The sequence below is a fragment of the Spinacia oleracea genome, chromosome 3 (genome assembly GCF_020520425.1).
Source record: "Spinacia oleracea cultivar Varoflay chromosome 3, BTI_SOV_V1, whole genome shotgun sequence".
In the NCBI taxonomy this organism is placed as follows: domain Eukaryota; kingdom Viridiplantae; phylum Streptophyta; class Magnoliopsida; order Caryophyllales; family Amaranthaceae; genus Spinacia; species Spinacia oleracea.
In genome coordinates this window covers 154,167,361-154,285,250 of record NC_079489.1, presented here as the reverse complement: position 1 = coordinate 154,285,250, position 117,890 = coordinate 154,167,361, and the positions used below count along the sequence as shown (strand labels likewise).

At 35.9% G+C, this 117,890-nt stretch overlaps 12 protein-coding genes and 1 long non-coding RNA gene across 24 annotated transcripts; 8 read left to right on the top strand and 5 right to left on the bottom strand.

Annotated features, from left to right (window-relative positions):
- Positions 1 to 14,147: 14,147 nt before the first annotated feature.
- LOC110800420 (cytochrome P450 71AP13) lies at positions 14,148 to 17,379 on the bottom strand. Its single transcript, XM_022005726.2, has 2 exons — positions 16,707 to 17,379; positions 14,148 to 14,625 (listed from the first exon to the last, which is right to left on the bottom strand). The coding sequence occupies exons 1-2, from the start codon at positions 17,264 to 17,266 to the stop codon at positions 14,148 to 14,150; spliced, it is 1,038 nt and encodes a 345-aa protein (XP_021861418.2). The 5' UTR covers positions 17,267 to 17,379.
- A 9,919-nt stretch (positions 17,380 to 27,298) lies between these two features.
- Positions 27,299 to 37,701, top strand: LOC110800419 (valerianol synthase TPS8-like). The gene is made up of 7 exons (XM_056839644.1): positions 27,299 to 27,494; positions 29,944 to 30,217; positions 31,590 to 31,950; positions 33,432 to 33,650; positions 34,531 to 34,672; positions 35,182 to 35,430; positions 37,104 to 37,701. The coding sequence occupies exons 1-7, from the start codon at positions 27,372 to 27,374 to the stop codon at positions 37,419 to 37,421; spliced, it is 1,686 nt and encodes a 561-aa protein (XP_056695622.1). The 5' UTR covers positions 27,299 to 27,371; the 3' UTR covers positions 37,422 to 37,701.
- A 1,881-nt stretch (positions 37,702 to 39,582) lies between these two features.
- Positions 39,583 to 43,739, top strand: LOC110800418 (protein RER1D). The gene is made up of 4 exons (XM_022005724.2): positions 39,583 to 39,741; positions 41,280 to 41,667; positions 43,098 to 43,278; positions 43,454 to 43,739. The coding sequence occupies exons 2-4, from the start codon at positions 41,303 to 41,305 to the stop codon at positions 43,508 to 43,510; spliced, it is 603 nt and encodes a 200-aa protein (XP_021861416.1). The 5' UTR covers positions 39,583 to 39,741; positions 41,280 to 41,302; the 3' UTR covers positions 43,511 to 43,739.
- Positions 43,740 to 43,875: 136 nt separating this feature from the next.
- LOC110800417 (ankyrin repeat-containing protein BDA1) lies at positions 43,876 to 48,371 on the top strand. Of its 5 annotated transcripts, none has more exons than XM_022005723.2 (6): positions 43,876 to 44,063; positions 44,183 to 44,276; positions 44,341 to 44,424; positions 45,274 to 45,848; positions 46,729 to 47,070; positions 47,838 to 48,371. In XM_022005723.2, exons 4-6 carry the CDS (start codon positions 45,276 to 45,278, stop codon positions 48,222 to 48,224), a joined length of 1,302 nt encoding a protein of 433 aa, XP_021861415.1. In that variant the 5' UTR covers positions 43,876 to 44,063; positions 44,183 to 44,276; positions 44,341 to 44,424; positions 45,274 to 45,275; the 3' UTR covers positions 48,225 to 48,371. The 5 variants fall into 5 exon arrangements, with proteins under 5 accessions (XP_021861415.1, XP_056696951.1, XP_021861413.1 ...); XM_056840973.1 differs by having other exon boundaries at positions 44,341 to 44,661; XM_022005721.2 differs by lacking the exon at positions 44,341 to 44,424.
- A 723-nt stretch (positions 48,372 to 49,094) lies between these two features.
- LOC110800424 (pheophytinase, chloroplastic) lies at positions 49,095 to 53,957 on the bottom strand. The gene is made up of 7 exons (XM_022005729.2): positions 53,732 to 53,957; positions 53,536 to 53,640; positions 52,178 to 52,316; positions 51,546 to 51,716; positions 50,856 to 51,099; positions 50,394 to 50,485; positions 49,095 to 49,503 (listed from the first exon to the last, which is right to left on the bottom strand). Exons 1-7 carry the CDS (start codon positions 53,844 to 53,846, stop codon positions 49,215 to 49,217), a joined length of 1,155 nt encoding a protein of 384 aa, XP_021861421.1. The 5' UTR covers positions 53,847 to 53,957; the 3' UTR covers positions 49,095 to 49,214.
- Positions 53,958 to 56,467: 2,510 nt separating this feature from the next.
- LOC110800427 (DNA replication ATP-dependent helicase/nuclease JHS1-like) lies at positions 56,468 to 76,711 on the top strand. 2 transcript variants are annotated; one of them, XM_056840972.1, is made up of 7 exons: positions 74,471 to 74,679; positions 74,822 to 74,872; positions 75,215 to 75,357; positions 75,513 to 75,612; positions 75,722 to 75,818; positions 75,997 to 76,079; positions 76,443 to 76,711. In XM_056840972.1, the coding sequence occupies exons 3-7, from the start codon at positions 75,305 to 75,307 to the stop codon at positions 76,554 to 76,556; spliced, it is 447 nt and encodes a 148-aa protein (XP_056696950.1). In that variant the 5' UTR covers positions 74,471 to 74,679; positions 74,822 to 74,872; positions 75,215 to 75,304; the 3' UTR covers positions 76,557 to 76,711. The 2 variants fall into 2 exon arrangements, with proteins under 2 accessions (XP_021861428.2, XP_056696950.1); XM_022005736.2 differs by lacking the exons at positions 74,471 to 74,679; positions 74,822 to 74,872 and adding an exon at positions 56,468 to 56,622.
- On the top strand, positions 61,590 to 64,697 carry LOC130470191 (protein FAR-RED IMPAIRED RESPONSE 1-like). Its single transcript, XM_056839831.1, has 6 exons — positions 61,590 to 61,683; positions 62,888 to 63,051; positions 63,307 to 63,368; positions 63,459 to 63,865; positions 64,194 to 64,249; positions 64,335 to 64,697. The coding sequence occupies exons 1-6, from the start codon at positions 61,590 to 61,592 to the stop codon at positions 64,695 to 64,697; spliced, it is 1,146 nt and encodes a 381-aa protein (XP_056695809.1).
- Positions 76,712 to 78,340: 1,629 nt separating the features above from the next.
- On the bottom strand, positions 78,341 to 79,548 carry LOC130470190 (protein FAR1-RELATED SEQUENCE 1-like). Its single transcript, XM_056839830.1, has 2 exons — positions 79,147 to 79,548; positions 78,341 to 78,790 (listed from the first exon to the last, which is right to left on the bottom strand). Exons 1-2 carry the CDS (start codon positions 79,546 to 79,548, stop codon positions 78,341 to 78,343), a joined length of 852 nt encoding a protein of 283 aa, XP_056695808.1.
- Positions 79,549 to 80,613: 1,065 nt separating this feature from the next.
- Positions 80,614 to 85,768, top strand: LOC110800426 (uncharacterized). 4 transcript variants are annotated; one of them, XR_002536624.2, is made up of 5 exons: positions 80,614 to 80,982; positions 82,552 to 82,754; positions 82,850 to 82,921; positions 83,065 to 84,181; positions 85,543 to 85,768. It is a non-coding gene; the product is annotated as an uncharacterized lncRNA (long non-coding RNA). The 4 variants fall into 4 exon arrangements; XR_008931280.1 differs by having other exon boundaries at positions 80,615 to 80,982; positions 82,850 to 83,191; positions 84,083 to 84,181; XR_008931278.1 differs by having other exon boundaries at positions 82,850 to 84,181.
- Positions 85,769 to 89,028: 3,260 nt separating this feature from the next.
- On the top strand, positions 89,029 to 96,248 carry LOC110800425 (probable E3 ubiquitin-protein ligase BAH1-like 1). 4 transcript variants are annotated; one of them, XM_022005732.2, is made up of 7 exons: positions 89,031 to 89,189; positions 90,458 to 90,618; positions 91,370 to 91,620; positions 92,595 to 92,852; positions 94,848 to 94,985; positions 95,570 to 95,628; positions 95,947 to 96,248. In XM_022005732.2, the coding sequence occupies exons 2-7, from the start codon at positions 90,459 to 90,461 to the stop codon at positions 96,050 to 96,052; spliced, it is 972 nt and encodes a 323-aa protein (XP_021861424.1). In that variant the 5' UTR covers positions 89,031 to 89,189; position 90,458; the 3' UTR covers positions 96,053 to 96,248. The 4 variants fall into 4 exon arrangements, with proteins under 4 accessions (XP_021861426.1, XP_021861424.1, XP_021861425.1 ...); XM_022005733.2 differs by having other exon boundaries at positions 89,032 to 89,189; positions 90,454 to 90,618; positions 91,370 to 91,488; XM_022005730.2 differs by having other exon boundaries at positions 89,032 to 89,189; positions 90,454 to 90,618.
- A 389-nt stretch (positions 96,249 to 96,637) lies between these two features.
- On the bottom strand, positions 96,638 to 98,462 carry LOC130470070 (uncharacterized). The gene is made up of 2 exons (XM_056839638.1): positions 98,322 to 98,462; positions 96,638 to 97,281 (listed from the first exon to the last, which is right to left on the bottom strand). Exons 1-2 carry the CDS (start codon positions 98,377 to 98,379, stop codon positions 96,938 to 96,940), a joined length of 402 nt encoding a protein of 133 aa, XP_056695616.1. The 5' UTR covers positions 98,380 to 98,462; the 3' UTR covers positions 96,638 to 96,937.
- Positions 98,463 to 102,581: 4,119 nt separating this feature from the next.
- Positions 102,582 to 103,751, top strand: LOC130470069 (uncharacterized). The gene is made up of 2 exons (XM_056839636.1): positions 102,582 to 102,903; positions 103,192 to 103,751. The coding sequence occupies exon 2, from the start codon at positions 103,193 to 103,195 to the stop codon at positions 103,640 to 103,642; it is 450 nt and encodes a 149-aa protein (XP_056695614.1). The 5' UTR covers positions 102,582 to 102,903; position 103,192; the 3' UTR covers positions 103,643 to 103,751.
- A 466-nt stretch (positions 103,752 to 104,217) lies between these two features.
- Positions 104,218 to 106,765, bottom strand: LOC130470189 (uncharacterized). The gene is made up of 4 exons (XM_056839829.1): positions 106,101 to 106,765; positions 105,870 to 106,013; positions 104,594 to 105,460; positions 104,218 to 104,490 (listed from the first exon to the last, which is right to left on the bottom strand). The coding sequence occupies exons 1-4, from the start codon at positions 106,728 to 106,730 to the stop codon at positions 104,218 to 104,220; spliced, it is 1,914 nt and encodes a 637-aa protein (XP_056695807.1). The 5' UTR covers positions 106,731 to 106,765.
- Positions 106,766 to 117,890: the final 11,125 nt, after the last annotated feature.

Genomic DNA, 117,890 nt, shown 5'->3' with positions numbered 1-117,890 from the left:
AACTTTAGAGAAAGGTTGCTTTGTCATTTTGCCAAGTAAACATGATTCGCATTTACCATAATCCTCTAAGTCAAATGGTTCTAGAATTCCTTCCCTTTGAAGTCTTTCCAAGCGTTTCAAGTTTATATGGCCTAATCGACAATGCCACAGATAGGTGAGATCTGAATCATCCTTTTTGGCCTTTTTGGTATTTATGTTATATACTTGTTTGTCGTGATCTAATAAATAAAGTCCATTGACTAATCTAGCAGATCCATAAAACATCTCTTTAAAATAAAACGAACAACTATTGTCTTTTATTATAAAGGAAAATCCCTTAGCATCTAAGCAAGAAACTGAAATGATGTTTTTAGTAAGACTTGGAACATGGAAACATTCTTCCAGTTCCAAAACTAGCCCGGAGGGCAACGACAAATAGTAAGTTCCTACAGCTAATGCAGCAATCCGTGCTCCATTTCCCACTCGTAGGTCGACTTCACCCTTGCTTAACTTTCTACTTCTTCTTAGTCCCTGTGGATTGGAACATAAGTGTGAGCCACAACCTGTATCTAATACCCAAGAAGTTGAATTAGCAAGTATACAGTCTATAACGAAAATACCTGAAGATGGAACGACTATTCCGTTCTTCTGATCTTCCTTTAGCTTCAAGCAATCTCTCTTCCAATGCCCCTTCTTCTTGCAGTAGAAGCATTCGGATTCAGAAGTGGGTTGACTGACCTTCCTCTTTGCAGATTTGGCGCCAGTTTGCTTAGTTGGGCTGGCCTTGTTGCCACCTTTCTTAGCATTCCTCTTCTTTCCAGATTTCTTGAACTTGCCCCCACGCACCATAAGCACATCCTGCTTATCACTTTTGAGCGTCTTTTCAGCGGTGTTTAGCATACCGTGAAGCTCAGTGAGCGTTTTGTCCAGACTATTCATACTGTAGTTCAGTTTGAACTGATCATACCCGCTATGAAGAGAATGGAGGATGGTGTCTATAGCCATTTCCTGAGAAAATTGCTGATCCAGCCGACTCATATTCTCAATGAGTCCAATCATTTTGAGAACATGTGGACTTACGGGCTCGCCTTTCTTAAGCTTGGTCTCAAGAATTTGCCTATGAGTCTCGAATCTTTCGACTCGAGCCAGATCTTGGAACATGTTCTTCAACTCACTGATGATTGTGAAAGCATCTGAGTTGATGAACGTTTTCTGCAGATCCGCACTCATGGTGGCGAGCATTAGACATTTCACATCCTTGTTGGCATCAATCCAACGATTGAGGGCAGCCTGAGTGACCCCGTCGCCAGGAGCTTCGGGCATCGCCTCATCTAGGACATACTCCTTTTCTTCCTGCATAAGAACTATTTGCAAGTTCCTTTGCCAGTCAAGGAAGTTTTTCCCGTTCAACTTCTCCTTTTCGAGAATTGATCGAATGTTGAATGAATTGTTGTTTGCCATATTAAAACTACAATTGAAAAGAATAAACAAATAAATAACCATTCACAGTTTCTCTTAATAAACTTAAATTCTAGCATACATGCATAATTCAATGTTTATTAAGCATTTTATTCAAGTTATGTGTTCCGGCAGGTGTGAATAAAATGATTCCAAGATCCTAAAATCATTGAAGAACTAAGCACAGTTTGTCGACTTAATCCTAGAACATCTCAGGTAAGCAAAAGCCTTTTGCTAATAGTCTAGAAACTATTCTTGGTTGATAGGTACGTCTAAGAACTTATTAGGTAAACCTATCGAATTTGCCACGACATAAAAGGACTCCTTACTTATATCGTTGAGTTTCACCAAAACTAACATGTACTCACAATTATTTGTGTACCTTGCCCCTTTAGGACCAATAAGTAACACCTCGCTGAGCGAAAACTATTACTAGATTGATGTAAAGGATATCCAAGCAAGTGTATATTTTGGCATGGCACCTTTTAACTCAATTTTTAAGTTTGGAACTTAAGGCTCTTACTATGTTGGTTAGATTTTAAGTGAACTAAAATCCTTAATCATGCAACATAATTAAGCTTTTGATCTCATGCATTTTAAGACATATTTAAAGCAATAAATAACTTAAAACATGCATAAGATATTTGTGATCTAGTATGGCCCGACTTCATCTTGAAGCTTTGACTTCAAAGTCCGTCTTGAAAATCTCCGTGGGAGGCACCATTTTCTTCAAATAGGATAAGCTATAACTAATTACAACTATTTGATGGTACGCAGACCATATTTGAATTGAAAAATAACTTTGGTACTTTAGACCAATTACATTCAAATTAATGGTACGCAGACCATATTTTCTATCCTATTTGGGCCATACTAGTCACTTCATAACCTGCAAAACAGTACATATACAATATATACCATTCACCCATTCATTATCATGAATGGCCCACATAGCTGGTTAGTAAAACACATTATGCATCACGTAAACATTTGCAGCAATTAATCAAGGGCACCAATAATCTACCAATTATTCAGTCCTTATTAATTCTAATCGAGTTGTTTTAACCTTAAGGATTTGTAGACCTAATCAAGAGTTTATGACTAAAAAGCGCTCCCACTCAAACCAATAAATTTATATGCTTTACTAATTTTAAACATAAAATTGTATTTCTAGTCTAACCGGAAACATACAAATTTAATTAAAATTTAAAGCTCATATAAATTTATAATTGAATCCAAAAATTTAATTTAATTTCAGTCGCATTTAAATTAATTCATGATTTTAATTTTAGTAAAATAATTAGAATAAATTCCATTTATTATAATTATAATATTCAAAATTAAAATCCAAGAAATTAATTCAAATTATTAATTTTAAAATTAATTAAAATTACGTGAACTGAAATTTTCAAATTAAACATTCAAAACGATCTAATCGTAACGCAAACACCCTACGCGTTGCACGCCCATGGGCCGTACGCACACAGCCATTGCTGGCCATGTGCGCGCAGCCCATGCGCCCGTTGCATAGCTGCTGCTGTCCTATCGCAAGCCTCCGCACAGCGCCCCATCGCACGCGAGCTATCGCTCGCAGTGCGCGCGCGCGAGATCGCTCGCTGGGCGCGCTGGCTCGCTCGCTGGGGCGCGACATCGCTCGCTGGGCGAGCGACATCGCGCGCTGCGCGCGCGAGCCATCGCTCGCTGGGGCGCGACATCGCTCGCTGGGCGAGCGACATCGCGCGCTGCGCGCGCGAGCAGTGCTGGGCGCAGCGCTCGTGGCACGCGAGCTTGCGCTCGCTGCGCGCGAGGCTGCGCGCACTTGTGCGAGGCAGCGCGCGTTGTGGCGCAGCTCGCTTGCTGCCCACACGCGACTGCCTTGGCTCGCCCTTCGCCCATGCCCATTCGTTCATTGCTCGTGGCACACGACACAAGGCAGGGCTGCTGCCTTGCGCTCGTGCACTACGCCCTTGCTCATTGCATTCGTGCCGCACGGGCGACGAGCTCCCTTGCTCGTCGTCGCATGCCCGCATTATACAACACCCCTTAAGGGTAACACGAAGCGTCCATTGCTTCGTGCGTGCAAGTTATTTGAACGAATCGCATAAAAATTTAAAATTTATATTTAAAATTAATGACAAATTAATAAATATTATTAATTTCATAATTTTAGGGCGAAAAAATCGAAAATTTATTATCCAATTGATTTCCGATTGATATGGATTCAAGTCTAGGTCATAAAAATTTAAAATTTATCGTAAATTTACAATTTTTATGGTGGTTTTTAATCATAGGTTTCTAATTAAATTACAATTAATTATGAAAATCAAATTAATTCTAAATTATTCTAATTTTCAACAAATTAATCATAATTACAAATTAGATTGCATAATTAACAAGACTAGGCATTCAAACTTGTTAAACATATGCAGTAGGTCAATCAAAAATTCAAGATTTATCAACAGGAATCGCAAATATTTAATTTAACATCTTAAATTTACGAAATTTTGCATTCGAAAAACTAAAACCTTCGAAAAGTCATAGTTAGGCTTCGAATTTGAGAATTCTGGGTTCGGCAGAAAAACACTATTTTTGTCAAAATTTTAGAATGCCTTTTACATGCGGAATTGACACAAAAATCACTCAATTCGGATGAGTAATGAAGAAACTGCCGAAAAACTGCGTACATATAATTAAATAAACGCAATTTGCAATTAATTAACAATTACGAAAATTAATCACCCCTTTTAATTCTTGCAAATTTGTAATATTTAACCATGTTCATGCAATTTAGATTATGAAAATAATAAGGGGCTCGTGATACCACTGTTAGGTTATGATACATATGACACTACATAGATCATGCGGAAACAACCATTAACCCAGGACAACATATTATTTACACATAATCATATAGCATAATTTAGATGCATACTCTTTGTTGCGTGCCCTCCCTAGCTGCGCCCGAACCGAACAAGAACAAGTCTTTTAGGACTCCAAGTGTCGTCCCTCCGTAGATAGTCCACAGCACGTCCGGATCCGCCTTAAGATTGACCAACTAGAATCGCCCTTAAGGTACTAGAAAATTTCGGCACTTTTGAGCAAGGTGTGTGTTTTAATTTTCTCTCAAAAAACTCACTTTTGAATACTTTGAAACTTATGTATAAATTATGACCCCTAGGCCTTTATTTATAGAGTTATGGAAAAGGAATCGTAATCCTAGTAGGATGCGAATTAATTGGAATTAGAATCCTACATGAATTCTATTTAATTAATTTATCCAATTAGGAATAGAAATTTAATCATACACTGACTCTTGTAGATTCAGGAATCACGCATGAGCACAAACTCACACACACACGGCAGCCACAAGGGCTGCCCATGCGCGTGCGAGCAGCAGCCCGCGCAGCACGGCCCACGCAGCCGTGGCCCTTGGCGCGCGCTGGGCCTGCCTTGCGGTAGGCCTGGCCGCTGCCTTGGCTGGGCTTGTGGCGCGCATGCTTGCTGGGCGATGGCCCCGGCTTCGTGCTGGGCCTTCGTCCGGCAAGCCTCGTCCGATGCTAATTCGTACGATACGCTTCCGATTAAATTTCCATTTCCGGAATCTATTTCCGATACGAACAATATTTAATATTTCCGATTCCGGAATTAATTTCCGTTTCGAACAAATATTTAATATTTCCGTTTCCGGAATTATTTTCCGATTCCGGCAATATTTCCGATTCTGACAATATTTCCGTTTCCGGTAATATTTCCGATTCTGGTAATATTTCCATTTCCAATAATATTTTCCGATACGTACCATGTTTCCGTTTCCGGCAACATCTACGACTTGGATAATATTCATATTTCCGATTCGATCCATATTTCCGTTTCCGGCAATATCATCGTTTCCGGAGTATTCATTTCTTGCCTGTGACGATCTTAGCTCCCACTGAAACCAAGATCCGTCGGTTCCGAATATTCATAGATGGAGTATTTAATGTCATTAAATACTTGATCCGTTTACGTACTATTTGTGTGACCCTACGGGTTCAGTCAAGAGTAAGCTGTGGATTAATATCATTAATTCCACTTGAACTGAAGCGGCCTCTAGCTAGGCATTCAGCTCACTTGATCTCACTGAATTATTAACTTGTTAATTAATACTGAACCGCATTTATTAGACTTAACATAGAATGCATACTTGGACCAAGGGCATTATTTCCTTCAGATCACAGTACTAACTGACCAACCGCTCGAGAAAGTACTCGACAAAATAGAGAGGTCAGGAAGATTGGCTGCCTGGGCCTTCGAACTATCAGAGTTCGGCATCAAATATCAGCCGAGGACCGCAATCAAAGCACAGGCGTTGGCAGACTTCTTGGCCGAGTGCTCATACCAGGAAATGCTGGATGATACGAAAAGCACTTGGGAGGTCTTCACTGACGGATCTTCCACAATAAACGGCTCAGGAGCAGGAGTTTTACTAATCCCCCCGACGGGGAAAAGCATAGAATATGCATTGAAGTTCGGCTTCAATGCAACTAACAACGAGGCCGAATATGAGGCCGCAATCGCAGGGATAGAGCTTTGCTTATCCCTGGAGGCCGAGCATGTTTGCCTCAAAACTGATTCCCAGCTTGTAGCCAACCAGATCCGAGGGGAATATGAGGCCAAGTGGCCCAGCATGACAGCTTACTTAGCAAAAATTAAATCCTTAACGTCAAAGTTAAGATCCTTTGAAGTCATTCTCATCCCCCGAGGACAAAACGCACAAGCAGACGCACTGTCAAAACTCGCAAGCTCAACACTCATCGACCTAAACAGGTCGGTCCACGTGGAAGTTCACCAAGAGAGAAGCATTGACTTGCTACCCACCACAGTATGCAGTTTACGTACCGAGCCCAGCTGGATGGACGCAGTAATTGCATACAAAGAAAGGGGAGAACTCCCCGAAGATAAGCTGCAGGCGAGAAAACTGAAAAGATTCAACAAGTGGTTCATCATCAGCGCCGAAGGAGAGCTCATGAGGAAATCATTCTCCGCTCCGCTGCTAAAATGCGTGGGTCCAACAGACGTTGATTACATCCTAAGAGAAATCCACCTCGGGATATGCGGAAACCACATCGGAGGCAGGACATTGGCACACAAAGCCCTTCGAGCCGGATACTGGTGGCCCACTATGGTCTCCGAAGCAAAACAGATGGCAAGGAAATGCGAGAAATGCCAAAAGTTCGCACCAGCTATCCATCAACCAGCTCAAGCCCTACAATCAACACTGTATCCCTTACCATTCGCACAGTGGGGGTTAGACATCATTGGTCCCTTCCCCTCAGCTACGAACCAGAAGAAGTGGTTGATTGTAGGAGTCGACTATTTTAGCAAATGGATCGAAGCTGAAGCTGTCTCCTCCATCACCGAACCTCAGGTCCGCAAGTTCATATGGCAGAACATCATCACAAGGTTCGGCATACCAAGACTGATGGTCTTCGACCACGGGAAACAGTTCGACAACACCCCGCTACAAAAATGGTGCAAACAGTTCGGCATACACCTAGCTTACTCGGCGGTTTGCCACCCATAAAGCAACGGACAAGCCGAAGCTGCTAACAAACTCATCCTCAACGCACTCAAGAAAAGAGTCGAGGATGACAAAAACAAATGGCTAGAAGAGCTACCCGGAACGCTATGGTCCCTTCGGACCACTGAGAAAGAGGCTACCGGGCAAACACCGTTCCACCTTGTGTATGGATCCGAAGCTGTCATCCCTGTGGAAATCGGGACAGAAAGCTTGAGGATCCAGGCATACAACAGGTATGATGGGCTCCAAGGAGAAAGCAACAACCAACTTCTGTCCGAAGCTCTCGACCTACTAGACGAAGCTCGGAACGATGCGAGGACACTCAACGCAGCATATTTGCAGAGGGTCAACAAGCATTACAACCGAAGAGTCAACGCTAGACCCCTAAAAGTTGGTGATCTAGTACTCAGGAACGCCGCCTCGGTTCAGAAAGGACGGATCCATGGCAAACTCTCAGCCACTTGGGAAGGACCATACATCATCCATTCCGAAAAAAGGCCAGGCACGTTTATGCTGAAACAGTTAGATGGAACAATCTTGAAGAACCATTGGAATACCGATGTTCTCAAGAAATATTTTGTATGATCTCTGTCTGTAAACCAAGTAAGTTGTTTAATGAGAAGAGGAAAGCCATTGGCACCATGTGTTTCATTAAACTTATCTCTATATTTATTGTCCCTTTATATATACATGCAGCCTCGGATCTGATCAATCCGAGACGAAAAACAGGGTGACTTTGCCCATTCCTTGATAAAATGCAAGAAATGACCAAATCATACACCTCAGGGAATCGTCCAGAATCCTCGGATTCGCGATACCCAGATAAACCTTGTTCGCAACAAACAGTCGCTCGAATCAAGTTATAAAACTTCGGCTCAGATCCACGGATCGCCGAAGTCATAACTAAGAGGCAGACTAGCGATCTCTTGCCCAGGTTTCCGAACCACAAGAGATCGGAAGAGCAATCCAGACCTCTGAGCAGATCGACGGATTTGAAGAGTCTGGAAATTAAAGAGTCACTTAGCAGATCTGCGGATTTGAAGAGCTCGCAAAATTAAGGAGTCTCTTAGCAGATCTACGGATTTGAAGAACTCGCAAAATTAAAGAGTCTCTTAGCAGATCTACGGATTTGAAGAACTCGTAAAATTAAGGAGTCTCTTAGCAGATCTACGGATTTGAAGAACTCGCAAAATTAAAAGAGTCTCTTAACAGATCTACGGATTTGAAGAACTCGCAAAATCAAAGGGTTTTTCAACAAGTCTATAAGAGGAAGAGCTCGAAAATCTACGGATTCAAAGACTTAAAACCGCGAAAGTACAAAATTGAAAGGAGGCAGCCAAGTAACAAACATTCATTTTTCATTCAATATTTGGGGAAAGTACAAATACATCAAACAACTCGGTACATACCCGAGGACCCTCAAAAATTGAAAACAAAATGAAACAGTTAAAATCGGCAGCCATCAACAGACAATACCGGCCTACCGAAGTACTAAGAAAGCAAAAAGAAATGAGTACAACGCAGCGCCGAGGCAAAAGGGGGAAAGGCAAGCACACATTCGGAAGTCCTCAACTGGAACCGACCGACTCTGAAGAAGACGACTGCCCGAATCCCTAGCTCTTGGGAGTCTCAGGAGCAGCCCCTAGGGGAGCATCCTTCGAAGAACCCCCAGCAGTAGTATCACCCTCGGAAGTCGCCTTCTGGGCCCGAGCCTCTGCAAGAGCAGCTTGGCGTTCAGCTTCAGCTTCGTCTCGATCAGCTTGGCATTCCACCAAGTGGTCCTGAGCCTGCATCCAGAGGGGAACTTTCTCGTTCCAAGGGAAATGAGGCATGTGCTTCGCAAACATGCGCCGAGCACCCAGGATACCATTCCAGTATTGCTCTCTAGACTGATCAGCAGTATAGAGATCAACTCGCTCTTGCTCCAACCTCCGAATGTAGTCGTCTTTTTCCTGGAACTTCAGCCGAAGAACAGGCACCTTATCAGCTTGCTGCTGGATCAGCTCCCGATGCTTGACAAAATGGCAGAGCCTCAACTCTGCCTCTTTGCTCTCCTTATCGGCCGCTTCAAATTTAGACTTCATCTCCTGGAAGAGTCTATCTTTTTCTTCAAGTTCGCTAGCGAACTTAGCGGCCATATCCTTCTTTTCCTCATCGAAGGAAGCTATCTTCTCAGCATCCTCTTCAACTCGGAAGATAAGCTTGCCAACCTCGGCCCCGATCTTCTCAGCAGACTCTCTAGCCTCGCGACTATACTGAAGTTATAGCTGCTTGACTTCCACAAGCTCGGAGAGGATTTGCCCAGCCTTCTGGTCCAAGATAGGAATATCACGAGCATAAGCCTCCCGATATTTCCTCAGTTGTTTCTCCTCAACCGAGCTGCACTCGGAAGCGAACGAGGACCAGAAAACAGCCTGGGAGCGAAGGAAAGATGAGCAAAAATAGGAAAAGCATAAAACAAAAACACAACTCAAAAGGAAAAATCCAGCAATTACCTCGTTCAGATAGTACTGGGCCATCATAGCCGGATTCCTCTCTTCAGCCCCAGGAACCCTCCACTGCGGGTTAGCACGAAGAAGATTCTCCCGAGCGGCTTCGGGGCCCACCAAGGATCCCACGTGAGCCAGGGGGTCCTCTCCCAAAACCGGAGCCCTGGCATACCGAGCCATCGCCTCCCTTACTTCTTCGGGGATCCGTTTCAGCGGAACATCCGAACAAGGGTCAGCATGGATCAGCCTATCCAAGGCCGAGGTAGAAGTAGAACCCAAAGTTGAGTGGCGCCTCTTCCTCGTCAGACCTTGCTCGGGCTGCTCCTCCTCTCCAGCAGAGGGAACCTCTTTCTGGACCTCGGGAACCGCAGCATCGGGGCCCGAGAGATCTACCATCTCCTTGTCTGGACTCTTCTCTCTTTCGAAAGGAAGATCAGCAGACTCCTTCTTCTCCTCAGCTACCTCAGGGACATCCGAGCCAGGAGCAAAATCAGCTTCAATCGCCTCCATCACCTTGGTGATATCCTGGATTTCGATCCCCAAAACAGCAGATGGCTTCAGCGGAGAGGGGATGGTATCTTCCTCGATCAGCGGCTGATCCACGGGCGGCGGTTCATCAACCACCACACTCTTTAACTTCTGCCCTGGCAAGGGCATGAAGTGAAGAAGATTCTTAGGAGGAGGCATGACTTCCGAAACCGCTTCCTACATGGCAAGCGTTCAAAGATCAGTTTCGGAAAAGGGGAGGACGGATTACAAGAAAACTCCCAAGTCAGAGACCCCTTACCTTCTCCGAAGGCTGGGAAACCTTTGCCTTCTTCGGATGCGCAGATGAACTCAGAAGAGTGCTACCCTTCCTTTTTCTTTGATCCTAAAAGAAAAGGGAAACCGAGGGTCAATAAGCTTAAGAAGAGGACAAGGGGGAAATAAATAAAAAAGCAAGGTGAAATACCCGGTTCCTAGATAAAGAAAAATCTATCCGGGCCGGAGACGAAACCGAAGGAACGGCACGCGGCACAGCGTCAGTCCTACGACCCTAGAAAAATGGTCCAGGACCAAGACGTTAGCCGACGGCCAACCAAAAAGAAAAAGACAAACAGAAACCGAGCCTATAAATAAACACTCACCGGATCCGAAGTTGTCTTCAACACAGGAAGCACAACCTTCACGGGAACAGCTTCAAAAGAGGAGGCAGAATCCCACGGATCAGCTCGAACTTCGGATATCCGAGCAACACCCGAGGGAGACAACACGTAATCCTTCAGGCGAGGATTACGAGGATTATCTTTTCCAAACTTGTACTCAGGAGCCGGGTCGTGGATAGTCTTCAAATCCAAAGAAATGCCCAACTTCTTAGGATCAATGCAGCTAAAGCCGTACTCTGCAAAAACAAAGCACAAAATATGTCAGTAAAACGAAACAGGAAAGAGAAGGACAAACTCACTGAAAAACGGTCCCAGCCGAAAGACACCTACCCCTGTCAAAAATCCTGCTGAGACCGGCAACAACAAGAATGTCCTCCCGCAAAATGTAATTAAGGTTCGGGAGCCAGCTAGACGGCAGTCTATAATTATCCCCCTGAGCCAAGAACCACTGAAGGAGATCCACATAGTGGCGATGATTCCGATCCGGAGCTGCCACGCCCCTCATATCAGGATCAGGAGCCACGAACCACTTTGGAGGACGATAAAAATTGGGATGCTTCGGATCCGTCGGCACACGAACGAGCAACCACTCCGTCTTCCAATTGTGGTCAGAGCTAAGGTAAGGGTACGCCGTAATGTAGTTCGGCTCCCCCCCTTTTCGGGACTTTTTGTTGACGATGGTCCACCAACCATACCCATCACCCTTGGAAGCATGATTGAGAACCAGATCATGAAGATCCCGAAAAACAGCGACAGAGCAAGGGAAATTGACAAAGTCACACACCCATCTAAATCCGATTATGTGCCTCATAGATTTGGGTGTAAGCTGGGCCAAACTAATGTTGTACGACACCAAGAGCTCGGATACGAACGAATCCAAGGGAAAACGGAGACCATTCTCCAAATGATGAGTGTACACGGAAATGAACCCTCTCGGTGGATGGGTCACCCGAGGACGCTCCTGTTCAGGAAGCTCGCACCAGTACCCCAAGGCATGCTGAATTCCGTATAGCTCCTCGGCCTTCCGATGATAATTCCCCAACTTCGCTTCCACCAACCAGTCACCACTGACCGATTTCTCCAATGGACCATCGATCTTGGTGGTCTCGTGCAAAATTGAGGCATACTTGCCCTTCGGATCAACTTCCGTCCAATGAACTGGAAACTCAGGATAATGACGACGAACACCCGAAGAGCCGGCCTTCTTACCAGAAGTAACCCGTTCGGATACACCAGAATCGCCAGCGGCACCATCTCTAGAAGCATCCCAACCACTTGAAGACTTATGTACCTTCCCCGAAGGCACATCCTCCTTCTCACCAGAGGACTCAACGACGAACTTACTCTTTCCCCTATTCTTTGCCATGGCCGCGAACTTTCGATCTAGGGTTTAGATTGAGGAGTAGAGGAAAGATCGGAAAAAATAAGTAAAAACTCAGAAACAAGTTACCTTTTCCCGAAGTGGAATTCGCCGACAAAACGAGTGACACAAGTTCCCGAAGTCCAAAGCTGACTGAATTCCGTAGATCTGAAGAAACTTGAAAACTGCGATCGCCGGAATTTAGAGAGAGAATGGGTTTGAAAGAAAGAGTAAAAAGTTCGAAAGGAGCAAAGCACCCAGTATTTATAGAAAAGAAAGGGGGCGCATCAACTTCCTCAACCCACGATCTCCACGACACAATACAAATCCCAACACTTGTCATCAATGCAAATCATCCCTTTTCAAAAAAAAAGAGGGAACTTTTGGACTTCTGACAATTGGAAACCCACCCATTTAATTCTAAATGGACTGGGTCTGGGGGGCATGTTGTTTGGGCTCCCAATTGATTCTCAATTGGGCCACTAAGTCCAAAGCCCAATGGCTCTAAACAAACAGCATCAAACCTACCAAATGGCTAGTCAGCCATCCATCAAGGCCCAAGGCCCAATAGCAATAAATGACCTATGGGCATTTATTATGCAAACACTATAAATAGGCCGCCAAGGCTCACACCTCAAGGTACGTCCAATTTATCGCCTTAAGACTACTCTTTTAGAGAACTTCTCTCTAGAATCCGAGCATCGTTCTTACTTAGGCATCGGAGGGGCTTTCCTCGGAAACACCCCCGAGGCTAGTGACTTTGCTCTTGCGCAGGTGAATTCGGACTCAACTCATTCAAGCAAGCAAGATCTTCAACACATACGAAAGGGCCTTCATTCGAAGCTCATTGCTTCCATCTTTACAACACCGGAACAGTATTTATTTAAGAGATAAACTTGTCTTTTCCGGCAGTATTTATTTAAGAGATACACTTGCCATTTTTAGTAACTTATCAACTCCACCATCTAATTAAATAATATATCTACACCCCACCCCCACCACCCACTCCCTAAAATGACATGGTCTCAACTTGTTTTTCTTATTAAAATATCTACTCAACTCCACTTGTTTGATTACTTTATTTCATTCAATTCTTTTTCTTAATACCCGTGCCCAACCAAGTGTATCCCTTAAATAAATACGGAGGCAATATATTGAGTGAGAATAATCTAATAGTAGACCTGATCAAGACAAGCCCGGCCCGTCGGCCCAAAATTTTCGCGGGTTTTGGGCAGAATTTTCTGGCTCGATTTCCGGGCCCGACCCGACCCGACCCGAAAATTTATTTTTTTTGGGCGGGTTTGGGAAACACAAAAATACACTTTTTAGTTATAAATTTGGCCCGGCCCGAAAATGGCCCGAAAAGCCCGGTATATTAGGCCCGAAAATAGCGGGTTTGGGCACAAATTTTTGGCCCGAATCTTGGCCCGGCCCGGCCCGACATAACGGGCTGATTTTTTATGCACGAGCCCGGCCCGCCGTTTGATCAGGTCTATCTAATAGCTAAGAAGTAACTTATTACTTCCTAGTCATAAAAACGTTTTACGCTCTACCAAACGGAGCCCAAGTCTTAACTATTATAATTTTAATTTTAATTTTTGAGGTAAGGAGGATATGCCTTAACTATTTTAAAGCCGCAATAGATAAAACAAAAAGAACAAGTAGTTGATCACCGTTCTCTTTTAACCGCAACGTTTCTATTTTGACCGTTTCTTTATAGTTGCAACTTTACTCACTTAACTTTACCAAACTATCGAATCCATATCCAATAACCCACATTTCCCCTAATAATATCTAAAATGGGGGCATGAATTAATTTAATATCCATCATATCCATAATGATGGTTGTGGGTCGGGTGGGCACGGGCAAGAATTTGTGGGCCGGGGGGTCAGGCATGAGTCGTATTTTTTTAAAAAAATACGACAAACCACAACACGTACGATCCGAACCGGCACGGCAAATCATGCTAAACTTAGTAAAATTAGGGTTAGGCACGGCGACCAGATGACCCAACTTGGACAGGCACGAGGGCACGTTGGCCTGAGCAACAGTTTTGAAATTCCCGACCCGAACGTTTACAAGCGGGCTTGTTGTGGGCCGGACCCGTTCAGGCCCACTTCCCCTGGTCTCGGCCTGACACGGCCCACAACCATCTTTATCTATCGACTCGCATTTTAAAATTAGGGCGAACAGTAAAGGTTGTAACTAAGACAAAACAAATTGAAGCATGAATTATAATGTGATGATGCAAACTATATATGGTAAAAAAAAATGAACTTACAAAAACAATAGCCTTGATATTATCAGTGGTGAGAGAGAATTCAGTGCTAGTATGATCATGTAGATTACCCTTATGAAATTTTAAAAGAACATCCACCAAGTCTTCTTCCTCATCTTGAACTTTATTATTGCCTAATCTCTTTTTAGACATATGCTCTTTAATTATGGGATCCATTAAAGTATCAAATCTCTTCACTATTCGTTCGAGTTTCCCTTTCATACCTGTAATTGAACTTATGAACTTCACTGATGGGTACAAGTCACCCATTGAAAAGCCAGAGATTAGCTCAGCCACATCTGCTATTAATTGTCTAAATTCTTTTCCATCTTTGCCTTTCTTGTTCATAGTTAACCTGAATTTATCACAAAGATGATTTATTAGGGTATTTTCTGTTCGACTTATTTTGAGTTAACTAAGACAAAGTAAGTTAATATGAGTTCAGGTAAGTTAACAAGAAGGCACTACAAGAAATTGTACCATTAACGACGAAAAATCCCGTCGCTAAAGGCCAATAATCGTTGATTAACGACGGGATTTTCTGTCGCGAACCCGTCATAAAAGGGGGACGTCGTTAATGGAAAATTCCGTCGTTAACCCGTCGTAAAAGACATTTGCAACGGTTGTTCCCATCTTTCTTTGGTTGTTATCCCTGTCGCAAAAGGCTTTTGCGACGAGATTATTGATCCGTCGTTATTAGGTTGTCGTTAAAGATACAAATGCTTGTAGTGAGGATCTATTAGGGTGTCGTTAACTTTGATGTTAAAAGGTGATAAAATGTTTTTTTTTTTTGTTTGCAGGTGGTAAAAAAAAGTTTGAGATTTTCAGATGGTAAAAACGCAACTTCAATTCGGAGCTTTAGGCGACAAACATAAAATTTTATTAAATCTTTTTTTTGGTAAGCAAGAGTAAATAATCTTGTCGTCCCACATTACTTGTTACATTTTTCTTTTTCGTCCGTCCCAGATTAATGTTACACCTTTAAATTTGAAATGACCGCACAATTATTATATTGTCTCTCTCTTCCCAATATATAAAAAAAAAGCTTGGTCCCCACTCTATCTCTCTCATCCAATTAAAAAAAATATTTTACTAACTCCTATCACATCTACTTTTTAAATAAAATAAAAATTGATAATCAAACAACCATTTATCATCTAAAATTTTGTGCAACGATAAGTGGAACGAGTAATGTGAGATGGAAAGAGTAATATATTTCCCAAAGTCCATTTAATTTTCTTAAAAATATTAGTGGTCAAATTAGTGTAGGGAAGACCAATGTAATCAAGATGGAAATGAAAAGATCTTTAAGAAGGAGAGGGTGTATATCACCCTTCAATCCTTCATCAATTGAATCTCGAAAAATTTCACCCCAAAATCAGTGCAACGATACAAATGATGTCTTAGAGCACTCTCATCAGTAGGGGAAAAAATTTCTCACAAGTGAAAAACGGTGAGGTTAAAATAGTTCGCATACCACACCAATGGGGAAATTAAAATTAGCTCGCGAGAAAATCGGTAAATACATGCGGGGTGTTCTATTTCTTGTAAATGCTCACCAAAAAAATTGGGACCCACTTGGTGAGAGTTGCAGATGATAGTGACATGAATGGGACAAAAACAAAGATAAAATACGGTAATTTAGGTAAAAGTAGCCGCATAAATCCAAAAAAAAAAAGAGGGAATTTTCTTTTTGCTGACTTGGGCAGCGTTAGGCCCAATGGGCGCTTGCCATTTGTCAATCATTTTTATCAATCAATCACAAAAATCGGTGCTTTTTCTAATGGTTATTTTGGGTAACGGCTAATTTAGTCGAAAATAATTAATAATAATAAAAAAAAATATGCCAATGGTCATAAAATTTCATGATCTATGTATAGAGACTAAATTTTCTATATTTTGACACACTTTTAAAAATTATTTTTTTTCTCTCTAAAATCATCAAAATCATTTTTCATACTAAGTATTACTATAAAGATATTTCGAAAAATTACTGAAAATTAAATTTATAGTATTAAAAATATATAAATATCAAAAAATATATAAAAATAACGTAAATTAAATAATTTATCTTAATTAATTGTTAGAATTCATTTAAGTTATTAAATATAATTGAATAAAATACAAAATGGAGAGAGTATGTGGAAGATATAAAATGTGGTGAGGTTTAGTAAATAGTAAAAGTGGTCATTCCATTGATAAATAGTGGTGATTTTTTTAGTTCATTGATGGGATGAATTTGTTTTAGGAAAATTTATTTGTGAGGAAAGTGATGTAGAGGAGTAAGAAAGTGGTAGAAAAATAGTGGTGATTTTTTTTTTTTTTCCCATTGATAAGAGTGGTTAATCTAGTCATTAAAACAGATGGTCTATGTGACTCTTTCCCAACAAAAAAAAAAACAAAAACAAAAAAAGCCAAGATGATTATGAAAGTTACCTTAAAATAATGTTAAAGTTGAGGGCAAAAATGATGTTGCTAAGGTTAACCACCAACCCTGCCTTAGCATCCGTAACAAGAGACTTAATAACACCCATTACCTCCTCCTCCCTCACCGGCCGGAACACCTGAACACGGTGGCTCGTAAACAACTCAAGCGTCGCAATCTTCCGAACTTGCCGCCAATACTCGCCGTAAGGGGTCAACGCAATATCGCTACAGTTATAAAACACCACTTGAGGCATCAACATTTTAGGCCGACTACAAAGACCCACGTCGTGAGTTTTCATCACCGCTTTTGCCATCTCCGGCGAGGATATCACCACCGTGGGAACCTCCCCTAGCTGGAGGTGCATAATAGGGCCGTAGACCGTCGCCAGCTCCGCCAGACGGCGGTGGGGGAGGGTGGTTTTGGAAGCTAGTTGGTGGAGGTTACCTATTAATGGTAACTTTGGAGGGCCTGGTGGTAAATTTGTTGGTGTTTGTTTTTTTAAAAGTTTTAAGGTTATTGTTAGGGAAATTATTAATGTTATGAATGAGAGTAGCCAAGAAAACTCCATTTTTTTTTAGCTTATTCGACTTAACTTGTTAAAGTTGTTTCCTCAAAGTTCCTTGTTAGTGATATATTGATATGGCTTCTATTTTATTTTTTGTTTTCTTGTTACGGTATTTAATAAGGAAAATTTGACTTTAAACGCCTTAAAAAAAAATAGGGTCACACGCTCACACATAATGTTTTCGTCTATCTTATTGATAAGAGATAATAAAAAAAATCAAATTTTAATTTTTTTAGGTGGTAAAATCTCTACGTAAATCTCTACGTGGAGGAGTATCTATTACTTTATACTAAAATACCCGCCAAAAATTTTCTTTTTGTTTATTCATTTATTTATTTCAGTTAATTTGTGTGGAACAAATTATGTATTTTGACTAAGATTCGGTATCTTGGTGTCTGTTTTTTAGAAAGTTTCAAGATTATTGTTAGGGGAATCATAGTTTTGATGAAATTATTCTTTTTTTAATTCAAATCTAATATATATATATATATATATATAGAGAGAGAGAGAGAGAGAGAGAGAAAGGCTCCCGTAAGAACACTTCTTACGGTGAGAACACTCCTTACGGTAAGAACACTCCTTACACCGTAGGATGAAATCTAATCCGACCGCCCAAAATCAACCTAATATTAATGGCATTTTCGTAGTTTAAGATAATCATTTACCCACTTACCCCCTTCCTCTCCTCTCTTTCACGACATTTTTTTCTCTCTCTAAGAACTCATCACAACTACCTCTCTCTCTCTTCTCTCTTCTCTCTTCAATTCGACATGATTTTTACCCCAATTATCGCAAATTTTGTGTGAATTAATCAACAACTCTTAATTTCGTTTCGATTCGAGCAATTTGATAACAACGTTAGCGAGTTTCTTTACTAAATTTTCCAAATCGAAATCGATTTCTTAATCGATTGTTCAATCGATTTCTCAGTTAAAATCGATTTTTCAATCGATTGTGTAATCGATTCTTCGAAATCGATTTCAAACGGTTTCTCAATCGGTGTTCTTCCTAGATTTTTCGATCCAGCAGCGGTGGCGGCAGCGGCGGTGGCCGCAGCGGCGGAGTCGGAAGCGAGGAGGCAGCGAAACCGAACCAGAAATCCGGCGAAACAGAACTAGAAATCCGGTGAAATCAAACTAGAAGTCGCCGGTGTGGTTGATACGAAAATAAATTCAGTGATTCTGAGTAAGATCTATTTCCAGTGATACAAAAATAAATTCAGTGACACGAAAATAAATTCAGTGACACGAAAATAAATTCGCCGGTGTGGTCGTCCTTTCTGTCGATCTCAAGGTTGGCGGCTTCGTCTTCTCGGTCGCTGACCTTACTGGTGACTCTGAGTAAGATCTATTTTCTCTCTGCTCTGTTCCCTCTCTTCATTTCGTTTTCTAACCTTTTGCGATTTTCTGGTGATTCGTGGCGTTATTTGCTTGATGCATGTTCTTTGGTTTTTGATGGAGTAATTTCTTATTTGAACTATTATTTTCTCTGATTAGGCTGAGTTATTATGCAGATAATTTATTTTCTGCATTTTATCTTTGTTTTAAGGTTGATTGATAATTTAGTTTCTTCATTTATTTTTTCTAATTTTGAAGGTTGATACGGAAAAAAATTCGACTTCTCGATATACGAGCATCGAGTTTTGAATTGAAATCGATTTCTCAATGCACAAAATTAAAATCGATTTCTCATTTCAAAACTCCAACAAAATCGAACCGAAGTTTGGAAGAAATCGCCGATTGTGGTGGTGGTGGCTGAACTGGTCTGCGGTGGTGGTGGTGACATTCTCAATTGATTGTTCAAAATGTACTCGAATCTTGAAAAATGTAAAAATTAGAATATACTTTAATAAAATTAGAACATGCTTGAATATATTTTAGAACATGCTTGTATAACATTTGAATACTGTTGAATAAAGTTAGTACATGCTTGAATAAATTTAGAACATGCTTGAATAAATTTAGGACATGCTTGACTAAAGTTAGAACATGCTTGAATAAAGTTAGAATATGTTTGAATAAAGTTAGAACATACTTGAATAAAGTTAGAACATGTTTGAATAAAGTTAGAACATACTTGAATAAAGTTAGAACATACTTGAATAAAGTTAGAACATACTTCAATAAATTTTGAAACACAGTTGAATAAAGTTAGAACATGCTTGGATAAATTTAGAACATGTTAGAATAAATTTAGAACATGCCTGAATAGAATTAGAACATGTTTAATAATTTTAGAACATGCTTGAATTAATTTTGAAACACGGTTGAATAAAGTTAGAACATGCTGAAAGCTTGAATAAATTTAGAATATGCTTGAATAAATTTAAAACATACTTGAATAAATTTAGAACATGGTTGAATAATTTTATAACATGTTTAATAATTTTAGAACATGCTTGAATTAATTTAGAACACGAGCTTGAAATTTTAGAACATGTATATATGTATATGTGTTGACTAGGTTCTCATGTTCTAAATTTAGACCATTGTACAATAAATTTAGAGCATGCTTGAATAAGTTTAGAACATGCTTGAACAAATTTAGAACATTGTTGAATAAATTTAGAAAATGGTTGAATAAATTTAGAACATGAGCTTGAAAATTGATTTGACATGGTTGAATAATTTTAGAACATGCTTGAATTAATTTAGAACACGAGTTTGAAATTTTAGAACATGGTTAAATAAAATTAGAACATGCTTAAATAAATTTAGAATATAGTTGAATAAATTTAGAACATGGTTGAAAAAATTTAGAACATCGTTGAATAAATTTAGAACACGTTTGAATAAATTTAGATCACGGGCTTGAAAATTTAGAACATTTATATATGTATATGTGTTGACTTGTTCTAAATTTAGAACATGGTTGAATAAATTTAGAACATGCCTGCATTTAGAACATGGCTGAATAAATTTAGAACATCGTTGAATACATTTAGAACATGCTTGAATAAATTTAGAACATGAGTTTGAAATTTTAGAACATGGTTGAACAAATTTAGAACATGCTTGAATAATTTTAGAACATGGTTGAACAAATTTAGAAATTTTTGAATAATTTTAGAGCATAGTTAACAAAATTTAGAACATGCTTGAATAAAAATCTAGAACATTAAGAGTGTGAAAGTGTTCTTACCGTAAGGAGTGTTCTTACCTAAGGAGGTGTTCTTACCGGATCCCTCCTTTATATATATATATATATATATATATATATATATATATATATATATATATATATATATATATATATATATATATATATATATATATATATATATATATATATATATATTTATATATATTTATATATATTATATATATATATATATATATATATATATATATATATATATATATATATATATATATATATATATATATATATATATATATAAAGGAGGCATATTTGCTGAAATATTAGAGCGTCACGTAGGATTACTAATGGTTTCGGCCAATGAAAAATAAGATTTCTAATTTATTTTTGAATTAAAAAAATCAAGTGCCACGTAGATAAGTAGGTGCCACGTAGATGTTTTAATTAATTAATTGTTAATATACACAACTCTATCTAAAATCAAACACTCTAAAAATTAAAAAATAAATCTAAAATAAAATTCATCCAAAATCAAACACTAATCTAAAATAAAATAAATAAAATTCAATTTAAAATCAAACATTAATCCAATATTAGAGCGCCACGTAAGAAATATAATGGTTTCCGCCAATGAAATATAAGAATTCAAAATTAATTTTGAATTAAAAAAGTCGAGTGCCACATAGATAAATAATTAATTGTCACGTAGAAATTTTTATCAATTAATTATTCATATACACAATTTCATCCAAAAATAAACACTCTCATAATTAAAAAAATAAATCGAAAATGAAATTCAATGAAAAATAAAAAAAATAATCTAATATAATATATAAATTGGTATATATATAAATATGAGTTTTATTTAAACATAACAATTTAATAGAATATGTGCATCGCACGGGCTAAAATCTAGTTTGTTATATAAATGTTAACTTTGATTTCTATTATAGATGTCGTTTGAGTTTTTATTAAAGAATCAGTTTTACTATTAAACAACCAATTAACCATAATTAGATAGATAATTTTCCACACCAATTTCAAGTAGAAGTAGTCATGGGGATTTGTCATGTGCTCCATTAAACGAACTCTTTGTTAATATTTATGGATTAATACTATGTCATGTGTTCCACTAAACAAAATCTTGGTTAAGATTTAAGGAGTTGATTGAATAGAAGAATAAGCCCCAAATGGATCATGAGTACGATGTACAGTATGTGATTGTGACCCATATGAAATGGTATTTGTTACTTACTACGTGGAAGTGTGCGTTATCTTTATCGGATAATATCTAAACTTCTCTTGATTGAACTTATCTGAATCTATTGAAAATGGTTGGATCACTTTTATTGGAATTGATTAGAATTTACTGGACTTAGTTAGACCTAGCTGATTTTAAAGAGTAACTTGCGGAACCTTACATACTGAAACTTATTGTCTAGATAAAACCTTATTATAACTTATTTGAACTATATTGTTTGCTTATCAAAAAAAACTTATTTGAACTTGTTGTACTTGAAACTTAGAAATTAAGATAATGCAATCTTAAAATATAAGATAAGATTTATGTTCACTACAAGAAATGGTACTATTAACGACGGGAAATCCCGTCGCGAAAGGCCAATAATCGTTGATTAACGACGGGATTTCCTGTCACGAACCCGTCATAAAAGGGGGCCGTCGTTAATAGAAATCCCGTCGTAAATTTGTCGTAAACCCGTCGTAAAAGACATTTGCGACGGTTATTCCCGTCATGTTTGGTTGTTAGCCCCGTCGCAAAAGGCTTTTGCGACGGGATTTTTGACCCGTCGTAATTAGGTTGTCGTTAAAGATACAAATTTTTGTAGTGGTTTAGATATCTGCCACCTCTATTTTTGCTGGATTGAAGTTTTCATTTTCATGGATAAAAAATTGTAACCCTAATTTCTTCGCCTCATTTTAAAAAAAGAAGAATTGAGTTTGATATGTTGTTGCTCACCACCTTTGTATTAAATAATAAAATAAATAAATAAACAAAAGGAAAACATTAATGTGAATCATGTGATTGTGACCATCAAAAAAAGTAAAAAACCATGGCAAATTTGCCAAAAAGGATCTTTTATAACTCAAATTTTGCGAGAGAGGACCTTATATAATTTTTTTTGTGAAAACACACCTTAAAGTAATTTTTTTTGCGAGAAAAGACCTAAGGGAAGTTTCCGGCATTGACTGAGCTTTTCCGGCCATTGACTTGCTCGTGAGCAGCACGTGTGGCTTACGTTGGCTAAAGACATTGATTCTCCCGAGTCTTGAATTTTCAAACTTGATTTTATTTCGATTTTTTTTTTCAACTTTAGGTTTTAAAGTTTAGAATTTTGGAGGAAAATCGGGTGTGATTAGCAAAATTAAGTCACAGGTGCTTCTACTGTGCAAGTCAATGGCCGAAAAAGCTCAGTCAATGCCGGAAATTTATTTTTGGTTGTCTTTCGCAAAAAAAAATTACATTAAGGTGTGATTTCACAAAAAAATTATATAAGGTCATTTTCTCGCAAAAAAATTTACATTAAGGTGTTATTTCACAAAAAAAATTATATAAGGTCCTTTCTCGCAAAATTTGGGTTATAAAAGGTCCTTTTTAACAAATTTGCCAAAAACCATTAACCAATTTCAAGTACGGAGTACGTAGAAGTAGTCATGTGGATTTGTGATGTGCTCCATTAAACGAAATCTTGGTTAAGATTTATGGAGTAATACTATGTCATGGGTTCCACTAAACGAAATCTTGGTTAAGATTTAATCAAGGAGCAATCGAATAGTAGAATAAGCCCCCAAATGGACTACAAATCTACAATATAATGCATGTGATTGTGACCCGTATGAAATGGTATTTGTTACTTACTACTCCGTACGACGTAGAAGGGCGTTCTGTTCTCAATCAGATAATATCTAAACTTCTCCGAATTGAACTTATCTAAATTTATTGAAACTAGCTGGTTAGATCGATTTGGTTAAAATTGAATAGCATTTATTGTACAGAGTACTTAATTGAAACTTATTGTCCTGATAGATTATAATTGTGATTTATATAAATTGAATAGCATTTGTACCCTTCATTGCAATGGCCAAGTCGTTATTCCCATTTTGATCTTATTTGATTTCTTCATCTCATTTTTTAAAAAGAAGAATTAAGTTACGTTAATACTTAATAGGTTGTTGTTCATCACCTTAGTATTAAATAATAAAAAATAAATAAATAAACAAAAGGAAAACATTAATACTTTTAATAGTGTTACAAACTGGCAATAGTTAGAGAAATCGATCATGTAACATAAAAACCCAAAAGTATGGTCATGTACTCCACTAAACGAAATCGATCTTAATCAACAACGAGTAATTATATTGCATGTGAATCATGTGATTGTGATCTGCAAACTGTGCAAATCGTGACCTTGCCTTTGAATATTTTTTATAATTAAATTACTATTTTTTTACAAGAAAGGTAAATAAAAGTTAAGTTTATGTTCTCTTAAAATCTTGACCTAATTTATACTTCGTATAATAGTGTAGAAAATAGAAAATTTTAGTTTTAATATAGGAAAAATTACATTAAATAATCCAACCTTTTGTCGATTTTCCATTAATTATCCAACTTTTCGATTATTATCTAATAATCCAACCTTTGTACCCCATTAACTTTTATTATACCCAATCGGTAAAAGAACCGGTACAGCAGGTAACCTGTCCCACGTGGCATGCAACTGTTCGTTGCTAGTTTTTTTTAATTAAAATCGTCAATTTATCCCAATTTTCCTTCTTACTTATTTCTCTCTTCTTCTCCATTTCATGTGTTCAACCATTAATTACTTCTATTCTCTCTCCTCCACAACACTACAACCCCCGAGAAACTAGCCCGCCTCTACTGCCCCTGGCTCGAAAGCTTAGGAAGCCGCCAACCTTCTTCAACTCTACACATCGGCCAACACCGCCATTAACATCGCTCCCTATTCTCTTCGTCCCCTGCTTCGTGAAAACAACCAGAACCCAAGTTCTAGTTTTGGAACTCCTTGTTCAAAAATTCCGGTTATCATCATCCTTTGGGTAATAACATCTTTGATTTCATGTTCTACAAAGGTATTGGACGGATTGGCAATTATTAAGGAATCAAATTATTTGCAAGTGATTATTAAGGAATCCAATTATTAAGGAATCAAATTATTTGCAATTGATAGTACCAAATTGATGAGAATTATGAGATTGAGCTTAATTTGATTAATCAGTGAGACCAATTCTTTTTCTTTTTTTTCGATTTTTATTTTGGTGATGTTAATATGTGATTATGGCGTTGATGGTGTTGAACGGTTGATGCATTAGAATTTATGTTACAACAATCAAATACAATTTATGAATCGTTTTTTTATCTTTTCTTTGTTCCTTATTCAGAATATGTCAGATTTTGAGAAGGAGAAAAATGAGATGGTAATGGTGGTGGTTGTGATGAATGATGATGGAAATGGTTGCCTCCGTTCTTCAGGCGACTTTGTTTATGGAGGATAGATGAGGGTTAATTAGTTTGGGAAGAAATGATTTTTTTCTTCTTTTTAAAATAAAGTAAAAGTGTTAGACTCAATTTCCCGGTTACAGGTCGTTTAGGTGCAACAAAAGTAAATGGGGTATAAAGGTTAGATTATTAGATAATAATCGAAAGGTTGGATTATTAATGGAAAATCGGCAAAAGGTTGGATTATTTAAAGTAATTTTTCCTTTAATATAAGGGTGGATAGCCTGATGAGTGGTGACTAGAGGTACGTGTGACGTCCCAAATTAAGAGGCTGCATAATATGCGGCACGATTAAACATGACGAGATTGAACAGAAATAAAATATCAACAAATTGCTTAGAACATGGGAAAACCTTGTAGTTCTCCACGTAATTTATCAACCAAAATTTTAGGTTTATGGTAATTGACTCCAAAGTTAAATTAAAATTTTGACATTCAAATAACTAAATTCAATATTTTTCATGGCCCTTTAGATAATTCTTATTATATCAACAAATATGAGTTGGTTTTTACGAGTAGAACATGAAGAAAACAATCACCTAATGCTCGAAATTTCCTTTCCCTAACTGTATTTTGATATAGAGTATCAAGTAATCAAAAGCGCCAAATATAAATAACACACGTAAATTAACGTATACTTCATTAGGGTGAGTTTATCCCTAGTCTTGATGGGAGTCTCGAGTTGAGTCTCAAGTCTAAGTTTTGAGATAATGTGGTAAAAGACTACACCAAGTGTTGAAGTGAGTTTGAAAATCCAAGATCACTACAAGAAATTGTACTATTAACGACGGGAAATTTCGTCGCTAAAGGTCAATAATTGTTGATTAACGACGGGATTTTCCGGCGCGAACCCGTCATAAAAGGGGGTCGTCGTTAATGGAAAATCTCGTCGTCAACCCGTCGTAAAATATATTTGCGACGGTTATTCCCGTCTTTGTTGGGTTGTTATCCCCGTCGCAAAAGCCCTTTTGCGAAGGGATTTTACCCGTCGTTATTAGGTTGTCATAAAATATACAAATTTTTATAGTGGACTCACTCAAAACTCCATTTTTTTCTCCCCCAATCAAATCATAACCCAAAATAAATTAATTATATTTTTATTCACTTTTGTTACAACTTCCAAATGCTATATTTTCCAACCCATTACATTTTCAGATGCGTGCACTTCAATGGGTTAACGACTATAATTTTTGAGCTATAATGTCAGAAGTTCAATATTTCCATAGTTTTACTTGGAAAATATACTTCGTATACTTCATGGATCCAAATCAAAATTTTGATCTAAATTCTCTTTTGAAATTATTAAAAAACAATCCTCGAATACAATCTATGCCGAGTTTAACTCAACAAGATCAATCCCAGAATCCGAGAAGCGAGCAAGTAGAAATTTAACCCAATTTTTCCAAACACCAAATTTTCAATCTACTCATACTAGTCAAAATATAGATCAAACTTTCATTACACCCGTTAGTGTTGAATCCACTTCCGACATCCCATATACTTTGTTGTATTTAAGAAAACATAATTTCTCCAAACACCAAGACAACCCATAATTCTCCTACGGGGTATTATTTTATCTTATTTTATATATTACTTCCTCCGTATTTTTACTTGTTCCATTTATCATGATTGTGAATGATAGCTTAAATTTAACAACTATTATATTTAATAATCAATAACTTAAAATTATAAAAATATATGCTTTAATATTACATCTGTTCCTGAAACTTATTTATGGTGCGTTCTATTCACCTGATTTTCATTTATTTTTCCTGAACTTATCTTATCTGAACTTATCTGAAGTTAACTGAACTCATCTGAACTTATTAAAACTTATCAAAACTTATTTTAGTTATAAGTTGTACTTGGTCAACCCTTATTTTTCTGGAATTATCTTATCTGAAATTATTTTTCCTGAAATATATAAATGGAAATAAGGTGAACAGAACAGGGCCTTACTCTATCTTTTTTTTATCCGCTTTTGAAAATTCTTTACATTTTTCGTTTTAATTTATTCTTGAACGTTTTTTTTTACACTACTTCATTTCATTTTTGGCATATAAATTTTACTCTCAAGTCTCAACTTAGCCCACCAGGCCACCATGACTTACAGGCTCACAATACCTTAATACGAAGTATTAATTTTCAGACAATTACATTGTTAAACAATTTATGACCTTATTTTAATTTCCTTACTTTAGCTTGTTACCCCACCATTACATGCTCATCAAAGTTCCTTACTTACAGTATAAATAGTAAGCGTAAAGATCATTCGAGCGAAAATATTATAATGAGAATAATTCGACAATTTGTAAACGAATAAGTCTATAAATACAGTAGCCCCATGCATCATTGAAGAATCAAGATATCCATCTATATTCTATCTCCTAAAAATATTGTACTTTTTTTTTTATGCTAAAAATATTTTATTGAATAACAAACAATTTCACATTTCCAAGCTAGAAGCTAAACATGGCAACCGTGATACCGAAACCTCTTCAAGTTGGTGTAGCGCCGGTCAGGCGACCTCTCGCTCATTTCCCACCGGATATTTGGGGTGACCGCTTCGATAACTTTACGGTTGATGATAAGTTGGTCAGTATTTTTAATTGTCGTTTTTTCATTTGCACAGTAATTTAGGGGAGAAAAAACAATATTTACTAATTAATATCTCTTCCAATACGTTGTGATTGTCGAAATTCTCTTGGACATAATATTCCTTACATTGGACGATGATAAAGGTCGCAAGTTGCGACAACATTTAGTTGTCGCAATTTTACGTGTCGCAGTTTAATTGGTACATATAAGCGCCACGTAAGCTACGCATCATCATAATATTTTTACTATTAATTTAATATTTCTACTACGAAAATATGTAAATAAGGTAGCCGATATAAAAAAGGAAAAAAATTAGAATATTAAGATTTTCCTACCTTTTTTTATAACATGTATAATAAAAAATATAAGTTAAATATTTTAATTTCCAATTTAAATCATGACACATAAGCATGCCAAATCATCATTGTGACACGGCTTAAAGGTCGCATGTTGCGACCTTTATCATTTTCGCCTTACATTTATCATGAAATTAGTACTCTAACTTAATTTCTTTTATTTCTAAGCATATTTTATATTTCTCACTCTATTTTACAATAATTAATGATTAATATTTTAGCATAATAACTATAACTTAAGTGGAACTTGTATCGATAATTTAAAGTGACAACAAAAAGAACAGGGGAAGTTAGTTAAAGCTAGCGACAATTAAAAAGGAACGAAGAGAGTAAGAAATAATGTAGTTATATGCATATAATCCATTCGTTAAATACGTATAGTTCTCCCCCAATTACAAAATAAGGAGTATTATTCATGTTGTAATATTTAGAAAACTTTAACCATAGTCTTTATTTATTTTACATGAAAGAAAATATATCACAGAGTATTATTTTTGGTCTTGTTAGATTCAATTTCAATTTCAATTTGAATGAGACATGATGTCATGAGTCTCATAAGACCAATTGTCTGTTAGTTTAGTGGTGATTGCGGCTGAACTTGGTAGGGAGAACCTGTGTTCGATCCCCCGCAACAACAATTGGAAGGGGAGTGGAACCTATACACCCAGAACTGCCCTGAATCCGAATTAGCCCTAAGAGCTGAGTGAACCACGTGCTAACACCAAAAACAAAAAAAAATGAGTCTCATAAGAATCAACATAGAGCTGAATTAGGCGATATGAAAATTCATTTTTTTTGTTCCGAGTTAGTTTACTTGCTTAGTGGTTGCATTAAGGTTAAAATAGATTGATTATGTTTTAGATATAGAGATAGCAATATAGCACCGGTCCATAAATGCAAAAGCTTCTCTTCCTCTCGGTGCTGCCTTCATGTTCATGCAACTACTTATGGGCTTGTGGCTATCTACATATATCTAATTTGATGTATATTAATTGAAGCGCTTAGTTCCAGTAGAAAAAATTAACATATTGTAAGATGATTTAATGAAAAATGATATGATACATGATAAATGACGCAGTGTGTCTGTATAGTTTATCAATTTAATGGACATTTTATCTTTGTGGACTATATATGTATTGTGATCAAATATTGTGCTCAAGAAAATTCTAGAATTTTAACTATTTAAAGTAGCAACCGAAACATCGTCCGGACCACAAACTGGTTAACGGTTTATAACGTGTTTGGATACCCTGAAAAATCAAATTAAACAATTTTGAAGGAATGATCGAGTAACAAAATTATATAGATTATGTCTCCTGATACCACCATGGCGCCATATATACGCGTAAGACTGGTGATGTCAACATTAAAAAAAAGATAATCATTTAACTAGAAACTATAACTACTCTTATTTGATTAAAAAGTATAACAATTTGATTCAAAAGTATAATTAATAATACTAGAATATACCACGTAATTATTTAAAATTATTTGATGACATTAACTAATTATATAAGACCGTATTATATAAGTCTTTATAAATTATAAAGGATGATGATAAAGGTCGCAAGTTGCGACAACATTTTGTTGTCGCAATCTTACGTGTCGCAGTTTAATTGGTACATATAGGCGACACGTAGGCTAAGAGTCATCATAATATTTTTACTATCAATGCAATATTTTTACTATGAAAATATGTAAATAATGTAGTCGGTATAAATAAGGAAATAAATTAGAATATTAAGATTTTCCTAGCTTTTTTTGAAACATTTAAAATAGAATATATAAATTAAATATTTTAGTTTCCAGTTTAAATCATGACACATAAACATGCCATGTCATCATTGTGACACGGCTTAAAGGTCGCATGTTGCGACCTTTATCATTTTCGAATTATATATATATGTCGATCAGTGTTATCATTTTTCTACTGTAAATACAAATAGTTATTTTAATTTCAATTTGATTAATAATTTGGTTTTGGTTGTACTTATACGTACAATGGCTTCCGAATTGTATATTTTATTATAATTATATTATTATATAATTTTTTTTTTTGACATGGGATTATATTGTATCATGCAATGTAGAAGATGGAAAGATATGAAAAAGAAAGTGAACCATTGAAGAAGGAAGTGTTGTTGATGTTAATGGATAATTCTACCGATTCAGCAAAGAAGATGAGATTAATTGATGCAATGGAACGTCTAGGGTTCCCCTATTTTTATGAAAAAGAAATCAACAATTTATTGGACAAGATTTTCAAAGAATTTGCCAAAGAAAATTTCAAACTGAAATTTGATTTATGTGATACTTCATCACAGTTTCGCATATTCAGACAACATGGCTACAACATGCCTTGTGGTAAGAACTTTTATTTATTTAGATTCTTTGTTTGTTTAATGTATGACAATGGACAACAACCCACTTGTATGAGTTTTGAATGAGTATTTTAATCTGCGATTTCTATGAATTACTTACAGAAAAAGAGAAAAAAATGAGTTTAGAATAAATAAATTTAATGTCAAAAGGTCTTGCATGTATTCGATGTACAATAAATTTATTGTCTATCAGGTACACTATAAAATAATCATTTTATAGATACGAGGAATTTCGTCTATATAGGGTCCAAATCCGTCTCAAAATGATGCTTAGAGACGGATTTGAGACGGAAATATGGCGTTTCTATAGAGAGCGCCTCAAAAAAAAATGAGACTGAATTTTTGCAAATCCATTACAAACTTGAGACGGAATTTTTGAAACTCCATATACAATTCCATCTCAATTTTAATTTAGAGACCAAATTTTAGTAACTCGTCTCAAGTTTGATACGTTTATTTTATCCGTCTCAAATCCATCTCTAATTGATGCATAATTTTGTAGTGGTAACATGGTAACTTTAACCCAAAATTTGGTAATTTTTTACATGCTTTAATTAATTATTTATAATGTGAAGCAGTTTTTAATGGATAACTTTTTAAAGAAAATCTCAATCGTAACATTATACTTTTGCAAATTTTGAATGGTAATAACAAAATTTTAGCCACTTTCTCTAAAATAACACTAATATTGTTTTTTACTACCTAAAAAAATGAAAATTTATTTTTAACCACCTAAAACAATTGATAATTTATTTTTACCACCTGAAAACCGAAAAAATAGATAAATTGTTATGTGGGACCCACTGATTTAATTTTCCTACAAATTTTTTACAACCCTCCATGATTTTCTGTAACTCCTTCGATCACCCTCATTTCTTTTCTATCATTGAACTTTGTCAATTTTGAATTAATATGAGGAAAAATTAAGTGAATTTATGAAAGAGAAAGAAGCAGGGGAAGGAAAGGGATGTCAAATATATGAAATCGTGGAATAAGAGAAAATATCAGAGATATTACCGTTATTGTGACTCCTCACATTAAAGATTTCATCTAATTTTCATTTTCAGGTGGTAAAAAACAAGTTTTACATTTTTATTAGGTGTATGAAAAACAATTTTTAGACTTTTAGGTGATAAAATATAATTTTTCGATTTTTTTCAGGTGGTAAAAAACAATTTGTCTTAATAATAAACATTCTCTCTAATCTAACATTATTTCAGAAATTTCAACCTAATTAACCAATATAATACTAACTATAGTTAAATAACAATAAAATTACTAAATAACCCTCAAGTTTTTACCATCCTCAAACATCACCTATATTATATTATAAGATGAGATTTTGAAAAATGCAGATGTATTCACCAAGTTCACCGATGGAAAAGGAAAGTTCAAAGAAACACTACGTAGTGATACAAAGGGCATGTTGAGCTTGTATGAAGCTTCCCATTTAAGGGTAAATGACGAAAATATCCTCGACGAAGCCCTTATTTTCACCACTGATTTCCTTAACACCATTGCTGCATCATCGGAGCAAGCACGGTGCGCGCTGAAACAGTCGTTGCATCGCGGTATTCAAAGGGTACTCGTTCGTAATTTCATCTCATTTTATGAGAAAGATACTGAATCTCGAAATGAGAAGCTCCTACAACTTGCAAAGATTGAATTCAACAGGTTGCAGTTGTTGCATTGCCAAGAAATGAGCCAAATTCAAAAGTTAGTTGTTTTTTTTACTATTGTTTTACTTTAATTTTTTTGCATTTTATCCATACTATACCCACCTTTTTTTTTTTTTTTTTTTTTTTTTTTACGGGTGTCAGTGAGGCGGGTTTTATGGGAGACCTGCCCCAATATTCCTCCCAAGTAGGCGGGGTTCGGTTTGGCCGGTAATGGGGCAGGAATGGTATAAAAATCATATCCGCCATGAATGATGGGGTGAGTGTGGATTTTGTGTTGTGCCCTATCCTCACCCCATCCCCATCAGCCCTGCCCTGCTTCATATTGTCGACCCAACTCGAGTATCTTTTATTTTCTACGTGAATTTAAGATTTTAAAAAAGATCTAAAGTTGAACAATTTTTTTATGTGATTGGATTTGCTTGAGACTTTTAAGTTTGTTTGTTTAGATTTTTCGTTTTTGTAGGTATTTTTTTTCCCATCATACGAAGTACTGAATATATGTTATTTTTATTTGTCATGTGTTTTTTTATACAAATGTCATTAGTTATGTAAAATGTTTTTAAATTTGTCGCAACTTATATTTTTATAATATCAATTTTTGTTCAATTTTAATTAAAATAATTAAATACATTATTGGTCAAATAAGTGGATCGAAAAACATAAAATTTGAAGTGAAATCTTTTTTTTTTTTTTTTGATAAACATTTGAAGTGAAATCTAGTAGGGAGTATATTGACATATTTGATTACTCCCTCCGTCCCAGAATACTCGCAACGTTTTGACTGCACACGTTTGTCAATGCACAACTTTGACCACTAATATCTTTAACCTACATATTATAAAAACTTATAAAATATTAATATTTTGTAAATATATATTAAGATAAAGTCAACAATATATTGTATACTAACATTTGTTTTCATATATTTGAAATAAAATAGGGTCAAAGTGAATTGTGTGAATAGTGCAAAAAGTCAAACCGTTTCGAGTATTCCGGGACGGAGGGAGTATGATTTAAAATATATTGATATTTAATTACTATCTTAAAAATACACCACTTTCTTATTAATACGGAGTATTAACTAGCTTATGAAATTTTTATTGTAATGTATTGTCTTAAATACTCCGTGTTTTTGTTTTGGAATCACTACCCTTTATAGCTTTCTCATTTTAAAATTAAGATATTTCACTACAAGAATTTGTATCTTTAATGACAACCTAATAACGAAAGATTAAAAATTCCGTCGCAAAAGCCTTTTGCAACGGGGATAGTAACCAAACAAAGACGACCGTCGCAAATGTCATTTACAACAGGTTAACGACGGGATTTTCCATTAATGACAGACCCCTTTTATGACGGGTTCGCGACAGGAAATCCCGTCGTTAATCAACGATTATTGGCCTTTAGTGCCGAGATTTCCCATCGTTAATTGTACAATTTCTTGTAGTGTTTTTTTCAAATCTTAATCATTTCTTTTTCTTTTTTTCTTTTTTCTGTAACATTTAGCTTATTTCTCAGGTGGTGGAAAAGCTTTAATTTCGTGAAAAGGCTTCCTCATGTTAGGCAAAGAAGCGTGGAATCGCATTTCTGGACCGTAGCAACCTACTATGAACCTCGTTACTCTTTTGCTAGACTAATGTATTCCAAGTTTTTCCTGGTTTTACTTGTTTTAGATGATACATATGATGCTTATGGAACGTTTGAGGAACTCCAACAACTCACCGACGCATTTCAAGGGTATATATATTATACTTCTTCTGATTTTTAATACCCGTAATCTTTGTGATTTCTACACTATTTCCATACTTTCTCCGTTTTGGAAATATCGCGCCATGGTTAACTTATACTCCTCTAACCATTACTTTGACTCATAATATCTCAAATCGTGTTCAAATAAAAATTATAAAAATTATAAAAATTAAGAAAATATATATGGATACGAATCTAACATGACCCCACATGACTAAAATTTCATTACGCACGAATCACAAAAAATGGTCAAAATCATAGTGTGAATAGTGTAAAAAACAAATGGTGCGATATTTTCGGAGCGGATGAAGTATTATTCTTTGACCATTGTTGGTGATTTATACGTAAGATAAAACATAGTCATCTGGAATCTTAGTAGATTCGTCTTAATGTGTATTTTCAAAATATTAACTTTTTATAATTTTTGCTTAAAAATAATTTAAGGATATTAATGATCAAAGTTTTGCATTGGCATGCATGAAAGTAACAAACATTGCGAGTAAAAATAAAAGGAGGAAGTATACATTATCGTACTCTCTCTGTTTCATTTTATTTGCACCATTTTGACAAAAAAGCTCTAGTATAATCATACTCCCTCCGAATCTAAATGTTTTTCTCATTTCCTTTTGGCACACATGCCAATGCTCATTTTACATCGTTAATATATTTAGTTACGTGTTATTAAAAGTTATAAAATTTGCATATTGTCAAACTACTCATTGGAACGAATCAAACAAGACCCAACATGACTATGTTTTTCCTTATATATTAAACGTAATTTATAAGATTCTTTTTCATTATTAATAATTAGATTCAGAGAAAGTATTATAGAGTAATTGAATACTCATAATTATATCTGCGAACACAGGTGGGATTTGAGTTCAGCAGAGAAGTTTCCTGAAGAATATATGAAAATTGCATACAAATTTGTCATTAATACTTTAGACGAGCTTGCCAAGGAAACGACCAGAAGAGGAAGACCGTATGCGGGTCATTATGGAAAAGAACAAGTAATGTTTTTTTTTTCTTTCTGTGTTCCTAAATGGAATAATCTTTTAGGGACGGAGGGAGTATGTGATCGATTATGTCATAATGATCATAAGGAGTATTACAACTTTTTTTCCATTGTTTCATTAAGACCCTATTTGACAATTAGTTGTTAGCTGGTTTGATTAGTGTTAGCTATTAGTTACTAACTGAGCGGTTGAATTAGTTATTTCTGTACAGGGCTCAATAAATTAGCTGTTATGAATAAAATGACCATTAATGACATTGACATAAAGTGATGTTGGTTGATAAGGGTTGTAAGACAATAATATGGCAATGTTGTCGTGTTATACACCCACTTATTCAAACCTCTAATACAAAAAATCACAAATCTCTTTTTCAAACCTCTCGTAACCACGTACTTCCATCAGCTTTTTCAAAATGACCGAACCTCTAAATTCAATTCAAAAAGCTCTTTTTCTCCAAACCTCTCATGATATAATATAATGATTCATATTGTTTCATGATTCAGGTGCTATATTTGATAAGAAACTATCAAATCGAAGCACTGTGGGTTAAAACAAAGTATGTGCCAACATATGAGGAATACATGGTGAATGGAAGAGCAACAGCTGCTGTACAAGTATGTGTTACAGGGTCTTTGTTGGGAATGGATGAAGTTGCAGAACATAAACAATATGCACAGTTAATGAAACCCTCCATGGCTCTCGAAGCTTGCGAGTACATTGTCCGACTCATGGACGACATTGTTACTGCTGAGGTAATATATAATAATATACGTTACTTCCTCCGTTTCTTAATACATGTATATTTTCATGATATCAAAACTTTACTCTGTATAATTTTTATTACTTTTTCCGTTTTTGAATGTTAGTCATTTTTCCGCATTATTTTAGTAACTTATCAACCCACCATCTAATTAAATAATACATCTAATTTACCTTATGACCTACCATCCTATTAAACAAATAATATCATAAACACACCCCACATCCCACTCCACAAAATAACATGGTCCCCACTTATTTACTTATTAAAATAATTTCATACATGTAGTATTTTATGCACGCGATGCGTGCGTGCATTTTAGAAATTTTATTGTGCCTAGTATTTCACGCGTGCATAAAAATTGGCACTAAAAATCATTTGCAAGTGTATTAGAACCCCACTTGATTTATTATTTTATTTCATTCAATTTTTCTTTAATACCCGGCCGTGTCCGGCCAAGTGTATCTCTTAAATAAATACGGAGGGCGTATATTATAAAAATTAACATATATTCTTAACCTATACTTCATCTGTTTTTCTTTAAATGACACAATTATTAGGCACGTTTGCCAATGCACGATTTCAAACATTAATATCTTTCCTTATGGATAAGAAAAACTTATAAAAAGTTGATATTTAAAAACTATTCATTGAGACGAAGCTAACAAGACCCCACACGACTATATTTGTTCCTATGTAAAAATCACAAAATGAATTCAAAAGAGTTTGTGTGAATAGTGTAAAAAACTCAATTGTGTCATGTAAACAAGAAAAAACGGAGTAAGTATATACAAATTATTTGTTAAGAATAAATATTTTTATAATATCAAAATTTTGTAACTTCTACTACTTTCTCCGTTTATGAATGTTAGTCATCTTTCCGTATTATTTGAGTAAATTATAAATTTTTGATATTATAAAAATTAATATATATTCTTAACAGATATATACGAATTATTGGTTAAGAATACATATTTTTATAATATTAAAATTTATAATTTTTACTACTTTCCTCCGTTTATAAATGTTAGTCTTCTTTCCGTATTATTTGAGTAAATTATAAAGTTTTGATATTTTATAAAAATTAATACTCTGTACATATTCTTAAAAGATATATATTTGTTAAGAATACATACTTTTATAATATCAAAACTTTATAATTTTTACTATTCCCTCCGCTCTTTAATGTTATTTCTTTTTTTGTATAAGTGAATAAGTTATTTTTTTATTAGTCTCTTTTGAAATCTTCCTTATTTGTCCAACATTTACCCATTGTACCCTTAAATCACAATCTTACTCATTGTATCCTTATATCACAATTGTAATTCTAATTTCTTCCCAAATGCATATGCAAATGGCCCACTTGTTATCCAAATATCCATAAACCTTTTAATTATTTCTCTCTTTTATCCACGTGGATCAGATGTTTTTGTGATTCATGTGACAAGTGTCTTTATATTAGATTGTCTTAGATTCCACAAAGGACTAACATATGAAAACATAGGACAAAATAATATATAACTAAATATGTTGATAGTCAAAGCTGTAAAGAAATAATGAAAAAGTCAAACAATGCAGATAGAAGTAGGTAGCTAGAAACACTTGATTAATTGCATACATTGAATTTATTAATTAACCGATTTCAATGTGCGACACGTAAATCAGGCGGAGCTAACTAGAGGATGTCGTCTGGCCACAAGTGTAGAGTGCTACATGAAGGATTATAATAAAAGCAGAGAAGAAGTGTTGCAAATATTCTGGAAAAAGATAGAAGACTCGTGGAAGGATTTAGCCCAAGAGGGGTTGATGACCAACTCAAGCCCTAATGACTATGATCACTTCTCCAAACCTGTTTATGATCGGATCCTTGGCTATGGACGTGTTCTAGATGCCGTATATAAGGTTGCGGATGGCTATACATTACCTGAAGCCACAATTAAGAAAGATGTTATCATAACCTATTCTCAACCCTTTGTCATTTGAATTGTTGTATCCTAATTGTTATATCATAAGAACATTGCCGGAATAATTGATACATATTTGGTTAAGTACATTTTGTATGTACGGTGTTTGGGATTGGGTTTGGGTTTGGGTTATGTAATCTGTAAGCAAGGCTAAGGTACCCGGACGTTAGTCATGTTATTGTGTGAGAGTGCAAGGGTGTAACGTATATTGTGTGTGCAAGACTGCAAGTTTTGCACACACAATATACCTGGTCGAAGGGATTCCTTCTTATCCCTTTGGTTCTGTTTTAATAAAGTTGTGGTTTGACATTAATAAATATTGTCTAGTGAAAATTTGATATTTGGTGGAGTAATTTCTTTTGGATAAATTTAGCTAAGTGTTAATTAATTCGTCCAAAGATGGTGCTAACAATTTGAATAGTAAAACAAGGCAAGTTCAGTAAGGGCATAGCGAATTGACAAGATGAAAACTAGAACGCTCAATAGTATTGATCAATTAGCAATAGTTTAGAATAATATGATAGCACACAAGAGTTATTTATACTAAAACAACTAGGGTTGCAGCCTTCGGCGTGATGTTTCAATTGAGGGTCGTCCTCTGCAACCTAGGGGATTCCTTCTTATCCCTTCGTAAGCTTGCGTGATCAAGTCATATGACAACACAAAATCCGCTATGGCTTACCAAAATCATAACGTGAATCCAATAAGGTTGCAAGTCACCTAAAAGACTTGCTGACGACTCCCCCAGCGTCGCACGACCTTGCAAGTCACGCACACCCTCATTATATTACTCGAGTATTCAAAAGCTCCGGCATGAGCTGTGTCCCGTAGACGTGTATTTTCATATGACTACATGTATACCTTATTGCACGAAATTTAGTAATATTAGACTTAGGCAGACGACACAGCACGAGGGCCCGTGTGCCCAATTTTTTACCCAACTTTATCAATCGCTAACTGCTGTACCCGGGTACAGCCAGCTCTGGTTGTACCCCCCAAAAACGACGTGCTCATATTGTTTGTTCATTCTTGTCAACTGTTTGTTCTTTTTTATTGTACTGTTTGTTCATTCTTATTGTACTGTTTGTTTTTTCTTGTTGTACTGTTTGTTCTTTCATGTTGTTTTTTAAATTCATCATCAATTTTTCATAATTGTTGTATTTTTTGTTCTTTCTTCTGGAATTTTATGTTCTTTTTTATATTGTTTGTTCTTTCTTGTTTATTTGTTTGTTTATAATACTCATATGGTTAGTGTTCATAATTAAACTCTTCATTAATCTTTTATTCTTTCTTTTTGTATTGTTTGTTCTTTCTTGTTGTACTGTTTGTTCTTTCTTGTTGTTTTTTAAATTCATTCATCAAACTTATTGTTGTATTGTTTGTTCTTTCATGTTGGCTTTAAAATTCATCATAAAATTGTTCATAATTGTTGTATTGTTTGTTCATAATTGTTGTATTGTTTGTTCTTTTTTATATTGTTTGTTATTTTTTGTTGAATTATTTGTTCTTTCTTGTTTATTTGTTTGTTCATAATAATTATCTGCTTTATTGTTTGTTCTTTCTTGTTGTATTGTTTGTTTTTTCATGTTGGCTTTAAAATTCATCATAAAATTGTTCATAATTGTTGTATTGTTTGTTCTTTTTTCTGGAATTTTATGTTCTTTTTTATATTGTTTGTTCTTTTTTGTTGAATTATTTGTTCTTTCTTGTTTATTTGTTTGTTCACAATAAATATATGGTTAATGTTCATAATGAAATTGTTCACTTCATTGGTCTTTTATGTTTTTACAAGCGCCTAAATTGTTTATTTCCAAATAAATAAATAAATGTTCATTTCCAAAATAGTAAATGTTCATTCCAAATAAATAAATAAATGTTCATTTCCGAAATAGTAAATGTTCATTTTTGTAGCTTATTTCCAAATAAATAAATAAATGTTCATTTCCAAAATAGTAAATGTTCATTCCAAATAAATAAATAAATATTCATTTCCAAAATAGTAAATGTTCATTTTTGTACCAGTATATTAATGTTCATTTTAAACAACACAAAACGATATCGTTTTGGGTGGGGGTACAGCCAGCTTTGACTGTACCCGGGTATAGCCAAAAATTTGCGCAACTCTATACATGTGGGCTTGACATGAGACGGGACCATGACTCGTGGGCTCGACCCAAAGCCCCGCCCAGCCCACGGCCATTTTTAAGTGACCCTCCGTTTAATCCTTCGCATTTCATACTCCGTAACAAAAGAACAGATAGTTAACCCCCAAATTTCAGTCGATTTTCTCTCCCTCTTCAATTCGGTGCTTCGAGGCTTCATCTAAGCTCCCGTAAAAGGTTTGAGAAGTTTCAATTGTTCACATTTAATGTTTTCATGTGCTTAATCAATTAATTGTTGACATTATTGATTTATAAGCGATATCATATTCTGTTTGATTTTAATTTGTTTTTTAAGCTGCAATTCTGCTAGTTTTGCTTATTTATGCCTGTCAATTCGTTGCTTTGTTACTTAAGTTTACTCATCTATTGCTAATTACGATTCAATCTTTGATTAAAGAGTGATTTGAAAGAAAGGGGTTGAATTAATCCACGGATTTTTTTTTCTTTCGGGGAAGAACAAGTAAATCTTGCTAGAAATGGTGGTGATGATGATGATATATTGATACTGATGTTTGATAGGATTCTTAGAAGAGAGAATAAAACAAACATTGATGTGTGTTGCAGGATCCTGATGATGCTTCTGCTTGATCAATTGCCCTAGTTTGTTTGTTGTGGGCGGTGGGGTTAGGCTGTATTGCTGTGCTGAAATCGTAGCGGGTTAATTGGGAACATTGTTCCCCTGTTGGATGCTAAGTTTAAAAAATCGCGCCTAGGCTAACCTAGGCTCACTGATGTCAACCAGGCGCGCGCCTTCGTGCGCCTTAAGTAAGGCGTAAGGCACAACGCCTTGTGGGCCTTCAGTCTTCAGGCGCAGCACGCTGACATGGATCTTTTATTTACTTTTACTTTTTCTTTTTTAAGGATGTAAACACACCTCATGTGACCTATCAACGGTCATATCCCTACAACCTAAGCTATTTGGATAGTGGCAGTAGAATAATATGAGTTAATTTTCATATTTCCAACTTGTAATTACCATTGAAGATTCTAATGCAGACAATCCATCGACGGGATCACGCGATGCTTATGAACCGACAAAAAAATATGACACCCCAATAGTATTATGTTGTTTTGAGTATAAATTGGGTTAATTTTGTTTTATACCGAATTTTAAGGTTTAATAGGAAATTATGTGCGCCTCGTATCCAAAAGGGGCTGCGCCTTGCGCCTAGGCTCCATGATCCTTGTGCGCCTTAGTTCGCCGTTGGATGCTGGAAATGACTTCGTTTGTGTGTGTGTGGGTGGTGGGAGGGGGAAATGATGTAGTATTGGTGACGAAACACTCTTTCCGTTTTTTAATAAATGCATCAGTTTGACTAGCACAAGTTTAAAAAGTTGATATTTTGAAAATATACCATTGTGGCTAATCCAACAAGATGGTATGTGATAACACATGTAGAGTTAGCTTATGAATAGTTTAAAAGTCTAAGTGATCTACTCGTATTTATTTAGAAACGGAGGAGTATTTGTTAAGGAGAACTATTGATTTGACCACATAGTTATTGACTTATTGTTAACTAAGAATGGTAATTTTGATTACTGTTTTTATTTGGATGCGCCTAAATTCTGATTTTAGGTCAAGAGTCGAGTCCTTGCTAGTTAGAACTTTGAACATTTTTTTTGTTTTTTTAGGTTTAAAGGACTATTTCATAACATATGGGATCGACCGTCGGACTTTTATTGCACTAACTTACACATTCTTATGTGTGTTTCAGCACGGCTTTTGAATTTAGTCTTTATGAACTCAGAGAATGGAGAGATTGGTGACAATGAAGAGCCAGTGCCTCTTCCAACTTGGAGAAGCAACCTAAATAAGAGATTTCTGCATTACTTGGATAGATCGGTGCCTCATCTGCTGCGGAGATGGCTTGTGACTATAGGGGTGGCGATGATTTATGTTTTGAGGGTGTATTGGGTCAAGGGATTTCATGTTGTGTCCTATGGTTTGGCCACATATGTGCTGAATTTGTTGATTGGTTTTTTTTCACCAAATGTTGATCCAGAGCTTGAAGGACGAGATGGAGCTCCCTCTCCAGTCTCTCCTGGCAGAGATGGTGATGAATATAAGCCGTTTGAGAGACGCGTGCCAGAGTTCCGGTTTTGGTAATGCATTTATCTTAATCATATTGCCATGTATGATTAACTTTTTAAGGGAGGTCTTTGGTATGCTATTAAACAATTATATTCCTTAAGGTACCATCTTAATATATATGTTGCCGCATTAATGTTTGCCTTGTCGTCAGTCATGATTATTTTATTATCCCACACCTCTCTCCCGCTCAGGGGGAGGGGGATCCACATACAGATGGTTTCAGTGGAATTGAAGTAAAGACATAAAACTTCGTGTATGACAGTGGTGTCTGGTGTGCACCACATGTGACTTAATTGGGTGGTTTAATGATTTTGAGTTTTAAAGCCACCCCATAATGGGGTCCGGATCCTCTATCCCAGATTTTGTTGAGTTGGGAAACTAGATGGGACACGAATTTGGGACAGAGGATTCACACTCCCACATGATGTTTCTATCACATGTATTCACGTGATATCTGTTCACCCTTTTGTGAGGTTTGCTTAGCTTTCATATGATGCATTCTTGCTGAATTACAGTGGTGTAGGCTTTCTGTACTAGGACCTACTACTCCCTCCCTCGTTCCAAACCCGAAACCCTAGCTTGTTTGGTAAACTATGAAGCTTTTTTAGCAGGTTTGGGTAAACTATGAAGTTTTTTAAGCAGGTTTTTACCTTCCTGCTCCTTGTTTGAATGTTCAGGCTTATTAAGGGCAGCTAGGTAGGTGCTTGGTCCACAGTACCGGACACACATCAACAACCTATTAATGGGACACATGAAACTAGTCACATATCAAGGAGAACTACACCTTAATCATGTTAGTTTGTTAATACTCCACTTGTAAATCCTAACCTCTGTCGTCAGTTAGTAGTGCTACCTACATCAGAAACTAGTTATTAGGTAACTTTCTTATAAATAGCTATATTAAGTAGTTGTTCCCAAAACTCGACATATATTAGGTAATTTCTTGAAAGAAAAATCAATATTATGAAATTACTTTTATCATACAATTCTAATGGTGGTGAAAGCTAAATCTTGGAAGTAGAATTTTAATCTCCTGACGTGTGTTTAACCCTTAACCAAATACTGCTGTAGTAGGGTGACTTTGTTTCCATCGTGTGTGCAGATTGTATGGAACTTGGCACATTCCATACAAGCCTTACATACAGGTGCTGCGAATGTGTAGGAATAGGAAAGTGTTTAGAAGGGACCACGAGGCTCATGATCTCTGCTGCCTGTGCCTTCCCTCCGTCACTGAAGTCAGTGCAGCTTGTTGACCTGATACTATTCCACATTTCCGCCATAAAGTCCAGCTTGTTGATCTGATGAATCATGTCGCTATTGCTCGATTTGTTATTCACACGTTCCACCTGTTCATATCTGCACGCTTGTTGATTTTATCAGAGTATTGGGATTTATGGTGTATTTTGGCTTGTCTTTTACGTTTTTACAACTTTTATCTCAGGTACGCCATCACCAAGGCTTTTATCGTTGCATTTATATTGACTTTCATATCAGTGTTGGATGTACCGGTTTTCTGGCCAATATTGTCAAGCTATTGGGTCTTTCTCTTTGTGCTCACGATGATACGTCAAATTGTACATATGTTCAAATACAAGTATAACCCATTCAGAACTGCAAAACCGGTAAGGATATTTTGCTACTTTGCTATTATATAGGGCTGATGAATTCTTCTTTGTATTAGTGATACAGTAGTTCAGACGTTCAGCTCTCCAGCTGTTGCCTTTTAATTTACATACTGCAGCTTGTACCTATGTTTCTAATCGGGGTCTTTTTTCTTCCTCTTTGATTTTCCTACAGAAGTATGAGGGGAATAGGTCATCTACTAGTGGCAGTGGCACAGCTAGAGATGAATAAGTACATCGGAGTTACCAGTTACCAGAAATTAAAGAAAGCAGACACTTGTACTAGTAAATGTTCATGATCATGTTTACTCCTGACATCTTAAAGAGTGAATTGTAGACTTGGTAGTTATAAATTTGCAGTAAAAATAGGTTTTACTAATTTTAAAGACGAGCTTGTACATATGAAATCATTTCATCGCCTTTTATAAACCTCTCTATTGATAATCCTTTTCTTCTGTCTATTTGTTGGCTTTCATTCTTTGCAAAGCTCTGTCATTAGACAGGATCGTTTCCAGATGAATGTGCTTGGACAATGCATGATAACTTCTATTTTAGGTCAAAACATACACAACATTTATGCACATATTTGCAAGTTGGGATCAAAGAGATGTGTCACCTTGACTCTTCTTCAATTGTGGCATGTTCTAATCAATCTGAGACAGGCTAGAATGCTGGGTTCTGTTTATATATCAGTGAAGCAGCTGACATGAATTACAAAGTTACGCAATGTAGGCGGACATCGGACTCCACATTTTCCTATATTTTCTAATCACCTAGAGAAAAAGGTTTGCAGAGGGATTTCTTTTGTCTTATGTTCACTTTTTTGTGTGTTTCTTCAATTAGACTTTCACTTCATGATAGTGGTTGAAATGATTAGTGACTTTGAAATTGTTGCTTATTGCAGGTGTGAGCACACGATGCATGATTTTGTATGCTCATTTGACTTCAATGATCCAGCATTTGAGGCTTTTGCATATAAGATAACTGAAAGAAAGATGGTAAGAATCCCAATCCCATGTATGATCTACATTTTAATTTGTGGCTGAAACCATAGCTTCTTAGATTGCTGCGGTGAGGGGAATACTGATTAACCTGCTGCAAGATGTGTAACTGCGTGAGCCGCTTGAAAAATCTCACTGTATTTCTGTAAGTGGTCTTACGCTATACACAGCTTGCAAACCCATTTACCTTTTTCATTCATGCCTCTCTTAAGTCATTACTCATTACCCTTGTTTTGGATTTAAGTTTCTCTTCTAGTTTGATCCTAGCCTTTTCAGACTCTCAGTAGAAGAAAATGAAGTGTGATTTTTGATATAGCGCGTTTATGAAGACAATGCACGTGGACATCAAGTTCATTGGCGCAGCCCAGGTTTCTTAGCAAATGTAGGTGTTATGGCCTAGTGTTCACCTCACCCTAACCTGCATTTGTACACGTCTCACTGTAACAGAGATGCCAACAGCCCACCACCTTCACTTCAAGAAAAATAATATCATGTGACCAAATTGCATCATACTGTTATTGTTCAGGCCCCATGGTATGGCCTAAAATGGTTGTTAACTACAATTTAATGTCTCTTTCAAAGTCGTATCTGTTGGAAATTACTACTTAAGTAAGCTACTTTAATATTGGTTTTGACCCTGTTAGCCGTTTACACCTATCATTTGAAATATTTGTCTGACCAATAATCTCATGCTTATGCAAAATTAAGTTTTAGACGTGGCGATGAATTGATGATTATGACCAATGATAATATAAAATACTCAAAAGAATTTTGAAGAGAATAATATTATAATGTTTATTCTTGTGTAAAGTTTCAAAATATTATAATGTTTTCACATTATATTCAACCTTCCTAATTCCCATCTTCAGAGTTTGACTTTTTCTCTCCTTGTTGCTCCTTGAATCATCCGTTTGTATTATATTCTAAATATCAGTTGCAAAACCATGAAAGAACTTGAAATTTGATGTATTGTTTTATTCACTTTCTTCTGCAGAAATGGATGGATTGTTCCAGGCCGCTCAAACAGGGGATATTGAGGAATTACACCAACTGTTAACAAGAAATCCCCTTATCCTTCACCAAATCCCACTTATACATGCTCAGAATCCTTTACATTTTGCTTCTGCAGCAGGACACTTAGACTTTGCAAAGAAAATACTGGAATTAAAGCCTGAATTTGCCACACAGGTGAATGCAGAAGGATATAGCCCAATGCATTTAGCATCAGGAAATGGACACCTACAGATAGTAAGAGAGATCATCACCAGAACTGACTCAAATGTTTGCCGTATCGAAGGAAAAGACAGGACTACCCCTCTTCATTTAGCCGTGCTAGGAGGTAGGGTTGACGTGATACACGAAATTCTAGCTAATTGTGAAGGATGTATGGATGATGTGACGGTGCAGAAAGAGACGGCTTTGCATCTTGCTGTCAAGAACTTTCAGGTTGAGAGCTTTCGGGTTTTGTTGGATTGGACCAGGGAAACGGGCAAAGAAGAGATTCTGAATGGGAAGGATGAACATGGGAATACCATCCTGCATCTTGCAATCTGGAAGAAGCAAAGACAGGCAAGTGTTTATCATATGAAGTATATTTGGTTACAATTATCCCTGTTCTTTTCAACTTATAAAAATCAGTTTTGATCAGTTTTAATCCGTAATAATCAGTAAATGGTTAACTACATATTAGTATATGTCAATAACTGGTAGGTAATCAACAAAATCAGTTCCAATGAATGTAAAATCAGTTACACTTGTAAATCAGTTGATGATAGATTTTTTTTCTCTCTTGATGACTAAAGAAAAAACCTCTTTTTCTTATGTGTTACATTCTAGGTTTTGTTTCATTTTTCTTTATTCTATATGAACAGTTTAGATGACTCAGGGAATTCTTTTACCCTGTGATTGATGGCACATGTGGTCCTATCTATGACGCCTAGGGCTGCACGCCGGTCCAAGTCCGGACCCGACCGGACCAGAACCAGAATCAAGAAAATTTGTGGACCGAAGACTGGAACGAAAAAATTCCCGTCAAGACCACCGGACCGGGTCCGTGTTTAGACCGAAATTATTGAATAAATCCATACAATTTTCAAGGTTATTTATTTTCAAACAAAATATAGTTAGAAAATCTTTCAAACTTTAATTCTCCATTTTTAAGGGAGTAGAGGTGGACATAGAAGACTAAAGAGTAGGACATCAAAATAAAATAACACATTAATGATTTATTTAATATAAATCAGGTCAACCGGTTCGGACAGGAAGCCCGGAAACTAAAATTTAAAGGACTGAAGACCGGAGCAGAATCAACCGGTCCGGTCCAAAACCGGTCAGATTTTGGTCTATTTACCGGTCCAGACCGGGTTTTAAACACCCCTAATGACACGACCTCTGATAGTTAAGTTTTTTATATCTTCCAAACGAGTAATGGATGGTTTCTTGAATGTAGGTTGTAGAAATGCTTCTCAGAAACAATTCCAGGACTCTGGAGGTGAATGCAATAAACAAGAGCTGTTTAACAGCACTGGACTTACTGTCGATTTTCCCAAGTGAAGCCGGTGACAGAGAAATTCAGGAAATTCTACTGTGTTCTGGGGCACTAAAATCCCGAGATCTTACCCCCCACACCACAACAACTTGCTCCTCATCAACAACAAACGACCCTTCAGCAAACAGCCATTCAAAGGATCTCGTCAAGTACTTCAGTTTCCACAACGGAAGAGACTCTCCAAGTGATGCACGAAGTGCACTTCTAGTCATAGCCGTGTTGGTAGCAACAGCAACGTACCAGGTTAGTATCAGCCCTCCCGGTGATGTAGAGGACAGGGTGTCGGGTCTGACACAGTGCACCCTAACACAACCCATAGTGGGTCACGTGGGTTGAACCCACTTATGACCCATGACACAAACCTGCCCAACTCGGATATTTTTGATGTGTCGTAGGTCGAGTTTTTCAACACATCCCATTTCGACCCACCCCATCGGACCTAACACAAACCAGCATAGCACACCCGACCCACCCCACCCAACTCCGGAACCCAACCCACCCAACACACCTAACCCAGTGACAAGACCCGCCATCCTAACTTAAACTATTTTGTATGTTTAAAATGCTAATAAATTCTAATTTTATTGTTTAAATATACGTTAACAACATCAACATACCAGTTTGGTATCAGCCCTCCCGGTGATGATGTAGAGATGGCCAGTGTGGGTCTGACCTAGCGCAGCCTGACACAGCCCATAGTGGGTCACGTGGGTTGAACCCACGTATGACCCATGGCACAAACCTGCCCAACGGATATTTTTTTGATGTGTCGTGGGTCGAGTTTTTTCAACACAACCCATTTCGACCCACCCTATCGAACCTGACACAACCCAGCACAGCACACCCGACCCACCCAACCCAACCCTACACGCGAACCAACATACAAACCCAACCCACCTAATCCCGTGACAAGACCCGCCATCCTCATTTAAACTATTTTGTATGTTTAAAATGCTAATAAATTCTAATTTTATTGTTTAAACATACACTAACAACAGCAACCTTAACAGGTTGGTATCAGCCCACCCGGTGATGTATGGCAGGATAACGGCGAAGGCCATCTAGCCGGAACTTCTATCATGGGTACTCGTGACTTGATTTCATTCATCGTTCTAGTTTCATGCAATTCTATTGGATTTAACGTCTCTCTATACATGATAGCTACATTAACCAGCAAATTCCCATTACAGACAGAGCTTCAGATCTGTCTCTTAGCATTGTATGTCACATTCAATGTTGCTGTAACTGGTACTTCACCGAAAGGCGCCAGAGTTTTTGTAAACGTGTTCACATCAGTGTTGCCTACCGCGGTGCCTCTTTGCTGCGGTTTGCTCCGGAAACTCAGAGTTTTTGAACGTATGAGTGGGATATTTCGCATGTTTAGAAGAGAATGTTAGTGAGATGCTGAAAAATGAGACCGAGCGATCATAATCTTATTCATAGTTCATTGTAAATATCTGTATTCTGTAACCCATCCCTGTTGGCTGTTGTTACCTCTATGAAATTCTTAAAAATCTCTTTTTTTCTTTTGTTTTTTGGTTTTACTACGAGGACTTTTTTTTTACCGCGAGTGAATTAATCTCCAGCGAGAGTTTGCATGGGTACCTCGATGAGCATCATTCCTCCCAACTAAGTTTTTTTCCTTACCCAAGGTCCGAACCCGAGACCTAGTTAAAGAGCAAAAGGCCTTTAACCACTAGCGCCAACCCTAGTTGGTTCTTTTTTCTCTTGTGTTTTGTGTGATGACACCCTTGAGGGTAGGGTATCCTAATATCTTGTCATTACCTAGCTAGTGATGGATGATTAAATAATCAAAGTTGGTTGATTTGAAATTTTAGAGGTTAATGTAGAGCGATTTTCATCAAAAATGATTAAAATTTCCAAAATACTTCCCTTTTTAACATAATTCTTAATCTAGCGTCAGTTATCAATTGTCTTAAAAAGTAAAAAAAATCACAAGTTCAACTATGAACCGCCAACTGAATTGGCGATCTATAACAAAACCGCCAATTCAGTTGGCGGTTTCGCTTGATTGCTGCTACACGGCAAGTGAATTGGAATTATGTCACTACATCATTTATAAACCGCCAATTGAAATGATTTTACCTATATAAGTCAACCAATTGAATTGACAATTTTGTTCTTCCCAATAATAATAATTAAAAAAAATATTGATTTGCTTGTTGAGAATTATGTTTAACAGGGCTAGAAACTTTGACATTTTTAAGCATTTTCTACAGATATTATTCGTTAATGCAAATACTAAGTAACTTTTTTTAACTTTTTTTTATTGATGTATAATGCTATTCTACCCAGTACAAAAAATATTGTTAAAATTTACAGTATACTTACACTTGAGAGTTGATACAAATGTACATACTAGTTTATCACGACACATTTACAGAGGTTGGTAACGGTAATTTTTCGAGGTTTAAATTCGACAACCAATCCAATAAAGCTGTGTTGACGAGCTCAGGAACTTCATCATGAGGACAATGTCCAGCTTGAAGATTTACAACAGTTGTACTTGGATAGAATTCCTTGATCTGCTTGGCCTTATTCGGGCCTACCCACGGGTCGAGGTCGCCCCATATCAGTAACAATGGGCAAGATAGTTTGCTTAATAGGCTGTCAAGTGTGTACTTCCTCTGGTTTGACATGAAGCGCGACATCAATCTGTTATAACAGGAGTAAGAAAGATTATAAATAACGTAAATAAAGAACATAGAGATTTAACGTGGTTCACTAACAGTGTGTTAACCGATTCAAGGCATAATCTATCATCAAAGGACCAACAAAAGAAACAATGTTACCCTCACAAGCTTCAGATTAACGGACCATGATTCTCGCTTATCTCACTAATAATTAGGGGTGCAAATAAGCCGATACGTTCGTGAACTACTCGAGAACGAGTTCGGTCAAAACTCGTTTGATAAGTTAATAAACAAACTTGGACAAAAAGTTTAAGCTCGTTAAGTAAATGAGTCAAGCTTGAACAACTTCATGTTCAACTCGTTAGTGTCCAGCTCGCCAATGTTCGTGAACATTTCGTTTAAATTCTTTTGTATGCGTGACTATAAGGTACAACTCGTTAAAAACTCGTACAATCTCGGAAAAGTATATGACATTTTATAACTACTTTGGTTTCTTTCTATATCTTTTAAATGAAATCAACAATTTTGTTACGTATAAAAATTTGGCCCATAATCTTTTTTATTATACACATTATAATTTTTATCGTAGAAAGATTAGAAAAAATCGTTGTAAAATTAAATGAATTCGTATAATTTTTTGTTTTAAAGGTAATTTAGGGCTCGTTTATGTTATCAAAACTCGATTTAAGCTCGTTCAAGCTCGACTTGAAATGCAAACAAGCTTGTTATGAACAAAGATCGAACAAATCATAGTCTTTACGAGCAAAGCTCGAACAAATATTTTTCAAAGCTCGAGTTAGCTTGAGCACTAATAATCCTTATCAAGCTCGGTTAGAACAGACTAAAACTCGGCTTGACTTGACTCATTTGCAGCCTTACTAATAACATGGGAATTCATGAGAGTACGCATACCTGAAATAAACCTCTCCTGCTTTAGGATCTGCTGCTGGTTGGGTTATGGATTCCACGAGGTAGTCATCCACGTTGGAGCTATTTACGTACACCTGAGCAATAGCAAGCCAACATCGAATACTTTAGAGTAAACTAAGACTTTGTTCTGTTCACCTTATTTCCACTTATTTCGGGAAAAATAAGTTCAAATAAGTTTAGTTAAGTTCATATAAGTTCAAATAAGATAAGTTCAGGAAAATAAGGGTTACCCAAATATAATTTATAACTAAAACGAGTTCTGATAAGTTTTAATAACCCCGGTTAAGTTTAAATAAGTTCAGATAAGATAAGTTCAGAAAAAATAAGTGAAAATCAGGTGAATAGAAAGCACCCTAAGAATGCTTGAAATCTTGAATACATTTAGTACGCTTGTAAAGTGAGTATTGTGTGTGTAGCTTTGAGTTTAGGAGGTTAGCAACTTACACTTTTAAGCACTGATGTTACGCGAGCAGGTTGTTTTGCCTGCCAGAATAAGAATCCAAGAAAAACACGCTGAAAAATTTCTTTAACAGGTTTTATAACGATCTTCTCCAAGATATTCTCCTGCTTAGGTTCTTCGGGTTGGGCATTTGGATCTCCAAACTGTCCAGCAGAGTTTAGAAGTACAACTCCGGCAACTTTTTCAGGCAAACTAGCTGCTGATGCCAGTACAGTAAACCCTCCTAGGCTGCGGAAGGAATCACGTGTTCCAGAACATCAGTGAAAGGAAGCATGAAAGAGCTTTGCATAATTGCATTACATATAAAGTTTCTGTGGAGTTACATTAGGCTCCGTTTGGTTTGGTGTAAGACGTGTCCAGTGCAAAATGATTTTGCAAGGGAAAACACAATTCCAAACTAGTTTTCCTTTGTTTGGTTCCTTAAAAGAAAATGGAAGAAGAGGGTGAAGATTGAGGGTAAGGAGGAAAGGTGGAAAAGTGGTTTCCCTTCCTTTCAAATGGAAAAAGTTTTTCCACCTTTGAGGGAGTTATGGAAAATTGTTTTTCATCCCTTGCCAAATCAAACAACGTAAAATGGTTGAAAAGGGGAAAATCGTTTTCCACGTAAACGTTTTACACCCTACCACACGGAGCTTAAGGATTTAAGGGGGAAAAGCTATTTTCTTACTAGTTACCTGTTTCCTACCATAATAGCAGGTTCCTTGACTATTTCTTTGAGAAAATCAATCACTTGGTCTCTCCAGATAACAGCATCATACTCGACGAGTGCTTTCTCACTCCATCCGAACCCAAGCAAATCTATTGCATAAACCTTGTACTTTTTAGCCAACTCAGGTATGTTGTATCTGCACATGACAGATAGAAATCTTATACACTTATAGGCACTGTTACACGTATGATGGAAGCAGTAGCTCATTAGCTTGTTCAACAACATGTTCCACATTTGATCTATTGGTAGATTCCAGCGCCAAATGAACATAATTTCAGAATCTATATTACTCAGAATCATCGTTTTAGCTTAAGTACTCTATCAAATCGTCGACACTCCAACATGGGTACTGACAAACCAAAACATGGAAATATATAATATAATAGCCAAGTTTGACTGATAGACACAAATCACCGTCTGACACCAATATCTGATCACGAGTAACATTAGTCATAATACGCACAACCCTCTAAAGTTTCAAGTGTAAACCAAACTTCGAGAAAGAATGTTGGATAACATTGCTATGGACAATCTATTGACTTGAATTAGTGAAGTGTTTAATGCGGCACAAGCACTAAGTTAAAACAAACAACAAACCTCCAATGAAACGCAGAAGCGCCAAAGCCATGAACAAGAACAATTGGGGTGCCCTCTCCTTGCTCCACATAATGTATTTTGTGACCTCGCCATGTCCAAAAGTTGTATCCTTCTATCTTGTATGGCAATACTTCCAACCCTGGAAAGGCAATGCATCTTTATCACATGTTTATTACTTGCATACATCCGTGTCTCTAACCAACGAAGATAAAATTAATGTTGAGCAACATTAAAAGGAGAATGAGGGATTCAACCAATCTACCCCCAAATGTAAGATTCAACCTGCAAAGCTGTCATTTGTAGCATGAGAATTATAAAGTAAAAAATTGAGCAACATACTTGTTGAATGTTCACCCAAGAAGCCAAAAACCACCTAGCCACTGTCATAGTGTCATAGTATTACCAATGGTTTTCCGGCCTAGGACAGATACTTGCCTTCAGTAACTAAGAGGCCGATTTCATTCGAATTTCAATTGAAGTGGGCAATTTATTGACTAACTTCTACACATCATATAGCATGTAAAGAACATATAAATCTCAAACGACACATACACATTGCCTTCAATGATTCCTAATTGGCAAGTGGCAAACATAATATAGTTGTTCACATATGGTCTAATAACCAAGTTGAAAGAGTATAGAGTTGAAAAAGACAATCAACCCCCAAATGTAAAATTCAAGCTGCAAATTGAGCATAGCATTACTTCTTGAATGTGATCTCACCCAAAAACCCGAAAACCACCTAGCCACTGTCATAAAATTACCAATGGCTTTAACTAGTCTCCACTCTCCAGCCTAGGACAGATACTTGCCTCCGAATTTCGTTCGAATTTCAATTGAAGTAGGCAATTTATTGACTAACTTCTATACAACATATAGCATGTAAAGAACATAAAAATCTCAAACAACACACACACATTGCCCTTCAATAATGCATTTCCTAATTGGCAACCAGAAAATATTTGTTCACATATGGTCTAATAACCAAGAATTGAAAGAATATGGAGTTGAAAAAGTATACAAACATCATCAAAAGTTCTTGTACCATGATAAAAAGTTTGTGCTAAGCATGAAATGAAAACCATGGGTTTACCCATTATTATGCAATTCAATACCTAATTTGCTAAATTAGACAAAAAAAATGTACCATTTTCATGTTACAATTAACCTTCAGGTTTGCGGTTTGCGGGGGTGATTAGGGAACTGGGCAACACTGGCTTTACCCTATGACCTTATAACCTGAAAACTCCTGAAATTTACCTCAATTGAAATTATTTCTGATTGTGAAATTGAACATAGCTTACCATAATTTAACAATATAAGTTTGCATCTGCATAAAAATGAGTTGTAAGTAGTACCTTGAGCAGGTTTAGTAGCAAGAGAAGCTGAATCCATGGCTGCAATCCCAGTAGCTACAATTCCTCTAAAAGCAATACCCCTCCTACTAATTTGGTATTTGCTCCCTTCATCAAATTCAACAACAAATCAATAATATAATGAATTACAACACAGAATTAAGAAAACCCATAATTTTTAAGTGGGATTTAAGCTAACCTGAGTGACAAAGTCTAAAAGGAGCAGAAAAGGCTGTAGAATGAAGAAAGAAAGGTTGGTTTTTGAATCTGAATGCAGGAGTTGATGATGTACAGCATGATGAAGAAGGCAACATTGTTTTAATTTTTGTTCGGAAAAACTTCAATTCAGACTTTTATTTGAATTTTCTGGGTTTTTCCCTTAATTTTTAATTTGTGGCTAGAGCTTAGAGTGAAATTTTGAGGCGTGGCCAAACGTAAGCCAACTCTTGCCCATATTTAGCAGAAGACTAATGTTCTGTTTTAGGGAGTACTTCCTCCGTCCTTTAATACTCGACCTATTTTGATCGGATACGCTTACCAATGTACAACTTTGACCACCAATTTTTTTAACTAAATATTATAAAAACTTATAAAAATATTAATATTTTGAAAATATATATTAAGATGAAGCCAACAATATATTATATACTAATATTATTTTTCATATACTAAAAATAAAATAAGGTCAAAATAAATTATGTGAATAGTGCAAAAAGTCAAAACAGGTCGAGTATTAAGGGACGGAGGGAGTAGCTATTAGTGCACGTTAAAGGTTACACACTTACACAACGTGTTTCTGAATAAATGCATCACTTAAATTTTTAAATGGTTTATTTTTTAGTTTTGACTTGATCTTCTATTAATATATGCAAAATTAAATGTTACTCATATCGTGTAATATGTTTTGGATTAATCACAAGGTAATTTCATTATATTAACTTTTTATACTACTTCGTCACAGATTAGTTGTTACCATTACCTTTGCACAAAGTTTTAGACGATAAGTGGTTGTTTGGTTATCAATTGTTATTTTATTGAAAGTAGCTGTGATAAGAGTTAGTGGAGTATTTTTTTTTTTTTATTGAATGAGAGAGGGTGTCGGGACAAAAAAAATAGTGAGAAGAGAGAGACAACTAATCTATGAACGGGGGAGTAACATTTACATATAAGAAATTACAGATAGAGAGGGAAAAAATTGTGTATAGACAAGTATGTAATCAAAGTGATGCATTTATTCAGAAACGAAAGGAGTACTCCGTAGGAATAGCTTTTGTTGATCTAAATTGAAAAATTGGTTGTAAAAAATCTAGTTGATTGTATTAGCGATGTTTTTAACAAATGAGTTTTAGACTTGTAGGCCTTTAACATTTGGAAATCTCGAAAGTCAAACATGTTATTTATTCTAACTTTATGGAAGGTTAAAAGTCAAAATATGTGTAGCCACGGAAAATTCGTTAATGTGCCACATTGGATATTATTTGGGTAAAAAATCAAAGTATTGACTCAATAATTATTTGACAGTCATTAAAATTAATTAATTTGGGTACATAAATTAATTTAGCCCGTTTTAGCTATTTTAATCAAACCCGGATATTTTTAATGGTTAAACCTGATAAAACGGTTTAAACTGTTATAAACGGGTCATGACTATCAAACCCAATTCAAGAAGCCCAAAACACATAAAACCCTAAAAGTTACACTCACTCCTTTAAATAGGAGTTTTTGCCTCATCACATTGGACGAGATCATCAAGAGGATCAAACCCGTTTGTGAGCAATACCAAATCCACATCAAATCAACCCGGTGGAAGAAGAACAACAAGCATACAAAATTGACATGTTGTTCTATTCTACATCAACATTCTTGAACGAGATCAAGCCCGAAGGCTCTCATTCAAGTATAAATCAAATTAGTCCGTGAACCAAATCAAACAATCTCGTGAGCCAAGTCAAATTCAAAGTGGAGATCGAATCAGTCGATCAAACTATTAGAGATTGTAACATAAACTTCAAAAATTAATAAAATTATTTTGTTCACATTTGCAGACTTGCAATTTGTATTTACAATGTGATTTTTTATTTATCTACAATATAAAACTATATACTTATCCCGTTCTGTTTTAGCTTTAACATTTTGACTTTCACGCTTGTCAACGCACATTTTTTACTATTAATATCTCTAATTAATAAACAAGATTTATAAAAAGTTGATATTGTGAAAACATAAATTGATATGAAGCTAACAAGATCCCACATGATTCCATGAATATGTTTTAGTTTATGTACAAATAACCAAAGGCGTTCAAAGGAAAATATATAAATAGTGCGAAAGTCAAAACGTTGCAGCTAAAAGAGAACGAAGGAAGTATATGATAAATTGATAACATTTTTTCCTTTTTTTTTTGGTTTGCTCGTGAACCTTTTTTCATGTACATAAATAAACGAGAGTTATCGTTGAATTCACATAAACGAGTATATTTACGTTTGTGTTCAAGTTTGAGTCTGAATTATTTATTGAGAGTCTTGGCTCAGTTAAATAAAAGATGACACTGGGTCGGGACTCCCTAGACCAAGCACGCAAAAAATATGGCCCGACACGGACAAGAAGTCGTGATCCATGGACCGCATGTTTTGGAAAAAACACAATTGGACAAAACATGTTAAATTGAGTAAAATAGACTTATATATGAAGACCCCCAATGACACGTGCGCTTGGGCCGTGCCTGAGCCAATGCAGCCCCAATACGTCACGAGTGGGTTTAACGTAGCTCGGGCCTAGCCAGAACCACAACAAGTGGACTTAACCAGAAACATTACCCGACCCGACCCGACCCGACCCGACCAATCTTTAATCTTTAATCTTTAATCTTTAATCTTTAATTTAAACCCGGGACGTCTTTACTCTTTATCAAGGATGGAGTATTTTATATTTTTATATATACTCCATAACAAAAAAATGGGATGAAAGTAGCTGTAGCTCCGACCAATAACCAGTCCACCCCTCAAACCCTAATCCTCAACTTCTCCATCCTCTTCCCGGCGAAACTACCAATTCACCATGGAAGTGAATTCCTTTTCAAAATTGAATACTGTAAGTATTTATCACATATTCTTTTCAATTTTATGTATATTTCTTTGCCGTTTCACAAGTACTCCGTATTACAAATTGACTTAGGCGAATAGGTTCTTGTATAAAACACTAAAACAAGAAGTTAATGGCACTACTTGCATAGATCTGAAAGGCAAATAACAGAAGAGGAGGAGGCAATTGAAACTATGCAAAAATCAGGTAGAAGTTACGGTTTTGATAATAAAAGTTACCGTACTAGTAGTAAAAATGTTATTCTGAGTAAAAGTTCCAGCTTTTATATTTTTTTGTAATTTTTTTTGAGTAAAAAAAGTAAAAGTTAGGCTTTCTGTACTAAAAGTTAACCTTTATCTAGTAAAAGTTAGGTAAACTAATATTAAATTTTTTTAACTTTAACTAAATCAGAGCTAACTTTAATTGAAATATTCCCAACTTTTCAATTAAGAGTTACCTCAGAAGATAAAGGTAGCAATTTTGTGTAAAATACGTTCAAGTTAGGCCTTTTGTACTAAAAGTCAAGCTTGATGCAGTAAAAGTTGAGTAAAGTTAAATAAAACATTTTGCTTTCTAACCTCGTGAACACTTAAACTTTTAGAGTATTTACATTCTTTTATGCACAACTAGACCTGGCAAAATTGACCCGATCCGAATGATCCGATCCGAATGACCCGATCCATTACCCGATTTTGACCCGAAATGATGACCCAAAATCAACCCGAAACCCAAATTTATCCGAACCGAAACTGAAACCGATCCGAAATTGATTTTAACCCGAAATGATCTGATAACTGAATCGGCCCGAACCGAATTAACCCGACCGAGTTTCATCCGAAACCGAAGTAACCCGAACCGAAAATAACTGGAAATTTTGAATCAAACCGAAACCGATCCGACCCGAAGATCCGAAACCGATCCGAACCGAAGAAAAACTCAAATTTATCAATAGTTCAAACTAAATAACACAAGTTTTCTAACTTTTATTATTATTATTATTATTAGTATTATTATTATTATTATTATTATTATTATTTATGGGAAAACACCAAAACGTTACAAGCTTAACAAGCTACAAAGATCAAATGAACTACAAGAAGTTGGAGGGGAGCCGAGATACAATCTGGGCCCCCACTCCTCTAGCTATGGCGAACCCGATCCTGCTGAAAATGTGGGCAGCTGCCCGTGCCCCAATGTCTTGAGCCCTGGAGTACGTCTGGACCCGCTTCAGCAAAGAAACAGCCCCTTTCTCTAATTCCCCAAAAGAAGAGAAGGAAAAAGGAAAGAAACCGTAACCCAAAGCCCTACAACGTGCCCCATACTTATCCTGCTTCCGCTGCGCTGCAACCGCCACAACCCGACCCGGAACGAAGCCTGACAACCCAGATTGCGTCATAGGGGAAGACCCAGTCAAGTCAACACACACATCCAGACCGCCATCCCATGAGAAAAGCAGTATATCTGCAGGACGAAGAGCTCCATCACTCTCACTAGTCAGCCCAACATCAACCTCCTTGCGAGCAGAAATCCCCGACCGATAGCAAATATCCAAAAGGGTATCACGAACAACATTATGCCGATGTTTGATACCCACAATCCCAGCACAAGACACGGCATGATCCCCATAAATGTCCCCGTCGAAAACCCGAGAGCAAGCAGAACACGGCGTCGAATAAGAGAACAACGGAATACCCAACCGATAGCAAAGAACCGAACGATAAGTCTTACCGTTCATAGTCTGGCCTAACCCCGAGATGGGGACTGCCCGCAACCAAGCCGAGGAGTGATCCCCCTGCTGTGATTTCCATAGGGCAACAAGACGCGAAGATAAGGAGTAGGCGGATTCCGCATCAGCAGTAACCTTCGTGAAATATATGTCTGCCAATTTCTTCATGAGTCTGGGGGCAGCGATCTCACTAGGGCTACGCATAAGGTCGGTCTCCACGGTCCTATTGAAAAGACCAAGAGCATCGTCAAAGGCCGGTCCCGGACCATCAACACCTGAAAGCCGAAGAAGCGAATCCTGCAAACCAGAAGACTGCAAACGGGATGCAAGAAAAGCATAATGCCGAACATCACCAGCTGAATAAACACCCAATCCTCCATAAGAATAAGGCAAGGTGGAAAGGCGCCATTGCCAGTCACCGAACCCAGGTCCCGAAGCAGTCACGATGCGCTCTAAAGAAGCCCGCAGAGCCACTTCAAAGGATAATTGGGCCGCTTCGAAAAGATGAGGCGGACAAGTGCGCATAGCAAAGTAGAGTTTAGAAACTCCAGTACACGCACGAAGAAGCAACAACTCACACTGGGGATCATTAAGCTTGGCTACAGCATCCATCAACACAACAGCCTTCGACACACGCTGCGAAACCAACTCCTTACAAAAAGAGGAATCCGTACTGACTGGGCCACCAAGCAACTTAACACCAAGCGCAGGACGAGCAATATCCGTAGGAAAGACACCCTCTAGACGACTGCGGGGGTCCTCCGAAGGCCAGAAAACCTCCGTCTTCTCAACATTAACATGGAGACCTAAATGAGGACCCTCCTCCAAAATCAACTCCAAGACCTGTCCAACCACCAAAGTGTCACCAACGATAGTGCCATCGTCCAAGTACCAAGCCTGAAGAGATAGATCAAATGAGTCTCTGATTCGACACACCAATGGATGTAGAACCAGAGAAAAAAGCAAAGGGCCGAGAGGATCCCCTTGCTGCACACCCTGACAAGACCACAAGGTATGCTCCCCATAATACAGCCGCGCTGGAGAAGAGTAGCAGAATTCAACCCAACGCGAAAGAGCAGGACAATGTAGTCGTACCTCACGCAACAAAGCCGAACGATCAACTAAATTGAACGCATTCCGAAAATCCACCAATAACATAGAGAGGCCAACATCAGCCCCACGAGCCTCAACCAACCGATTGACAGCATGGAGAATGGCCTCACCACCTGCTGGAACCCCAACTCCAAACTGAAGACCTCCAAAGTAGTTTCCTAAACGCGGACCAATCAAAGCTGCCCCGACCTTAGAAACAAGGCGCCTCCAAATAGTGCCCACGGCAATAGGCCGAATACCCCCACCAGGCTTAATAAGTGGCGTAAGAGGAGCACTAGCAATGTATCCTCCAAGCTCAGCAGGACACTTTCCAGCAAGAAAGAGATTAACAACCTGAGTGATAGCATCCACCAACTCATCAGAAACAGCTACAGCAGCACCACCCAAGCAATCCAAAAGGTGTTGAGCACGCAAGCCATCTCTACCGCACGAAGTACCACGCGGAAAGCCCTTAATCTGCTCCAAAACAACAGCGGAGGAAGCAATAAGGTGATGATCAACATGGATATCCGGTAAGGTAGGGACCAGAACGGAAGGGTGCTTTGCTTGCAAATCTGCAAGAGTAGCATCATTGTAAGGGGCAAGACCTGAGGAAGAAAGAACCCTGACGGCAGCAGTGTAGTGACCGTCAGAAATCTTTCTCTTGCATTGCTTAATATTACGCTCCGCCAAATCATGGTCGTCGACAACATCCAATAGAGGGGGAGACACACTAGCCAATGTGTCTATGACAAGTTGCTCAGAACCACCAGGCACACCCCAAGAACGAATAGCAGAGGTGATACTCTCTTCCTGTTGTCGCCGCCTAACACCGGAGGAACACTCACGATTACTTCGTGGAGAAAAATTCTTGAGGACACAAAGAGGTAACACGAGCAACTGAACCCAACAAGCGATGTCATCTGGTCTGCAAATCACCTTATCAAGCGCCCCTTTCAGAACTCGCGAAAAACCCAAACGACATTTGGGAGGGATGGATTTCACAGAACGCAGCCGCTTGGACCATAAAGTGTTTAGAAGAGCAACATCAAAAGAAAAATGATGTTCTCGAGGCGCAACAGAAGTAGACAGCTCGGAAGCAGGAACTTGAGGTTTTTGAATACCGTAGAGAGTAAAACGAATAGTACCATCCCCAGAATCAGGTGGGTCCACAAAAACCGTACTAGAACCACTGCCATGTCGACACCTAATACGATGAGTATGCGTCTTGAAACAATCTCCACATAGCCAAATTCCCATACGACGAAAGGTCACCTCAGCCGTAGTAAAAACCTGCAAATTGGTAATAAGGGAATGACGGGTTACATCCCGCACATCAGTGCAACAATGACGATCACGTAAGTGAGTGATCAGAGAACTCCTCACCAAACCACGCCCACCTCCATCCTGGCACCCGCTAAGACCCACAAAAGGGCAATGAAACTTCTCCACGGAAGCCGCCATATCAAAGAACTTCAACCAAAAAGTAACTATAACGTCACTGCACCGGAAACTGAAACTGGACACACCGAATTGCCAGAAACGGAACACCGAAACTGAAATCGAACGCACCAAACTGCCAGAAACTGAAAGCTCAAACCTGAAACTGATTCCCGTAAGTGATTCCACCACAAAACCACCGTCGCAAAACCACAAAACCACTTCACCGGATTGCCGCCACAAAACCACAAAGCACTTCACCGGATTGTTTCTTTGTCTTTAGTTTTACCACGAACTTGCAAGCACTGTACCAACGCACAACAACGCACCCGGAAATTGCACTGTACCTGAAACAACAAATCCACAGCAATACTGCCTGAATATATAACTCCAAACCCAACCGCCTGAAACCCACAGCACACACCGGCGAAACCAACACAAAACGCCGACGAACCCAAAGACACTGCTGTCGCGAAACAAAACGAACAAATATACCGACAGCCCACACCGACGAACCCAAAGAACAGCACGATCCCTGACCAAATATACTGCCGTCGCAACAGTAAACCGCCGGAGAAAACAAATCCTGACCCGACGCCGGAGAAAACAAATCCTGACCCGCCGAATAAACCGCCTGGAAACCCGAAAATCGCCGTAGAAACCGCCTGGAAACCGTAATGACACTGCACGCACGAAACCACCTTAAACTCACCTGAAAATGTCGCCTGAAAATGCCGTGCACACAACTGCCGATGCCGCCGCGAAATGCCCGAATGGCCGCCGGGGAAGCTACCGGATTATGGACGAAGGAGGTGCCCTAAACACCCACCCATAATCGTTCCTCCCCTCGTCTTTGTTTATTATTATTATTATTATTATTATTATTGTTATTATTATTTTTATTGTTATTGTTGTTATTATTATTATTATTATTATTATTATTATTAACCACATATTATCTATGAAATAATTCGAGAGTTTGGTCTCAAATACTAGTTACTTTACTAAATCATGATAATGTTTTTTTAATTACCAATATATATTGTTATATTCGTCAATATTTCATGTTTCGTCGTCTAGACCATACATTAGTAGAAGTAAGACTAGAGTCGCCTAAATTATCACTTGTAACAATGTGAAAAGGTAAATATAACCCTTATTATTTACTAAAATTCCCATACAGTAAACCAGTAATCTCGAACTGTATACGCTTATCCCTTAATTACTTCGTAAGAGATATTGTTATAAATAATATTAAAAATAATTGAATATTTATGAATAATGACCAAATCTAAAGCGAAATTGCCAAACTTGAAATTAAACAAGAAAAGTCCGATCTAACCCGAAAATATCCGAACTAAACCGGAAAAAACCGATCTGATATGATCCGATCTGAAATGAACCGAACCGATAATGACCCGATCCGATATTGACCCGAAATTTTGACCCAAATCCGAACCGATCCGACCATCAAAAAAACCGAATTAAACCCGAAACCCGAATGGATCCGAACCATACCCGAACCCGATCCGAAGTCAAAGTGACCCAAAATTACCCGATCCGAACAAACCCGATCCGAACCCGATCCAGACGACCCATTTGCCAGGTCTATGCACAACTGACAGTTCTTTCATCCACGGCTTCTTTTAACTACATGGCAATTGAAGTTGGAGGGGAAGAAAATTTGGGGCACTCGAAGAAGACCATCTTAATTACTGCACGATGTTAAAAATGAAGCAAATAGAAGGAGGCGATGCACAAGCAGTAACTAACATAATGTAATTAGAGCTTGAAGGTGACCCAAACTTCTTTTTTAGATTTAGATTGGATGAAAAAGGCTAATTGAGGTATTTGTCCTGGAAGGACTCTATGATGATGAAAGATTATGGAATTTATGGAGATATAGTGGTTTTTGACACAACCTATAGAATAAATATAGGTATAACCTAATTTGTGCTCCAGTAGTTGGAATAAACAACCACTGGAAGAATTGCATGTTTGGTTGTGCATTCATAGGGGATGAAAAGATCGAGTCGTTTGTGTGGCTTCTGCAAACTTTCAAAAAGTCAATGGGAGGCAAAAAGTCCAATATCTATCTTTACAGATCAGGATACAGCAATGAACAATGCCATCAATCAGGTAAAATTCAAGGATTTATTCTTAAAGTTGAAGTTGTCTGTGTAAATGTTATAATTTTATTACTTAAAGTTAGGTAAACTGATGAAGAATTTTTCTTAATTTTTATTAGAGGTGGGCTAACTTTTATATTGATATTCCTAATTATTCACTTAAGAGAAACCCCAGATGTTAAAGTTAAACAATCTTGAGTAATAAAGGTTAAAGTTTGTCTTCGTGTATTAAAAGTCAGACTTGATGTAGTAAAGTTAGGTAAACTTGAATAAAACATTTTACTTAAGTTTGTGTTGTATATGCAGGTCTTTCCAGACGCAAGACACAGATTATGTGTATGGCATTTGAATCAGAATGCTATTACAAGGTTTGGGGCATTGAAATGAGACTCAACTTTTAAGAAGGCATTCAACTATTGCTTGTAAAAGTGTGTCATTGAAGTTGAATTTGAAACCAGTTGGAGATCAATGTTGCAAACATATGAGCTGATAGGGGAAGAATGGTTTACAAATGTACACGATTTGAGAGAAAAATGGTGTCCTGCCCTAAGCAAAGATTTATTTTCTGCTGGAATTTTGTCTTCACAACGAAGTGAAAGCAAAAATCACGCTATCGGCTTTAGAGCAAACACAACAACAAGTTTAACCGACTTCTATAGATTGTTCAATGGAACAATGCAGCGTTGGAAAAGTACCGAAAAGGAAGTTGAATTCTCTTGTAGTAAATCAGTTGCATCCTCGTCTTTACCACTATCTGGATTGCTAAAACATGCATCAGAAGTTTACACGCTGTCACTTTTTAGAGACTTTGAAGAGGAATTTGGCTACTCGATTGCAACAACATCGAAATTGATTTGGACACAAGGTAAATCTCAAAAGTTAAAGTTTTTCATTTTTGAAAAAAAAGAAGTTAAAGTTAGCATTTTTGTTTTAAAAGTTAGCCTTAAAAGTTAGGTAAAATGAAATGTAAAGTTTCATAACTTTTACTACACCAGAGCTACCTTTTATATAGATTTTCCTAACTTTTCACCTAAGTAAATACTAGAAGTTAAAGTTGGCATTTTAGGGTACAAAAGTAAAAGTTAGCCTTTTGTATTAAAGGTTAGGTAAACTGAAAAATAAATTTTCTTAAACACCAGGGTTAACTTTTATATTGACTTTCCTAACTTTTCAGTCTACTACTACTAATGCAGGTAATACTCAGTTCTATGGCGTGTCCATTGACGAAGAACCTTGGTCTGCACAGAGAGTAACCTACATCCACGAGACCAAGAAGTGTCATGTACATGTAAAAAATTTGAAGCTTCAGGATGGTTGTGTTACCACTGCATCAGGGTATTGCACCTTCATTCAGTAAACCAGATTCTAGAACAGTGCATAAAAAGAGGTGGAAAAAATCTGCCAAGTCATCGGTTTGGAACAAATTAGAAAATGAAAACCCGAAAGAGGTTCAGTACACACCTTGGTGCCAAACCATGGCTAGAAAATACTATAACCTTATCTTGAAAAGCCAATCAAATGAGGAGACGAGAACCCTTATGGAGGATGGTTATGTCGCTACTGTGTCTCTAGTTGATGAACTTCTAGTGTCATTGAATCTTTCGAATGTTGAAGATGCTTTAACCACACAAAAAAGTGGAACACCAACACCTGAAACAAGCACATCACGAGCACCAGAAACAAACACTGACAGGTAAAAGTTATTGTTTTTTTTATAAAAGTTAAGTTTTTAACAGTTAAAGTTAGGTTTGAGATGAGGGAAGTCTGTCTTAAGTTTAGAACAATTTTCCATAAATTTAACATACATAACACCAACTTTAACACAGAAAACAACAATATGTGAAATAAAACAGAATGAAGGAATCACATTAGTTGAAAAAGGTTAAAATGAAAAAGTTACACTTTTAGGAGTTAAAGTTAAGTTATTAAAAGTTAAAGTCAAGTTATTAAAAGTAAAAGTTAGGCTTGAGATGATGGCAGACTGTCTTAACTTTTAGAACAATTTTCATAACTTTAACATACATACAGAACTACAATTTTAACACAGAAAACTACAATGTGTGAAATAAAACAGATTGAAATACTCACATTGGCCGAAAAAGGAAAAAATGTTTGAACTGGTAATTCGACATGCTTAACTTGACTGAAACTAATTACCAGAGTCATTGAAATTTATTCAAAATCTTTGATTTGAGTTTCGTTATACACAAGATTGTCCGCGTGTTGCATGGTTTTGTTTCTCAAATTCAACACAAATAGGAAAAAGTGGCATTCTCGATAAACATGAACAAAAACCCACAAAAATAAAAACATATTGTGAAGGTAATAGATACACAAAAACGAAATAAGTTGTAAACTTCCAGAAAACAAAATTACCATTTCAACGCAAGTGATGTCAAAGCCAGTGTTGTGAATATCAATCCACTCTTTCCAACAAACTAGAAGCTGATCCATAGCAGCCTCGTTAGTTGAATCTTACCGAAGAAGATCCAAAATTTCCTAACAAAGAAAACATACAAATTAGTAAAAAATAAACATATCTTAACTTTTAATAAATATTTCTTAACTTTACCTTTTTTTTCCATTTACTGAACTACTGCACATATTTAAAAACTCAAACTTTGACGGACGCCAAAACTGAATTTGGAAGGTGGTGAGGCACGCTGCATTTCATTCGCATTTATCATCAACGTCCAACACTCAATAATGGACAAAAAGATCTCTTGATCCTCAGCAAGTGACAACATATCTTCTTTTTCTATCAAACTAGACCAAATTTTCCCGAAAACAAAATTCAAAAGTCAAAGTTATGCTTTAATACTACATACAGTAAACTGAAACATAAAGTTTCTTAACTTATTCTATTAGGGTTAACTCTTTTTTTTTTATTATTATTTTCTTAACTTTACAATTTAGTAAATCTAAGAAGTTAAAGTTATCCTTTTTGTACTTAAAGTTAGGCTTATGTATTAAAAGTTAGCCTTACAGAGAAAAAATTAGGTTAAATTATATAAAATGATTAAAAGACTTACTTTTCATCCACTTCGACATAATCATCCAAAAGGCAATAATCAACAACTTATTGATACAACTCAAGCATACGTTTTATGTTCCTCTTGTAGAATCGCATGAAATTTCCAACAAGTAATGGTTCAACAATAACTTTACCACAAGGAATTGCAACTTTAGCCTTGCCATTACAAATAGAAGACTGAATAATGGACTGATAACCAATGGTTTGATCATAAACTTTTAAATCATTTGAAGCAGTTGCGTGACTTGGAAGAGGGGCAACACTTGGAAGAGGTGCAACAAGCTGCTAAGATGAGCCTCGTTGTACATCACACTCTAGAGTTGGGCCTGTAGTAGAATCAATAAATAAATTACTCATTAGGTAAATTTTAGTCTTTTTCCAGTAAAAGTAGACATTTTACATTAAAATTAAACTTTAAAATAATTTCCATAACTTAAACATTCAAAAATACAACTTAAAAAAAAAAAACTACAATGTGTGAAATAAAACAGATTGGAAGACACACATCAAATGAAGAAAGGTAAAAATATTTAAGTCAGACTTTTAGCAGTTAAAGTTAAGTTTTTAAAAGTAAAAGTTAGATTTGAGACGTTAGAAGACTGTCTTTAACTTTTACAACATTTTCCATAACTTTAACATATTAAACTGCAACTGTAACAAAAAAAATACAAGGTGTGGAGTAAAACAGATTGCGTGACTCCCATTAGATGAAGAAACATAGAAATATACAAATTGAACTATTAGTAGTTAAGTTATTAAATGTAAAAGTTAGGTCTGGGATGATAGAAGATTATCTCAACTTTTAGAACAATTTTCATAATTTTAACATACTAAATACAACTTTAATACAGACAACTACATGTGTGAAATAAAATAGATTAGGAAACACACATTAGTTGAAGAAAGATAAAAATGTAAAATTCGGACTTTTAGCTGTTAAAGTTACGTTATTCTGAGTAAAAGTTAGGTAAATAGAAAAAATAATTTCTTAAATTTTAATACAAAAAGGTTTACTTTTTATATAACTTTTCAATATAATAAGCTCAAATATTAAAGTTAAAGTTGCACCTGCATAGGTCTGTTGAGTTGGATTTGCGATAACATCAGGAATATGAGGTTGATCTCAGCCTAGTTGCCATTTTCGTTGACATTTATTTGATGAAGAACATCTTGAATCTTTTGATTTGGACTAACACTCTAGGTATAGTAAAAGGCATTTCGTGACAAGCTACATTCGAAAAACCTCCTGGAATATTCTGAACCAAAATTACAATCTCAGCCCGTTCTTGCATCATGGCAAAATACCCCGGATCCAAATCATCACCACTCAACAATGGATATGAGGCGCGTTTCACTGTTGATTTAGCTTCAAGTTGTTTCAAATGGAAATTTGAAACAATTTCCAAATTCCTCTTCATTCTCAAAAACTCCGTATGCATTTTCTTCAAGATTCAGTAAAAGTTGGACTTTTGGAATTAAAAATTAGACTATTCAAAGTAAACATTATGTTTCAAAAAGGTTCAATGTTCATAATTTCTATTTCAGAAACCTTAACTTTAACTTCAGTATCATTAACTTTTATTTCAGTAACCTTAACTTTTACTCCAGTAACCTTAACTTTTACTTGACTAATTCAAACTTAATTAATAAATAGACAAATAACTAGTTTAAACATAACAAAATATGTAAAATTTAGACTATTTGATATAAAAGTTGGATAATCTTCACTTTTAATACAACTTTCTTAACTTTTACTGGAATAACCTTAACTTTAACAAAAAATTTCAAAACTACAATAAAAATTCCTAAAAACTTTAATAAAACATAAAATGAACTATAAAAATCTTGAGAAGAAACTTATGTACACCAGATGCAATTAATTGAATTGCTGAATTCGACAATTGACCATCAGGAATGATGAATCTTATATGGTTCTCATCATCAATGGCAGCATCAATATTGCATGTTCCAGCTTTATCCCTAGAACAAATCTTGGCAAAACCATCTTCAAAACCAACTTTTGACAAACAGGATAGGTGAGAGTATCTAATATACCACTACCAAAGAAATCTGAATCCTTTTCCAAAACAAGCCTTTGGTAGATTTTGATACCAGAACAATGCATCATCAAGGGAAGACTACAACTCTCAACAATGCCCCTAAATTGAAGGCGATGAAAATAAACAACTTGTAAAACCAACAAACATCCACCAACATTACCCTAGCAGCCTGATTTTTTATACTTCCTAATAACTTGACAGAGTCTCTCATGGACATATCCACACCAATCAAGATTTTTTTTTTCATCTACATTCTCAGGAACTTTAACTAAACCTAAATCAGCAGTCCTATTAGCTATAAGAGCTAGGAAAACAGAGAATGAAAACATCACAAATATTCTCTTAGAACATTTCTCCACCATCCTCTAATTCAACCATCTTAGCCTCCAACAGATGTAGTGGAATGGGTACATTTTTTTTAATTTGAAAATAATCTCTCCGCTCATTTTTCAAACCTACATCCTTATTCATAGTTATGTTGTCTATAATATTCTTGCCAGGATGTGATGGGAGAAGAAACATGTCACGCATATCAAATGAAGTAAATATGAATTTCTTTCCAGCTTCTATTTTAAATAACCAACTAACCGGATCAAAATTATCAATCAACTAGGGAAATAAGGTTATATCTAACCTAAAATTCTGTTTGGGTAAAGAAAAAAACCACCCGAACCCAATTTTCCAAACTGCCTTAGTTTGATTTGTAGAAAATTTTTGCATGACAGTTTCCAAAGCATTTGGTGTACATTGCGTAGTCATGCTTGGCGTACTGCAATCCCCACAAAAGTTGAAAAAAGTTAGAAGTATAAAAGTCAGACTTTTAGCAATTAAAATCAAGTTATTAAAAGTAAAAGTTAGGTGTGAGATGACGGAAGACTCACTTCTGACCACCAGTGTCAGATCCATCAGCATTATCACCTTCAACCTGACACTGGTGATAATGCTGATGGATCTGACACTGGTGGTCAGAAGTGAGTCTTCCGTCATCTCACACCTACTTTTACTTTTAATAACTTAATTTTAATTGCTAAAAGTCTGACTTTTATACTTCTAACTTTTTTCAACTTTTGTGGGGATTGCAGTACGCCAAGCATGACTACCCAATGTACACCAAATGCTTTGGAAACTGTCATGCAAAAATTTTCTACAAATCAAACTAAGGCAGTTTGGGAAATTGGGTTCGGGTGGTTTTTTTCTTTACCCAAACAGAATTTTAGGTTAGATATAACCTTATTTCCCTAGTTGATTGATAATTTTGATCCGGTTAGTTGGTTATTTAAAATAGAAGCCGGAAAGAAATTCATATTTACTTCATTTGATATGCGTGACATGTTTCTTCTCCCATCACATCCTGGCAAGAATATTATAGACAACATAACTATGAATAAGGATGTAGGTTTGAAAAATGAGCGGAGAGATTATTTTCTAGTTAAAAAAAATGTACCCATTCCACTACATCTGTTGGAGGCTAAGATGGTTGAATTAGAGGATGGTGGAGAAATGTTCTAAGAGAATATTTGTGATGTTTTCATTCTCTGTTTTCCTAGCTCTTATAGCTAATAGGACTGCTGATTTAGGTTTAGTTAAAGTTCCTGAGAATGTAGATGAAAAAAAAAATCTTGATTGGTGTGGATATGTCCATGAGAGACTCTGTCAAGCTATTAGGAAGTATAAAAAATCAGGCTGCTAGGGTAATGTTTGTGGGTTTTACAAGTTGTTTATTTTCATCGCCTTCAATTTAGGGGCATTGTTGAGAGTTGTAGTCTTCCCTTGATGATGCATTGTTCTGGTATCAAAATCTACCAAAGGCTTGTTTTGGAAAAGGATTCAGATTTCTTTGGTAGTGGTATATTAGATACTCTCACCTATCATGTTTGTCAAAAGTTGGTTTTGAAGATGGTTTTGCCAAGATTTGTTCTAGGGATAAAGCTGGAACATGCAATATTGATGATGCCATTGATGATGAGAACCATATAAGATTCATCATTCCTGATGGTCAATTGTCGAATTCAATTAATTGCATCTGATGTACATAAGTTTCTTCTCAAGATTTTTATAGTTCATTTTATGTTTTATTAAAGTTTTTAGGAATTTTTATTGTAGTTTTGAAATTTTTTGTTAAAGTTAAGGTTATTCCAGTAAAAGTTAAGAAAGTTGTATTAAAAGTGAAGATAATATACCTTCACGTTAAACCTAACTTTTAACTTAAATTAGCCAACTTTTATATCAAATAGTCTAAAATTTACATTTTTTTTTTTTTATGTTTGAACTAGTTATTTTTCTATTTATTTAAGTTTTGATTAGTCAAGTAAAAGATAAGGTTACTGAAGTAAAAGTTAAGGTTACTGAAATAAAAGTTAAAAGGATACTGAAGTTAAGGTTTCTGAAGTTGAAATTATGAACATTGAACCTTTTCAAAACATTATTTTTTCTTTGAATAGTCTAACTTAATTTTAATTCCAAAAGTCCAACTTTTACTGATTCTTGAAGGAAATGCATGATGAGTTTTTGAGAATGAAGAGGAATTTGAAAATTGTTTCAAATTTCCATTTGAAACACCTTGAAGCTAAATCAGCAGTGAAACACGCCTCATATCCATTGTTGAGTGATGATGATTTGGATCCGGGGTATTATGCCATGATGCAAGAATTGGCTAAGATTGTAATTTTGGTTCAGAATATGCCAGGAGGTTTGTCGAATGAAGTCACGAAATGCCTTCCACTATACCTCATAGTGTTAGTCCAAATCAAAAGATTCAAGATGTTCTTCATCAAATAAATGGCAACGAGACTGTTATACAGTGTGATCAACCTCATATTTCCTGATGCTATCGCAAATCCAACTAAACAGCCGATGTAGGTGCAACTTTAACTTTTAATATTTGAGTTTATTATATTGAAAAGTTAGAAATATCAATAATTTTTTTTATTAACTTTTAATACAAAAGGTTAAGACTTTTCAATCTATTTTATTTCACACATGTAGTTGTCTGTGTTAAAGTTGTACTCCCTCCGTCCCTTAATACTCGCACCGGTTTGACCGGTGCGGAGTTTAAGACATTTAAATTGACTTAATAATTTAATGGGTGTTAGTTGATAGTGGAGTATTTTTTAATATAGTTAGTGGGAAATGTGTAAGGGGTGGGGAGTAGTGAGTGGGGGTGTGGATTTTTAAATGATATTTTGTAGGGAGTAGGGGTGTAGGTGGGGTAGTAGGTAAGTCAGGGCTGTCAAAAATTGACCCGATCCGAGAAACCGACCGAAACCAACTGACATCCAAACCGAATATATCCGAGAAGTAAAGGCTCTTGAAACCGAGCCGAACCGATCCGACATTGATCCGAAATCTGATTTGACCCGTAAATCAAAGACTAGAACCCGATCCGCTAACAACCAGAGGAGACCCGTGACCCGATTAGTATCCGACTAGTTTTAACCAAACCGAACCCGCATCCGACCCGATAGAAATCCGAAATCCGATTTTACCCGATAACTACTGTAATCGACTCGACCCGATCGTCCGAATGAACACGTAACCGACTTTCAACCGAATTTTAGACCGAGGGAATTTCTAAAAAATTAGTATTTGGCATCTAATATAAGATTTATAAAGTGATCTGAATTTGATAGAGCTACTCGATCCATACAACATAGGAATACAAGCCAACCTGATCGTAGCCCGAACCACAAACCGCAAACCGCAAACTCAATCCGTAATTGACCCCGATCTGAGGTGCGACCAGTCTGAACTTGACCCAAACCCGAGACTCACGATCAAACATGACCCTAACCCGAGACTATATCCGATCTCGACATGACCCATTCCCGTAGTAAATCAGTTAAAATAGTAAATGAATCTGACATACACCCGAATTCGAGACTTATCCAATCCGGACATCACCGGTACCCGCAGTAAGCCGGTAAAAATAGCAACTATGTATCCGACATACACCCGAACCGAACTAGACCCGAACCAAATTAAACCGATACAAAACCGTTTTAAGCCCGAACCGGTTCAAACCGAACCCGAGATTTAACACTACTAAAAAATGTATAAATAACGACAACAAAATAACGACGAAAGCAATATTTAGTGGTTAACAATATAAATGCCCTGTTATATACACGACAAAGGGATTAATTCCTCGTAATTGGTGAAAAAGAAAAAGGAAAAATAAAACAAAATAAAACGTCCGTCGTTATTTTCCATTTCTATAAGCGCAATATTTGAGTTTCGAATCCCGCCTTGAATTTCACCCCCCTCTAACCTAAAACCCTCGTTGAACTCGCCTCCATTTGAGATTCCCAAATTCTTATTCTAAATTTCTTTTCTACTTCAAGTGATTACTTTACTTCTTGATGGATATATAGTTTGATTTATCCTCTTGGTTTAATTGATTGATGAAGTTAGGTTCAGACCTAGCTGTTATTCACGAATTGCAACAATTCTGGTAATTTTTCTCTTTTTCCTTGATTCATACGGAGTACAATTATTTCTAAACGTTAATTGTTGTGATTTGAATCCTTATTTAGTGTCTATTGCGATTTGAAAGTTCTTCTATTTATTAAATTGAAACACGAAACATAAGTGATTATATCTCAGATGGGTTATTGAATTCCTATTGTTTTTTTGTTAATTATTGGCCATTTGCTTGCTCTGTTTGTGGAATTTTGATTTCTTTTTGTTGATAGCCTCCTAAATGAAAATTGAAAGAAATTAGTATTTTTTGTTGATTGCAAAGGTGGACTGTATTTCCATCATCCCAAATTTACTGTTTTTATTTATCTGAATTGCAATATGAAAATTTTGATAGAATTTGAACTGTAATTCCCTCTAGGATCCTTTTTATTATGCTCTGCGGCTGCCAAAGTATTTTCCTTCCCCCTTTTCATCTTCTGGTCAAATATACAATGTTTCCTAAGTTTTTTTTAATTATGTTATGAAGTTACCAAGTTTGGTTAGTGCATTATCTAGCAGCTGCAGACCTTTAACATTAATCGTCTGCACCGGAGCAGCTAGATAAATGAAAGAAAGTGGTAATGATAAGTACTTAGTTAGTGCATTAATAATTATTTGTAGTTTAAAAAAAATGTAGTTCAACACTCCCTATAGCCTTATCCTAGGTGCTTGTGATTCTAGTATTTTAAAGTCAAAGTTCTAAATGGTATTTAGTTCTTTAACTGAGAAGAAGTTAGCATTTGGTGTTGAATAAAGGAAATTCAGACTTTTATCATCGCAATTTTACTTTTTCTACTTCTCTGAGTTGTAATTTGATTCATACGATAGAATTTGGAATGAAATTCCCATTCAATATCTATTTCTAAGGCTAGTTATGGAAGAACAACCTTACTTTGTAGCTCACGATTAGAATTAAAAGCTTCTCATACTACCCAACACAAGGCATGTGTAAGGTAAATTACCTTGAATCATTTGATTTGGAATGGAAGCTTTTGTCTTTTATATAGTATTGCTTTGAGTAGAAATTAGAATTGTATGTTGGTCAAATTTTAAATATCCTCTTTGCATTTTGGATTTCTGGTTGGAATCTCATTTAGCTTATTTTTAGTCAATATCTTAATGCCAGTATGCAGTGCATCATTCATTTGGTCTTTCTATATAAGGACCTTTATATCTAGAGTTGTAAGTTTACCCATGAATTTATGTAGTTGTAAGCTTTTTCGTAATAAGGATTATGATAATTAGCTTTTAGACTTTGGTCTGACCAGTGATATGATTTAATATGTTTGAATATGTTGAACAGTTGTTTAGATTTTGATCGAAGGTTGATCTTTTTCTTGGTATGGATAGTGTATTGCTCGCATCCCCTGGAAATTCGATGCCTTTGAGAAACAGTAAATAATATTTTTGCATGTGAAAACTTTAGCTTTAAAGAAACCTCATTTTACATTTGGAACCTGCATATTTATTTTTGAATAGATATATGACAGAAATGGGCTACTTGTTCACACCAGGTTGCCAGGTTTTAACTTGTCATAAAAAAAAGTCATCAATTTTTGTTTCTTAGCTTTGGAATGGCAGTCAACAACCTCTATTTTTTGCGTATGTACCTCATATGAGGTACTAGACATATGGGTCTTTTGAATTAAGGTTTAAAATATTCAGAAATTTATGGGCCATATCTAGTGCAGCCTGCTGAGAGTGATGTTCATAAAGACGGTCTAAGAGAATGGACATGACTTAACTTAGTCTGCGGTGCCTAAGATTGTGATGCATTTTACGATTTATGTGGTTACCTTTCAAGTCTATGCCTAAAATGTCATGTGTGCTTAGAGAAAATTAACAGAAACTATTGAAATGTTTAATTTGGAAAACTCATGGTTATCTTATCTTATTATCTAAACACGGATTTTTTTAGGACCTACTTGAACTTCTAGATCAAGTAGAGAATGCAATTTCAGTTGAAGGGTCAGCTTGGTTGAAGACCAGATACATTCATCTGGTATTTGCAGTAAAACCAGTGATAAGAGACCTGTAAAGGTTAAGTCAACTAGTAATAAAGTGGAAATGAAGGCACTAGAGGAGGCTAGTTTGCAATTTTCTGATCCTTATTTTCTTGTTTTAGAGGTATGTGTCGAACACAAGATGCTCTTCTAAGGGTACTACATTTCTTAAACCCCTGTCACCAACCCTTTCTTATCTTTGTTGCATCTGTTGGAGCTGTTGTCTGTGGATTTAGATGGTCTTGTGCGTTGTTTGTTTTTGGTAGGTCACTTAGAAACGTGCCACTACTTCAGATGGAGCTCAGTGTTCGTTGAAGGTAATTTTAAGATTGGATATGATAATGTTTTATACCAAAGGTCAAACAGAAATGCAGCGTGATACACTGATAATGTATTTGACTTGAATTTCCTTCGAAATACTTAACTTATGACATGCTAACATTCAACTCGGTATTTGATTATCCTTTAAATTTCCCAACGTGATAACATTAGTAAGACATCATTTGCACTTTTCCAAGTCGCCACATAGCTACAATATGTGGCCATTACCTACTTTATTTCGAACTGTAGATAAACTAGTAGAATTTTTTATCTTATGAGATGGGAAAAAAAGGCGAGTTTTGTGTCTAAAATTGTTAATCATGTTCTTGCTGATGCAGGTTCTACAGTGTGATTGTGTGTGATTGAGCATGGAGACTCCGTACGAGTTATTGGAGAATTTGATAACCAGGGAACTAGTTATTTAAATCATGACAATAATCTTCTTGTTATACACCCAAACCTACTACTTTCCGGGACTCGGGTAATCTTTTCTTCTTTTTGTCAAATCTATGCATTATTTTGGGTGAGTACCTCAATTGTGTAGAATTTGGATAGTAGGCTTAAGATTTAATTTGATTCAATTTTCTCTGAGAAGGATTTTGAAAAGAAACTGACAACCCTTTAGATCGCTGGTAGTTTCAATTGTCCTAGACGAGCAGTGTTGGATGAGAGGTTGAGAGGTGGTGAAACCTCTACTGCAGCATTAACTGGCACCTTGCTGCACCAAATCTTTCAGGTCCTGCTCCTTATTTAGTTTCTGTGTTTAGAGTTTTAATACTAAGATCAAATTAGGAGTAGGTTTCTAAAGCCTGTGTAGTTGTGATGTTAGAAACTCTATCTTTTAGGCTGGGCTTTTAAGGGAGAATCCCACAATAGAGCCGCTTCAGGAATTTGCAAAGAGTGTTATTCAAAAAAACATTCAAGGCATGTATGCATGTGAAGGTGAGGTCTTTGAAATTTGATTTCAGTTTTCTATTCCATATGAAGGTTGTATTCTTGATTTGTAGTTTAATGTTTTCTCTTATCCTAAGTATCTTCATTTTTCATCATTCTGAACTTGTAGCAGAGAAATCTCATAGCTTTTGCTCACAATAATGCAATTTAATGTGTTCATTTGCAGTACAGGAAAAAGATATGTGTGAAACCTTGAATAATACAATTCCAATGATCTGCAATTGGATAAAATATTTCCGGGACTCTCAGGTCAGTCTTTTTATCTCTAATTATAGATATAAAATCAAGGGGAAGGACTTGATCTATAGTAAGAGAGCAATCTTTTTATCTCTAATTATAAATATACAATCTAGGGGAAGGACTTGATCTATGTAAGATCTTCCCTTATGCTAATGCTTTCCCAAAAATATACATGGTTTCTACTTAAGGAAACTATCAGGTTTGTCAAAGTAGAGGTGTTATCTGGAATGAGCTTACGCTCCAACAAAATTCTGGAGTTGTTGTCAATCTTATCATCTTGTTGCTATGCACTGAACTTGTTTGGTCTATGTTTATTTGGATTTCTGTTCTTTGGTCAATTGGTGTTCTGATCAAGTTTCTAATTTGTTGCAGATTTCCAATGCACCTACAGTTGATAAGCTTAATGAGCTTAAATCATTTAAAGAAGTGTTTCTACAACGATTTTCAAGAGATGGCATTTCAAGAGGGAATATTTCAACTAGTTAGATTTTATTTTGTTCTTTTAGATTGAACAAGAATGACTTATCTTTTAGTTTTTTAGAATTTAAAGACGAGGGTATGTGATTTTTGGTTTCACATAACTTGAAATTATATTGTCAACCATCTTTTGAGTAATGAAATTTTCATTTGTTTATGATTGATATTTATAGTTTTCTATATTATTTCATAGGGAAAATGTAGGTGTTTCGAAGGACGCAAATAATATTATTATGAATGCAATATTGACGACATAACAATTGGTCGTTGTTGTCAAATTTCAAAAATTTTGACTGTTAGGGAGGGACATTTTACAAGGGATTTGTTGGTCGTTGTTGCTTGATCACCGGGAATAAGTTTCTAACGACGGATAACTGTTTCGTCGTTAACAGTTAACGGCGGATTAACGTTTCGTCGTTAACAATTAACGACGGATTATCGTTTCGTCGTTAATAATTAACGACGAATTATGATTTCATCGTTAAAAGTTAACGACGAAACGATAATCCGTCGTTAATGCTTAACGACGAAATAATAATTCCTCGTTAGTAAACATTAATTATTAACGACGAACATCGTCGTTAAAGCCAATAACGACGGAACCTGTTACAACGGACATAATTTCCGGTGTTAAAGCTTTTAACGACGAAAATTGATGCTTTTAACGACGAAATTGTTCGTCGTTAAATGTCCTTTTTCTAGTAGTGTAACCGAACCGAAATTACCCGAACCGAAACCGACTCGAAACCGAAACATCATATTAACCGGCTTCATCCGAAACTGAAGTTATCCGAACCGGTCCGAATTGACCCGGATAGAAACATTAACCCGACATTATCCGATTTCGACAAGACCCGAAGCGTTTATAACCGATCCGATGACCCGATTTGACACCCCTAGGTAAGTGTGAGAAATAATATAATATTGATAAAGATTTCCATTTATAGAAGCGGTGCAAGTATTAAGGGACGGCCTGAAAAGGAAAGCGGTGCGAGTATTAAGGGACGTAGGGAGTATTTATGTATGTTAAAATTATGAAAATTATTCTACAAGTTGAGATGATCTTCCGTCATCTCAGACCTAACTTTTACATTTAATAACTCAACTTTAACTACTAATATTTCAACTTGTATGTTTCTATCTTTCTTCAGCTAATGGGAGTCATGCATCGGTTTTACTCCACACCTTGTATTTTTTTGTGTTACAGTTGCAGTTTGATATGTTAAAGTCATGGAAAATGTTGTAAAAGTTAAAGACAGTCTTCCGTCGTCTCAAACCTAACTTTTACTTTTAAAAACTTAACTTTAACTGTTAAAAGTTTGACTTTAATATTTTTACCTTTCTTCATTTGATGCGTGTCTTCCAATCTGTTTTATTTCACACATTGTAGTTTTCTGTGTTAAAGTTGTAGTTCTGTATGTTAAAGTTCTGAAAATTGTTCTAAAAGTTATGACAATATGCCATCATCTCAAACCTAACTTTTACTTTTAATAACTCGACTTTGACTTTTAATAACTTAACTTGAACTCCTAAAAGTGTAACTTTTTCATTTTAACCTTTTTCAACTAATGTGATTCCTTCATTCTGTTGTACTTCACATATTGCTGTATGTTAAATTTATGGAAACTGTTCTAAACTTAAGACAGACTTCCCTCATCTTAAACCTAACTTTAACTGTTAATAACTTAACTTTTATTAAAACAAATAATAACTTTTACCTGTCGGTGCTGTGTTTGTTTCTAGTGCTCGTGATGTGCTTGTTTCAGGTGCTGGTGTTGCACTTGTTTGTGTGGTTAAGCATCTTCAACATTCGAAAAATTCAATGACACTAGAAGTTCATCAACTAGAGACACACTAGCGGCATAACCATCCTCCATAAGGGTTATCGTCTCCTCATTTGACTGGCTTTTCAAGATAAGGTTGTAGTATTTTCTAGCCATGGTTTGGCACCAAGGTGTGTACTGAACCTCTTCCGGGTTTTCATTTTCTAATTTGTTCCAAATCGATGACTTGTCAGATTTTTTCCACCTCTTTTTTATGCATTTTTTTGGACTCCAGTTTACTGAATGAAGGTGCAATATCCTAATGCAGTGGTAACACAACCATCCAGAAGCTTCAAATTTTTTACATGTACATGACACTGTCTTGCTCTCGTGGATGTAGGTTACTCTCTGTGCAGACCAAGGTTCTTCGTCAATGGACACGACATAGAACTGAGTATTACCTGCATTAGTAGTAGTAAACTGAAAAGTTAGGAAAGTCAATATAAAAGTTAACCCTGGTGTTTAAGAAACTTTATTTTTCAACATACCCTGAAACTTTAGGTCAAATCCATTTTTGGTTACCTAACCTTTAATACAAAAGGCTAACTTTTACTTTTGTACCCTAAAATGCCAACTTTAAATTCTGATATTTACTTAGGTGAAAAGTTAGGAAAATCTATATAAAAGTTAGCCTCTGTGTAGTAAAAGTTAAGAAACTTTATAAAACTTTATATTTCATTTTACCTAACTTTTAATACAAAAGGCTAACTTTTAAAACACAAAGGCTAACTTAAACTTTTTTTCAAAAATGGAAAACTTTAACTTTTGAGATTTACCTTGAATTGTGTCCAAATCAATTTCGATGTTGTTGCAATCGAGTAGCCAAATTCCTCTTCAAAGTCTCTAAAAAGTGACAGCGTGTAAACTTTTGATGCATGTTTTAGCAATCTAGATAGTGGTAAAGACGAGGATGCAACTGATTTATTATAAGAGAATTCAACTTCCTTTTCGGTACTTTTCCAACGCTGCATTGTTCCTTTTAATAATCTATAGAAGTCGGTTAAACTTGTTGTTCTGTTTGCTCTAAAGCCAATGGCGTGATTTTTGCTTTCACTTCGTTGTAAAGACAAAATTCCAGCAGAAAATAAATCTTTGCTTAGGGCAGGACACCATTTTTCTCTCAAATCGTGTACATTTGTAAACCATTCTTCCTCTATCATCTCATGTGTTTGTAACATTGATCTCCAATTGGTTTCAGATTCAACTTCAGTGACACACTTTTACAAGCAATAGTACGTTGAATGCCTTCTTAAAAGTTGAATCTCGTTTCAATGCCCCAAATCTTGTAATAGCATTCTGATTCAAATGGCATACACATAATATGTGTCTTGCGTCTGTAAAGACCTACATATACAACACAAACTTAAGTAAAATGTTTTATTCAAGTTTACCTAACTTTACTACATCAAGTCTGACTTTTAATACAAAAAAGACAAACTTTAACCTTTATTACTCAAAATTGTTTAACTTTAACATATGGGGTTTCTCTTAAGTGAATAGTTAGGAATATCAATATAAAAGTTAGCCCACCTCCAATAAAAATTAAGAAAATTTATTTATCAGTTTACCTAACTTTAAATAGTAAAATTATAACATTTACACAGACAACTTCAACTTTAAGAATAAATCCTTGAATTTTACCTGATTGATGGCATTGTTCATTGCTGCATCCTGATCTATAAAGATAGATATTGGACTTTTGACTCCCATTGAATTTTTGAAAGTTTGCAGATTCCACACAAACGACTCGATCTTTTCATCCCCTATGAATGCACAACCAAACATGCAATTCTTCCAGTGGTTGTTTATTCCAACTATTGGAGCACAAATTAGGTTATGCTTATTTGTTCTATAGGTTGTGTCAAAAACCACTATATCTCCATAATTCCATAATCTTCCATCATTATAGAGTCCCTCCTGGACAAACTCCTCAATTTGCCTTTTTCATCCAATCTAAATCTAACAAAGAAGTTTGGGTCACCTTCAAGCTCTAAATACATTATGTCAGTTACTGCTTGTGCATCGCCTCCTTCTATTTGCTTCATTTTTAACATCGTGCAGTAATTAAGATGCACTAGAGGAAAAATCATCATGTGCTTTCCCTTCAAGTGCGGCTCATTTAGTATATTGGCAACACTTGAGAGTACTAAATATACATATATATATATATATATATATATATATATATATATATATATATATATATATATATATATATATATATATTCACAAGTGCGGGCCTTAAACTCAAGTGTAGGCTCATCCGCACAAAAGATTTCTAAAAAAATTTCCCAAAATAATCCCAGTTCTCGCTTCTCTCCTCGTTCCCCTTATCTGGTTCTCTTTTCCCTAAAAATGAACATTTTTATTTTTTTTCATTTTCCCTCTTCTCCCCCTTCCCCTTCTCTGGTTCTCTGGTTTCTAACAAGGCCACGAAACTCAAAATTCACAGCACATACACCGTGACAAGCCGCGGCGCCGCTGCTCTTAGGATTTCTGAGTGTGTGTTTTCGAGGTCGAGTAATTCGTATTGTTGAGATGGGTTGGCCAATTGTCAAATCTTCCGATTCAAGATTAGTGGAGAAGATGTGTTTCTCATTAACAAAGATGATGTAATCTCTCTTTCTCTCAATCTCCATTGTTTTATTGGTTAAAATTGTTGGAATTTGAAATGGGTTTGCTCTATTCTTTTGATTTTGCTGGGTTTTTCTTTTGAATTCAGTCTGAAGTTTATGCACATATTATTTTTGAACTATCAATTGGCCTGCTTGCAGGTTGTAACTGCCTACAATTTGTTTCCTCTGTTGTCTGTGTTAGGGTTTAATCTGTTGAGAAACAATTTGTACAAATTGTTGAATGAATAGTTAAGTTGTTGGTTAAAATTGCTGAATTTTGAATTGGATTTTACTGTATTTTTTATAAGAAATTATGTTGGTGTTATTGAATTGAATCGGAATTTAATTCATGCCTGCTTGCAACGGCTGCAATATGCTCAATGAATACTGTTAGGGTTTCTTCGATCTATTGGGCTGAGTGATTGAAAACAATCTGTAAGATACTACTGATTTTCTAGTGATATCTCTTCTCCACTACCTGTCGCGCTGTCGTTGCATTTTAATTCTAGGTGTTGATAGCTGGTTAATTCTTGAATTAGCTCTTCAATCGGGGTGTTCTAGGCACTAGATGGTTATCTCATTACTAATTAGCCTTTTCTTCAAATTATACTTTTGTATTGTGTCTTTGTAGGGTTCTCATGCATGTCACTGTATTTTTGAATAACTCGCTTTATTTTCTCTTACATTGTGTGTAATTGTACTAATTAGTTAGTCTTACAAAGGGTTCGATGTTTCTCACTTTGCATGTCATATTCAATCATGTAGTAGAAGTTCATATAAGATTTGCATCATATAGGACAAAGGGTTAGAAGTTTCAAAATTTGCATGTCATATTCAATCATGTAGTAGAAGTTCATATAAGATTTCCATCATATAGGACTAAAGGTTCGAAGTTTCAAAATTTGCATGTCATATTCAATCATGTAGTAGAAGTTCATATAAGATTTGCATCATATAGGACTAAGGGTTCGAAGTTCCAAACTTTGCATGTCATATTCAATCATGTAGTTCATATAAGATTTACATCATATAGGAGTAATTTCCTGCATCATATAGGAGTAATTTCCTGCATCATATAGGATTTGCATTAGTGCGTAATTGAACTAGTATGTAAGAAGTTCATTTCTAAATTTTAAAATATAAATTGGATGCCAGTTTATAATCAAGAAGCTATTTTCTGTAGTGGCATTGGATGTTATTCAAGTATATCGATGTGAATGGGGGTAATGAAGTTTGGTCAGTCAACGACATGAGGATGACTAACTATGTTGGTGAGTAGGTTTGGTCATTCAGCAACATGTTGATGACTAACTATCCTGGTAATGATGATTCTCATAGCCTTATTTGCTGGTTGAAATAAACATTTTTTTAATCATCAACTTAATGGAGAGTTTTGTGGGATTTAATTACTTTGAGTACGTGATTCTGTTGCGTGGTAGTTGATCCCCCCCCCCTCCTGCATTCTTGCTTTACTTGGAGTACGTGATTCTGTTGCGTGGGATTTAATTTCTATTTGTGATTCTATCTATTGAATTGGATGTTAACTCATTGCGCCCTTTCGCGTAGGATGATTGTGATGCTCCAAGTGCACCTCCAGTTTACCACTCCGGTTAGGACACCAACCAAGATGTGCTTGGAGCCAATAACAAAGCATCTGCTGATTCTCATGTTGCTTCTAACAAAAATGAGCCAGTTGTTCCTAATGTTCTGCCATCTGGTGCCAATCAAGTGGATAGTATTGGAAATAAGGTTCCTGGTCAACAAGCAATGTTAGTATGCTCATCCTTGGTTGATGTTTGATGTTTGATTTTTCAGATTTATGTTTAATGAATAAAGACATTTTTTGAAATAAACTTTTTTTCAGAACCGCAGCCAGTGCATAATCTGCAGGATCTTCTGGTTCACATGCTGCTTGTCTACCTACTTTCCATGCAAGGTAATTTTCACTAATATCGGAATGGTTGTTCAATATTTTATCATTTTAGCTTCTCTGACTTTTACCTCTATCGTTAATGCTACATTACCTGATTAAGATGTTTTCCCCTTTGTTTTATTGTGGTTTATAATTATGTACTCAAGGACCATGTCATTCAGTGGTTGCATATGATGTTTGTGTTCGTCTTTATCTCAATGCCTGGGCAAGGAGTTGCATGCAAGCTCCTTTTTTTCTTGAAAATGAGTGTGCTTTATTGCGGAGTGCATTTGGGTAAGCTTAGTCACCCTTAAGTCTTTGATTGTTGCTATATACTCCATACATAGTATCTTTTTAGCATTTTCAAGATTAGAAGTTTTACAACTTTCATAATGTTATAATTTCGGCGATCATGATGTCTACTCATTATTTAACATGTAGATGTAGTTGTTGCGGTGCCAAATGACATTATCTATTGGAACATTATGCTATGTTTTTATAAAACAATTATTACTATTAACTGAAGTACTTCGATTCTTGCTCGTTTGCGCTAAGGTTTCCTCCAAACAAGCTTCTTAGTAGCTAATGGCCTGATGAGCATGTTAAGAATTATCTACAACTGTTATTGATGCTTGATCTGTCTCTCCAAATTCTTTGGCTCATGGAAATTGTTTCTTGTCATTTTTTATCCATGATTTCAGTCACTTGTTCTCTTTCTTATAGTTTAAGATTGTTCCATAAGTTGACATTTAATCTTAAAAACCCATGCTGGGAAAACTTTGAGCTTCTTGGTTTAAAAGTTGGTCTTTACTTCTTAGAGTATCCTATTAGATGGATGGAGCTTTGTAACTTTCAAGTTTTTTTCCCCCTTAACTACAATGTTTGGTAGCTAGTATAAAAAAGCTCAGTTCACAATTGTTGTTCTGATCTGGTGAACTGAGTTTGTGAAATGAAATATCAGATCCGAAGCATCAGATCAAAAGCATGCTTGTGAACTGATCTGCTTCGGATCTGATCTTTCATTTCACAAACTCTGTTGCTGCTTCTGATCTGTTCTTTCATTTCTGTTGCGAGAAGATCAGAACACTCACAACTGATATGCTGCTTCTTGTGCTGAACTATAGACTATTCCATACTCAAAAACTTACCTTTGTCTTACATGCATTTTATTTGTGTGATTCCAAGTATGCACAACAAACAGGCAATACGGAGTGCGACTACTACGTGATGAAGTACATGTACGATATAGTTACAAGTTGTACGGATGTCAAAGATCTCGAAGAGGTACGATCCTTAACTAAGCCATTTTAGTCAAAATTTGAAATATAATTAACTACCGGGCCTTAAATGTGCATAACTTAACTAATATGTGCATAACTTGACCTAAATGGGTGATAATGAGTCTTTGAAACATAAAACTAAGTGTATTGAACATGGAAAGCTTTAAAATACTTATTTTAGTTCATTAGTTGAAAGTTGGGGCCGAAATTAGTCATTTTAGTCAAAATGTGACCGATAATGAACGAACGAAGCTTAAATGTGCATAACTTCACCAAAATGGGTGAGAATGAGTCTTTGAAACATAAAACTAAGTGTATCAAACATGAAAAGACTTTAAAATACTCATTTAAGTTCATTAGTTGAAAGTTGGAACCGAAATTAGCCATTTTAGTCAAAATGTGACCGATAGTGATCAAACGAGTCTTAAATGTGCATAACTTCACCAAAATGGGTGAGATTGAGTGTTTGAAACATAAAAATAATTGTATCAAATATGAAAAGACTTTAAAATACTCATTTAAGTTCATTAGTTGAAAGTTGGAACCGAAATTAGCCATTTTAGTCAAAATGTGACCGATAGTGATCAAACGAGTCTTAAATGTGCATAACTTCACCAAAATGGGTGAGATTGAGTCTTTGAAACATAAAAATAATTTTATCAAACATGTAAAGACTTTAAAATACTTATTTAAGTTCATTAGTTGAAAGTTGAGACCGAAATTAGCCATTTTAGTCAAAATGTGACCGATAATGAACTAACGAGGCTTAAATGTGCATAAGTTCACCAAAATGGTGAGAATGAGTATTTGAAACATAAAAATAAGTGTATTAAATATGGAAAAACTTTAAAATAATCATTTAAGTTCATTAGTTGAAAGTTGGGACCGAAATTAGCCATTTTAGTCAAAATGTGACCGATAATGAACTAATGAGGCTTAAATGTGCATAACTTCACCAAAATGGGTGAGAATTAGTATTTGAAACATAAAAATAAGTTTATCGAACATGGAAATACTTTAAAATACTTATTTAAGTTCATTAGTTGAAACTTGGGACCGAAATTAGTCATTTTAGTCAAAATGTGACGATAATAAACTAACGAGGCTTAAATGTGCATAACTTCACCAACATGGGTGAGAATGATTCTTTGAAACATAAAACTAAGTGTATTAAACATGAAATGACTTCAAAATACTCATTTAAGTTCATTAGATGAAAGTTGGGACCGAAATTAACCAATTTTATTATTATACGGTTCATTATTTCTTTGTTATGAACAAATTAAGTCTTAATTTATTGTACAATTCAATATTTATAATATAACTAAAGTGTATATAGATATTTTGATGGTCGATCTTTTTAAGGTATTCAATAATTCGAGGGAGCGGCCTTTCACATTTGAGGAGATAGATGAAGTTCGAGAAATGTTGGCAAACTTCATTACCAGTGATTGTCTTTGATATTTTCTTGTACCGAATCTTAAATTATGGATGCTAGTTTTTCATATGATTGTAATGTAATCGAATTTTATATTTACAATTATATACTATTTAATTTAATTATCTATATAACTGGATACTTTTTATGTGACGTATGGAGGTTAATCAGTGGCGTGGTCCAATTGTAATATGTAGCAGGGAAATCGGTTATACAACAAATCTAGATCAAGTGCGGCTCATTTATAGGCCAAGTGCGGCTTATTTAGTGGCCAAGTGCGGCTCATTTATATATCAAGTGCGGCTCATTTTTATGCTTTTGCTGCCCATTTCTATGTCAAGTGCGGGCTCATTTTCAAATTTGGCAGCACCAAATATGTCATGTGCGGGCTCATTTTCAAAATTGGCAGCACCAAATATGTCAAGTGCGGGCTCATATTCTAAAATTGGCAGCACAAAATATGTCAAGTACGGGCTCATTTTACAAATTGGCAGCACTTGAAACATCAAGTGCTGCCAATATTTTGGCAACACTTGAGAAAACATCAAGTGCGGGCAGGCCATGTGCTGCACATGTAAAAGCCCGCACTAAACCCCTTAAAATGAGCTCGCACTTGAGATTTTTTCCTCTATGTAGTTAAAAGAAGTTGTGGATGAAAGACCTGTCAGTTGTGGATGAAAGACCTGTCAGTTGTGCATAAAAGAATGTCAATACTCTAAAAGTTGAAGTTTTCATGAGGTTAGAAAGCAAAATGTTTTATTTAACTTTACTCAAGTTTTACTGCATCAAACTTGACTTTTAGTACAAAATGCTAACTTTAACTTATTTTACACAAAATGGCTACCTTTATCTTCTGATGTAGCCCTTAATTGAAAAGTTTGGAATATTTCAATTAAAGTTGGCTATGGTTTAGTAAAAGTTAAGACAATTTAATATTAGTTTACCTAACTTTTACTTGAGAAATGTTAACTTTTAGTTCAAAAAGCCCAACTTTTACTTTTTTACTCAAAAAAACTACAAAAAAAATATAAAAGTTGTAACTTTTACTCGGAATAACATTTTTACTACTAGTACTGTAACTTTTATTATCAAAACTGTAACTTCTACCTGCTTTTTGCATAGTTTCAACGGTTTTTTCATGAAATGCCCCTGAGGTTTGCAAAAACGCACCAAATACCCTCGCGTCTTTTGAATCACATAATATACCCCTATTTTTTCCCAAGTTTGCACCAAATACCCCTAAACCGACCTTCCGTTAAGCCTCCGTTAAGTCGTGTTTATAATTCACAGAATACCCCTATTTATAAACTAAGTTGCACCAAATACTCAAAATATTTTTAAACCGCAGAATTTGATTTCCATAAATCGTTCACCTAATATGGGGATTGAGGATATGCAATTAATAATAGAAAATATTGTCACTCAAATCTTTCACCTAAAATATCACACTTTGTTTGACCAGCAATGGAAATAAAAGGGGGGCGTCTACACAATCACCACCCACAAACATTAATCGGAAAACCAAATCATAGTGGTTCATTTCTATATTAGTTCACCATCACCTCTGGGTTTGAATTCACAGAAAAACAATAACCGACTAGTTTCATATCCCATAGATACAGCAAGGTGGGGCAACAACTTAGCAGGGAAGTGCTAATAATCAACTGACTTTAGCTCACTCTAATAAAATGAGATCAAAATTACAAGAAAAAGAAAGGAACATGACTGTCATGATGAATTCAAGGGTGAAATATAACCAATTTCAACTAGAAAGCACAACCAAAGAGTATATAGAAATCAAAACTGTAGAAATCATCATCATCAAGTTGTTATCTGAAATGGCTACTACAAATGACCAGCAACTTCATCTTCTTTACGATACCTAGGGCCTTGAACCCAAGCACCATCAATGGGGGCAATAACTCCAGTCAAGCCATCGTCAACAAAATCACAACCCTCTTCCCCTCTAAAACAGCCTTCACCGGCGCCAACTTAAGCTTCACACCAAAGTCCCTAATCCTCTGTGAAGGCTCGATAAAGGTTCTCCCCACATAATGGGACCTAATCAAACCCTTTTGAAAGGGAACACCAGCTTTCTCAGCATCCCCAAGAGCAGCAACAACCCCAGAATCAGGCACTGCAATAACCACATCACATTCAACAGGCGAATCAAACCAAATAAAAAAAGCCTAGAAATCAAACGCCAATTTGTAATCAAAAGAACTAATCAACAACAAACCCAAGAATCACAACCAAACCACCAATCAAAATCCGGCGAAATTTGTCGATCCCTCGCCAGAAGACCCGAAACCCATCCCTAATTCAAACCCAATGAGAAACTTCCTTCTACTGGGCAATTATAATTATCAAAGGAAAGAGAAGAAGCTTTGTAGAGCTTTACTTGATAAGGAGAGAGAAAATAATTTGGGTTTGGAATCTGGTCACGAGGATGATGCAAGTGAGGCTGTTGGGTTTGGAATCTGGTCACGAGGATCACCAACATCTTGCCCCTATTTGTAGTAGCCACTATACTTCAAAATCGTGGGTTAGGCTTGCCGGCGACCAGAGATCGGCCTCCGCCGGCGAAAAAAGAGCGGAGATCGGATGCCGCCGGCGACCAGAGAGCCGGAGGAAGAACATCGGAGAGGAGAGAGAAAAAGATAGAGAAAATGGTTGAGATTTCTTTGGGAATTTTGTCAAAAAACATGTTTTAAGGGCAAAATAGTAAAACGCGACTAACGGCAGACTAACGCCGTTAACTCAAAGGTGTATCTCATGAACAATACGCAAAAATAGGGGTATATTATGTGATTCAAAAGACGCGAGGGTATTTGATGCGTTTTTGCAAACCTCAGGGGTATTTCATGAAAAAACCGTAGTTTCAATTGCCTCCACCTTCTCTTCTGTTATTTGCCTTTCAGATCTATGCACGTAGTGCCATTGACTTGTTGTTAATTCATGGTCCATAGTCCACGAATTGGGTCATCGATTGTCCAAGCTCAAATTTGTTCAAGTTTAGCTTATTAAGAAGATATTTTTATTCTTGAACGATTCATGAGCGATTTTTTTTTATTTTTTTTTGAGAGGGAAAGTGAATCTTTTATTCAGTTGATTTGATTAACTTTTTTATTTATTTAACAAAAGTATTCGTGGGCCGTGCGCTCCATGTTTTCGGTAAAAGGCACGACAAACCACATTAAATAGAGTAAACTTATACTTAGACACAACGTTACCCGACCCGAGGATACATGGGCTTGAGCCGTGTCTGAGCCGCATTATTAAAAATTCTGATCCAATACATAAGTTTGACGTAGCCGGGCATTCAGGGCCATGACCCGTGTGCTTGACCATAATCACAACCCGACCCGACCCACCATCATCTTTAATCTCTAATTTAAACCCGAAAATGTATTATATTTAAATACTCCGTATAAAAAATACGGGATGAAGTAGCTGTAGCTCCGACCAATAACCAGTCCACCCCCCAAAACGCTAATCCTCAACTAGTCCATCATCTTCCCGGCGAAACCACCAATCCACCATGGAAGTGAATTCCTTTTCTAAATTGAATACTGTAAGTATTTATCACATATTCTTCTCAATTTACACTTCAATTTTATGTATATTTTTTCAGTTTTTCCCCACATGAAAATTGTCAATCAGCTAACAGTTCTGAAATCTGAATCGTTTAATTGAGGAGATGTTTGTTCTTAGTTGTGTCGGCGAAACTCTTTAATCGTTCTCCTCCTTTTACTTTTGACATTTCTTGCTGTTTCGAAACGTTTCCAAAGGTTTTAGTTTTCTTTTAGCCGTTTTACAAATATGCATGTTTAGGCCCCTCTTTGGTTCACCTGATTCTCATTGAAATTAACTAGAGTTGATCAAACCGGGCCGGGCCGGGCTTTAACAAAAGAAATCATGTCCACACACATAAATTTTGTGCGGGCATTGCGGGCCGTAACGAGCTGTTACGGGTTGGGCTCGGGTTTGGTCTAAAAAATGCATATTATTGGCTACCCAAACTCGTACTTTTTCGGGTCGGGTCTGGCCGGACTATAGTTGATCAGGTTTAGAATTAACTTATCCGAGCGTTTTTCCTGAACTTATGTTGTCCGAATAAGAAGAAGTTTTGTGTGAGTTATTCTTGTTGAACTTATTTGAACTTATCACGATTGCCCAAACCATATTTTTCAATTTATCAAGCAAGTGTGTTAGTAATTTTATCTTTTTGATGAATTAAATATTAGTGTGTGAGAGAAAACAGGTGAGGATCCGATACGATAAATGATAAATGATATGGCACAAACTCAAAGGTACGGACCGAAATGAAAATGGGGGACAATCTTTAATTTAGAGACGGAGAGAGTATTATGGAGTAATTAAAGGTCTAGTTACTCCGTATTTTTATTTAAAAAAAAACTCGTGCGATGCATAACCTTAAATAATAGTTAAAATAAAACGTAATAAAGAACGGAGAAATCATTTGAGTTTTCAAATATTACTATATGGTACAAATATGTAAGTAAGATCATAAAACATACATCATTTTGGCTTTGGTCATGACTCATGAGAGTTAAGAGAGAGAAATGAAAAAGAGAGAAAGAGCATGCTTTTGCAATTTTCAGGAGACATGGGAATGCATGAACTTGGGCGTGGGAGTAGCTGGGATTAGCTACTTGTACAAGTATTTATTTGATTGTTTTGCTAAATTGGCAATGAAAATGAGTATAATTTTAGTTACAAACTTTGTTTAAAACAATTTTGTACACTAATAAATACAGAACTACGTTGAAATTTTTATGAACGTTGCTTGGATTGTTTGACTGGCTTTACATTAGGAAGGATGAAATTCTGCAAGAGTTATGAAAATTACATGAAGCAATTTGGGAAGAAGACACTTCCTGGGATTGGATACAGAAAGCTAAAGAAACTTATCAACAAGTGTAGGACTCATAATATTCAGTCCTTTGATGAAGCTGTTATTAGTCCCCCTGGTTGTTCAGGTAAGTGGGATAACTAGGTCCCGTTTGGTATCGTTTTTTTTTAGTTTTTTTTTATTTTATTACAAAACTAAAAACCAAAATATGAAAACCACAAAAAGTAGTTTCCAGTTTTATGTTGTCAGTTTTCAAAACCAACATGATTACTACAAATATGTTTATTTTTTAGTTCTTGATTCAATACTTCCTCTGTTCATTTTTACTCGCAACGTTTGTCACTTTCACGCATGCCAATGCACAACTTTGATCGTTAATATAATTGATTCTCTTTAAGCCAAAATTATAAAAAATTAATATTTTGAAAATACACATTAAGACGAATCTAACAAGATCTCACATGACTATGTTTTATCTTACGTATAAATCACCAACAATGGTTAAAGTATATATAATAGTGTAGAAATCACAAACGTTCCTCATAACCTCAAGGTTATGGGATCAAACCCCACTAGGGGCTCTTTGGAAATGAAGATTTCCCTTGTAATCCCCTCTCACTTCCAATGAGCCTGACCTGCAAAGTTGGCTGGAATTACTTGTGTGAGGTACCAGTGCAGTAGGGTCTTTCATCTTACCTTAAATAAATCACAAACGTTGCAAGTATTAAAAATCAGAGGAAGTATGACTTTCAAAACAAAAAACTAGAAGCTCAAAACTAACAGTGATAACAAACGAGTCCTAAGATTTAAAACTAGAAACATTATACGGAGTATGATTTTCAATTTGTGGCCTTAATTGATCTTCACTTTTCTTGTAGTGTGTGATGGGAATTTCTTCCCTTCCCTATTTGACGAAATGTTAGCTGTGGTTGATTGTTTTGACAAAGAGGCTCAGAAGTTGCTTGATCCACCATTGTCATGCCCATGGAGAATTTGGGTATACTTCTGCTTTGACTGCTCAAAAAATGAGGCAAAAGATCATGTTTTGATAAAAGAAGGTCAAGAACTGCTTATTTATGCCATGTTTAATGCCATTGCATTTCGCAAAATCCTTAAAAAGTACGACAAGGTATTTTCTAAATACTTTGGCAATTTAGTTTTTTTTTTTTTTATGTTTTTTTTTCCCGAATGAGCCACAAGGGCGGGGATGAGAATCGATTCCAGGATCACCTGGATTCGGAATGGAAGCTCTAACCAACTGAGCTATCCATCACTCTCATACTTAGGCACATTAGTCATTTGGAGTTAAAAAAAGTCTACTTGTCTAACTAGCTAGGCAACAAACATGGGGGAAAAATATCTGAAATACTCTTAAGGAGCAAACTATCGACATTTCATCCTATGTTAGTTGTCTAAATTTTAGGCAATTAGCTGGAATCTTTTGAGTTTTGACTTGAAGTTGTACGCTAATATAAGTTTTTATTACATGGAAACTGATTTTGACACACCAAAAAATTGAGTAAGGCACATACCTTGTGAGCAAAGCACGGAAAAAATGTGTCTCACAATGGTGTGTCAAATTCATTTCCTCTATTACAGCGTGATATTTTGTTTTGTTACTAGTTCTTTGTTGATTGATAAGGTTCATAAATGTGAAAAAGGGCGAGTGTTTAAATCAGGTGCCTTTATGAGTAGAGCACAGAAAACCGTGTCACATAATGGTGTGCCAAAATTATTTCCCATATTATGTGTGTGATATTTTGTTTTCTTACTAGTTCTTAATTTGTTGATTGGTAAGGTTCATAAAAGTGAAAAAGGGAGAGTGTTTAAATCAGGTTCCCTTGTGAGTAGAACATGGAAAACTATTTCTCACACTGGTGTGCCAAAATCGTTTCCCCTATTACGCGCGTGATATTTTGTTTTCTTACTAGTTCTTTGTTTATTGGTAAGGTTCATAAATGTCAAAAAGGACGAGTTTTTAAAATCAGGTGCCCTTGTGAGTAGAGCACGGAAAACTGTGTCTCACAATGGTGTGCCAAAATCATTTCCTCCATTACATGCGTGATATTTTGTCTTCTTACTAGTTCTTTGCTGATTGGTAAGGTTCATAAATGTGAAAAAGGGCGAGAATTTAAATCAGGTGCCCAAACTAAGCACATCGAGGTCCTTCAATCTCCTTGGTTCTACGAGCTAATGTCTTTTCAGATCAACTCGAGGGACAGAAAACTCAAAGCAACAAGCAAAGATGCATCATTGTTTGAAGGGTTGGACCTCATTTTTAATAATGACAATCCTTCTATGAGTTGTGAACTCTTTGATTCATTCAGGATCGATGTGGAGTTAATCTGTCCTATTTGTTTGGTACGTATGTCTATCTTTGCTTGTAGACTTTTTTACATTATTGTTGATGCATGCTGGTAAAAATAGTGTGTTAGACTCTTAGGTGTCGTGGAAGCCAAATGATAGGAAGCTACAAGATTACTCTAAATCTATAATTCACTGGCTACCTGTATTTAGTTGTAGTTGTTAGTTGGTTTGACTAGTTGTTAGTTATAGTTATTTATATTAGTGGTTAGACTAGCTAGTTGAGTTAGATGTTTATGTAAATTGTTTGGTAAAATAGCTATTAGTTATTAGCCGTTTAATGTGTGAAATGTTCATTAAGTCCATTGATATAAACTGATGAAGCTTGGTAAGGGCTGTAATTTTAGACAATATTGAGACAAAGTTGTATTTCATTCTACGCCCATTTCTCCAAACCTTTAATGCAAAAAGCTCTTATATTGAACTTTTTCATCTCAAAACTCTATTCCAAACCTCTCTTAACCAAACACCCACATTAGCTTTTTTAAAAGGTTAAGGCCCTGTTCTTTTTGGCTTAATTTCAGTTTCAGGACTTATTTGGCAGTTCAGTTCAGTTTAGTTCAGGAGCATTCAGTTCAGTTCAGTTCAGGAGCATTAAGTTCAGTTCAGGAGCATTAAGTTCAGTTCAGTTTAATGCAGTTTAATTCAATTCAATTTAACATAATAATAATAATAATATTACTTATATTATTATTTATATTATTGTATTACTTATTATTTATATTTATATTATTATATTATTATATTACTTATTATTTATATTTATATTTATATTATTATATTACTTATTATTATTATTATTTATTATATAGTTATTTAGTTATTAATTAATAATTATTCTTTAGTTATTAGTTAACTTTTATTATTTATTATTTATTATTTATTATTTATTATTTATTATTTATTATTTATTATTTATTATTTATTATTTATTATTTATTATTTATTATTTATTATTTATTATTTATTATTTATTATTTATTATTTATTATTTATTATTTATTATTTATTATTTATTATTTATTATTTATTATTTATTATTTATTATTTATTATTTATTATTTATTATTTATTATTTATTATTTATTATTTATTATTTATTATTTATTATTTATTATTTATTATTTATTATTTATTATTTATTATTTATTATTTATTATTTATTATTTATTATTTATTATTTATTATTTCAGTTCAGTTCAGTTCAGCTCTAAAGAACGGGGCCTAAGACCTCTACAGTCTAATTCACCTCAAAAAAACTTCTTTTTTCTCCGAACCTCTTTTAAGACATAACTAAACCCCCCATAGTCTTTCTTTCCCGCAATTTGGATTATACACCCAGGTGCACAACAGTGCTTACTGTGCACCCTAATGAATATTCATTGAGAATCTGATGAACATGGAGGATGATTTCAATGCACATGTACAAGTGGAGTATTTGAAACATATATTCTTTGGGTTTGAATTATATGTTCATTTGCTATATGTTCTTTGAGTATAAATAATATGTTCTTTGTATTTAAACTATATGTTCATTTAAAAACAAGGTGCACAGTGAGCACCAGGGTGCATAAACCATATTTTGCTTTTTTCCTTTATACCTCGTAAAAGTTACTCCCTCCGTCCCTTAATACTTGGCCTGTTTTCCTTATCGGGCCGTCTCTTAATACTTGACCTGTTTCTAAAAATGGAAATATTCTAACAATATTATATTATTTCTCACTCCACCCCTATTAACCCACCTACCCCCTACTCCATACAAAAAATAATTAAAAATTCAACCCCTACTCTCCCCCAACCCCACCCCTTTACACATTTCCCACTAACTACATTAAAATAATACCCCACTATCAACTACTACCTATTAAATTAAATAAGTCAATTCAAGTCCCTTAAACTCTGTGCCGGTCAAACAGGGTCGAGAATTCCGGGACGGAGGGAGTAGTATGGAATGCAAAGAGTAGTTTTTTCTAATGGTAACTTAAAAAACAGGATATAGTATTTGACGCAGTGGCTCTAAGATGTGGGCATATCTTATGCTATATGTGTGCTTGCTCTGCTGCTTCAGTGAATATAGTTGACGGATTGAAAGCAGCTACTCCAAATCAGAAGTGTCCTTTATGTCGAGAGGTAACTACTTCTGCAAACACCCATTTGGCATAATCACATAAAAATACATTAGGTGTGTAATATTCATGATCAACTAGCTTTTGAGCCCATTTAATGAACGGATAACTATATAGTGGTTGATAAGCCGTCTTTTAAAGTGCTATTTTATTGAGGGGTTGTGATTTAGTGGGAATATTGGAGTATGATTTATATAGAGGTAAATTTTGGAAATTGAAAAAGTATATAAATTAATATTGAGTGTTAAAGAGGGAGATGAAGTGGAAGAAGTTGAATGAATATATGACTTATATAGTGAATTGATGTTGAATGGGGAATATGAAGTGGAAGAGCCCGAATGGGTATTGAAGCTGTAAAATATTCCGTATAACAAACAATAAAGGAAAAATTGAAAAAAAAGTAGAAATTTATGGATGAAAGATGGGGTGACACATGTCATCCAATCATCTATGGTTTTCCTTTTAAAATACTAGGTATAGATAGATGAGAAATAACTGATTTCATATTTCCTTCAACTGTACATTACGATGAGCAAAGTAATTGACATAGAATGATCAACATTAAACGTGTTTACCGTGTTTGTTCAGGTTAGGGTGTATGGTGATGCTACACGCTTAGAAGAACTCAACATTCTGTTAAGCAAAAGGTATGTCTATTCCTCACCCAGAAAAGAAGTATGTAGACTCATAATTACGAAAACTTATATGTGACGGTCTTATGTATAAGACCAATTTTTTTACAAAATAATTGTACTTTTTTAATCAAATAGTTACTCAATCTGATCAGATAGTTATATTCTACTATTATTAATTATACTCTCAATCAAACAATTATAGTTTCTAGTCAAACAATTATCTTTTCTTTTTTTTAGTGCTGACATCAGCGGTCTTACGCGTATGGTGGTCTCATAAGAGACTTATTCACTCATAATACCCTGAATGTGCTATGTGTATATGACATGCAGATGTCCAGAGTATTGGGGAAAACGGCTCGAATCAGAGAGAGTAGAGCGGCTTCGGCTAGTGAAGGAGCATTGGCAGTCACAATTGCATGGTCTGATGACAGTTTGAGCTTCTTGTTGTTAAAATTGGCTTTATGGTGAAAGTGGCAGGACAAGATCATCTGTTTTTGTATTTTGTACACATTAAATGTAAGAGAGCCCTCTGTTTTATAACCTTTGTAAAGTGTTTCGAAGATGCTAATTTCACATACTATGTAACACAAAGTACTAACTTTGCATATATTTAAATCAAATTTGACATATAAGGCCTCGAGTATTATTATACTTTCTCCGTTACGGAAATATCGCACCATTTGTTTTATACACTGTTCGCACTACGACTTTGGTCATATGTTGTAATTCGTACGTAAGAAAATTTTAGTCATTTGAGATCATATTAGATTCGTATCGATATATTATATATATTATCTAAATATTATTTTTTATATAATTTTTACTTGCACACGATTTGAGATATCAAGAGTTAAAGTAATGGTTAGATGAGTAAAAGTCAATCATTGTGCAATATTCTCGGAACGAAGAAAGCATATATATTTTCAAGTTTTTTGTTTTTTTTTTTTAAAGAAAACTAAAGAAGAAAATGTACTCCATATATCAAAAAACACTAAAGAGAAATTCTTGAGACCAAGAAACGTAAAAACCAATTCTTATTTTTATTATGCACTCGTTTTATCATACAACCCACCTTTTACTAGTTTGTGTAGATCTAGTAAAAGCCAAGTATTGATTACCCCATCAAACAATATAAATGTTTTCCGGTGCAACCCAAACCATGAAAGTGAAAAATCGAAGGAGAGAACACAAATCACACGTCGCATCATAAACCAAAAAACATAAAAAGAGCATCCAAAGTTACATGATGGAAATATTGCATTGGAGTTCGTGCAAATAGTAACTGTAAAGATCTTTTCGAAACGGAGGTAGTAATTCACAATTATTGGCACTCGTAGGCATCCGCACCCACCGAAATACATGTAAGACCAGAACCTTCACAACATTCGAAAATGCCAGGATAACATTCGTGATTTACGTGCTCCTCACAATTACGATCTTTGCATTTGAACTCTCCTGGTGAAACTTCAAGACATTTAAGTCCATCACAACAACTGTATTTGTTGAGAGGATCACATATAAGGTCATAAGTCTTACAACACCTTTTAACTCCAAGTACGGCATCAGTAAAGTTACATTCACATGGTGTAACACAATTTGTAGTTGTTGTACATATAGGACCGGAACAATCCGCTTCCACTTTCATCACAATGATTTGTAGCAACACTACATAAAAATAAAAAAGTAAAATAATAAGCATTTTGTTAACAATGGGTTAAATATATTCCAAATGAATTAGAATTCTCCAATATGCATAACTTTAGTATTCTCTCGTATCTATACTAATATATTAAAAGACGTTTTCAAGAACGTATATGTGTCACGTAGACCTCTCATTATTACGGCACGTCACCACTAGTTAGCATCATAATATGCTATTACAACCAAAAAACATGTAACAAGGATCGAACACCAGACCTCTTTACGCCACGTCACCACTAATTAGCATCATAACAGTTATTACAAAAAAAACATGTAACAAGGATCGAACACCGACCTCTTTATTAAAAGTTATACTTCTTATCATCTTAACCAACTACAACTTATGTATTATATTTCCATATAAGCATATACTACGTATATTCTTTTTATAATAAACAATACATTGAATAAAAGAGAATGCAAAAAAAGGGAATGATTACTTGATTTATAAATGTACAGTTATTAATTTGAAGAAAATGATCCGACTTTGTTTTGATTTTTGGATGTGGGGTTTCAGACCGGGGAGGTTGTTGATTCGGACACTAATTTTACGTCACCGTAATTCGATTACGACATCATCTACATGTGCACATATTTTTTTTAAAAAAAACCCGAATGAAATTCAAAACCCGGGACAACGCCCGGGCTACACACTAATTTTAAACAATAAAATTAGTAACTTAGTATAATCGATAGATTGTTAAATTTCAGAGAAATATAAAATGGGTCTGGGTAACCCAATAAGAAGAGGAGAGTTCGGTTCACTTATAAGCAAAATGGAGGCTACACACTAAAACCAATTGACAATAGTTAGAGTAACTGCACAAGCTTATAATAAGATGGTATTTTCTTTCATTTTTCTTTGATGTGGAACAACTCACATGGGATTAACATTAGGATTCAACATAGATAGATAGATAGATAGATAGATAGATACAGAATAGATGCAAAATTTTAAAACTGGATGTATATTGTGAGACTATAAAAGTAGTGAGATTATAAACCTGCTACAAAAAGAAATGCAGTTGCTAACTTGATTTTGTGGGAGTTGGTGCTCTTCATTTTCTAGGACAAAATTCTCAAACTTATGTTTCCACTTTTTTATTTAGTGAGATTCTCAAACTTATGTGATGTAGAACTTCTTTTTATTTTGAGAGTTTTCTAAGCTTTTGGCCCTATTTATAATAGTTTTATGAACCTAGTTAATATTATTCTAATCTCTTTGACCTTTTAAGTTTTATTTTCTTCTTTTTATATAATACAAAATCGTCATAATGTGTTACATTATTCATTATGTCTAAGAATGTTGTTATTTGCTAACCGTGAGAACATTTTTATAATGTTTTTATTGTATTTATTTAAGTTCAAAACATCGTACCGGCATGAATACCCGGCCTTCACACATTTATTCGTTGATCTAGAAATCTAGAATGTTGCTAGAATGAGAACATTACCACAAGGGCCATTGATAAGGCCATAAACTTTGACTTCGCACATTCAATCATGAATAATATACATATAAATATACTATGTAATTGTTAAGCTTATATATTTCATTTATCTTTGGTGATAGTTAAATACGGATTAACTAAGGGTGTGTTTTATTCACCCAATTTTCCCTTATTTTTCTATAACTTATATTATCTGAACTTATATTATCTAAACTCATGTAAACTTATCAAAACTTATTTTAGTTGTAATTTAAACTTGGATAACCCTTATTTTTCTGAAATTATCTTTTTTAAACTTAACTGAACTTTATTTTTCTGAAATAAGTGGAAATCTGAAGAACTGAACATAACCTAAAATTATCATTATCATTACCCCATTGTAGACCTGGTCAAGACGAGCCCGACCCGGCCAGCCCGAATTGAAATTTTTGCGGGCTTGGGCAGAATTTTCCAGCCCAGCCCGAAATTTTAAATTTTTTGGGCGAGCTTGGGCAGAATTTTCCAGCCCGGCCCGAAATTTTAAAATTTTTGGGCGGGTTTGGGAAACACAAAACTACACTTTTTAGTTATAAATTTGGCTCGGCCCGAAGATGGTCCGAAAGCCCGATATTTAGGCCCGAAAATAGCGGGTTTGGGCATAATTTTTTGCCCCGAATTTTGGCCTGGCCCGACATAGCGGGCTGATTTTTATGCCTAGGCCCGGCCCGAACCCGGCCTGGCCCGCAATTTGATCAAGTCTACCCCAATGCCTCAAAAAGCTGAGGCTCCCGCAAGAAGTAAGGTAAGGGGAAGTCGGACGGACACAACCTTACCCCTTTTATTGCCTCATTTTTAGCTTCTTTTAGGCCTTAGCTAGTTTGTACGGGGGGTTATGTACTTGTGTAGTATAGCCTAGTTTTACGCACGTTATGCATCTCTGGTTGGTTGCACTTTTCAATTTCATGTGTTTACTTTTTGTTGATTACACTTCTATTATTTAGGGTGCGTTCTGTTCACCTTAAAAAAATAAGTTTCAGGTCTAATAAGTTCAGATAAGTTCCAATAAGTTTCAATAAGTTCCAATAAGTTTCAATAAGTTCCAATAAGTTCAGATAAGTTCCAATAAGTTCCAATAAGTTCAGATAAGTTTCAATAAGTTACAATAAGTTTTAATAAGTTGCAATATTAATAATAATGATATTATTTATTATTATTAATATTATTATTATTATTTATTATTTATTATTATTAATATTATTAATTATTAATTATTAATTATTAATTGTTAATCATTAATCATTAATTATTAATTATTAATTATTAATTATTAATAATTAATAATTAATAATTAATCATTAATTATTAATTATTAATTATTAATTATTAATTATTAATTATTAATTATTAATTATTAATTATTAATTATTAATTATTAATTATTAATTATTAATTATTAATTATTAATTATTAATTATTAATTATTAATTATTAATTATTAATTATTAATTATTAATTATTAATTATTAGTTATTAGTTATTAATTATTAATTATTAGTTATTAGTTATTAGTTATTAGTTATTAGTTATTAGTTATTAGTTATTAGTTATTAGTTATTAGTTATTAGTTATTAATTATTAGTTATTAGTTATTATTTATTAATTATTAATTATTAATTATTAATTATTAATTATTAGTTACTACCTCCGTTCCTAAATGATCTTTACGGTTACTATTTGCACGGTAATTAAGGAATTTTGGTGAACATGTGATGGTGGGGGTAACAAATGGAAAATGAGTGGCTATAAATTGTCCAACAATGTGAGTGGTTGGAAACTAATATTAAAGTATTGTGAGTGGGTAAGTTATGGTGGGCCAAATAGGAGTAAAAATGGAATAAAGTAGGAGTGTAAAGAACTTTCAGGAACGGACTAAAACGGAAAGCGTAAAGAACTTTTAGGAACGGAGGTAGTATTAGTTATTAATTATTAATTATTAGTTATTAATTATTAGTTATTAGTTATTAATTATTAATTATTAATTATTAATTACTAATTATTAATTACTAATTATTAATTATTAATTATTAATTATTAATTATTAATTATTAATTATTAATTATTAATTATTAATTATAATTATTAATTATTAATTATTAATTATTAATTATTAATTATTAATTATTAATTATTAATTATTAATTATTAATTATTAATTATTAATTATTAATTATTATTATTAATTATTAATTATTAATTATTAATTATTAATTATTAATTATTAATTATTAATTATTAATTATTAATTATTAATTATTAATTATTAATTATTAATTATTAATTATTAATATTAATATTACTTATTAATTATTAATTATTAATTATTAATTATTAATTATTAATTATTAATTATTAATTATTAATTATTAATTATTAATTATTAATTATTAATTATTAATTATTAATTATAATTATTAATTATTAATTATTAATTATTATATATTATTTATTATTTATTATATATTATTTATTATATATTATTTATTATGTACGTAGTATTATTTATTATTTATTATTTATTATTTATTATTTATTATTTATTATTTATTATTTATTATTTATTATTTATTATTTATTATTTATTATTTATTATTTGTAATAAGTTTCAAGAAGTTCCAATAAGTTCAGATAAGTTCAGATAAGTTCCAATAAGTTTCAATAAGTTCCAATAAGTTCAGATAAGTTCAGATAAGTTCAGATCAGATAAGTTCAGATAAGTTCAGATAAGTTCAGATAAGATCAGATAAGTTCAGATAATTTCAGATAAGATCAGATAAGTTCAGATAATTTCAGATAAGATCAGATAAGTTCAGATAAGTTCAGGTCAAATAAGTTGAACAGAACGCACCCTTAAGTAGTACACTTTTAATTTTAGTCTATTTCATAATATTAATATATTATTTACATTGTGCTTTATTTTATTTTTGGATATGAAATTTTTTTATTATCTTACCTCTTTTATCCCACAACATTACAATTTTACATTCAATTTCTCTTACTTTATTTATTTTTTTTCTTATACACATCCAATTTTTTTTAAGCATCTATCTTACTTTATCCGTATTTTATTATATCTACCCATTTTTTCATATGTAACACAAGGTACTACTCCGTAACTTTGTATCTTATGTATTTGTATAGAGAAAGCCACGAGATTCAATCTCTACCACTCTTAAGAGTTTTAGGATTTTAACCAACTAAATTATGGAGTACTATACTATTTGTTGCCTTGTTGGTATGATCTCTTGATCATATGTTTTTGTTATTCTGTGTAAGGGGTGTCAAATCGGGTCATCGGTTCTGTTTCGGTTCGGGTTCATCGGTTCGGGTTGAAACCGGTTTATTTTACTATCGGTTCGGTTCAGTTCGGGTTGAAAATTTAACGGTTCGGTTCGGGTTCGGGTTATGTGGTACGGGTTCATATCGGGTCGGGTTCATAACGGGTCGTGTTCGTATCGGGTCGGGTTCATATCGGGTCGGTTCATATTTGGTCGGGTCATAAACGGGTTAAGTCATGTTCATATCGGTTCAGGTTCACATCGGGTCGGGTTCATAACGGGTCGGGGTCATACCGGGACGGGTTCATACGGGTCGGGTTAGATCGGGTCGGGTCAATTCGGTTCGGTTTGTTAACGGGTTTAGCCGGATTGTAATCAGGTCGGGTTCATGTTTAGTCAGATCAATTCGGATACAAATTACAAACAATGTCGAGTTATTACTAAAATCACAATTTTCAATACGTTTATACTATAATATCTACATTATTAAAGCAAGGAAATTTTGTGCAACACTACCTTTAAGTTTGGACGTTTTGTGAATTACTACCTTATAAAAAAGTTTTTTAATTTTGCTACCTTATAAGTTTGTTTAGTTTGAGTAACACTACCTTGTAACAGTTTCTGTCAAATTCCTCCGTTTGTGGGCCCCACCTCCAACGGCTATATTCAACTGCTTAACTCCCTTTCCCCCTTATTTAAACTTCCTGTAAAGTTTTATCAACCACATTCAACCAATTTTTCGGAAAAAAATCAAGAAATCTGGGTAATTTTTTTCTCAAAGCAAGATTCGCAATTTGGTTGAGGAATCGAGTAACCTAAAGGTGAGTGCATTAAATTCGTTCTTGTTCTTCAATTTCTGGGTTTATTTTTTCAATTTAGGGTTTTTGTTCTTGTTCAATTTTATTAAATTCGAATCCTTTTGATAAATTTAGCGTTTGAAACCTTTGAATTGTCATGTGAAAACAACTACATTGCAAAATTGGGTTCTTGAATTGACTAAAAATGTGGGTATTCGTGGTTTAAAATATCAATTTTGATCGTTATTTGCAATTTGGGGGTTTTTGATTGAGAAATCAAATACTAATAATTAGTTGTTTTAACTGTTGCAGGATGTCGAGTGGGTCTCCTTGTGCTTCAAAAAAATGTTATTGTGGCATTCCATCCAAGATGTTGACATCGTGGACAACTGATAACCCGGGGAGAAAATTCCTGACTTGTAAGTTCTCTGATGTACACACTGGTAGGAAAGGATGTGGTTGGTTTTATTGGGTTGATCCTGATGTTGTGGAGTGGCAAAGAGTCGTGACGAATGAACTGGTGGTGGAGAAGAGATTGCTGAAAACAGAGTTGAGGGTCATGATGACAGAATTGCAGAAGTTGGAGGATGACAAAGCCCTTCTTGTTGCTGCCAATGAGAGGCTTGAAAGGATATGCAATGGTGGAGTGGCTGGAATGAAGGGGACAAAGGATAAGGGCCAAGAAATTGCCCATTCTGTATTTTGGTTTGTTGTAGGATTAGTTGTTTGTTGTGTGTTGAAGTTTGTAATGAAGTTCCTCTAGTGTAAACGCGACAATGGAACGGGAAATTGGATTTCATGTAATGTAATGTAATGTTGTTGACATTAGTTGACTCTAATCATTTAATAATGGTAATTCTAGCTTATGACAATATCTTTTTGCATTAACTTGTGTTCGATTATTAGCTCCGTTTAATTGTGTACCGATTAAAACTTGGTTAGTATACGTGCTCGTTTCACCTGTCATTCACCACAGAGGATAAATCTATAAATTAGGTAAAGTCCTTGAAGTCAACGGGAGTCAACTTTGGTCCATTGACTTAGTTTAAATGGAGGACAAATTTTTCTCAAATGAACCACACCTGAACATCATATATTCATAACAACAATTCAACAAGTGAACAACAAGAACAACAACTTGTTAAACCTGCACTTAACTGAAACGAGCCACGCGTGAGCCGAGCTCGAACGTCAAATATAATTAAGGGGCAAATGAATCTTTACACAGTGTTCCAATGTAAACCTTGCACCTAATTAGAATTGTCATTGCCAAAATGTAACCTTGTTGCTAATTAGAAACCTTAACTACTTGTTCAAAGGAATTACAACCAACAATACTTAAATATGCCACACTGGTTTCTTTGTTGTCTGCAATTTGGGTCTGAGTTTTGGAGGGAGTGATGTTTGAGGCTGATGAGTTGATGTTTGGCTGGATGGACCTGGATGCTGACTTGCTGTCTGACCTGGTTGCTGACTTGAGGTCTGACTGAGTGGAGGAGGTTGATAACTCCCTGTCTGACTGGATTGAGGTGGAGCATTAAATGTCTGTTGCATGGTAGCTGCACTTGAGTTTTGTTGCCGTGGTTGAGTGACTGATTCAGCATTATACCTCTGCATACACAACAGAAACACATATTGTTAATGACAATAGAAACACAGAAACATATTCAGCTCTAAACAACAGAAACAATGTAAATACATGACAAAAACTCACCCTTAAAACTCTTGCAGCCCTCTTGTTTCTGTCAGCAACAACCCATGGGTTCTTGGAGGGATCCCTCCCTGGTTCCTTGGGCTGAATAACACCAGGTGGATTATTGCACTTTCTCTTGTTGTGGCCTGGTTGTTTACAGTTTGAGCAGTTATTCGGCTTTTTCCCTCGCTTCACAAACCTCTCCTCAGCATCCTCACCTGCTTCTTTCTTTCTCTTATGTGACTTAGGCCTTCCTGGCATTTTCCTTAACAGTGGAGGCAAAGGTCGAGGCAAATCTGTTTTCTTCCACTGCTTCATCCCGGGCATTGGCTTGATATGAGGCGAGTAAGTTGCTAAGTATTTGGCCTTTGAGTAACACTCATGAACAAAATCTTCAGGCCTCCACCTCTTCTTCACAATACATGCATAAGCATGTGGACATGGTATTCCCGTTAACTCCCACCTAAAGCATGTGCATGTCAACTCCTTCAAATCTACCACATGCCTATCAAAAGCAGTTTCCACCTCCCACTCATCTAATCTAGAAGGACAGACTATACAATTCAAAGATGCTTCATAAACCCAAGCTAAAACCTTCTCAACAAATGGCATAAACCTCCCCTCATACTTTTGAATACCCTCCCACTTCTCAGCATTCCTTCTCATTACGTACCTCCTAATCCAATCTAGGCAGGTTATTATTGGTTTATCCCTAGCTTCCCTTATCACAGCATTAAATGTCTCACAAAGGTTGTTGAGCAACATGTTAGACCTAGAATTCGATCCAAATGCATGTCTACACCAATGAACAGGAGGTATGTCACTCAAGTAGTTATATGCATCCTCGTTTAGCTCTTTGATTTCAGCCATGTAAGAATCATGCCAATGCTATACATGTAACAAACAAAAACAAGGATGACATCAACAAACAATAACAAATGCTATACATTTATACATTTAGTGCGATTAAGTCCCGACTCGGGTACGTGTCCAAGTCACGATTCGGGAACGTGTCCAAGAAGCATGCTTTACTTTTCTACCCTAAACACACATGCTTTTAAAATAAAATCACAAGTGCAACCAAATTTAAGAATACGAGTCGATTTCTAAAATAAAATCACAAGTGCCGCCAAATCTAAGAATACGAGTAGATTTCTAACATGAAAGCCTAAATGCAAATAAATCTAAGAATACGAGTCGATTTCTAACATGAAAGCCTAAATGCAACTAAATCTAAGAATACGAGTCCATTTCTAACATGAAAGCCTAAATGCAACCAAGTTGAAGAATAGCAAACCTTAGTTGTTGATCTTGCTGCTGCCCAAAACAGGTCCTTATAGGCTGTGCCACTGAATTTATTCTTGAAGTTAGCCCATATGTGTCTAGCACAAAATCTGACCTCGGCTTTTGAACTCACAACAGATATAGCATCCAATAGTCCCTGAATTGAAACAATAAACAGAAACACAAGGTTAGTAAACCATCCAGAAACTGTACCTCATTGAACAAAAGAATAAAACTATATTACCTTTTGCCTATCAGACATAAGAGTCAATCCTTCTCCGTCATGGTGTCCTATGTCCTTCATCAGCAAATCAAGAAACCATGTCCAACTGTCAGCATTCTCAACTTCCACCACTGCCCAAGCTACGGGAAAAATATTGTTATTTCCATCTTTGCTCACAGCCACTAAGATCATTCCTGGATGAGCCCCTTTAAGGTGACAACCATCTACTCCAATCAGGGGCCTACATCCATTCTTAAAACCCACTTTGAGAGCCTCAAAACAGACGTACAATCTTTGAAAGAACGGAGTGGGGTTGTCTCTAATCTGGCATTGTACATAGGCTGAAGAACCAGGATTGTATTGAAGAATTGCATACCCATAGTCATACACAGCAGCATACTCATCTGCAGCATCCCCATACAGAATCAATTTGGCTCTAGCCCTAGCAAACCATGACTTGTAGTATCCAATATGTAGCCCCGTTTCCTTGTAAACCCTTTCCCTAAACTTAACAAGCCTCCAATATGGTTCTGACCTCCACTCCTCCAAATACTTCTCAGCTAACCACTCCGATGTGATTTTAGAACTTGAATGAACCACACCACAAGTATGCTTTAACCTTAAAGACTTGATCTGAAACGTTTCTTCCATCCTTAGTTTCTTCACATGAATCTTAAACCTACACTTATGTGGTGTTAGGTTATGATTCATATGACAGTTCATAAATCATGCGGAAAAACCATAAAGCCAGGAAACATATTATTTACACATAATCATTTAGCATAGTTTAGATGCATACTCTTTGTTGCGTGCCTTCCCTAGCTGCGCCCGAATCGAACAAGAACAAGTCTTTAGGACTCCAAGTGTCGTCCCTCCGTAGATAGTCCACAGCACGTCCGGATCCGCCTTAAGATTGACCAACTAGAATCGCCCTTAAGGTTCTAATATTTTCGGTTAGGTAGGCAAGAATATTGGCTGATTTTTCTGCTTAAAAATCTTAGTTTTGAATACTTAAAACTTGTGTTATAAATAATGACCCCTAGGCCTTTATTTATAGAGTTATGGAAAAGGAATCGTAATCCTAGTAGGATACGAATTAATTGAAATTAGAATCCTACATGAATTCTATTTAATTAATTTATCCAATTAGGAATAGGAATTTAATCATACACTAACTCTTGTAGATTTAGGAATCACGCATGAGCACAAACTCACACACACACGGCAGCCACAAGGGCTGCCCATGCGCGTGCGAGCAGCAGCCCACGCAGCGCGGCCCACGCATCCGTGGCCTTGGCGCGCGCTGGGCCTGCCTTGCGGTAGGCCTGGGCGCTGCCTTGGCTGGGCTTGTGGCGCGCGTGCTTGCTGGGCGATGGCCCGGCTTCGTGCTGGGCCTTCGTCCGGCAGGCCTCGTCCGATGCTAATTCGTACGATACGCTTCCGATTAAATTTCCAGTTCCGGAATTTATTTCCGATACGAACAATATTTAATATTTCCGATTCCGGAATTAATTTCCGTTTCGAACAAATATTTAATATTTCCGTTTCCGGAATTATTTTCCGATTCCGGTAATATTTCCGATTCTGACAATATTTCCGTTTCCGGCAATATTTCCGATTCTGGTAATATTTCCATTTCCAATAATATTTTCCGATACGTACCATGTTTCCGTTTCCGGCAACATCTACGACTTGGATAATATTCATATTTCCGATACGATCCATATTTCCGTTTCCGGCAATATCATCGTTTCCGGAGTATTCATTTCTTGCCTGTGACGATCTTAGCTCCCACTGAAACCAAGATCCGTCGGTTCCGAATATTCATAGATAGAGTATCTAATGCCATTAGATACTTGATCCGTTTACGTACTATTTGTGTGACCCTACGGGTTCAGTCAAGAGTAAGCTGTGGATTAATATCATTAATTCCACTTGAACTGAAGCGGCCTCTAGCTAGGCATTCAGCTCACTTGATCTCACTGAAATTATTAACTTGTTAATTAATACTGAACCGCATTTATTAGACTTAACATAGAATGCATACTTGGACCAAGGGCATTATTTCCTTCAGTCTCCCACTTGTCCTTAGGGACAAGTGTGCATTTCCTAATTCCTTTGTCGCTCGATGCTTGCTCTTGAACATAAGGTAAGAGTTGTCATCCTTATTATGTCCAGAGGTGTTCCTCGGTTTCAGAGTTCAACTGATCAAATAAACAGATAATCATAGCCTATGATTCATCCGAGCACGGCCATGCATTTCACAGTTTCTAGCTCTCCGAGTGGCCTTGTACAACTTTTAAGCATCTCATCCCGATTTATGGGAGGACAATCCCAATCTTGCGATCTTGAGATTAGACTTCGTTTGATAGGTGATTACCTGAGCGTTGCCTTTATAGCCTCCTTTTACGGTGCGACGGTTGGTCAACGTCAAAGCAACCAGTTCTCAAACAAGTAATCTCAAATCACTCAGGTATTGAGGATTTAGTGTCTAATAATTTAATGAAATTTACTTATGACAGACTTTCATCTCTTACAGTAAAGTTTCATAGGTCTTGTCCGATACTAGTCTTCCCAAAGTAAGTATCTATGCAAATGATTATGACATTGCCATGTCCACATAGTTCAAGAAACAGAACTACTAGTCATCTTGCATTCTAATCGTCTAACGTTTTCTATGCGTCCAATTTTATAGAAAACTCCGATTAGGGACCATTTTCAACCTTTGACATTCAAGTTCACTTGATAGACATTTCTTAGTCACAGGACTGGTCCTGACAGTCTATCTTGAATATATCGTCAAGTTGAAGGGACTCATCATTTAATAAACCACAAATTAAATGGAAAAATGAATTCCTTTCATTTATTGTGAATGATTAACCAATAATGTTTTACAAAGATTTAAACTCTAAAACTTTAAAACATTAAACAGAGACATCAAAGCCATTCTCCAATATGCTTGATTCCCATAGCTGCAGTGTGCGAGTTGTGCTTCGCCTGCGGCAGAGGTTTAGTTAATGGATCTGATATGTTGTCATCAGTTCCAATTTTGCTTATCTCGACTTCTTTTCTTTCAACGAACTCTCGTAGAAGGTGAAATCTACGAAGTACATGCTTGACTCTCTGGTGGTGTCTAGGCTCTTTTGCCTGTGCAATAGCTCCGTTATTATCACAATACAGGGCTATTGGTCCTTTAATGGAGGGGACTACACCAAGTTCTCCTATGAACTTCCTTAGCCATATAGCTTCCTTTGCTGCTTCATGTGCAGCAATGTACTCCGCTTCAGTTGTAGAATCCGCAATGGTGCTTTGCTTAGCACTTTTCCAGCTTACTGCTCCTCCGTTGAGGCAGAAGACAAACCCAGACTGTGATCTGAAATCATCTTTGTCGGTTTGGAAACTTGCGTCCGTATAGCCTTTAACAATTAATTCATCATCTCCACCATAGACCAGGAAGTCATCTTTGTGCCTTTTCAGGTACTTCAGAATATTCTTGGCAGCAGTCCAATGCGCCTCTCCTGGGTCTGACTGGTATCTGCTCGTAGCACTGAGTGCGTACGCAACATCCGGGCGTGTACATATCATAGCATACATTATTGAACCAATCAATGAAGCATATGGAATCCCATTCATTCGTCTACGCTCATCAAGTGTTTTTGGGCACTGAGTCTTGCTTAGAGTCATTCCATGAGACATGGTTAGGTAGCCTCGCTTGGAGTCCGCCATCTTGAACCTATCAAGCACCTTATTGATATAAGTGCTTTGACTAAGTCCAATCATCTTTTTAGATCTATCTCTGTAAATCTTGATGCCCAATATGTACTGTGCTTCTCCTAGATCCTTCATCGAAAAACATTTCCCAAGCCAAATCTTGACAGAGTTCAACATAGGAATGTCATTTCCGATAAGCAATATGTCGTCGACATATAATACTAGGAAAGCAATTTTGCTCCCACTGACCTTCTTGTATACACAAGATTCGTCCGCGTTCTTGATGAAACCAAAGTCACTGACTGCTTCATCAAAACGTATATTCCAGCTCCTGGATGCCTGCTTCAATCCGTAGATTGACTTCTTTAGCTTGCATACCTTTTTAGCATTCTTTGGATCCTCAAAACCTTCAGGTTGTGTCATAAACACAGTTTCTGTTAAAACGCCGTTTAAGAAAGCAGTTTTGACATCCATCTGCCATATTTCGTAATCGTAATATGCAGCGATTGCTAACATTATTCGAATAGACTTTAGCATTGCAACTGGTGAAAAGGTTTCATCGTAATCCACACCGTGGACTTGCCTGTAACCTTTTGCAACCAATCTAGCTTTGAAAACTTCAAGTTTCCCATCCTTGTCCTTTTTCAGTTTGAAAACCCATTTGCTTCCAATGGCTTGGTAGCCATCTGGCAAATCGACCAAATCCCATACTTGGTTTTCAGACATGGAGTCTAATTCAGATTGCATGGCTTCTTGCCATTGCTTGGAGCTAGGGCTCGTCATAGCTTGCTTGTAAGTCGCAGGTTCATCACTTTCAAGTAATAGAACGTCATAGCTCTCGTTCGTCAAAATACCCAAGTACCTTTCCGGTTGAGATCTATATCTTTGCGATCTACGCGGGGTAACATTTCTAGATTGACCATGATTCTCACCAGATTCTTCTAAAGATCTCTGAGTTTCATCTTGAATGTCATCTTGAGCATTCTCTAGAGTTTGTTGTTCGACTCGAATTTCTTCGAGGTCTACTTTTCTCCCACTTGTCATTTTGGAAATGTGATCCTTCTCCAAAAAGACACCATCTCGAGCAACAAACACTTTGTTCTCAGATGTTTTGTAGAAGTAATACCCCTTTGTTTCCTTTGGATAGCCCACAAGGATACATTTGTCAGATTTTGGATGAAGTTTGTCTGAAATTAATCGTTTGACGTATACTTCACATCCCCAAATCTTAAGAAAAGACACATTTGGAGGCTTTCCAAACCATAATTCGTATGGAGTCTTTTCGACAGCTTTAGACGGAGCTCTATTTATAGTGAGTGCAGCTGTATTTAGTGCATGTCCCCAAAATTCTAATGGAAGTTCGGCCTGACCCATCATTGACCTGACCATGTCTAGCAAGGTTCTGTTCCTCCGTTCTGACACACCGTTCCATTGTGGTGTTCCAGGAGGAGTCAATTCTGATAGATTTCCACATTCTTTCAGATGGTCATCAAATTCATAGCTCAGATATTCACCGCCTCTATCAGACCGCAGTGCCTTAATCTTCTTGCCTAATTGATTCTCTACTTCACTCTGAAATTCCTTGAATTTGTCAAAGGATTCAGACTTATGCTTCATTAGGTAGACATAACCATACCTACTGAAGTCATCAGTGAAAGTGATAAAGTAGCTGAAACCACCTCTAGCATTTGTACTCATTGGTCCACATACATCTGTATGGATTAAACCCAATAGTTCATTTGCTCTTTCTCCAACTTTAGAGAAAGGTTGCTTTGTCATTTTGCCAAGTAAACATGATTCGCATTTACCATAATCCTCTAAGTTAAATGGTTCTAGAATTCCTTCCCTTTGAAGTCTTTCTAAGCGTTTCAAGTTTATATGGCCTAATCGACAATGCCACAGATAGGTGAGATCTGAATCATCCTTTTTGGCCTTTTTGGTATTTATGTTATATACTTGTTTGTCGTGATCTAATAAATAAAGTCCATTGACTAATCTAGCAGATCCATAAAACATCTCTTTAAAATAAAACGAACAACTATTGTCTTTTATTATAAAGGAAAATCCCTTAGCATCTAAGCAAGAAACTGAAATGATGTTTTTAGTAAGACTTGGAACATGGAAACATTCTTCCAGTTCCAAAACTAGCCCGGAGGGCAACGACAAATAGTAAGTTCCTACAGCTAATGCAGCAATCCGTGCTCCATTTCCCACTCGTAGGTCGACTTCACCCTTGCTTAACTTTCTACTTCTTCTTAGTCCCTGTGGATTGGAACATAAGTGTGAGCCACAACCTGTATCTAATACCCAAGAAGTTGAATTAGCAAGTATACAGTCTATAACGAAAATACCTGAAGATGGAACGACTGTTCCGTTCTTCTGATCTTCCTTTAGCTTTGGACATTCTCTTTTGTAATGGCCTATTCCATCACAATAAAGACAGCTTGATGTGGACTTGTCCTGCTTTGATTTAGCATTGCCCTTGGACTTTCCACCTTTCTTGAATGGTCTCTTTCTAGCCTTGAGTAAATCTTTGGCTTCACAGTCTAGTACTATTTCAGCCTTTCTGACAAGGTGAATAAATTCTGCAACTGTTTCTTCTCTTGGTTCACTTAGGTATAGTTGCTTGAAGCGACCAAACCCACTGTGTAGTGAATTGAGCAAGACAGAGACTGCCATCCTTTCGCTTATTGGTGTTCCTAGTAGACTTAGGCGATCAAAATATGAACACATAAGATCCACATGGAACCTCAGTGGGACGCCTACCCTCTGTTTAGTGCGAAGGAGCTGAACATGTGTTTCTTGGACCTCCATCCTATAACACCTGTTGGGAGAACTAACCTTTAGACCAGACATTGATTCAATCAACTCATGGACGTTCAGGTCCCTGTCCTCCGTACTTCCACGACAGATATCCCTCAGATTCTTGATGAGCGTAAAAGGTTCATAGGCTACAAACCTTCTAGCCCAATCATCAGGGATATTGTTCAGCATGAGACTCATAACCTTTTTGAGATCCGCATCCCAGGCGTAAAACCTCTCAGGGGTCATGTCTCTGGCATAGTAGCTTGGCATGGGATGTGACAGTACATACTCAAGTCCATTGAGTTTGACTATTTCAACTAGCTTAGCTTCCCATTCAAGAAAATTTGTCAGGTTCAGCTTGACCATAAGCTCAGAACCCATGATGATGTTTTGATTGTTGTTTGCCATATTAAAACTACAATTGAAAAGAATAAACAAATAAATAACCATTCACAGTTTCTCTTAATAAACTTAAATTCTAGCATACATGCATAATTCAATGTTTATTAAGCATTTTATTCAAATTATGTGTTCCGGCAGGTGTGAATAAAATGATTCCAAGATCCTAAAATCATTGAAGAACTAAGCACAGTTTGTCGACTTAATCCTAGAACATCTTAGGTAAGCAAAAGCCTTTTGCTAATAGTCTAGAAACTATTCTTGGTTGATAGGTACGTCTAAGAACTTATTAGGTAAACCTATCGAATTTGCCACGACATAAAAGGACTCCTTACTTATATCGTTGAGTTTCACCAAAACTAACATGTACTCACAATTATTTGTGTACCTTGCCCCTTTAGGACCAATAAGTAACACCTCGCTGAGCGAAAACTATTACTAGATTGATGTAAAGGATATCCAAGCAAGTGTATATTTTGGCATGGCACCTTTTAACTCAATTTTTAAGTTTGGAACTTAAGGCTCTTACTATGTTGGTTAGATTTTAAGTGAACTAAAATCCTTAATCATGCAACATAATCAAGCTTTTGATCTCATGCATTTTAAGACATATTTAAAGCAATAAATAACTTAAAACATGCATAAGATATTTGTGATCTAGTATGGCCCGACTTCATCTTGAAGCTTTGACTTCAAAGTCCGTCTTGAAAATCTCCGTGGGAGGCACCATTTTCTTCAAATAGGATAAGCTATAACTAATTACAACTATTTGATGGTTCGCAGACCATATTTGAATTGAAAAATAACTTTGGTACTTTAGACCAATTACATTCAAATTAATGGTACGCAGACCATATTTTCTATCCTATTTGGGCCATACTAGTCACTTCATAACCTGCAAAACAGTACATATACAATATATACCATTCACCCATTCATTATCATGAATGGCCCACGTAGCTGGTTAGTAAAACACATTATGCATCACGTAAACATTTGCAGCAATTAATCAAGGGCACCAATAATCTACCAATTATTCAGTCCTTATTAATTCTAATCAAGTTGTTTTAACCTTAAGGATTTGTAGACCTAATCAAGAGTTTATGACTAAAAAGCGCTCCCACTTAAACCAATAAATTCATATGCTTTACCAATTTTAAACATAAAAATGTATTTCTAGTCCAACCGGAAACATACAAATTTAATTAAAATTTAAAGCTCATATCAATTTATAATTGAATCCAAAAATTTAATTTAATTTCAGTCGTATTTAAATTAATTCATGATTTTAATTTTAGTAAAATAATTAGAATAAATAATATTTATTATAATTATAATATTCAAAATTAAAATCCAAGAAAATAATTCAAATTATTAATTTTAAAATTAATTAAAATTACGTGAACTGAAATTTTCAAATTAAACATTCAAAAACGATCTAATCGTAACGCAAACACCCTACGCGTTGCACGCCCATGGGCCGTACGCACATAGCCATTGCTGGCCATGTGCGCGCAGCCCATGCGCTCGTCGCATAGCTGCTGCTTCCCTATCGCAAGCCTCCGCACGCATTGGTGCTCGCTGCGCGCGCCAGCGCTCATCGCACGCGAGCTATCGCTCGCAGTGCGCGCGCGCGACATCGCTCGCTGGGCGCGCGACATCGCTCGCTGGGCGCGCGAGCCATCGCTCGCTGGGCGCGCGACATCGCTCGCTGGGCGCGCGACATCGCTCGCTGGGCGCGCGACATCGCTCGCTGTGCGCGCGAGCCATCGCTCGCTGGGGCGCGACATCGCTCGCTGGGCGCGCGACATCGCTCGCTGTGCGCGCGAGTAATGCTGGGCGCAGCGCTCGTGGCACGCGAGCTTGCGCTCGCTGCGCGCGAGGCTGCGCGCTCTTGTGCGAGGCAGCGCGCGTTGTGGCGCAGCTCGCTTGCTGCCCACACGCGACTGCCTTGGCTCGCTCTTCGCCCATGCCCATTCGTTTATAGCTCGTGGCATACGACACAAGGCAGGGCTGCTGCCTTGTGCTTGTGCACTACGCCCTTGCTCATTGCATTCGTGCCGCACGGGCGACGAGCTCCCTTGCTCGTCGTCGCATGCCCGCATTATACAACACCCCTTAAGGGTAACACGAAGCGTCCATTGCTTCGTGCGTGCAAGTTTTATGAACGAATCGCATAAAAATTTAAAATTTATATTTAAAATTAATGACAAATTAATAAATAATATTAATTTCATAATTTTAGGGCGAAAAAATCGAAAATTTATTATCCAATTGATTTCCGATTGTTATGGATTCAAGTCTAGGTCATAAAAATTTAAAATTTATCGTAAATTTACAATTTTTATGGTGGTTTTTAATCATAGGTTTCTAATTAAATTACAATTAATTATGAAAATCAAATTAATTCTAAATTATTCTAATTTTCAACAAATTGATCATAATTACAAATTAGATTGCATAATTAACAAGACTAGACATTCAAACTTGTTAAACATATGCAGTAGGTCAATCAAAAATTCAAGATTTATCAACAAGAATCGCAAATATTTAATTTAACATCTTAAATTTACGAAATTTTGCATTCGAAAAACTAAAACCTTCGAAAAGTCATAGTTAGGCTTCGAATTTGAGAATTCTGGGTTCGGCAGAAAAATACTATTTTTTTCAAAATTTTAGAATGCCTTTTACATGCGGAATTGACACACAAATCACTCGATTTGGATGAGTAACGAAGAAACTGCCGAAAAACTGCGTACGTATAATTAAATAAACGCAATTTGCAATTAATTAACAATTACGAAAATTAATCACCCCTTTTAATTCTTGCAAATTTGTAATATTTAACCATGTTCATGCAATTTAGATTATGAAAATAATAAGGGGCTCGTGATACCACTGTTAGGTTATGATTCATATGACAGTTCATAAATCATGCGGAAAAACCATAAAGCCAGGAAACATATTATTTACACATAATCATTTAGCATAGTTTAGATGCATACTCTTTGTTGCGTGCCTTCCCTAGCTGCGCCCGAACCGAACAAGAACAAGTCTTTAGGACTCCAAGTGTCGTCCCTCCGTAGATAGTCCACAGCACGTCCGGATCCGCCTTAAGATTGACCAACTAGAATCGCCCTTAAGGTTCTAATATTTTCGGTTAGGTAGGCAAGAATATTGGCTGATTTTTCTGCTTAAAAATCTTAGTTTTGAATACTTAAAACTTGTGTTATAAATAATGACCCCTAGGCCTTTATTTATAGAGTTATGGAAAAGGAATCGTAATCCTAGTAGGATACGAATTAATTGAAATTAGAATCCTACATGAATTCTATTTAATTAATTTATCCAATTAGGAATAGGAATTTAATCATACACTAACTCTTGTAGATTTAGGAATCACGCATGAGCACAAACTCACACACACACGGCAGCCACAAGGGCTGCCCATGCGCGTGCGAGCAGCAGCCCACGCAGCGCGGCCCACGCATCCGTGGCCTTGGCGCGCGCTGGGCCTGCCTTGCGGTAGGCCTGGGCGCTGCCTTGGCTGGGCTTGTGGCGCACGTGCTTGCTGGGCGATGGCCCGGCTTCGTGCTGGGCCTTCGTCCGGCAGGCCTCGTCCGATGCTAATTCGTACGATACGCTTCCGATTAAATTTCCAGTTCCGGAATTTATTTCCGATACGAACAATATTTAATATTTCCGATTCCGGAATTAATTTCCGTTTCGAACAAATATTTAATATTTCCGTTTCCGGAATTATTTTCCGATTCCGGTAATATTTCCGATTCTGACAATATTTCCGTTTCCGGCAATATTTCCGATTCTGGTAATATTTCCATTTCCAATAATATTTTCCGATACGTACCATGTTTCCGTTTCCGGCAACATCTACGACTTGGATAATATTCATATTTCCGATACGATCCATATTTCCGTTTCCGGCAATATCATCGTTTCCGGAGTATTCATTTCTTGCCTGTGACGATCTTAGCTCCCACTGAAACCAAGATCCGTCGGTTCCGAATATTCATAGATAGAGTATCTAATGCCATTAGATACTTGATCCGTTTACGTACTATTTGTGTGACCCTACGGGTTCAGTCAAGAGTAAGCTGTGGATTAATATCATTAATTCCACTTGAACTGAAGCGGCCTCTAGCTAGGCATTCAGCTCACTTGATCTCACTGAATTATTAACTTGTTAATTAATACTGAACCGCATTTATTAGACTTAACATAGAATGCATACTTGGACCAAGGGCATTATTTCCTTCACTTAGAAGTCTTTGTGGTTCAGATGATGAAGTAGATCCATACCCTACCTTTAATCCAGAGTCAGACTTCAAGAAAAAGATTGTGCTCAGTTTGGGTTTAAAGTTCCCGAGTGTTCATGCTGTTAGGAAAGCGATAAGGTATCATTCGATCGAGAACCACTACGATTACTACCTTCTTCATAATGGAAGGAAGAGGGTGAGTGTGTATTGTAGGTATAGATGTAGTTGTCCATGGGATAAAAAGCATGCAAAGCTTGTAAAGTGTGTGTGTGATGATCCACATGAAGGAAATAATGCCCTTGGTCCAAGTATGCATTCTATGTTAAGTCTAATAAATGCGGTTCAGTATTAATTAACAAGTTAATAATTCAGTGAGATCAAGTGAGCTGAATGCCTAGCTAGAGGCCGCTTCAGTTCAAGTGGAATTAATGATATTAATCCACAGCTTACTCTTGACTGAACCCGTAGGGTCACACAAATAGTACGTAAACGGATCAAGTATTTAATGGCATTAAATACTCCATCTATGAATATTCGGAACCGACGGATCTTGGTTTCAGTGGGAGCTAAGATCGTCACAGGCAAGAAATGAATACTCCGGAAACGATGATATTGCCGG

Excerpts from the sequence above, each read along its gene's own strand:
- LOC110800420 (XM_022005726.2), bottom strand. The coding sequence starts at position 17,266 with ATGGAGTTTTCTTGGCTACTCTCATTCATAACATTAATAATTTCCCTA. Across the intron at positions 14,626-16,706 it reads AACTTTAACATTATTTTAAG|GTTAACTATGAACAAGAAAG; the intron begins GTAACTTTCATA and ends TGATAAATTCAG.
- LOC110800427 (XM_022005736.2), top strand. The coding sequence starts at position 75,305 with ATGACAATAATCTTCTTGTTATACACCCAAACCTACTACTTTCCGGGA. Across the intron at positions 75,613-75,721 it reads TGCTGCACCAAATCTTTCAG|GCTGGGCTTTTAAGGGAGAA; the intron begins GTCCTGCTCCTT and ends TCTATCTTTTAG. Across the intron at positions 76,080-76,442 it reads AATATTTCCGGGACTCTCAG|ATTTCCAATGCACCTACAGT; the intron begins GTCAGTCTTTTT and ends AATTTGTTGCAG.
- LOC130470191 (XM_056839831.1), top strand. The coding sequence starts at position 61,590 with ATGTCGCCTGAAAATGCCGTGCACACAACTGCCGATGCCGCCGCGAAA. Across the intron at positions 61,684-62,887 it reads CCGGATTATGGACGAAGGAG|GGGATGAAAAGATCGAGTCG; the intron begins GTGCCCTAAACA and ends GTGCATTCATAG. Across the intron at positions 63,369-63,458 it reads AATCAGAATGCTATTACAAG|TTGGAGATCAATGTTGCAAA; the intron begins GTTTGGGGCATT and ends ATTTGAAACCAG.
- LOC130470189 (XM_056839829.1), bottom strand. The coding sequence starts at position 106,730 with ATGGAAGAAACGTTTCAGATCAAGTCTTTAAGGTTAAAGCATACTTGT. Across the intron at positions 105,461-105,869 it reads CAGCAAGATCAACAACTAAG|CATTGGCATGATTCTTACAT; the intron begins GTTTGCTATTCT and ends TTACATGTATAG. Across the intron at positions 104,491-104,593 it reads GGGCTGCAAGAGTTTTAAGG|AGGTATAATGCTGAATCAGT; the intron begins GTGAGTTTTTGT and ends TTGTGTATGCAG.
- LOC130470190 (XM_056839830.1), bottom strand. The coding sequence starts at position 79,548 with ATGTTACAAACACATGAGATGATAGAGGAAGAATGGTTTACAAATGTA. Across the intron at positions 78,791-79,146 it reads TGATTTGGACACAATTCAAG|TTTACTACTACTAATGCAGG; the intron begins GTAAATCTCAAA and ends CTAACTTTTCAG.
- LOC110800424 (XM_022005729.2), bottom strand. The coding sequence starts at position 53,846 with ATGTTGCCTTCTTCATCATGCTGTACATCATCAACTCCTGCATTCAGA. Across the intron at positions 51,100-51,545 it reads GCTATTATGGTAGGAAACAG|CCTAGGAGGGTTTACTGTAC; the intron begins GTAACTAGTAAG and ends TTCCTTCCGCAG. Across the intron at positions 50,486-50,855 it reads TAACATCAGTGCTTAAAAGT|GTGTACGTAAATAGCTCCAA; the intron begins GTAAGTTGCTAA and ends GCTATTGCTCAG.
- LOC110800425 (XM_022005732.2), top strand. The coding sequence starts at position 90,459 with ATGAAATTCTGCAAGAGTTATGAAAATTACATGAAGCAATTTGGGAAG. Across the intron at positions 92,853-94,847 it reads TAATCTGTCCTATTTGTTTG|GATATAGTATTTGACGCAGT; the intron begins GTACGTATGTCT and ends CTTAAAAAACAG. Across the intron at positions 95,629-95,946 it reads AACATTCTGTTAAGCAAAAG|ATGTCCAGAGTATTGGGGAA; the intron begins GTATGTCTATTC and ends TATGACATGCAG.
- LOC110800418 (XM_022005724.2), top strand. The coding sequence starts at position 41,303 with ATGAACTCAGAGAATGGAGAGATTGGTGACAATGAAGAGCCAGTGCCT. Across the intron at positions 41,668-43,097 it reads GTGCCAGAGTTCCGGTTTTG|GTACGCCATCACCAAGGCTT; the intron begins GTAATGCATTTA and ends CTTTTATCTCAG. Across the intron at positions 43,279-43,453 it reads CATTCAGAACTGCAAAACCG|AAGTATGAGGGGAATAGGTC; the intron begins GTAAGGATATTT and ends ATTTTCCTACAG.
- LOC110800419 (XM_056839644.1), top strand. The coding sequence starts at position 27,372 with ATGGCAACCGTGATACCGAAACCTCTTCAAGTTGGTGTAGCGCCGGTC. Across the intron at positions 30,218-31,589 it reads TGGCTACAACATGCCTTGTG|ATGTATTCACCAAGTTCACC; the intron begins GTAAGAACTTTT and ends TGAAAAATGCAG. Across the intron at positions 31,951-33,431 it reads GAAATGAGCCAAATTCAAAA|GTGGTGGAAAAGCTTTAATT; the intron begins GTTAGTTGTTTT and ends CTTATTTCTCAG.
- LOC110800417 (XM_022005721.2), top strand. The coding sequence starts at position 45,276 with ATGGATGGATTGTTCCAGGCCGCTCAAACAGGGGATATTGAGGAATTA. Across the intron at positions 45,849-46,728 it reads TCTGGAAGAAGCAAAGACAG|GTTGTAGAAATGCTTCTCAG; the intron begins GCAAGTGTTTAT and ends TCTTGAATGTAG. Across the intron at positions 47,071-47,837 it reads TAGCAACAGCAACGTACCAG|GTTGGTATCAGCCCACCCGG; the intron begins GTTAGTATCAGC and ends CAACCTTAACAG.
- LOC130470070 (XM_056839638.1), bottom strand. The coding sequence starts at position 98,379 with ATGAAGAGCACCAACTCCCACAAAATCAAGTTAGCAACTGCATTTCTT. Across the intron at positions 97,282-98,321 it reads TGCATTTCTTTTTGTAGCAG|TGTTGCTACAAATCATTGTG; the intron begins GTTTATAATCTC and ends ATTTTTATGTAG.
- LOC130470069 (XM_056839636.1), top strand. The coding sequence starts at position 103,193 with ATGTCGAGTGGGTCTCCTTGTGCTTCAAAAAAATGTTATTGTGGCATT.